Genomic DNA, 141,577 nt, shown 5'->3' on the forward strand with positions numbered 1-141,577 from the left:
TTAGGGTTTAAATTCAATTTTTTCATTTTGTTTTTATTAAGCAATTGTAGAATGAGTTCTTTTGGTAGTTTCTTCTCAAAGGCTTTTTTGAGTATTTGATATTCGGGTTGGAAAAAGGATTTGCCAAAGACTTGCAAGTGGTTATAATCCAACCATCCAGGTCTTAATAACAGGTTTAACATCAATGTTGTTTTTCCACAACCGGACTTTCCAACGATGAGTCCTCGAATGTCTCTTGGAAAAAAGTTGTTATGATTTCTTGTGCTTTCTTTATCATATGACAAATCAACAATGTCCATTTTTATGTTAAAAAAACTTATTAATATATGTTAAAATGTACTGCGTTAAATGCAAAAGAGAAACTGAAACCATTCACTTGAAAAAGGAGATGACAAAAAACAACAGAAACATGATCAAAGGAACATGTGATTCTTGCGGAACGATCAAATGCAAGTTTGTTGCTAAAGATGCTGTCGGGACAACAAAAGGAGGTGATTTGGTCGAATCGATCAATAAGCTGTCGAGTAAAATCAAGCTTCCATGGGCAAAATTTCCAGGAGAAATGCATATTCCTGGGATGAACTTTGCAGGACCTGGCACAAACCTGGACAAAAGGCTCACATCCACCGACATGTATCAAGATTGGAGCAAGCCGGTAGACAGAGTGGACAATGCAGCGTATCATCATGATTTGGCATATAAATATTTTAACGACCGACAAAACAGGAATGTAGCTGATCAAATGATGCTTGAGGAGATGAATTCGATTCCCAATCCTTCTCAAAAAGAGATTAACGAAAGAAAGCTTATTGCTCCCATCATCAAAGCCAAAGCTAAATTTGGATTGGGTGTAAGTGATTTGAAATGGACAGACCAGCTTGCAGAGGAGCTTCATAAACCGGTAATTCATCATTTTAAAAGAAGAAGGGTGATTGTGAACGACATTGATGAGATATGGGCTGCAGATTTGGTTGATATGCAGTCTTTTTCAAAATTCAACAACGGCGTGAAATATTTGCTCATGGTGATCGACGTGTTTTCAAAGTATGGATGGATCGTTCCGTTAAAAAGCAAAACGGGTCTTGAAGTGGCTGAAGCGTTGAAAAAGATTTTCGGTGAAAGAAAATGCATCAAATTGTGGGTAGATAAAGGAAAAGAATTTTACAACAAGCATGTGAGAGCGTTAGGTGTTCAATTGTACTCTACTGAAAACGAGGAAAAAAGCTGTGTCGTTGAGCGATGGAACAGGACGATGAAAGAGAGGATGTTTAAATATTTTTCAACCAACAATACCAATAAATACGTTGACGTTTTGGATGAGATGGTAAAAAATTACAACAACACAATACACTCTTCCATTAAAATGACGCCAGTGGAAGCCAGCGATGAAAAGAAAAAAGGTAGGGTATGGTGGAATCTGTATGGAAAGGATCAAACATTACCAGAAAAACCGAAATTTTCTATGGGTGATCAAGTGAGGATCGTAAAAAAGAAGTCTCATTTTGAAAAAGGGTATACACCGAGATGGACTGAGGAGGTTTTTACCGTATCAAATGTTCAGTATACGAATCCACCCACATATAAAATCGCTGATGCTAACGGTAAAGAAATTCAAGGTACTTTTTAAGAGCAGGAAATGCAAAAGACGCATCAAAACATATTCAGGATTGAAAAAATCGTTCGTAAAACAAAGACCAGATCGTTAGTCAAATGGTTAGGGTATCCAGACTCGTTTAATTCGTGGGTGAACAACGATGAATTAATCAGTTTGCAAGATCCAAAAAGGATTTAAAATTATTTTCTTCATCTTGAAAATGCATGCTCCTCACAAGTTTTTTAGAAATGTTGCCTCAGCTGAAGTTCACAGTTTGGAATTGCAACTAAAATTTTTAGAAGAGAGGATTAGGGAGTTGGAAGAGAGAAAACCAAGTAATATTATTATGTATACTAAAACGTTGGATCATCCACCCTATTATAACGACAAAGGACAGTATGAGATTTTTGCTCAGAAAGATATTAAATTTGCTGCTCTCTCACATACAACGATAGCTTTATCCATTGGGTTGAAGTTTGAGAAAGGTATTGCAGTGGTGACATTAATGAACAAAATCACTGAGCAGTTGAATTATAGAAAGAACGAAGTCATTATTTCAGAGTCTGTAGAAAACGTTATTATGGACGTGAATAGCAACAGCAAAGAGGACGTGATTGTTAAAAAAGGCGAAAAGTTCTGCACGATTACGCACATTGATTTAAAATAATCTTTCTTAATGAAAAAAATGGAGATTCATAATGAAAAAATTTATCCAGTTCTTCCATCAGCTCCTGTAGATGAAGGACAACGTCTTCAGAAGATTGGCGAGATTCAGAAAGAAATAGAAACTGAAAAAGTGAAAAGAATGGCTTTGAGCAAAAAGTACCATCGCGTTTTCAGGATCATTTCGAATGTGGACAATACGATGCAAGGTTTATGCATAGCATTGGGTGTGACTGGAATTGGTCTTCTGTCTACGATTATTGCAAGTCCTGTTGCGATTGCGTGTGAAGGGGTGGCTATTGGAATGGGTTTTTTATCGATTGTCGGAGGTCAAGTGAACAAAAGAATGGCTTTGAAAGCGGAAAAGCATGAAAAGATAAAAGTGCTGGCAGAGTCAAAATTGAACACGATCAGCGAGCACATTTACAAGGCGTTGGTAGATGGAAGAATAAACGATTCAGAGTTTCAGTTGATTCTTGATGAGCTTCAAAAGTTTAAGACCTTGATGGAGGAAATACGAACCAAAACTAAAAACGGAATAGATGAAGTGATGAAAGAAAACTTGATCCAAAAAGGTCGAGATGACGCGATTAAAGCGTTCAATAACATGTTTAAAAAATCGTAGATTTTCCACAGATTCAAAGAATCTAAAAAAAATTAATTTTTTCCATGGATCCAAAGGGTCTTAAGAAACATTAATGAAGAAACCAACTTATGATTTTTTTCTCACGTATTTTAAAAAGATGTTTTTCTTTAAAATACAAGACCCTAACAAAAGAGATGAGATTGTGAAGGAAGTGAATGACAGAAGAAAGGGGATTTATCAGAACAGCATCAACGACAACATTTTAGATGCTGATTTTCAAGCTAATGCGAGCAAGCTGTTTAGACCTCTTATTCAAAGCAACGAGAAGATTTTCCATGGATCCAAAGGATCTAAAAAATTTGTGTCAAAAATGCCTTTTGAAGTGAATAAGGTTGGAGATAAAATGTTTATTGGTAAAATGGAGGTTGAAATGGATGGAGATGACATTATTGTTGGTGATGAAAGGTATGAAAGGACAAAAGGTCTTTGGGAGCTGATGGCTAAATTTGAAATACCAAGCGAGTATACGGATGAAGATTTGGAGAATTATGAAAAAATTTTAATGGACAGCGATGCTATAAGATCTGATACGAAGCCGAATAAACCGAAAGCTTCAAGAAGACCAAAGTATCAGAAACTTATTGCTCCTATTGGGAAAAAATGGTGCGTATTGAAAAAGGGAAAAAAGGTCGTGGAGTGATTATTCTTCCGAGCGATCCGAATGCGTTGGTGGAAAAGCTTGAATTGAGTATTGCTTCCTGGCATGCTGGAAATACAGCATCGAGAAATGTAGCTGTGAGCATTTGCGATGAGTTGTTGAGACAAAAGGAAATTAATAAAAGTGAATACAAGTCGTTAATGAAGACGATTGATAAAATTTAATACACGGATCCAAAGCATCAAGGGATTTAACATGAAAGGATCTTAACGAAAAATGCTCATTGTGAACAAAAGATATGTGAAAAAGAACGTTTTTGGAGGAGGTGGCATTGTAGACTTGATTAAAAATTTCATCAAAAGAGCAGCTTCTTCAAGTATGTCAAAAGCAACAATGACTATGCTTAAAAATGCTGCATCAAGCAAAATTGGGCAAGAAGCGATTACAGCTGCAAAATCTGCTGGAACAGAGTTAGCCCTTTCTGCCATTTCTGCTGCTAGAGATGTGACTATTGATAAAGGTAAAAAGACCATTGAGAAATTAAAGACTGGTTCATCCATTAGTAAAATGTCAAAACAGAATGCGATTCGAATCCAAGACTTAGTGAAGATGGGAAGAGGCATGAAAATCGCATGAAGGATGAGTGTGAAATGATCTAAAAATTGTAGATTTCCACGGATCATGAAATGATCTAAAAAAAATTTTCTTTCTATAAAATGATAACTACTGATCGATTAAGAGTGAGTGATAAACCAGAGAATGACACTGGCATTGAAAAAGTGGATTTTTTTGAGTACCTTCCAACCAATCTTGATTTAAATTCTTCAGGCACGATCACTTTTGAGATTGACTGCCAATCTATTAAAACATTACCATCAGAGGCTTACATTCTTATTGAAGGAGTGTTGAAAAAGAGTGATGGAACCTTTTATGAAGCCACAGACAAGATCGCCTTGGTGAATAATGCTTTGATGTATTTGTTTAACGACGTGACTTATGACTTGTCTGGAGAGCAAGTGGAAAGAGTTATTTATCCAGGTCATGCCACCACCATTCTTGGATTGTTGAAATATCCTTTCGGTTTTCAGATGACAGATGGTATGAAGCAAATGTGGTTTATGGACACATCAAATCTTGTTGAAAATGAAGGATTTAAAGTTAGACGAGACCATTTGTTTGCAGACACTACATCCGTTGGCGCTTTTTCGATTAGAATACCTTTAAAACACATTTTTGGTTTTTGTGAAACCTATGATAAAGTTGTTTATGGGTTTAGACACACCATCACCTTTACAAAGAAAGAATGTGATGATGCGATTTACAGAGCGGAAAGCGCTAGTATAGGAATGATTGATCTTAAAAAATTCAGGCTTTATATGCCACGCGTTGAATTGAGTGTTTCTAAAAATGCTGAATTCATGAGTTTAATAGCTCAAAAGATACCTATCGAAGTAGCTTATAAATCAAACAAATGTGAAAGACAGCTTATTCCTGCTGGTCAAACAGAATTTACCTGGTCGCTTGGAAGAATCACCGACAAAAGCGTTCCGATGTTTGTTTTGTTTGGACTTCAGACGAACAGACCATCCAGTCAAACTGTTAATCCGTCACTATTTGACCATTGCGATATTAGCAATTTTTACGTGACCGTCAATGGAATAAAGTATCCAAATTTTAATTACGACTTGAATTTTGGAGAAAAGAAAGTGACCATGGCTTATGCAGATACGTTTTCTTTTGATGAAAAATATTACGGCACAAACGAACTTGTTTGTCAATCTGGGTTGACCTTGTTTCATTATTTAAAATTGTATCCCTTGTTCTTTGTTGATATCAGCAAGCAAAAAGAAAGAGTGGCTTCAGAAACAGCTGAATTGGTGATCAACCTTAAATTTCGAACTTCAACTGTTGCAAATACCGTTATCTTTGCAGTGGTGATTTCTGATAAAATGCTTAATTTTGTTTCAAATGGAACTCACATGACTGCTGTTTATTGAGCAAGATCCATGGAAATGATTTTTTAACTTTTACCGTGTTAAAAATTCGAAGACTTTCCAGTGATCCAAATGATCTAAAAAATTGAATTGACTTAAGGAAAATCACGGCGGAAATAAAATGAGCCGCCAATCTTCAGAAAAATTTATCGCGAAAGATAAAAACACCGAAAAATTTTTTCTTCCGTTAATAAAAATGGAAAATAAATCAAAAGTCTCAATGGCATCATTAAGAAGAGATGCTAAAGAAAGGTACATCAAAGGCTATACCAAAATGACAGGGGAACAGCTCGTTGAAGCAATAAGAACAACAAAACCTGTCATTGTTCAAAAGTCTGTTAATGATCGAAAAGATCGAAATAAAATAACTGTGAAAGAATTAAGAGAGATGGCTAAAGGTCGTGATGATATCAAAGGCATCTCAAGAATGAGAAAGGCTGATCTCATTGCAGCTTTAAATATTACCATCATTGGAAGTGGTTCACGTAGACGCACGACTGAGGCAAGACCTTTGCCTGCTCCGCGTCCTGCGATTGCTCCAAGTCGTCAAAAGCCTCCTGTTGCTCCAAAGCCGACAATAATTCCACCGAGACCTGTTGTGCAGAAACCGACTATTGCTCCTAAACCAGCTCATTTGCAAAATCGAGTGAAATCCATCCTTGACACACCTGTTGTTGATTCAACAAACGTCATTGCTCCAAAACCTGTTCCTGCTCCTAGACCTGGTTGGCTTTCAAGAATTGCGACAACTGTCTCCAACGGTTTTAACCAAGTGCTCACTGCCATTGATCCCTACGTTCCAACTATGGTTAAAAATACAGTGAGCAATGTAAAAAATGGTGTTGAAAAAAGAATAAAGTCTCTCAAAGGCATCGTATTTGATGCTCCTGTTCCTGCTTCAGTGTCTACAAGTCCGGTTCCTGCTTCAGTGTCTACAGGTGCTCCTTACACCATAAAGTTTAATATGTCCAAGCATTCAGCAGAGCGCTCCACCAGAGTATTTTCTTACGAGCCGTATTCTCGACAACAAGACATTGTTTCTTTCTTCAACTTGGTAAGGGAGTCTGCTATTCAGACCATGCAAGGAGAAAGAAACACAAAGGTAAGAATTTCTTTAGTCTGTGAAATGACTCGCGTAAGCATCTTGACTGGTGAGGAAACTATTCAGACAGCTAACTTTTCATCTTACACGAAAAGATTATTGGAGGGCGATGATGTGCGAGCGCTCATGACTGAAATGGAAGAAAAAATCTTGGAAAGCAGTGCTAATTACAACAAGATGGGATCTAATTGCGTCTTGTCCAAGATTATAAGAATGGATATTAACTTTGCTGATTATGAAGCTTTCAGAGGCTCTTCCTACATGAAGCTATCTCCCGAGTTGGAAAGTAAAAAAGCCATCATCAACATGAAAAACAACGACAACCAATGTTTCAAGTGGTGTGTCACCAGAGCTCTTAACATGAAAAATAAAAACAACGAAAGAATTGATAATGAGTTGATTGAAAAATCGAAAGAGCTTAATTGGAATGGAATGGAATTTCCTGTAAAGACAACTCAAATCAAAAAGTTTGAAGTGAATAATCCTGACATTAGCGTGAACGTCTTTCACTATGAAATGAATAAACCTCAACCTATACTAATATCTAAATTTCATGATCGAAAGCATAATATTGATTTGCTGCTCATTTCAAACGAAAAAAACAGTCATTATTGCCTCATTAATAATTTCAGCCGGTTTGCTTGTTCTTCAGCATCAAAGAATCAACACAAACAATATTTTTGCAGAAATTGCATGCATGGTTACGACCTTGAAGAAAATCTCAAAATTCATCGAGAATACTGCTATGAAAACGCTCCAATGAGAATCGATCTTCCTGAAAAAGGGACAACTGTTCAGTTTAAAAACTATAACAAGACCATGAGAGTTCCGTTTGTGGTAACTGCTGACTTTAAAAGTTTCATCAAGCCCATCGATGACAACACTGAATATAATAATAAAGAGTCATACACCAAACAATATCAAAAGCATGTTCCATGCTCGTTCAGCTACCATATCAAATGCTTTGACGAAACCATTTATAAAGAAAAACCAGTCAAGTACACAGCAGAAAGCGAAGAGGATGATGTGGCTTAAAAGTTTATCACCAGGCTTGAAGATGACTCTAAAAAGATTTTCGATAAGATTGATTCACTGCAAAAAGAATGGAAGAATAAGCCAATAAAGACTGATGTGGATAAGAAGAAGTTTGAAGATGCAACCCAATGTCACATTTGCAAAAAGGATCTTAACGGTGATAAAGTGTGGGATCACTGTCATTTGACTGGAAAGTACCGTGGTGCTGCTCATGATGCTTGCAATAAAAAATATCGAATTCCAAAATTTATTCCCGTATTTATACATTGCTTGTCTGCCTATGACAGTCATTTGTTTATTAAAAAATTAGGTGGGAAACTCAATTGCATACCAAACAATGATGAGAAATATATTAGCTTCTCGAAAAAAATCAAACTGAGAGACACTGTCGATAAGAAAGGCAAACCAAAAGAAGTATTAATAGAAATGAGGTTTCTTGACAGCTATAGGTTCATGTCTGACCCTTTAGACAAACTCTCTAAAAATCTAACTGATGAACAATGCATAAACGCTAGGGAATATTATCCTGAAAAGGAAAAGTTCGACTTGATAAGAAAAAAAGGTATTTTCCCTTACGAATGGATGGACTCGATTGAAAAGTTTTCCGAAACGCAATTGCCACCAAAAGAAGCCTTTTATTCCAGACTAGACGATAAAGACATCACTGATGAAGAATACGCGCATGCGAAAAACGTTTGGAAAGTATTTGGATGCAAAACCTTTAGAGATTACCTAGAAATTTATAACGTGTCTGATGTCTTAATTCTAGAAGACGCTATTGAAAATTTCAGAAACGTTTGCATAAAAAATTACGATCTTGATCCTGCTCAGTTTTACACCTGCCCTGGACTCGGTATGGATGCCTGTTATAAAAGTACAAAAGCTGAAATTGAACTTTTAAGCGATCCTGATATGCTCAACATGGTTCAAAAAGGAATACGCGGCGGAATCAGCATGATCTCAAACCAACTTGGAAATGCTAACAACAAATACATGGACAAATATGATCCTTCAAAACCCTCAAAATTCCTCCAGTATTTAGACGCTAACAATCTTTACGGATGGGCTATGAGTCAACCTCTTCCCGTTGGAGGATTCAAATGGATGACTGAAGATGAACTCAACAATTGGCGCAACATGCCATGCATTCTTGAAGTTGACTTGAGCTATCCTGAAGAGCTTCACGATTTACACAATGACTACCCTTTGGCTCCTGAAAGGTTAAAAATTGGAAAAGTCAACAAGCTGGTTCCCAATTTAAACAACAAAGAAAAATATGTCGTTCATCACACAAATCTTAAACTCTATGAACGAATGGGATTAGTCATCACCAAAATTCATCGAGGCTTCACCTTTGAAGAAGAACCTTGGATGAAACCATATATTGATGGCAACACTGAAAAAAGAAAAGAAGCTACCAACGAATCTGATAAGGAATTTTTCAAACTCATGAACAACTCCGTCTTTGGAAAAACTATGGAAAACATCGAAAAACATGTTGATATTAAACTTGTCACCACAAGAAAAGAAGTCTTAAAATTAACTAAACAAGCTCGATATGAACGACACGTCATTTTTGATGAAAACCTCACTGCGATTCATATGAAGAAAACACAAGTCACTTACGATAAACCTGTTTACTTAGGAATGTGCATCCTCGACCTGAGCAAGACTCTCATGTATGAGTTCTATTACGACTACATCAAGCCTAAATACGGTGATCGCGCAAAATTACTCATGACTGACACTGACTCACTCTTTTTTGAAATTGAAACGGATGATTTTTACAAAGACATTGCCGATGATGTACTTGAAAAATTTGACACGAGCGAATTTCCTAAAGACCATCCTGCCATTGAAAACGTTGGCTTCAAAGTAGGCGAAAATAAAAAGGTTATTGGCATGTTCAAAGATGAGGCTGCTGGTAAACAAATTAAAGAGTTTGTTGGGCTTCGACCCAAGCTCTACTCTTACAAGATCACTAAAGATGAACACAAAAAATGCAAAGGGATGAAAAAGAACGTGGTCAAAAATAAGCTTACTCACCAACATTTTAAAGACTGCTTGAAGGGTAAACAAGAAAAGCTTGCAACCATGAACGTTTTCAGATCCCATCTTCACGATATCTACACCGAAGAAATCAACAAGGTCGCACTCAGCGCTAACGACGACAAAAGGATCCTATTGAATGATGGCACTCACAGAACCTTGGCTATCGGACACTACAAAACACGACCTATCGCTGAGGTTTGAAAAAGGAAAGAAATTTTTTGATAACATTTGAAGAAAAGTTAACTCGTCGCATCAACGTTACCATCATTAACTATGGAAAAGTTCTCATGAGCCAGAACCGGCATTTCCTTATATATTCCCTCAGTGCAGCTTTTATATTTGAAGTTTGGTCACATACAACAACCCGCGTCTTGACCATTTTGAGTGACTCAAAACTTTTAACCAAGTTGTCCAACTGAGTAGCAATGTTCTGACCAGTGTGCTTAGCTGGGAACGGAACAACTCCAACAGTTACCTTTCGTATAACAAACTCCTTGGGAATTTAATGAAGAGTCACCGCCATGAATTGATTCTTGTTGCGTGAGGTCCAGATGTCAGTGCTGATTGCAACTCGGTCGCAATGAGGAAGCTCCTTGTCAAACATGCTCTTCATGGTCATTTACAGATTCTTGTAAAGGAGAGGTAACTTGAAACGAGCCATGCAGGCACCACTTTTAAGCTTAAACCTTGAGTCAAAGTGGGAAAGCAATCTTTGGAACGGGATAGTCATACATGGAGAAAGGCTGATTGTCAGTTGCAAGGTAAATCATGAGCTCCATGTCACCACGAGGCTGAATGGTGCTCTGTGTTGGGTGGCACAGATTCTTTTTGGCTTTTAGAATCCTTTTTCTTTTCTAGTGACCTAAAAAAAGTCGTATGCATTTGTTAATATTGAATTAACTTCGGATACCATTGCTTACATCAATAAAAAATCATATAAACTTGACATTAGGTCGTATAACTTCGTTACATCGCACCGTAGCATCCATTATTTCACTAAGTTACCATTGGCAGCTGTTTCCAGTTCATCTTCTACCTCTTCAACTTTGTCCTCCTTGGCAGCTTCTGCCTCATCTCGTATCTTTTGATTCTTACACATTTCGATGTACTCATCCTTATTGTTAGACTGCAGATGACCACTCAAGGTCGATGTTAACCCAGAATTCATTTTTAGGTACTTCTTGCGGATATTGCACACACCATAGGCCTTATATCCCCTATATTTCTTTAGGAAGTACTGCCGAACAAGCGAGCGATGGCTCTTTAGCATATTTGTTTGATGTTTTACAATAATTAAATCGTGTTAAATAACATACACAAAAATATAAGCTTTTAAATTTCGTTAAGTATAATGTAAACAAATTTATACGATTTTCATAACCGTAAAAATTTGATTTATAACTTTTTGCCTCTCTCAACATCATTTTCAATTAAGTTTCTCAAACTTTTTTAAATGATTTTTAGAGGGGCAAAAAGTTGTAAATCAAATTTTTGCCGCTCTCAGCATCATTTTAAAAAGTTTGAAAAACACAACTTTTAAAGGTTTTCAAAGTCTATTAAAAGATAAAGCAAAAACTTTTTGCGTCTTTCATAACCGTTTAACTAATTTTTTTTCGAAGTTTAACGGATTTTAACTTCGTTTTATTTAAGAAACGTCGCCAGACTGACGGCTTTCAAAGTCGAACAAAAACTATACATATTTGCCCAGACAGCAAGCTTACATTGGCCCAACGCAAGTTTTAACATTCGCAATTTTATCCCGCTGGGCCAACATTTAGCCAATGTTTGTTTTCGGCGTAATATTTCAATACATTTAAAACTGTTTTTAAAGGAAACCTTTTTTCAATGGGCCAACATTTGGCCAATGTAGTTTTAGAGGAGATATTTTTTATTAAAATTTGTTTTAAAACTAATTCCGCAACTTGATTGAGCCAATATTCGGCCAATATTGGTGTATTTTTGTTTTTAATAATTCGTCGCAATTTTAAAAAACGGTAACGTTTAACTAAGTTAAGAAAGGTTCGGAGGTTTTCTTTGCAAAAAAAACTTCAAAATTGTTTCAATTTTTACACATTTATTAACATTAAACAATTATATACTAATTAACTTATTACACATTTGAATGTTTGTTGGCTTGAACCAAAGTGATACTCATTATTTTTGTTTCTTGCATGGTTAAAGTTAGTTTTTTTTATATAAATTATTACTGTGTCATAATTTACTGCAGATATTTGAAATATCACCTGTTAATAAGTCTTAAAACAAAAAACTTTAATGTTCATTATTTATTTAACTATTGAATTATTTTTATGATCTATTAAATACTTTTAAATATAAGTTTATTTATTTGTTGATGGTTATTAATCATTTTTATTTGTTAAGATTTTTGTACTGTTTGTTGAAATTATTTTGAAGATTCTGTATTGTGTGATTACAAAGTTTAAGTGTTGATTATACTATGTAACCACGCAACCTTGAAAATAAATTCAACACACTTACAAACACACACATAAAACTTTACTTTATAAATACTTTAAATGTTATTAATAACCAATACGTACATAGACATTCCACTTTTTTTAGCACAGATGTTAGTGCTAAAATTCTGTGTCATGTTTTTTGAACTTTGCTTTTTGCTGTAACAGTAACAGTTTGTTTACCATATCAAAAAGTTACTTATATAGTACCTTTTTTTTTTTCTTCCATTACATTATTTATCACTTTATTTTTGAACAGATGATCACAATTGAACATGTGATCTTTCTGAACCTTGCTATATTTGACCTTGTTAACAACTCTAATTTTAAGTAGCTATTTGAAAAAGATTATTTACAATTATATTAAAAGTTAATAATAATATTGGTGTATCAATTGATTTTTGTTAATTTATTATAGTTATAACTTTATTACTTAGCCACAATTTTTTATTAAATGTTTTCTGATTAACATTATGGTGTGTATTTTTTGTTAATTAGATTTTCCATTAAGGCATTTTACTATTTGTATTATTTTCATTTTAGATTTTAAAATGCCTTAAATAAATGTATTAAAATTAACTGATAAATTGTAAATTATAAAATAATTAGTTAATTTTATTTATAGTGGTATTTAATGTCTAATTTAAAATACACAACATTTAAGCAATGCTTTTATTTTTAGTTATATAATAAAAAATTATATATGGTGCTAGGGTTCTTAAAAATAGAAAAAAAATGAAAAAATATAAAAAATATTCTTCGTATTCAACAATTCATCGAAAAATCAAAAAGATAACACAAAGTGATTTACATGATTGTAACAATGTTTATAAATATGAAGAAGCAAATGTGAAAAGCTCTGAAAATATTAATTGTGCCATATCTAGCAATTCATCAAATGTTTTTATAAATAATATGTGTGATCAGAGTTTGGTAGAAAATAATACATTTCCGATTAATAGTAATTTCCTAGTTGATAGTTTTGATAATGAAAACTTAGATTTCTCCACAAAAAATCACAAAGACAAATACGATCATTTTATTAACATTAATAACTATGACTCAGACACTAGTTCTTCAATTGCTGATAATGACGAGATATCTATCAAAGACTCGCTTTCCTACTGGGCAGTGCAATACCAAGTTTCTCAAGTTGCAGTTTCTGCTTTGCTAAGTATTTTGAAACCTTTTTTTCCTTCAATACCAGTTGACTCTCGCACTTTACTCAAAACTCCACTTAAATATAATATTAAGACATTAGTATGTGGTGGGGAATACTGTCATATAGGCATTGAGAATGGTTTGCGGCAAATTTGTAAAAATAGTTTTTTGAATAATAATTTGTTTTGTTTTGAACTGCAATTTAATATAGATGGGTTGCCATTATTCAAAAGTTCATCTAGTACTTTTTGGTCAATACTTGGGATGATTACAAATGTCTCTGTAAAAGAACCCTTTGTAATTGGCCTTTATTATGGGAAAGAAAAGCCTGGTAATGTATCAGAGTTTTTGAAAGATTTTGTTGAAGAAATGATAAAATTGCAAAAAGATGGAATTGAAATTAATTGCAATACATATGCTGTTAAAGTTCATTCTTTTGTTTGTGATGCTCCTGCTCGAGCATATGTTAAAGGTATAAAGTATCACTCTGGTTATTATGCCTGTGAAAAGTGTGTTCAAAGTGGAGAATATACAAACAAAGTAATATTTCCAGAAACCAATGCTGTGTTACGGACTGATCTTTCATTTGATGACATGATTCATAAAGATCATCATACTGAATCCTGTCTGCTAAAACCTTTAAAAGTTGGATGTGTCACTCAATTTGGTTTAGACTACATGCACCTTGTTTGTTTAGGTGTAATGCGACGGTTATTACTTTACTGGAAAGGACCTATAGGTCCCTATAATGTCAGACTTCCACCAAGAACTGTTTTGAAGCTTTCAAAAAAATTGATTTCTTTGTCTTCGTTTGTGCCAAAGGAATTTTCAAGACGCCCACGTTCTGTTGATGAATTGCTGCGTTGGAAAGCAACTGAATTTAGATTGTTTCTTCTGTATATTGGGCCTGTGGTTTTACAAGATATTTTACCTCAAAATTTACTAAACCATTTTCTGCTTTTAACAGTAGCTATAACAATACTAATAAATCCTCAACAAGCATATGAACACGCTAGTTATGCTAAGGATTTACTAGTATCATTTGTAATAGAAGGAGAAAACCTATATGGACGAGAGTTTTTAGTGTATAATGTTCATTCAATAATTCATTTAGCAGATGATGTGAAAAGACTTGGACCTCTAGATAACTTTAGCAGTTTTCCTTATGAGAATATGCTAGGAAAAATCAAAAAGTTACTTAGAAAACCACAGTTTCCATTGCAACAAATTGCTCGTAGACTAAGAGAAAAATCATATTGTGTAACTAATAATTTACCATGTGAAGAGGTTAAACTAAAAACTGAGCACAACAGTGGACCATCATTGACAACTTATATTGGTGCAAAAGAATACAAAATGGTTTGCTTGAAGAAATGGACCATAACCATAAGCAAAGGAAACAACTGCATTTTTTTTAAATGATGGAAATATAGTGTTAGTGAAGAATATATTAAAAAAAAGTAATGATATTATTTTAGTATGCTCTAGTTTCACCAATATAGCTGATGCATTTATTTATCCATTGTCATCATCAAAATTAGGGATTTGTAAAGTAAGAAATGAAACAGCTGACTTAATTGCAGTAAAAATTGAAAATATTGATAGCAAGTGTTTGCAATTGCCTACACAAGAAAGTGGAACAGAATTTTATATATTTCCAATGCTACACTGAAAAACAGCTTCAAAAAAAATTTTTATCCTTCTTTATTTTGGTTTTTATAACTATTTTTAAACATTATTATAAATAGTTGTTATTACATTATTATAAACATCATTATAAATAGTAAAAATTCGTTGTGATTTTACCTTATTGAAGTTTATGGAGCTTAAATTTAAATAATTTTGATTATTTCGTTATAAATTTTTATATTTATAGTAATCTTATAATATAATAATTAAGATAGTTTGCATGTTTGCTAAAATAATAACATATGTAATAATGCACATTTCACAGTTTTTAAATATAACTTCTTAGTTCTTCTTAGTTAACTTAGTTATCTTGTTTTGTGTAAAGATTTTTTTAATATTATTCCTAATTAATATATTTAACTTCATTATATTTTCAGTGTATTATATTTTTAAATTGTTATTTTTAGTATGTTACATTTTTGATGTATTAAATTTTAAATGTATTATATTGCAGATGATTACATGGTACTGTAATAGTATAATAATATTCAATTTATTTGCATTTAAAGAAAAATGCAAATTGATTTATAATTGTCGAATTAATAGAATATAATTATATTTTTTTGTGATGAATCTTTTCTTTCTAAAGATTTGATTTTCAACAAACATGTTTGCTATAGTACATTTTTTGGATGAAAATACAGTGGCAGTTGTGCCAACTAATTGGCTCTATAAAAATGACAGCTGCTTCTGGCCTAAACTACGTGAAAGAAAACTTGAAAAAGCAGTGGAGGAACGTGAGAAACCAGAAAAGACTTGGGATATAGTTCCTAATATAAAATTACTTCATAGATATGGTAAGCTTTATTAAAATTAAAATATTAGAATGATAGGACAATAAAAAAATTGACAATATTTACAGTACAATAACAACAAAATTTCTCATTATTGCAAAAATGCTGTATAAAATATATTCCTGGCTAACGCCCTGATATAAATATATGAAATACATACATTTTAGTTTATTTCAGTGGTCAATAGTTTTATATATTTACAACTATCTGTAAAAATATTTCAAGTTTTGAACAATAAAAAAACAAAGTTTGCTATTTTCTGTTACAAATTATCAACGAAGATGTATTGCATCAGGCACCTCTGTACTGACAGTCTTTAGTACTTGTGCACTTGTGAATATATTAAAAGAAATGCTTTAATGTTTTTCTTTTAGCAATATATATATATATATATATATATATATATATATATATATATAATATACTTGTTTTGACTACCACTAGTCAAATAAAGTCACTAATTTTAAATAAATAAATTTGTTTATGAAACTATTGAGTTGACAAAAAAACTATATAAATTTCATTACCTATGAACATCTTATTATAACATTATTTTTTGGATGAAATTTAAATTTATCTTTAGTTACAATTTAATTATTAATGAATTAACTTTTAGATTCTTACAACAATGCGAGATTAAACTTAGTTTGAGCAGAGGGTGAAACTTCTGCTCTGGAGTCAGAAAAAGAAAACAGTGAAATTGACCACCCTAAAAAAAGATTAAAAAGACAAAAAAAAGTGCATACCTTGGTGAAGATTATTCTTCAGATGATTTTAGGATTGATTTTCCTACAATACCTACTGATAATAAAAAAATTAATAATAAATCTTGGGATTTACCTATACCTCCAAACTAATTGCAGAAGTTTAATGTTAGCTCCGAGTCAAAATCACAGCATTTTTTAAATAGTAAGTTTAAATTAATTTTTTCATTTTATTTGAATTTGTAGGCAAACTTATTTTGGTTGCAAGAAAGATCATCACTTTTTTTTAAAACAAATTTAGAAAATTTATGTATTTTCAAAACTGTTCAAAATTGTAATTGTTCACAATTCCTAATAGTTCATTGCTAAATTTCTATATTATTTATTAAATATGTTTTTATTTAAATTGATATAATATAGTATTTTTATAGATGCTACTTTTATCTATTTTATTAACTATTAAATTAACATTATTAAAATAAAAATAAATTACAAACATTGGGGGGAAGGTTACATAGTAACATCATTTTACTATGTCATTTTTGTTTAGCAGTGCAGCCTGTATCTCGTTCAGCAAATGAAAATGAGAATTGTTTTCCATCAGTTGCAGAAATTGAATGCACACCATCAATTCAATAATTGATAAGAAAATTGTGAATCCATCAGCAAGTATATATATATTTATTTAATTAAATGTTGTCCTTCAGTCTTGAATTTTTTGCCTTTTTGCGAAAGGTTTTAATTATTTTCATAAATTCTAAATGAAGACCTCTGTAGAAAAAACAGGGGTGTCACATTTTTTTAACTTTTGAGTTGTTACCGTTTTTCAAACTAGTATATTTTAATTCATAAATTTGTAATTTATCAAGTGATAATAAAAACAAGGAGAAAAAGAATTCCAATCTTTTTCAAAGTGGCTTTTCAACACTAATTTAATAATGCTCTAAGTAGCATTTAAAACTTCAAAAATAGATTTTCTCAAAATAAGAAAAACCTGACATTGACCGGTTTTTCCATTGATGTCTTCAAATGTTATCTATGGTCTTTTGTATAGTTTTTTAAGAATATTTATTAATTTAATTATTTCCAGATGTCATTGCATCACCTAAAGATATCCAGGCGTTGTTTGCTCGATTGGCAAGTATTGAAGTACATCTTGGTGAGTTGCAAAACACAACAAATTTGATTTTAAGTATGATTCAGAAGGTCAACACAGATATGCCAATTAGTGATTTGCCTGGTGGAGTGTCATTGCCACTAGACACAGTAGAAAATTTAATAACTTTAGAAGAAAAGTTAAAAGACAAGAAAATGTTTAAACATATGGTAATTATATTACCTTGATGCATTTTGTATAATACCTTTTATTCATTTTTATACAAACATGAGTTTCTAAAAAAAGAGGGTTATACTTTTACACATAAATGTATAAAATTTATAGATTATTTAAAAATTATGTTTATACATATATGTACTTTAAACATAACTTTTTAAAAGTGTTTTAAATTTTTAATGATTGTTAGTTAACGGATTATTATTGATTAAATCCAACCAAAAGTAGTGTTATTAACTGTTACAATTTTCGTTTTTACTCTTTCCTTTTCGTGATTCAGGCATTAAAACCCTACTTTTAGGATTTGTTTTCAGATGGTAAAATTTTAAGATGCTTTTTAACCGCCTTGGTGGGTAAGAGATAGATTGATAAATACACTTTAAATTGTTGAACTCAAGATAATTTGATTCTCTATCTTTTTTGCCATAAAATCCAAAGCCAGCGCCCCATTTTTTTCAAAAATGGAATAGCGTGATCTTCCAATATTTTTAACTTAGGAGGCACAAAAGCCTAAGGCCCATTAGTCCAATAAAAATGCATCAGTTCAGCAATATTTTTTCTAAAGAAAAAATTATAGCAGCATGAATCATGTTATACTTTTAATCCCAGAACTATCTACCTAGTCATTGTTGTAGTTTCAGTATACTCTTCAACCTCAATAACTATAAACACAATAAATTTCCGAAGCGCTTTAAAAAGCTCATTATAAACAGAAAGAAAAAGAAAGAAATTAAATAAAAATTATTAAGTTCATTTAATATTTCTATTGTCATTATATTTTTTGAGTAGAATATGCTATAGCATGCAGAAAATTTATGAAAGTATAGTTTATGTTTTGTAATGATTTCAAATACTTTCTTGTGCAGACTTTTCCCAGAGTATCCTTCATTATAAACAAGCTTTTGAATAGAAATACATAACTTTAGCATAGAGTTTTTTTTACATAACTTTTTACATAAATTACATAACTTTAGCATAGAGTTTTTTTATTATTGTTGTTAATAATGTTTTAGATTTGGAATAAAATCATTTATAAAAGAAATGGAACCTGAAGCATTTTATGCACATGATTTCCAATAAGCTTTTTCCATGGTATGCTTGTCACTGAACTTTCAGTTTTTGCAATATAGCTTCAATCTGTTGTGTGCATGGTCCTCACCTTTCTTCAGTGTAGATTTAAGCTCCAGAGCATTAAATTGTTTTGTCTAAAGAAGTATTATAATCGCTTTTAAATTAAGATTAGTTAAGTGGTAGTTTCCATGAGGAAACATTGGTTGCAAAAACGTATGTTTATATGTTTTATTGTAAAAAAATGTCAGTCATAAGAAAGTGTTTTTGTAATGATAACTCACATGTGTCTTGAATGTTTCAAAGAGATTTTATTTTGTTTTCTTGTTTTCTGAGTTTTTCAACTTTGAACAAGGATATCTTTTTAACTACATGGAGATTAACAGTTTTAGTTTTTATAGCCCAGTACCACTTTATAGCAGAACAATAATTCTATAAAAAACAAAATTTAACATTATGTTATCAATTCCACAATTTGAAAAATGCTTACCATTTCCTTTTTCCTTTTCTTTTGAAAATCAAGTTGAGGGAAGTAAATTGACTTAATATTTCCCACATTATCAGGATTATTTAATTGTCCATTTCTATATCAACATTCACCAACTGCATTCGTTCATTAAGATTAAAAATAGAACCTTGAAGGTCTGACAGTCGTTTTTGCTTTTATATAAATTCATGATATTTTTCAGAACAGATGCTGCTATTATTCTTTAACACTCCTTTTGACACCATTAAAATATCCAATTTCATGGGCTTCTTCTACAAACATATTGAAATATTTAAGATAAATCGAAATAACAATGCGCAGAGTTGGTAAAGAAACCTAGATATGTGTATGAGTTATAATTTTAAAAAAATAAATTAACTTTTAGTGACATTGTATATTAACTCACCTGAATCTCCTACCATAAAGTGCACAAAGAAACTCATATCCCTAGATATATAAAAACTTCATATATGTATTTTTTGAAATCAGTAAGGCTACTACATATATACATATATACATAATTATTGCTAAACTAATTTTTTTTCTGAAGATTTTACTTTTTGCTTAGGTTATTTTAGACATTTCTAGTGGATCAAGATGTGTGAGAGTATGTGTTGATAGATCTTTTACATAACCCTAAGGTGCTAGATTTATCTCAAACTTTCCGTTCTCTTCTTTTTAAAACGTGAAAGGAGTATTTTCAACCAGATTTTCATTTCCAGAACAGGTTTCAGCAACTATTTAGACAATACGAATTTATAAACAACGCAAGATGCTTGAGTTGTGGCACTTGTACATAGTTTAGAACCAGCCAAAAGCAGTGCAATATTGTCATCACTTGTAAGCCATCAACGTAAAGTAAAAAAATTGAATGCTTAGTAAAACTTGCTTTGTTATGCTGTATATAGACTGAATTTAAGTATTAAAAAAAAATCTGGAAATTCTACGATCAGATTTTATTTTATTTTGACTTTAAAATTCTCAGTTTTTCCTCTATCGACAGCTACTTTTTCAGTTCTTAACATTCGCTCGCAATTAAATTTCAAGGTTTTTTTTAAGACATTTATATACTTTGCTTATTATAGAAACTATCCCAATTTACATTTTTTTAAAGAAAAGTTCTATTTGTAAAATTATTTGCAAAAACGTTATGATTGCCACTATTGAAAAACCATAAACTTTTTTCATGTTTACATCCCTTTCGATTTCTATTTCTCGAGCACGCGCATAATAACATAACGCTGTTTCGCTTTATGTAAACGACTGCGTTATCATTGGGATATGATAGCGGAAACAAAATGTCATCGGATTAACGAGAGCTGCGGTTTACACCAAGAATTAAACTAATTTTAATACGGAATAATATTTTTTTACCAATTTTGTTTAGAAATTTATCCGATGACATTTTTTTTCCCGCTATCCTCTCGGAATAATAACAATATGGAACTGAAACGATACGCAGATCCTTAACTTCCGTATCATTTAATTGTCCCTGCCCCCCCCCCCCCCCCTTTCCTCTCTATATTAATGACTTAATATAAAAGGGAATTTCGAGCTAATTAAAAATCGTAAAAAAGATAAAATCATTGCATAGTTGAAAGAGTTGTAGCACGTTCAGCCTTATATTTATACCACTTAGCTACCATGTCTAATTGCAAAGAAATTAAACTGGAATAATATATATTGCTCTACAAAGCTATCATGACGCCTTGTGATAATAGTAATTATGTACTTATTCCTCTTCTTCATTGTGACCTTAACGGCTATTTATAAAACTGTAATTTTGTTTGTTACTATTACGTATTTGGCTCAATATGTGAACAAAATAAATTTTATTCTGTTATTTTTACTAAATAAATTTTATTCTGTTACTCTGAAGTTTTCTTATTAAATAATAAAATAAATGAAAATCTATTTTAAAATCTATGATAACAAAATTTTTACATTTTGTTATTAGATAAAATGTCTTCGTTAAAAGGTTTTGAACAACTGAATTTGGTTTCAACGCTTTTCGTCTAATGACTTGCAACTCGAAGATCGTTCAGGGTCTGTTCGTCGAATGAAGTTGATTCTGAAGCGTTGAGCAAACTGGTGAGAGAGGATCGAAGACTCAGTAGTGGTGTATAGCCTCCACACTATTATCTTCTTACACATTAGTGCTGTACAGCCTTGATTGTTTGGGAAAGGGTCTAAAGTTAGGGATTAGGGTTCCCCCACCGGAGATCTGCACATTCTTGCTATCCAAAAAGCAACACTTTGACTGGTTAGATCACTTATTCACTGCGATGAGAAGTGAGTGCTTTACATAAACCACTTACGAAGGTGGATTGATGCTGAAAGAGATCCCAAAAGCAGATCCTTACCTAAAGAAGGTCATGTGTTAGTGTGGTGGGATGTACATGAATGTACAAAGCCATTATTTCTAAATTTTTCGAAGCGCAGCCAGCCAGCTGCAATATGGATAGAATCCATTTTTTTCTCACTTTCTTTCCAATCCAGTAAATACTAAATGTTTTAAAAGCTTACACGAACATTTGAAATCAAGGTAAAAGGAAGCGGGGGAGGGGAGAGGTTTGTGAAGTTACAAAAGGAACATGTTTCTTTTCTCTTTAATATTTTACAAAAAAATCTTATAACCAACAACATTCTTCAAAAACGTTTTAGCGATTTTAGTAAAATTTTAATAAGTTTTATTACGTTTTAATTTAAAGCAGTTTTCAGATATGATACACGATAATTTATAAGATTTAAAGTCAAATGAAATAAAGGTTACATTAGTACATGAAAAATATGCAAATTTACCTTCTAATTTTTGAGCGGAGGAACTAGCCACTTGAGTTGTCAAATTCATTTAAGATATGTTGCCTTTTTAACGGTTTTTTTTAGATGCAAAGGCTTTTAAACATAACCATCATATTTTATACAATCAAATCATAAGAAGTTTAAGAAACGTAATTATTAAAATTAAATACTTCTGATATAAATATTTTTCATTAACGAAAATCAAAACTTGCCATGTAAATGATCACAAGGGTCATTCTCAATTTCATTTCTTTCTCCATTAGCATCTACTATTTAAAGTTAAATATAAACATAGATGCAGTTTTTTTATTAAAGATAAAATTTCAAGCTTTTAAAATGAATATAAATTCATACCTATTTAAAAAAAACTGGATTTCTTGCGTTTAAGATCCATTTTTCCGCTACGTGCTGCAATGTAAACAAATGTTATAGCAACCAATTTAGAAAAATTTTCATTAAATTTTATTTAAAAAAATGGAAAGCGAAAGTACTATAGAAAAACATAAGTTCTGCTTCTTACCCTAATCAATCTCTACGAACCTCCATGAGAAATAAATACTTTTTATCGAACGGCGTTTTACAAAAGGTATTAAAACAACTTGCATGAAAAGCTTTGTCATAAAAACCTTGGATAAGTTTAAATTTCACGGCATTTTATTGTCTGTTTAAGTAAATTTGTGAAAAGAATTTAGCTCTAATTCCAATCAACTATTTGAAGACTTATTTTTATTGAAGTATTTTGAAGAGTGACAACCACATTTAGTCATTTTCAATTTTGCTGATAAAATGCAGTTGATCATTCTGTTGATGTACTAGTAAACACTTTTTTTCTAGTTTTAAATATCTTTTAACTTTTCAATTTTTAACTTCAGAACCTCAACATGTGGTAAAGAAAGTAATATATACCTGTATCAATAGCCAATAAGTGTTTTCCTGTAGACAGTATTTGTTGGTTAGCGGCTAGTGCTTGATAGATATTTTTATTTTTATTCTTACTGTGGCCAAAATGTTTAAACTCTAAGCTTTTCTCTACATCAATGAGATTTATTGCAGCCATAACGGTGATTAATCGATGCCTATTTGTTGTACCAGTTAATCTGGACTTGTTTATTGCTGGCAATTTATCACAAAGATTGGTTAAACTATGCCAGTCCGAAAAACGTTTTTCTGAACTGTGACTACTTGGAAAATTATAAGTATTAGATTCAAGAATTCCTACTTCCCTTCTAATAACTGGATCACCCAAAATTTCCTCAGCTTCGACAGTATCTTTGGGGATAAGAACAGGCACAAGATGATTTGAACATTTGCAACTTTGGTAAGTAACTTTCAAGTTTGTTTCTGTTAGTTCTTTAGAACGTTGAACATCTAGCCATGCACCATTTGCAGCTTCATTCCAATCACGTAATAAGAGATGAGCAAGCTCACCGCCACGTCTGCCATTAAATAGCACAAGCCTTGTACATGCAACATCACGCATCTCAACGTAGGCATGAAGATCCCTTAAAACAATTTAAGCATATTATGTTATATCATTTTCGCATTTTTTCATGACAGATTATATGATCAGGAATCATTCTTATATCTGATTCGCTTACATGGTTTTTTTAAGTTTACATTTCTTCATTCATTTAAATCATAAGTGGCATCCCCAAATATTTCTTCTTTGCGAAGTTCTAAAAGAATTACAAACTCAGAAATTGATTTAGCTGAGTCATGATTGTCTTAAGCTAAAAACACTCCCTGTAAAATCTCGAGTATTGTAGACTGATTCTTCGGAGAGACTAGGTATTTAAACTAGTACAAAATACAAGAGTGGTCTAAGCTGCTGCACCAACAGAATATATAATAAAAAGAGAAGTCTGTGGAGAGCGCGCACCAAAAAATTAACCATTAACAATAATAACAACAATTAGGATACAAATGCTACATTTAACAACACCCACTTACAATAATTAAATAATAAATGTCGTTTTCCACATGCTCCTTTACAATAATTAAATTATTACCGTCACTTTTAATACTCTCGATACATTTTTTTGCACTGCCAAAAATTAAGTAACATAATGCGGCTTTTAACCCTTACTTTTGCTTTACGGAGTAGGTATCTATATTTACCTCAATTGCAAGTTTTAAAGAAAATAAATTATGGCGAAGAAACATGTCGGCAGCATTGCAATAAACTTGCCTAACTTGATTGTTTTTGAAAAAGCAATAAATATGGCCTCAAATAAAGTTGCCTCATGTCTTTTCTAACAGAATTTTGAACTTCAATTTTCTTACTAAGTTTTCTTCTTTCCTTTTCGTAAAGTAGCGACCCAATCATCAAAATTGTTTGATCACTTTTTACAATTATGCCGATTGGATCATCTCTAATCACTTGTAAGATTTCAGTTTTAAAACTTTCATTGAGTCCTTCTTGTGATTTATCAGTTACTGAAGTCGAAGAATCTTTTCCACATGCCTTCATATGACGGGAGTAGTATGATTTTGAAAAAAACCATGACACAAAGTGCACATTACGAGATTTTCACACTTTCGCTGACTCCGCTCCCTTTTAAAACGAGGAATTTGTAAATTAATTTGTTCCAAATTAAATTTATGAATTCCTTTTCTTTTAAAACAATGAAACAGTCGGTTACGTTTTATTTTTGGTTTTTGTAAAGCGATTTTCACTTCTTTGTTAGTTTTGTGTTTTTTTGTTATATGTCTTGAAAGTCTACGAAATGATTTACTTCATATAAAACATCCTCTTTTAAGTATTTTAATGGGGCCCTAAAAAATAACATGAAATTTGGTGTGCAATTGTGTTTATTGGTAAGACTAAAATCAGCTCTCTAAGATTGCAAAACGTGATTTCTTATTTTCTTACATGTTTTATTTACTTCTTCTTCGTTAACCATTTTGTTTTTATTATGTGATACATGCGAGAGATATAAGTTTTCGGGAAATTTTGTTAAAAGCAAGGAGATCTAGGAGTCGTTTCTTGAAAACAATACACACACACACACACACACACACACATACACACACACACACACACACACACACACACACACACACACACACACACACACACACACACACACACATATATATATATGTATATATATACTTATAGAATTCACTTTAAAAAAATTTCACTATACAATTTTTTTTTTAACCTTTATTCCAATATGTCATTAACGATACTATTTGAATGACTTTACCTAGGATTTGTTGAACTATTAATAAAGATCTTAAATAAAACGATTATCTGCCGGTTTAAAATGAAAGAATTTATATTAAACTTAAACTTTGCCTCTAAGGGAGAAATCTGTTCATTTTTTAGCTTCAGCTTCTTCTGAAAGACCATTAACAACACTACTAACTTTAGTTAACCTAGAACTCGTTGAACTAATGATTGCGTTCTAAAATAACAGAAAACATTGTTTTGAATAAACTTCGGAATTTCTTGAATTATGCAAAAAGTTATATTTCTTAATTAAATTTAAAACCATTTTTCCATCCACCCCCTCAGATGTTCATTAAATTTTAATCAGTGATATCTATCAATGAAATATGAAAAAAATCGAAATTTGAGCTCCCAACTCCAAATGGTTCAAAAGTTACGATGCTCTGATATTTAGCCTAAAATACCATGTTTTTTGTCCACTTCTGCATAATGGTTTTTACAGCATCACTTTTTTTGAATAATTCAAATTCTAGTGGAAGAAAACAGGTGAAAATTAGTACTTAATCGTTAATGAGGGTACTGAATCTAAATATGTTGAGAAAATAACAGATATAAAATTTTTTGATTGTCATTTTTTGATTTTAAATTAGCGAAGACAAATTTTCCATTTTTTTACAATGGGTTTTACTTACAAATTTTCCTGGAGATGCCCAACTCTTTTTATTACTTGAATTTTTACCAGATGAAAGAAGGGATGTTAAACCCAATTCAAGGATATGGAGTATTAAATGTATTAAAAAAGATTTTGTTTTTATTAAGATGCTGTCATTTGTCTACATATAGTTACATGAAATCAGCTGTGATATACTGAGCCTAAAAGTTGTTTTAAATTTGAATTAAATAATTAACGAGTTTTATTTGTATATTCATTTTGTTAATTATGGCAATAGAGAAAGAAATTGTGCCTTAGTCAACTAGATCAATACTCAATGGTGTTTAGTGTGAACTTGAAGTGTCTCCTATAAAAATTCATTTAGTTAAATTCTCTAATAAGCTTTCCCTTAAAAATAGAAAGTTAAAGGAAGATGAAGAAGCAGTTACTAGGAAAATTGCAACTGGTCAGAAACAAATCTTCACTTGGAAAGAGATAGTTAAACGAAGTTGAAGAAGCAGTTACAAGAAAAATTATAAGTGTTCTTAATGTCAATGAATCTAATTTTGCTGCACCAGATAAGATTGAAGTTCCATAAGAGATTCAAACCAAAGTCGACAAACTATATTTCCTTATTGACTGCATAAAAGAAAAACTTAAAATTTTATCACAGATGGCAACAGTTTCAAGTTTTGGTTTTAGTCCCATAATCATAGCCTGCAGAAAAACAGCAAAAGAGTTTTCAGTTTCCAAAAGTGAAATTCAGAAGGAAAATTTGCTACATGAGCAAAAAGGCATCATTGCATTTCTTAATGTGGTTAAACATCGAATTATCCTGATGAATTTGAAACTGGTAAAAACTTTTTACTGTAAAGACGAGTATTCAAGGAAATGCCTGTTTAATAAGACTACATTAGTATTGGAATAAAAAAACACGTCTAAAAAAATGATTTTGAGTACATATAGGAGCTCTATACAGCCATCCCAGTAAGCACACAGGGTTGAAACAACGTCAAAATAACGTTGATCAACGTCGATCAACGTTATTTCAACGTTGTATCAACGTTGTGTGCTTGCTGGTAATAAGTTAATGTTCCCAGACGATAAAATCGGATTTTTCCTAATTTTTCAGTCTTCGGCCTATATGATGCATGCTTGCATAATATTATAAATGTTGATTTACTATTTGATGAATATGGCTTAAAGCGTGAATATGTTATACAAAATTTATCAAGTCAAACTTAAAACTTTCACCAGAAAGCATTTGGGTTAAGATCTTCATAAACTTTAAAGAAAATTCAACACCTTTAATAAATTTAGAAAAATTTGGAGAGTTTGCATTTTGTTTGGGTGGCTCATCAGCAGAAGGTAAGAGATTGTTTTTAATAATTAATTAGATCTGGGATGATAATAAAAGTTGACTTGATATTGAGACGATTCATTTAAAACTATTAAATACAATTCTAACTTAAAATGCTTACTTTTTTATAATCTAATTAAGAATAATGTTTCTTTCTTTAATAATGTTATTTCAGAAGAAAAATATTCAAAATAAAAGTAAACTAATTTTTTAAAACTTAATTTTATTAAAAAAATATCTCTCATTTATTACTGAATTTCTTAGCCATTAAATTAAATTTTGAATTTAAATCAAACAAAAAAGAATTTGTTTCCAGTGCAATAAGGTTATGCAATCTCAATTTTTTTTACTTAAATGCACTTTTGTCATTCATTAACAAATAAATTATATCTGAAAATGTTTTTAAAAGTAACTGCCAAATTTAAAAATTTCGAAAAATAAATTTAAAACTATTTTTTGCTTCAATATACTTACAAAAAAATTTTTTTAGTAAATGTCCCGTATTTTTAGCAAAAATCCCGAATTTTTTGCAAATTTTCCCGTTTTTTTGAAAAAAATCGATGGCCACCCTAAGTAAAGGCGGTGCTTAGTGCAACTTAGTGGACACTCATAGATATTTAAATTGAACGATGGGTTCTCTCTCGGGTTCCTTTTACTTAAAATACATGAAAACCATAGAGATATTTTTGAAATAAATATTGATTTTGGCAACAAAATTACACTTAAGCATTTAGTGAACACTTTAGTAACTAACAAAATATCACATTTTCAACTTAATTTGATTAATTCAAAAATCACTTTTTGTAGCAGCAGTTTTTTTCTCCTATTCTTGTAAACTTTTTCACGAGAAAAGGAGAAAAAGCAAGTCTTAAAGTCATTATTTGTAAGTATCGAACTTTTTTTGCAACTGTTTGCCTATACTAGACCACATGCCAGTATACTTAAGTGTTTTGAAATGGTGCAGAAAAAATATTTGATGATCGCAAAAACTACAGATTATAGAATAGAGATATAAATTCTGTCGCCAAGTTTGCCTCTGTCTTAAACAACCGTCAACTACTGAATAATTGATTTGTCAGAACTTGCATGTTAAGATAATATAAGTTTTTTGCCATAAAATGTGCATCGAAAATAGATCCTGGAGCATGATTATCAAAGTTTACATCTGAAAAAAAGTAAACTTGTGTATGCTCCTCTAATTCTTCATAATCACCTCTCAAAATTGAACAGTTTTTTTCAAGGTGCTTTTCTAAAAAGCGCTTCATTAACATTTAATCAAACTTAACAAACTTTGACTTATCCAAAGTATCCTTTGTTGCATTTCAATTTGTTTGGAAGTAATTGGACTTTAGAGTTTTAGGAACATAAGGTTTACCAGTATAACCCTGTTACCAAAATTTTTTGCAGTGAAGCTTATAAACATGTCTTCTACAAGTAAGTTATAATACAATAGAATCCTTTGTATTTTTGAACCAAATATTTGTGCCGGCATAATTTCATGCTTTTCTTGATTTCCGCTTTAAGTTGCTGAAAAAAGCTTAAATATGTTTAAAAAAATTGAAAGTAAATGACTGCTTTTAATACTATAGTTAAGTTACTATCTTTTTCATTTATTCGAAACTATATGATGATGTGTAAAATTCTTAATAAGATTTTTACAACTTACATTTCCCATTTCCCAAAGAATAAATTTAATTTCTTAATCCTACCTGTATTGAAAACTAAGAATTAATTTTTGTTGCAAACTGTATTACAAAAAGCTTTTCTGAGACTTTTATCTACAAAAAATGTCTTAAATATTGGTCTTATCACTATAGGCGGCATCTTGAATTCTTTTGAATTCAAGAAACCTTTTCAGTTTACCTTAGCAACTCTACATTGTAAAGTGAGGTTTTTAATTCGCAATTTATAATAATATATATATATTTTTTTCTTATGTATATCACAATTTCCTTATTGTAAATTCTTTTAGTAAAAAGAACGAAAAATGCAAACAGCTTTTTTTCGTTTTTTTTAAGAGTGATCTGTTTTTAGACACCAGTTGATTACTTGATTTTTTTTATTCAAAATTTGTAATAGATATTAATCAGTTAAATAATTTTAACTTCATCAATTATATTAAAAATAGATTATATCTTGGATAGCTAATAATAGGCTTGGGCTTCACCTTTAACAATACCATGAATATTAGCATATCCAAAAAAGTTTTTTAAAAATACCCAACATAATGTTTTTTTGTTTTATGGATAATTTTTTGTATCCAATAGATATAGAAACATTCACTAAATTGATTCTTTTTGACGATTTCTGCCTTCTCTAATTAGTTCATATTTTTACAAAGTGAACTTCCGAACCACTTTATAAATGATTTATGGGTCATTTAAAAAGCATAGAAAAATAAATCTCCGTATTTTAGTTCGATATTTTTGGTGCCTGATTTCGTATGAAAAAATACATGTTTTTGAGTGCAATTTGTAAAACTTTAAGAATGGCGTTATATTTATATTTTTGGGCTAAAACTCTTTCTTTTTTCAAATAGGTCTACTATTTTAGGTTGATGGGTTTCAATAAAAAAAAAAAAATTAGCCATGGCCTAGCCTTTATAAACACAATGAAAAATGCTATGAAATACGTAGTATATGAAACAAAAAAATTAAGATTTTAGTTTTGTTTTATTTTCTGAAAAATGTATAAAACATACTTTTTTAACAAAATTTAACAACATAAATCTTAAGCTGAGGCATTAGACACAATCTACAAAATAAAATTCGCATTTTATTCTTTATGTAATTTGCATTACATACACAATAAAATCCAATAACAAAAATAAAATTAATCCTAGCTGACCTTATCCTCATTAATCATATAATAGATTATCCAATCATTTAACAGCTGGTCCAAAAATCTTGTTTAAAAGGACTACAAAAATGTGTTAAGACATACAGATCATTTCATATAGATACGCTTATTGGTAGAGAGCTATTGAATTGAGACTCAGTTATTCGCGGTGCTTCTTTAACTCTCTGTGACTAAGCAGTACTTGCGGCAAAAAGAACTGATTCTAATTAAAGCATAAAAGATAATTCTGGTAATCAAGTGCAACAGATTGAGTTTTGTTGCTTTTGTTTTGATTTGCTTCTATCGTAAAATGATTCACGATTCCTTTTGGCCAAAATTCGGTCTAGATTTTTGAGAGTTCTAATCAACAATTCAGATTTGTGTGGAACTCGTCTCATTTAGATCAATATCTTTTGGAACTAATGTAAAATTTATAAAGAATAAAAAAACATTTTTTTTTTTTAAAAAAAAAAAATTTTTGAAAATGGAAAGATTTGAAATTTGCACTATTTTGAAAAATAAGTTATTAATTGGAGCCGCATCACAGACTGCGTGAAATATTATTAGTGTGTTTGGCTGTCGTGTTACTACGCAACAGACGAAATAATCAAATCGGTTTGGCTAATTTTTTACAAGCAACATCGACCTCACAAATAAGCAACGCGATCACTTTGAATAAAAAAAAATAAAAAAGATACCGCTGCGTCTGAACCTTCTCCAAGTACCAATGAATTATCGTTTAAATTTAGTGTTACCAATTAAAAGATATTGAAATATTTAGCTCAAATAGTCAAATAAATCAAATTTCAGCTTTAGTTCTATAAAATATATCGTTGACGCGTAATACTTTCAGCTAAATTTTTTATTACAATCTTTAGCAAAACATTTTTTGACTGGCATACTAGTTTTAGTTGTCCATTAGCAATCGCAGCCCTTATGAACCCGTCTCTTATCTAAAACCTGTTCACTACTATTAAAGCCCTTGTGAACTCTTTTACAATTCTTTCAATAGATTGACCATGAGCAGAGAATTCAGTCCAATCATTGAGTTTCAAGAATCTGTATAGTCTTACTTCTTAGAGCAGAAAAATAAAAAAATTCACTTCTCAACATTTCTCAAAATCTCAACATTTTTCCAATTACTTAGATCAAATAGATTCCGAGCTTCAGGACATTTTTCTTGGTATATACTGGTATTTCCGATGTCCGTATGCTTCCTCTCATCTAGAACTTTCTGCATTACAAATTTTTCATTCCCATTAATTTGAATTACGAAGAATTGTCTGAAAAATGCTTTCATTGTGTGGGTTTCAGGTAGAAAAGTAGGCATTCACCTACTCAATATCTTATCTCACAGTCTCTTATCAGGGCTAGCTGTTTAAGTGGTGGGCTTTGAATACTGCGTATATTTAGTACTATTAGATGTTAGTTTTACATTTTTATAAAAATATGGGAAAAAGTTAGTATTTTTATTCTAAACAAAGAATATTACCTAAATTTCAAACCACATGACAGAATAAACTCCCATGGTGAACTCTATTAAAGGCTTCAAGTTTTTGAGATCAACTCTCTCGAAGAGATGACAATGGCAAACTTAACTTACAAAACCGCATGTAGACTTTAAAACTTCTGGTGTACAATGATTATTATTGGTGTGTTTTTCGTATCCGTGAGCAAAAGTATGAACGAAGTTTGCTATTCTTGCAGCAGAGTTAGTGATTAGTGCTACATTTGAGGCAGCAAGTGGTTCTCTTACCTTTCTTGCCAGTAATTCACAACAAAAGGTATATTACCATATAATTTGTAGTAAATTTTTTTATAAAATGTTTTTTCCACAAATCCTTTCTTTTTCTTGAGTTATCTATGTTTTTGTTTTAAAAGGGTTTGTTGTCAGATTTTTATCTATTTTTGGGTATGGTGATGTTTATGGGAGAAAATGGTAGACTGTCTCTACAGATTTGTCGTACAGATTACCTATAAGTTTAACAAGCACCCTAGCTTGTAGATGCTTCTGGGTGCAACAGATCAAAACAGCCACAAGAGTATAAATAAGGCTATTGACATTCCGAACTGTATGTCAAGCAGCAATTTTTAAGTCAATACTCTAAGAGGGTATTAAGTTGAAGGATAGAATATTGAAAATTTACAGATGGAACGTTGATCTCTGAATTTTGATAGCATGCGTACTGAGGAAAACGAATATCAGGATGTGTTATTTAAAAATGAAAAAACCAAAATAAAGTTGGGTACAATACATTTGAAGATGGCAACGCTAAAATAAGTGCTGCAGGATTTTACATTGTTCATAATAAATACAATTTATGGAATCCAATAAAGATGATCATTCTCCCTAAGGTGATGGACAACATATTGACACACAGTTTCTAAGAATTGAATATCCGACGAATCGTAGTTTTCGAGGAAGTAAATTTTTTAAAGTTAAAGTCACCCCAGCAAATGTTCGGAGAGACCTTTTTCATCAGACTGAAATGGGCTTTTTATTTGCAATTATTTGTTTTAGTACGTTGAATGTTTAATATGTTGAAACACTTTTAAAATTAAGAAATTTGTATAAACACGCTCTTTTGTTTTTTGTATTATGTCATTTTTATTTGTCTATATCTATCAATGGCTTAAGTTATATTCTGTTATAACTTTTTATGGTTCTGGCGACAAGATCATTAGATCTTCTATCAGATACCAAGTTTTTATTTAAGTTAGCCTATATATCACGGATTTTATTGCATCACGAAAGCATATATCTCGGATTTTGATGTATTACGAGAACATATGTCATGGATTTTGTTGTATTACGAGAGCATATATCACGGACTTTATTATATTACGACTAATTAAATGTAAAACTGAAAAAAAAAAAAAAAAAAAAACGACCGTGGTTGATTAGGTGATTTTTTGATCATTTTACAGCATTATTGCTCTTTACGAAGTCCTTATTGAACCGTTTATGTCATCGAAAATCTTGGATGGTATCACCTTTTCGGTGCTTAGAATTATAAATTTGAATAATAACTTTACCAAATTATATGATGTTTCGCGTTATCTTGGTATTAATGGGAGCATGATAATTTTTAAGGGTCGTATCTTTTTAAAACAACATAACCCTAAGAAATCAATTAAAAGAGGATACAAGCTTTGGTCAATTGCTGATATGGATAGATATCTTTTTAAGTTTGAAATATATACGGGAAAGAACAATAAATTTACTGATCATACAATGCCAAAGTATTTTGGATTAGGTGGTAATGCTGTAAGCAAATGACGAAATCTTTACAAGGAAAATATCATGAAGTTTACATTGACAACTACTTCACTTCTGTTCCTCTCGTGGAGTATTTATTCTCATATTGTATTATATTTTGTAGAACTTTGCGTATCGATAGAAAGTATCTGCCTAGTATCTGGTAGTATTGTGATGATCTCATGTCATCAGGCTTTAAAAGACTATAACACTTATACGGGGGAGGGGGGGGGGGCCGAAAAGGGTGATATGCTTTGTTCTCTATATGGCACATGCAGGAAATCTCTACAGTGGTGGCACCGCGTTCTTTTTGGTCTAATTGATAGGACTGTTTGCAATGGTTATGTTGTCTACAAGAAATTGAAAGATAATAATATCAGTTTTCTCAATTTTCGAAGGCCAAGGAAAAATTTTGGGTTTTCATCCCAGCCTCGAGAAATAAGTTTGAATATTGGGTGTTGCATTTTTGCCTTTGTTGCATTTTCCTATAACTTGATGTAGTCTAAATCTGGACTTTCATCATTTTTTAAAGCTTTAACTAATAAAAGATCATTCACGGGATAATTAATAGCAGGCATAGCATAATGATGATAAGTGCCCAGGCTGGGCACTTATCATCATTATTTCAAATGATGTTAATGACCATGCATAAACACCTGCTTTAAATGATACTTCCCTAAACAGTTTTTTGAAGATTTCAGGAGCAACACAACACAGTGTCATACTTTTGGGGTGATAATATGTATATGTAGATTAAATATTCTTTTTTATTGCTACCATTTCATCAAATCTAATGACCCGGGTTTTTTTTTTTTTTTTTAAAGTTATATAACTGAAAAGAGATGTCTAAGATTAAAATTTTTCATTATTCTAATTACGAAAAACCGATAAAGTAAGAATTACAACTTTTACTGCGGTATAACAAGTAATTTCTAACATATGTTTAAACTTGGATTTATATTCGAAAAAAGAAGGGCTAAGTGGCATAGGAAACTTAATTCATCTTTTCGCTGACTCTCTTTTTAGCCCGATCTTTAACATTCTTATCCATATGCTTGAAAGCTTCTCCTAATTTCAATTCATCCAAAATACCCATGAATTTTTCTACTGTAAGATCCGGATGCCTTTGATAAATTAATTGAAATAGCCTATTAGCCGGATTATACTCACTCGAATGCATTACAACCCTTCTAAATTTTTCAATTTGGATATTTGTGTATTTAAGTTTTTCTGCAGCGCTTATCCAACCATCTTGAGGAATTAATAATTCACTTATCTTCTTAATGTTGGAAAAAGTTAGCTCTGAAACACACGAAATTTTATTCAGATCAGAAGGGAACTCGACATCAATGGATTTTAGAACTTTTTTAAATTTTTCCATTGAAATCTTTCCATGATTTGCTTTTAAGTGCTCAAGCCAAGCTTTTGCAGGGTTACCACCTCCTGCAGTGGCTAGTTTAATGAAAGTTCTATCTTCCTCGGAAAAGTTAAGCTTATTGGAAATTTCAAACAGCGTAGATAAATCATTACCAATATTTAGAATAGCAAATAGCTCACTTCTTCCCACCATAAAAACTAAAATAGAAGTAATTAAGAACTAGTTATATATCAAAACAACTTTTATTTAGAATGATGATAATAATGATGATGACGACGATGAAGATGAAGATGAAGATGATGATAATGATGATGATGATGATGATGATGATGATGATGATGATGATGATGATGATGATGATGATGGTGATGATGATGATGATAATGATGATGATGGTGATGATGATGATGATGATGATGATGATGATGATGATGATGATGATGATGATGATGGTGATGGTGATGATGATGATGATTATGATGATGATGATGATGATGATGATGATGATGATGATGATGATGATGATGATGATGATGATGATGATGATGGTGATGGTGATGATGATGATGATTATGATGATGATGATGATGATGATGATGATGATGATGATGATGATGATGATGATGATGATGATGATGATGATGATGATGATGATGATGATGATGATGATGATGATATAATGATAATTATGATAATGATAGTTATGATAATGATAACTATGATAATGATAACTATGATAATGATAACTATGATAATGATAACTATGATAATGATAACTATGATAATGATAACTATGATAATGATATTTATGATAATGATAATTATGATAATGATAATTATGATAATGATAATTATGATAATGATAATTATGATAATGATAATCATGATGTTGATGATTTAATGATGTTGATTTAATGAGTTGTATATAAAAACTACTTTTGTTTACAAAAAATCGATTAATAAAGAAGTTCCTTAAAAATTGGGACAAAATGATTGCGTTGTAATACAAATTGATCTTTATATAGATAATACTTTTTTTTTTTTTATGCGTTTTTTAAAAGATGGATGTCTAAAAAGAAAAGTTTACCAATTTCGTTACATAGAAAAAACTCAAGGAAAACTGATGTTGCAAAACATTTGTTTCGCTTTTTATTTAACATGTAGTTTGACTAATAAAGTTGAAACAATCAACAGGTGTTAGAATTTGTTGCTTTTCTGGTTTTTAAATTGACTGCTCTAATAATTTAACTAAAGCGGATTCAATGAGAGTTACAGAAATTTACAAATGACTTAAGAACATTCACAAAGGAATAGCAAAAGAGCCAAATTATTGAAAAAAAAAAAAATGGAATAAAAATCTTGAAATATAATGGAAATTATTTTCACAATGATATGCTTGACATCATGAAAACTATATGCAATCAACAACTTTATTATGGATTAAATAAAGCATTTCGTATGTTACTAAGAGACTTTAAATAAATTCAGTATCAAACATTTAGTTACTTTTATAAACTTTGCATGGAAAAAACCTTATGGATAAGTTCACATAATTGTATAGATTTAAAAAGTAGGCTTTAACACATGATAATAAAAATAGCAACATAAATAAACTTAAACATTTAACCAAGTAATTATGCAATTATGTCAAGTAGATTGTAAAAGAATTCGATTTTAAATTATCAAAAATAAATCTAAGCAGATGTCTCAAAAGTAAATCACCACTTAGAAACCAGATGAACCTCTCGGTCTCAGATTATTATACGAATCTGGCTGTTTCACAAGCATTGGATTTCAAGAATTTCTGTTTCAGATTCACCAAATTCAATTTCAAAGATTTCTAACTCTTATTCCTCTGATTGTAAGTGTTTTCTTCGATACAGAGATTGATTTCATTTTCATTTGCAAAAACGCAGCAATTGAGTTGTGGGCAACTTAGGTTTAACAAAAATAAATCAACTAGAATAGAAATGTTTGAAGTAATGGCTTTAAAAAAAGCACCATTTTTTACTTTAGCGAAGTAAGGACGTTTTTTACCTTTAAACACTTGATATCTTATTGTTGTTTGTGTCCGATATAAGCAAAGAATTTAGCCGCATAATCGATTGATATATTGATGTACAAAGATTTAAAACAAAAATGAATTACTTTTAAATAATTCTAAGTAAGCTAGTTATTCTTCTAGGCTGTTAAATTTAATAAACAAAAGAGATGAAATTCTAAATAAATGTTTAGTTTGAGTGGATTGATCGAGCGAAATGTTAGCTATATTTAGAGCATAAATAAGAAAAAAAAGCTTCAGGGTACGACTGTGTTAGCTGAAAAAAAGCTAACAGCCCTTTTCGTTTTGTCTACTGTATATTCGTCCCATTTGTAAAATGAAGTTTTTGGGGCAACTTTCATAACTTCTCATAATGGTATTCTATTATTGAATCTACAGTAGATAAAAATATAAGTTGATAAAATTACAATCGCTTTTGGTAAATCAGCTTAAGTATAATCTAAGATTGTTAGTTAGATAACCTTTCTTTGCAAAGTAGCGTTGCCAGTATTTCTCTGTCTCTGTAGAAATGGAAGAAAAAATATTAGTTTGTTTTCTCTTTATAAATCAGAAACTAGCGTAGACAATGTGACTTTTATTGCTCTGACGTCAATTTCAAATATGTACTTGAAATGAAACAGTTACAACAAAGACAAAAACTGTGTCACAAATTAACAAGCATTTTATGCTTAAATCAATTTTTAGACCCTCCTGTGCATAATATATAATATTATTATGATATTTTTATTACGAAATATAGATTACACTTCTTTCACGTTCATTTTTTTTCTTACCGGTGTGATAACTTTTTCATTAAAGTAATCATTATTAAACTAAATTTTAAAACCACGTCCAAGATTCTGAGAAAAACACCTTCTTTATTTTAAGTAAATTTACGGTTTACTCATTCTTATATTCTTAATTTATTTATTAAAGCTGAAAGAAATTGTTCATTAACAACAGAGCATCATATTTACCTTTTAATGGAGATGCTAGTAATTCTCTTTGAAAGAGTTGCTCATCAGAACTGAGAACAGTTTCATCATTATTAAAAGTTTCTTCAATCGCATTTCTTTCCTCAGCAGCTTTTTGTTCCTCGCCTGTTTTTTTTGCATCTGCTATTTTATCTGTAATAAATTTGCTCTGTGACTTCGGTAGTTTTTCTAGAAATAATAAAGTAAAATATATTGACCTAACCCAATAAAAAAACGGCCGAGATTGAATCAATAGTATTAGAAGATAAAATGACTGATAATTTTGAGTACATAATAGTTAAAACTCTTAAATAAGTTTAGAATAAGTTACACTTTTACGAACAATCATTCACTACCGATCAAAAGTTTTCGCACACTTAATTAATAATACTTAAATCTAGAAAACCTTTCAATGATGTGTAAAGTAATTTTAAGATATAATAATTATTCAAAAAATTGTTTGATTTTTAAGAAGGTGATATAATGTTTGAAAGCATTGGAGATTCAGATGACCTGTGCTTTACAAAAAAAAAAGGGCGAAAACAATGGGGATATCAGAATATATTTTGATCGCTTTTATTTAATTTAAATTCAAATAACATTCACTGAACTCATAGCTGGAATAAAAACGAAATAACCCTGTAACACTTTAAGGTTGATGTATCTAAAAAGATACTCTAAACTTAATTAATCCTTTTTTTTAAAATTTCATTTTTTTATTTTCCAGATGACCGCCTGCTGTTAATAAATACTTAGAACAGTAAAGAACTCTCAAATCAAAAAAAAATATTATTCATTACACATAAGAATTTTTAAAAAATGTTTAAAACTGCTCTTCATTACAAACAATAAATTCTTGTGGGGAATCCAATTTCAAGCCATTTACAAGTGGATTCCTCAAAAGTTATTGAGTCAAAAAACATAATTTCATCATCTTTGGATGAATTTATCTACAGTTGCTATGAATATATTTTTCAGTCTCCCTGAAAATTAGCGTAAAACGGCAAGAACTATTTTCTTCTTCTGTACTGTCTGAAGAATCATAACTTTCGCCTTCTCCCATTCTAGTTGTTTTTCTTTTGCCAATTACTGTAAACATCAATTAAAGATTTTTTCTCATTTAATTCTTTCTTTGCGTATTTGCGATACCAATATTCTTCTATTTCTGACCGTAGATTTGAAGGGGAAATATCTTTTTTTTCTTTTTCTTTATGAATAATAATCTTATGTAAGTAGTGTTTTCAAAACCAAATATTGAAAGTTTGTCCTTATTGTCATAATGGACATACCTACTTGAAATAAAACAGTTAATGCCCAAAGACCAAAGTTCTACAAAGTCAGATTTTAGACCGAGTCAGAATGAAATAATAAACTTTAGTTTTGTGATAACTTTATAATGGAATATAAATTACACTTTTTTTAACAATTTTTTTTTTTGGCTTTTAATAGATTGATTACTTTTTCATGGAAATGATATTTAAAAATGCTCAGTGTCAAAACAAAATTAAAGTTTCTGAGGCAAACCACTTCTTTTATTAAAGTTAATTTACAGATTATTTGTTCTAAATTTTTAACTTTCCTCGCTGAGGCTAAAGAAAAGCATTGATAAACGGAGCATCATAGTTACCTTGAAAATGAGATTCTAACATAATTCTTCCAAAGTATTGCTCATCACTAATAATATTCTTATCATTGTTAATAATTACATCAATCAAAAATCTTCCTTCTGCAGCTTCTTGTTCATTGCTCTGTTTTTTTGTATCTTCTGCTTCATCTATATATAATTTGCTCACCGAATTTTGAAGAAACTGGATATCTAAAAATGTAAAGTAAATTATATGCACACAAACCCTGAGAAAAAACGGTAGAGGTTGAATCAATACCATTAGAAGACAAAATTACTGAACTGTTACTTAGAAATTACAGAACAAAATTACTTTCCACTATCGGTGGAAATAGCGCAGTTTCCTTAAAAGGCCCACAGTTGATCAAGCTGAAATAATTTTCCCCTCTGAGTGATATCCCTGTCTACTCTCTTTTAGTTTTTGTTGACGTCTAACTTCATGCGTCCGTGCAACGGGTGCTGGATCTATCAATTAACATGGTTCGCACTCCCGAATTACTTTTTGTACATCTTCCTTTGTTGCAGTCGGGAACTTCTTCCGAACAAAGTGCAAAGTTCTTCTGGCTCTACAGTATCCAGTCCCCTTGTGTATTTCCAAAATGGAATCTCTTTTCATCAATGCAATTCCGGCGCAATTCGTAAGGTCGTTAAGTTTCAACATCCACTGACCAGGAATTCTAGTTAATGAGTTGGCCAAGTTGTCCTTCGACAATGTCAGCTTTACGTCAATCTTCAAATTATAGTCCTAAACTAACTCCAAAAACAAGTTCATTCTTCGCCGCATAAGCAGTTCAGCTGACGCTTTTGACCTCAGTCTAGACTTACAGCATCAGAAATCCAATGAAAAACCGTCACGGAGTTTGTGAACAACTGAAGTATGTTGAGCTTCCATGCCGAAACCATGTTAACACCGCGTGGTGCGGCGTCCAGCTCTGGTATGTTTATGAGATCTTCAGATCTGTTTTTACACAGCCATGTTGCATCTTCAACGGTGACCCCTGCAACTTAGAAAAGCGCTCCTAATGCCAAAGAGCTAGCATCAACTCATACTTTACCCTCATCGCTTCTTACTTCGCATTCTCCACGAGCAGGTTCATTTTTCCCCACCCTCTTCAACACTTCTTCCAGCACGCACCTCAGCCCCATATCATGGACCTCATCATCCCACCTATTTGTCAAAGAAACCATCTACGTATCGCGAGGTTAGAATTATTTTGTTCTATCTCCAATTTTAAAAGTTGGGAGAAAATGAATATTGATTTTAGTTAGTAATAATAACTTTTAAAATACGCATTACTTTATAAATTTTTTTCTTTATAATTTGCTTAAACATAAATTATTTAAAGCATAAGTTATTATTTCTTTAAAAATAAAAGCTAAAACTTTAAATAATTTTACTTTTAGAAAAATTCAAAAATTTTCTCCCAACGTTTAAACTTGGAGATAGAACAAAATGATTCTAACCTCGCGGTATGTCGATGTCCCTTATTTAACTTTGTCATCTTGTTCAACGATGGCGCTCACAACTGATTTCATGAACATCGGTGCCATATTAATTCCAAAACCAAGTCGCGTCAACAATACCGTTTGCTCTTAAACATCACTGTTTGATACGTCCTTAGCGTCTCATCCGCTTTCAGCTGGAGGTATGCTTTGCGCAAGTCGATTTTTGCTGGGTTATTATCCACTTCCGTTATTTGCTCTCATACTCTTGCTTAACGTCTTCTGTCCATCCAATCGATTGAACACTGCTTCGTGGTCCCGTTTCTTAATTTCAAGTCGTGTTTTTTTCTTTGCTTTTTACAATTGCACATATTCCCCCCAAAACTTGCTTTACCTGACGGAAGAATGGTAAGTTCTCTTAGCAATCATATTAAACTCATACCAAGCATAATATTTGCTCCAAAGGGTCGAAAACTCGCCACTAGAACCTGATCCCGCGCGCACACATTGCCAACCTCAAGTGAAGCCGTTGCCGTTCCAACACAATTTTGAGCTTCGCCTCCAAATGTAGTAATCTTCATATTGCTTGATCGCTCCAGTCGATTGTTTGAAACCAGTTTTTGAAAAATAATTGTCGTAAAGCATCCAGTATCGACAATAGCTCTCGCGTTTCTTCCATCTACCTTAATTTGAGTGACCATAATCCACGGGTATTCAAAATCGTTTCTTTTGCAGTTTTAAATTTTGAAGACAGTGCTTCCGGCAGTCCAACTACAAACGCCACCCGCACCGCCTCGTCTGGCAACCTTACTAGACTCACCAAGCGTTTCAGATCCGCAAAAAAAACGTCCACTAATTCCTCATCGCTCACTTTCCGCTTCGTTAACGACTCATATGCTGCGTAAGCATTCAAAGAAAAGGCTTGCAACAAGACATCCTCAATTTTACTCGCATCTTTCTTGTCATCTGTTCCCTAGCCGTCGCAGAATGCGTAGGTATTACTTTGCAACAAGATAGGAAAGAGCACTGTCAACTCAACGTCTTGCATCTTCGTTATTACTTGGGTTAGCTGCAACGAAATTGCGTCATCGAAGTTACCATCGTATTTTTTGAAGTTATCCGAAAATTTCAGAGATGACTTGATTACGTCCCGTTAACTTGTAGCTTTCTCGCAGAGAATACAACGTTGCAATTTTAGATCTTCTTTACTCATTAAAAAACTGTCTTTACAAAAATTTCTCATTCGATTTATATTTTACAAATCACCTCATATATGTCCAGAAAAAAACAGCTCAAATTGTATTTAAAAAGTTTTAAGGAAACTGCGCAATATCCACTCACCTTAGTGTAATTGCAGTTTATAAACATTGTGGCTTGTGTACAAAACATTTCAACTACTCTTTTGAAGACTATAATGAGAAAATTTAGTTTAGTTTATCAAAGCCATTTGGTGATTTTTTTAAATCTTGGTCCGTCGAAAAAGTAAACTTTGTAAATTGTCCTTTGAGTTTGCCAACTTAGCATACTAAACAATCACAAGAATCAAATCCTCTGGTCTGCGGTTTAATAATTTTTTTGTTAAGCTCTTGTAAATTTGGAGGAGGTAAATTTCCTTCGCAAACTTTTTTTGGCAATATTTGCAGGTATTGCATATACCCAATAAAATTCTATCCTTCTTGAAAGCTTTTGATCATTCAGAGAATAGTGAGACTATTTTTTCCGCAATGAAATAATATTGGCTGTCACGTTATGAAAAGTAAAGGAACCATGAAAATCTTCTTGATGAGTTCTTTTTTTACAAGTCATGCCTGAAGCAAAAAAAGCTCACCATTCAAAATTTATTTCTCCGTCTATGTTTGATTAGGGGAAAACCTCAATGAATTGGACAGTTTTTGCAAAATGATTTTTAAAAGTAGATAAAATTGTTTAATATATATATTTAAATATGTTTGATAACCACCGACTCTTGCGCAATGATATAGTAAAACAAAAAAATTGGGTTTGCCTTTGGCTATTGGTAAAAAGAGAGTTTTATTGGAGCATGACATTTGTCCCATTCATTAAGTATGTCTCATTGAATGGGACAAACATAAAAGAATTTAAAATAAACGCATTTTATTCAATCATTTTTCAAATTAGTTTATTAATTGTAAATGTAGTTAAATATATAGATACATACATAAAGACCACACGAAAAATATTTTTAACTTTAAACATTTTAACTCTAATTAAATTTCAATCAAAGTAGAACTTTCTCATTTTAGAATATTATATTTAGTTATTTTTATTTAAGTAAAATATTGCAGTATAAAGTGTATAAATAGTAGAGTCGGTCAGTTGAATTCTTGTTTCTATCACTCTTTGTTACAGGAATTTGAATATCCTTACATCGATGCTTCTATAAGAATCTGAGTTTGTCCCATTCAATAATCGTCCCATTCATTAAGGCTCTCCCCTACTCTCATGTTTTGACTTTTTCTTGACAATAAGAAACATTCGTTTGGACATTTTTAAACAGTAGGATAAACTTGGTCACGAAAGATTTTTGGAGGTACTTCAATAAAAGAAAACAACTACTCTAAGCTTAAAAAAGTGAATTGTATAAAGACCCTGAAACTCTAATATAACTTTTATAACTTTTTTAAAATATATCCTATTATTTTTAGAACCTAAATAGAAATATTGATCATTATTGCTTTTTTTCTCAGAGGCTTTTTATTCGTTTTCAAGAATTGCAATAAGGTTTTTCTTAGCCGAAGATTAATCATATTTTAATGTGTTTTAAATTCAGAATAATTGTAATAATGCTTCTTATTATGGTATTTCCACCTAAAAAGTTTCATCAAGCTGGACAATTAAAGGCCTTTTTTTGGGCAAGTACAAACAAATAAGAAAACTAATGACCAAAGAAGTCCATTCTCACTATTCTCATTAATTTATTAATTAATTGGCCCTTTGATATAACATTCAATGCCTTAAAACTACAAAATGCTTAAACATAACATTGAATGCCTTAAAATTTCGGCCATACTTTGAAAGGACAATTTTAAAAGCTTTACTTTAAAAGCTATGTTTGCTCAAATAAAAAATCCCTTTTTACCTGAAAGCGAAATCCTAAGGCATTGTACAAATAAACTTTGTCTTTAAAAGTCATTGATATGGGTTGAGTAAAAATTTAATGCTTTTATAGTCATATTTTAGTTTACTGTGCTCAAATAACATATGTTTAGGAGCTTACTTTTACTAAGTTAAAGTCAAAACATATATTGAAAAGGTCTTTAGAAATTTTTGAGAAAATAGTGTAAACTTTTTTGATTAGGTTACCATTACCTTGATGTATGAAATTTCAAATTCTTATCAAAAACCCTTTAGTTACAAGATTTAAGCTATTGTCAGATTAAAATCTAATCATTTGCATCAAATGATACTGAGAAGAAGCAAGAATTACCAAGTTACCTGCATTTCGAGTTCCACCATCGCTCATCTAAAATGTAAAAGCATTAAAGTAAACACAATGCTAATAAGTTGTTTTAAATATGGCTATGCAAACGTTTACTAAATATCTTTAAATAATGTAACTTCGTTACTTGAAATAAATTAAACAAACAACTCACTGAACAAATAATGACGATAAAAATATAAGAAAAATAAGCTATGCCAATAATTGCACCTTTATTTTTTAATTAACCTCATTATTAGCTCAGTGGCCCTAAATAAATTTATAATTAATAAAAATGTCTGCAATAACTGTTTATGGATCTTTTAAAAATTTTAAGTAGACATTAGAAAAAAGTTTAAATAAAAAAAAAATCTACTTATCCTAGATTTCAATTTAAGTTCCTTTCGGTAATTAATTTTAAAAAAATGTGTTTAGTCTGGTGAAAAGTTAAAGGAATAATGCGACAGCTTTTTCAAAGTTCGAAAGCTGTTGTCAGTAAGTAATTGCTTCAGTTCTCTGTCAGACTTTTATAAACAATCTTAAACTTCGAATGTGCTATAGCGTCATACATTTCTGCATACTTTAAATGCAGTGGTAGTGCGACTTACAGTTAGCGCATTTGATGGAATGGATGTAAAACATTACTAAAAAAAAGAGTCTTTTTTCATATACAAAATAACTAAAGTAAACTTATTGTTAATAAATAAACAAATAAAGCAAAAACAAATAGAAAGCTAAATTATTTATAATGCCCGGACCTAAATTCAACAATAGCTTTCCTTAAATGCTCTCTCTACGAAGTATTTATGTGTAGTTTAACTTCATGCTGCGATCAACACTTAGGAAATTCTCAATGGCTTGATTCTTCAGTATATTTAGATGCACATCCTAGTCCATAATGAGGTTTAAGTTTACGAAGATATTGTTCTATCGGTCAAAAGTATTGATCTTCTTAAAGAGTCTAAAATAGATATGCACCCTCAAACTTTCTTCAAAAGTTTTCGGCTTTGAGATTAGTTTGCAGAAACTTTTCAAGTCCCAAATCAACCTTTGAGAACATTATCCATTACATTTAACAATAAGGCTAAAAGTAGCTATAATAGTAGGATAAATTTAATCTAGCTTGTTCTTTCTCCTGTTTGCATCCAGTACTCTTCTACTGTAGTCTTCATCGACTTTTGTTTCCATATATCCTTTCCTATGTAACTTCTGGTCTTCATAAAAACTAAGAAATATTTAAATCTATTAAGCCATTTATAAATAAATTAATAATTGTTCTAGTTTTTCTTGGAAGATGACCAAACCATGTAAAGAGTTAAACGTAAATATTTTAAAGGAAATAATATGCTATTACTTACTTTTAATTGGAAAAAAAATCTCACTACTAAAAAAAGTGTTATTTAATGAACTTACTTTATATCTTCCAGCTTGGTATCATCTGTTCTCAATCTATCAGCAAGATTATCTTTTTTAAATTTCTTAGTCGAGATGTCAAAAAGCTGATAGGATTCTGTGAGAAAATCTTTCTCTAACTTTGATTGCTTATCAAGACTGCTGTTCCAGTTTAGAGAAGACAATTTAATCAATTTCTTGTATTTTAAATTAAGTTTAATGATTTTAGTCTTTATATTGTACCCACAAATCACAAATTTCTTGCCAAACCCAGCAATATCCTAAATTTTTTTAATCCTAGATACCAAGCAAGAACTATCAGGATCTGTACAAACACCATTTTCACAAACAAGATCCTTGGATTTCGATTTCAATTTGCAACCAACATTAGTAGAAGTGGGTTTGTATTTAACTTGTGACTCGCGAAGGATAAATTGATTGTATCTAAGAATATCACCATTAGATGGAAGCGTTCTCTGAGGTAACTCCCTCAGTGGGTACTTCAATAGGTAAATATACCTCAACCTTTCTGTATTTTTCCGTTTTATCTTATTCTGTCCTATCATCTTCTTTTTTTCAGCTGTTCTACCCATTTTTATATGAATTTCGAAATAATCAGTTTTTTAACTAAATTTATACTAAATGTTACACTTGCATCAAAAATCTATGAAGTCGTTATTCCCTCTCGTATAATATTTTATCTAAGTTTACCGTTACGGCTTTTATAACCGTTTACACGAGAATTTCTTCGTGCACAAATTAGAATTCCTTCGTGCACAAATAATTCCATTTAGAAATTTTTTCCTTCAAAAAAAATTTCTAAATGGAGTTATTTGTGAACCAATCCATGGGGAATTATACGAACTAATAATATTGTCCAGAGGGAAAAATATCAATCTCTAACAATGTTCATAGGGAATAATCCTATTCTTTAATAATATTCTATGGGAATTATTTGTTTACTAATTATTACATCATATTAAAACATATTGAAATACTAAAGCGCTGTTTTTTAGTAAATACACATAAGTGTACAAAACCGTAAAACTCAGAATTTACATCTATCACTTCTAGTCATTAAAAAATTAAAAAAAAGATTTTGGTGGCTATTTAGAACCTATAGAATGGGGATCAGTTGAGAGCACATTGAAATTTTAAAAAAAGTGTGTTTTTGGGACACCCTAGTGTAGAAGCAGTTAATGACATGATTAACAAATATATATAGGGAAAAGCGGGTTCTAGCGCATTGATACCCTTATATATTGGGGGGGTTCGATGTTTTTTTCCAAGATGGTGGGTGTATAATGAAGTATTAAAAATAATCTTGTTAGGGTTTTTCCAAGATGGCGTCTGTTTTTAATCTTAAGTTTTGTCAGAACCAGCAAGTAAGTAATAAAATAATCTTATCAGGTTTACCAAGATGACTTAGCATAATTGTCGTGCCTCAAGGTTTTCCAAGATGGTGGCTATTTCCGAGAGATTGAGGTGTTATTTCGCAATGATCTTCCTAACCAGGTCTTGTTTTGTAGTGACCAAGAGCCAAGGTGTTGATTTTTTTGTTTGCCTGCCTGCCTATATTCATTCTATCCATTTTCCGGCTCTGAGTTATTTTTTTGTTGGTTGGTTATCTTTAAAAACTTTATTTTCAAAAATTTTATCACAAGGTGTTAATAATGTTTTGAAAGTCAAGCCCTTCATTCAATTTTTTCAAGACGTAAAGACACAAGTGACCACAATAAGAGGTATTACCAAACTGCACTCTTTCACTGTTGTAATAAACGGGACTTTTTAAATAATTCACAAGCTCAACAAGAGGAGGCTGAGCGTATGAATCAAAACTGTATTTTTTATCACCGTCTTTGTACCAGCACACCCAATGAAAACCGCCTGTGCTTGAATTACCCGTGTTGACGATACCGCATTCTTTTTTTCTTGGTTTTTCAGGCAACTCGTCTCTCACAAGAGCGCCTCGAAAGTTTTTTAATTTTAACCATTTCGCAGCTTTTATCAATTGAAAGTTGGTTAAAGCCTCGTTGGGTAAAACAATTCCTTCAACATTGATCATTTTTATAAATTTGTTTAAAAGTTTAAGTTTTATAAAATTTTTTTATAGAATGGAACCTAAAATGGGTATGCTATTGAAGGGTGAACTGGGTCCGAGGAGTAAACCAGAGCCAGCAATAAGAGTGCTTCCAACCATACCGAGCAAAGGGAGTAGAGCACCAATGAAACCTCCTGTTGCTTTATGTCCTTTTCAGTTTTAACAAAGAGTCCTTTTCCAGTTTTAACAAAGAGTCCTTTTCCAGTTTTAACAAAGAGTCCATCGCCTTGAGTATTTCCAGTCCAAGGTTTTAAGAATATATCGGAGCCGAATTTGGTTATTTTTATTCCTTTTCCATCTTTGCTCAAGTAAAATGTTTCAGGTTCATTGATTTTGTTGGTTATAGCTGAGCTTTCAGAATCTTTACTTGAACAAGTAACACCTCGTCCAGCGATTGAATTAACCATAGCTGAACCGGCAGATGAAGCAAGTCCACCCAATAAACCTTTTGCAAGCACTGGAGCTGCACGAGATGCAAGCGTTCCTAATAAAGGTAAAAGAGCACCGATAAATCCTCCTTCTACTTTAGAGTTGTACGCAAGTTGTCTTTTGCTGAATTTAAGCGTAACACCTTTTCCAGCTTCATATGCTTTTTGAATTTGGTTCAATTGGGTGTTAGTAACAGCAAGAACATGTTCACCATCCAAGTCTTGAGGAGTGATTTTAATGCTAGTAGTAGTTTTATCATGCATTGCTTTTTTCATTTTATCGGCTTGTCCTTGTGAGATGTTAATTTTAATGTTTTGATACATTTTTAAAGAGTTAAGAAATTTATTTATTTCACTTCTCGAATATGATATCGTATCGTAATGTCTTCTCCACGAAAATCAACCAAACCTCCATTTTGATCAATGATGCGAGTAACCATTGTTGAAATTTCGAACAGTTTAACAGGAAGATAAATTAAATGCATAGGTCTTTCAATGATTTTGTAGCCAGGATTAACATTTGGTTAAAAGGAGTAAATGCAATTTAATTGGGTTCCATCAATATAGGACGATCCGATAACGTTGTTAACAATTCTGATGGTGTTAATGCTTAAAGTTTTAGCAATATGATCAGACTCGTATTCTGAATTGGAATTTAATTTTCTTTTAGTGAACCCTAAAACTGAAGCGATGCTGTTCTCTACGTTAAAGTCAATCAAATAATTCATGCCAAGTTTAATGGTTGATTTTAAAGTATTAAGATTGATTCCAATTTAAAGGTTGTTTGGAGAGTAATTAATTTTATTTGCAATAATATAACTTCCGCGTTGAGCTGTTTTTATCGTGTTTAAAATAGACTTTTGCAAATACTCGTTAATGTCTTTAATTTCATAGCTTCCATCAGGAATGATAACGGTTTCCCAATTAGCTCCATTATTCATGCTGTATTTGAAAGAATTGGTTTCACTGTTTACATTTGGAATGCTGTTATAAGTCTCAAGTCCGAGAAAAGCCATTTCATAACTTTTCCCTTTTTCAAAGATGATTTTATCTAAAAATTCAGTTGTGATAACACTTGTTTTTCCATCTACATCGATTATAATACCAGGCATTTTTTTAAATAAGATTTATTTTTTAAATTTTTTTATAGAAATAAAAAATCGTCAAACCCGCTTCTGCACTTTCCATTGTCTTTTTTGGAGGAAAGATCAATGACGGCAAATCCGTGGGGTTGAGACCAGCAGTATTTGCAAAACTTTTTAAATTCTTCTTTTTTCATGTCGCTGGAAACGTGATCTTCATAAATGTGATCGACACTATTTAAATTTTGAGTAAAGAGACAAATAAAGTTAGCATTTTCTCGGATGGTTTGTCTGGGGATCTAGAAATAATTTAGAGCGAGGTAAAAGCAGTCGACGTTGGAGTGTCTTCCTAGGATGTAATATTTTTCGCACGTTTTTTGTCTGGTGAGTTGCAAGTCGTCAAAGATCATCAAATCGTTTTTGGTTGGGTCTAAGGAATTAGGTTCAGGCACGTCTTCTTCATTTTCGAAAAATTGACACTCTATGTCAGCTTCTCCTTCCGAATTTTCAGAGATTTTTTCAATCACATCTTCAGGGTTTAAATTTATTTTTTTGATTTCTTCTTGTACTATTTCTTCTTCAAACAATTCGAGAATGAGTTCTTTTGGTAGTTTCTTCTCAAAGGCTTTTTTGAGTATTTGGTATTCAGGTTGGTAAAGGGATTCACCAAAGACCTGCAAGTGGTTATAATCTAACCATCCAGGCTTGAGCAGTAAATTGAGAAGCAGCGTTGTTTTTCCACAACCAGACTTTCCAACGATGATTCCTCAAATGCTTCTCGGTAAAAGCTTGTTGTTGCATCTTTTAGTTTTATTAACGTTCCACGATAAATTAGTAACTTCCATTTTTTATATTAAACTTTTTTATATATATATGTTAAAATGAACTGCGTTAAATGCAAAAGGAAAATTGAAACCATTCACTTGAAAAATGAGATGACAAAAAAACAACAGGCATATGTTGAAAGGAACTTGCGACTCTTGCGGAACGACCAAATGCAAGTTTGTTTCTTCGACAACAAAAGGAGGTGATTTGGTGGATTCGTTGAATAAATTAACGAGTAATATTAAGCTTCCATGGCAAAAAAATCCAGGAGAAATGCACCTTTCAGAAATGAATTTTGCAGGACCTGGCACAAACTTGGACAAAAGGCTCGATTCAAACGACATGCCAAAAGAGGATAGCAAACCTGTGGACAGAGTGGACTTTCCAGCGTACCTTCATGATTTAGCTTATAAATATTTTAAAGATAAGCATAGAAGAAATTTAGCTGATCAAATGATGATTGAACAAATGAATTCGATTCCTAACCCAACTCAAAAAGAGATAAATGAAAGAAGGATTATTACACCCATCCTAAAAGCCAAAGTTAGATTCGGACTGGGTGTGAGTGATTTGAATTGGACGGATCAGCTTGCAGAGGAGCCTCATAAACCGGTCATTCATCATTTTAAAAGAAGAAGGGTGATTGTGAACGACATTGATGAGATATAGGCTGCAGATTTGGTTGACATGCAATCGTTTTCGAAATTCAACAACGGAGTAAAATATTTGCTCATGGTGATCGACGTGTTTTCAAAGTATGGATGGATTGTTCCGTTAAAAAGTAAAACAGGTCTTGAAGTGACTGAATCATTGAAAAAAATCTTTGAAAAAAGAAAATGTGCTAAATTGTGGGTGGATAAAGGAAAAGAATTTTACAACAGGGATGTGAGAGCGCTGGGTGTTAAATTGTATTCCACTGAAAACGAGGAAAAAAGTTGTGTCGTTGAGCGATGGAACAGAATGATGAAAGAGAGAATGTTTAAATATTTTTCAGTCAATAGCACCAATAAATACATTGACGTATTAGATAAGATGGTGAAAAATTACAACTGCACAAGGCACTCTTCCATCAAAATGACTCCAGTGGAAGCCAGCGATGAAAAGAATAAAGGTAGGGTATGGTGGAATCTATATGGAAAGGATCAAACATTAACAGCAAAACCAAAATTTTCTATGGGTGATCAAGTGAGGATCGTAAAAAAGAAGTCTCATTTTGAAAAGGGGTATACGTCGAGATGGACTGAAGAGGTTACCGTGTCAAATGTTTAGTATACGAATCCTCCTACGTATAAAATCGCTGATGCTAACGGTGAAGAAATTCAAGGCACTTATTACGAGCAAAAGATGCAAAAGACGCATCAGAGCATATTCAGAATAGAAAAAATCGTTCGCAAAACCAAGAGCTGATCATTGGTTAAATGGTTAGGTTATCCAGACTCGTTTAATTCGTGGGTAGATAATAATGAATTTGTTAGTCTGTAAAAATGATCTAAAAATTATTTGGAAATATTTTAAAAATGCATGCTCCTCACAAGTTTTTTAGAAATGTTGCCTCAGCAGAAGTTCACAATTTGGAATTGCAATTAAGATTTTTAGAAGAGAGGATAAGAGAGTTGGAGGAAAAAAAAACAAATAAAATTATTGTATCGACAAAATCGCTGGATCATCCACCCTATTACTACACGAACGGTCAGTATGAGATTTTTGCTCAGAAAGACATTAAATTTGTTGCTCTCTCCCATACAACGATAGCTTTATCCATTGGACTAAATTTAGATAAAGGTGTTGCAGTGGTGACGTTAATGAATAAAATCACTGAGCAATTGAATAATAGAAAAAATGAAACTATTATTTCAGAGTCTGTAGATAACATTATTATGGATGTGAATAGCAACAGCAAAGAGGACGTTATTGTTAAAAAAGGAGAAAAGCTTTGCAAGATTACTTAAATTGATTTTAAATATTTTTTCTTAATAAAAAATGGAAATATTGAATGAAAAACTTTATCCAGTTCTTCCAACGGCTCCTGCAGATGAAGGAGGACATGTTTATCGTCTTCAGAAGATCGGTGAGATTCAGAAAGAAATAGAAAGTGAAAAAGCAAAGAGAGTTCATCTCAGCAAAAAGTACCATCGCGTTTTCAGGATCATTTCGAATGTGGACAATACGATGCAAGGCTTATGCATAGCTTTGGGTGCAACTGGAATTGGGCTTTGTCAACCATTATTGCTAGTCCAGTAGCGATTGCATGTGAAGGTGCGGCTATTGGAATGGGTTTTTTATCGATTGTCGGAGGTCAAGTGAACAAAAAGATGGCATTGAAAGCGGAAAAGCACGAAAAGATAAAAGTGTTAGCCGAGTCAAAATTGAACACGATCAGCGAGCACATTTCCAAAGCGTTGATGGATGGAAGAATAAGCAATTCAGAGTTTCAGTTGATTTTAGAGGAGCTTTAAAAATTTAAAACCATGATGGAAGAAATACGATCCAAAACCAAAATAGGTAGTGATGAAGTGACTAAAGAAAACTTGATCCGAAAAGGTCGAGAAGACGCGATTCAAAAGTTTAACAATTTGTTTAAAAAGGGATAACATTAATATAAAAACTGATTTATGATTTTTTTCTACGTATTTTAAAAAGATGTTTTTCTTTAAAATACAAGATCCGAATAAAAGAGATGAAATTGTGAAAGAAATTAATGACAGAAGAAAGAGGATTTATCAGAACAGCATCAACGAAAACATTTTAGAGTCAAATTTTCAAGCTGATTTGAGCAAGCTGTTTAAGCCGCTTATCGAAAGCAACGAAAAGATGCTCAACGAAAAGATTATCAAAAGCAATAAAAATTTGTATCAAAAATGCCTTTTGAAGTGATTAAAGTTGGTGATAAAATGTTTATTGGTAAAATGGAGGTTGAAATGGATGGAGATGACATTATTGTAGGTGGAGAAAAGTATGAAGGAACAAAAGGTCTTTGGGATCTGATGACTAAATTTGAAATACCGAGCGAGTATACGGATGAAGATTTGAAAAATTATGAAAAAATTTTAATGGAAAGTGATGCTATAAGATCAGATACGCAACCGCATAAACCGAAAGCTTTAAGAAGACTAAAGTATCAGCAACTTATTGCTCCTATTTGGGAAAAAATGATGCGTATTGAAAAAGGGAAAAAAGGTCGTGGAGTGATCATTCTTCCAAGCGATCCTAATGCGTTGGTGGAAAAGCTTGAATTGAGCGTGGCTGCTTGGCATGCTGGATATACAGGGTCAAGAAATGAGGCTGTTGCTATTTGTGATGAGCTGTTGAGACAAGGGGAGATTAATAAAGAGGAATACAAATCGTTAATGAAGACGATTGATAAAATTATTTAATTTTCATGCATCAAGGGATTTAAAAAGAATCTGTTTTATTTAAAAAGAAAATACTTATTTGTAATAATCGAAGATATGTGAAAAAGAACGTTGTCGGAGGAGGTGGTATTTTAGACACGATTAAAAATTTCATCAAAAGAGCGGTTTCTTCAAGCATGTCAAAAGCAGCAGTGAATTTGCTTAAAAACGCTGCAAAAAGCGAAATTGGACGAGAAGCGATTACAGCTGCAAAATCTGTTGATACAGAGTTAGCCCTTTCTGCCATTTCTGCTGCTAAAGACGTAGCTATTGATAAAGGTAAAAAGACCATTGAGAAATTAAAGACTGATTCATCCATTCAAACTAGGAAAATGTCTAAACAGAATGCGATTCGAATCCAAGACCTGGTGAAGATGGGAAGAGGTATGAAGATAGCTTGAAGGTCCTACTGTCTTGTGATGACGCAAGAGACATTGAAATGAATTTTAAAAAAATTTCTTTTCTATAAAAATGATAACTACTGATCGATTAAGAGTGACTGATAAACCAGAGTATGACATTGGTATTGAAAAAGTGGATTTTTTTGAACATCTTCCAACCAATCTTGATTTAAATTCTTCAGGAACGATTACGTTTGAGATTGACTATCAATCGATTCACACAGTGCCCTCAGAGGCTTTCATTCTCATTGAAGGAGTGTTGAAAAAGAGCGATGGAACCGTTTACGAAGAAAAAGACAACATTGCACTGGTGAACAATGCTTTGATGCATTTGTTTAACGACGTGACTTATGGCTTGTCGGGAGAGCAAGTGGAAAGAGTCATATACCCAGGTCGAGCCAGCACCATTCTTGGAGTGTTATCCTTACGGGTTTCAGTTTACAGATGGATTAAAACAGATGTGGTATAAGGATAGCTCAAATCTTGTTGGAAATACAGGATTCAACGTTAGACGAGACCATTTGTTTGCAGACACTACATCTGTTGGAGCTTTTTCGTTTAAAATTCCGTTGAAGCATATATTTGGATACTGCGATACCTATGACAAAGTTGTTAATGGGTTCAGACACACCATCACCTTTACAAAGAAAGAAAGCGATGATGCGATATATAGAGCGGAGAGCGTTAGTGCAGAAATGATTGACCTTAAAAAATTCAGGCTTTACATGCCTTGCGCTGAATTGGATTTTTCGAGAAAGGCTGATTTCATGAAAATAATGGCTCAAAAGATTCCCATTCAAGTGGATTATAAATCAATCAAATGCGAAAGGCAGCTTATTCCATCTGACCAAACAGAATTTACCTGGTCGCTTGGAAGAATCACGGATAAAAGCGTTCCAAGATTTATCGTGTTTGGACTTCAAACCAACAGAAATTCCAGTCAAACAGTTAATCCGTCACTCTTTGACCATTGCGATATTAGCAATTATTACGCGACTGTGAATGGAATAAAGTATCCAAATTTTAATTACGACTTGAATTTTGGAGAAAAGAGAGTGACTATGGCTTATGCAGATGCGATTTCTTTTGATGAAAAATATTACGGCACAAACGAACTTGTTTGCCAATCTGGGTTGTCCTTGCTTGAGCATATAAAATTGTATCCCTTGTTCGTTATCGATATCTGCAATCAAAAGGAAAGAGTGGCTTCTAAAACACCTGAATTAGTGCTCAACCTTAAATTTCGAATTTCAACTCTTGCAAACACCGTTATTTTTGCAGTGGTTATTTCTGATAAATTGCTTAATTTTGTTTCAGATGGAACTGCTATGACTGCTGTTTATTGAATTTGAGTTTAAAAAGATGGATCCTGCAACGTTGTTTAATCTTTCGGGAAATTTAAAGAAAAGTTGAGATATACAACATCATACAAATTGAGATATACAATAAAATGAGATATACAACATCGTATTTGAAAAATTTACTGAATGAAAACGGTGTCACCAAAACGGCCGACGATTTATTAACGTTAATGAAGCTTGCGGTTGAAAATAATTTGATCAGTAAAGACAAGATTTTAGAAAGAGCGAAAGAAAAGAAAATACGTGAACCAAAAGAAAAGAAACCTACCGATCCTAAATGGGAATGGCTTCGTTTTGTCAAGAAAAAGCCTATCATTGTGAGAATGACTAACATTAAAACGGGTGAGGTGACTGAATATTTCTTTACAAAGCGATGGTAGGGACTGGTCTTGGATGGAGATATTTAGAGCGTCGAGATGGAAAGGTGGACAATGAAATCAAGATTGAATTTTTAAATTCTGAAAAGCTTGAAAAACGTAAAATGCTTCAAAATTGATTTTTTAACTTTTGCCATGTTAAAAAATTGAATTGGCTTAAAAAAAATCTTGGTGTAATTAAAAAGATGGAAAACATACAAAAGCATGATCTTTTTAATGCTCTTAATGGTATCTTTGTGTCAACTTCTGATACGACTAAATCGAAAAGTTTGGATAAATTTTTAAAAAACGTTAGAAATTCCAAAGGAACATCGAATGATTTTCAAGGAAATGGCTGAAGTAGAACCTTTTGAAGAAGTGATAATGCATATAAAAGAAGATATTAACCTTCGTAATAAAATCTTTATCGGAACCAATTGCAGATTAAATGCTAGCGGATATAATAATTGTCGCAAAATCACTGAACATATTAGAGAGATTAAGAATATATATTCACGTCTTTATAAATAATTTTTTAAAACATAAAAATTTGCTGAAAATAAAAAAATTGAATTTGAGCTAAATAAAAATTTTGGCATTTTAAAGATGAGTAGATTCGGAAGATATTTTACCACCTCCTCTGGTGAACAACTTTGGGAAAGTCGCGCAGGATTTGATTTACCCTATGAATTAGACTCCTTTGGAAAAAGGGTTTTGATTCGTAAGGATGAATTTGGAAATAGGTATGTCGTTCGTGTTAACGAATGGGGTCATCAGTATGTGGAAATGCTCGATGGCTTCGTTAGGAGAAAAATGAATTTGGAAGAGCTTGGTAATTAATTTTACTTTGACGAAACTGGAAAAAAGTATCTCATCATTCACAACACCGACGAAGATTATGAAGATTACGAAGACGATGAAACTGAATATTATGCTGACGGGAGTGCTGATTTTTTAATTAACGATTATTTCATGGATGAATTTGGTGATCGTTATTTTTTAAAAGATGATAAAAGGGTCGTCATTCATAAAAGCTCAAGGGGTGAAGAACTTATCACCGTTATATACAGATCAGGCGATCAGGATTATGTGATGGTGTGTGATCTACAATATCCAATCCTCGATCCAGAAGATGACATTGATTATTATAGCGATGACGATGGCACAGAAGCATATTCTGAATACGATGAAGAAATGGGAAGATTGATAGAAAGGTTTCTAGATGATCCTGGAGACGATGATTCGTCAGATGATTCGCCAGACGATAACATCGCAGAAAACAATATCATTGTAAAAGAATGGGAAGAACTTCAAAAATTCGCTTCATCTGGTTGGATGGGAAGATTTTGCGCTCCTGCTGCCTAATTTTTAAGATCATTTTTAATTCTTTTTTGAAGAATTGAAAAATATTGAATTTGAGGTAAATAAATTTTCTTGGCATAAAAAAGATGGATCAGCATGAAATTGAAGAAAGAGGGTCGCATGAAAAAGCGATAAAAAAGCATGAAAAAGAGATAAAAAAAAGCGTGAAAAAGCGATAAAAAAAAACAAGAAAAAGAGATAAGAAAGCATAAAAAAGAGATAAGAAATCATAAAGAATTGAGAGAGCCGTATGAAAAAGTGATAAGAAAGCATGAAAAAGTTAGAAGAAGGCATGAAGAAGTGAAAAAATATTTTGAAGAAACGAGAAGAATGTTTGAAAAAGATTTTGAGGATGATTCGTCAGACGATGAGGAGGACTCGCTGTAGAGAGCGCTCCTGCTGCTTAACAAGATTTAAAAAATTGAGTTGACTTTAAAAATTTTCTTTCCTTAATAAAAAGATGGAAAGGAAGTATGTGATTGAATTTGATACCATAGGTTGTGCACATGTGTTTTATGAAGACAAAGAAATTCATGCGGTTGGATGTGAATTTACTGCACGTGATGACTGGGGAAGGAATTACACGATTAAATATGATGCCTTTGGTCGTGCGCATGTATACGATTCAATAAGCGAAATTTTTGCCAATTATCTTGTGGTTTAATTTTAAAGATTCATTAAATCCATGGTTATCATCGTATTGATTTTTTAATTCTTTTCACGGGAGAATTGAAAAAACGGTTCTAAGAAGCGACAGTGTGCCAAGATTGAAAAAAATTGAATTGACTTAAAGAAAATCACGGCAGAAATAAAATGAGTCTCCAATCTTCAGAAAAATTTATCGCCAAAGAGCGAAAAGTTAAAAGCACCGAAAATTTCTTCCCCTAATAAAAATGGAAGATAAAGCATTGAAAGATAAAAAAGTCTCAATGGCATCATTACGAAGAGATGCTAAAGAAAGGGCTATCAAAGGCTATACCAGAATGACCAGGGAACAGCTCGTTGAAGCTATAAGAACAACAAAACCTGTCATTGGTTCTCATAATACAGCTCGTTCGAAACCCATTGTTCAAAAGTCTGCCAAAGAGCCCCTTATAAAAATGGAAGATAAAACTGTTAAAGATCGAAAAGATCGAAAGGATGACTATGCCAAAATGACTGTGAAAGAGCTGAAAATAATGGCTGAAGACCGCGCTATCAAAGGTATCTATAAAATGAAAAAAGCCGATCTTATTGATGCCATAAAAAATACAAAACCCATCATCGGATATGGACCTCGTAGACGTACGACTGAGGCAAGACCGCTTCCTCGTTCGATTGCTCAAAGTCCACAAAAACCTCCTATTGCTCCGAAACCTACAACAATTCCACCGAGACCTATCATGCAGAAACCTCCTATTGCTCCTAAACCAGCCCATTTGCAAAATCCTGTTCCAACACCTGTTTCAACACCAAGAGCTGGCTGGTTTTCAAGAATTGCAACGGCTGTTTCCAACGGTTTTAACCAACTAAATGCTCTCGTTGATCCATACGTTCCAACCACGGTGAAAAATGCAGTGAGCAGCGTTAAAAATGGAGTGGAAAAAACGACCAAGTCTCTCAAAGACGTTGCATTTGGTACACCTGTTACAACTTCGATACGGGATCCTGCTCAAAGTCCGGTTCCCGCTTCAAGACATACAGGTAGTGAAAGACCTTTTAAAATAAAGTTTAATATTATTGAACGTGCAGCAGAGGGCTCTTTTAGGCAATTTTCTTACGAGCCTTCTTCTCGATACCAAGACATTGTTCCTTTTTTAAACTTAGTAAGAGAGTCTGCTATTCAAACCATGGAAGGAGAAAGAAACACAAAGGTAAGAATTATTTTAGCATGCGAAATGATTCGCGTAAGCATCTTGACTGGTGAAGAGACTACTCAGATGGCTAGTTTCTCATCCAACTCTGAACTTATATTAGAAGGTACGGATTTAAGAACGTTAATGGGTGAAATGGAAGAAAAAATCTTGGAAAGTAGTGTTAATTACAACAAGATGGGATCTAACTGCGTCTTGTCTAAGATTTTAAAAATGGATATCAACTTTATTGATTATGAGCCTTTCAGAGGTTCTTCCTACATGGAGCTATCTCCTGAACTAAAAAGTAAAAAGGCGATCATCAACATGGAAAACGATGATAATGAATGTTTTAAATAGTGCGTCACCAGAGCGCTGAATCTGAAAAATTGAGACAGCAAAAGAATTGATGAAGAATTGGTTTTAAAATCGGAAGTGCTCAATTGGGACGGGATTGAAGCTCCTGTAAAGGTTACTCAAATCGTTAAGTTTGAAAAAAATAATCCAGATATTAGCGTGAACGTCTTTCACTATGATAAGAAAAAACCTCAACCTTTGCAAATATCTGAATTTATGGATCGAAAGCACTGTGTTGATTTGTTGTATATTTCAAACGAAGACAACAGCCATTATTGTCTCATTAAATATTTCAGTCGGTTTGCCGGTTCATCAGCAACAAAAGGAAAACGAAAACAATATTTTTGCAGAAATTGTATGCAGGGTTATGACCAAGAAGAAAAGCTCCAAATTCATCGAGAATACTGTTATGATAACGCTCCAATGAGAAAGGAACTTCCTAAAGAAGGAACAACCGTTCAGTTTAAAAACTACAACAATTCCATGAGAGTTCCGTTTGTGGTAACTGCTGACTTTGAAAGTTTCATCAAACCTATCGATGACAACACTGAATATAATAATAAAGAGTCGTACACCAAAAAATACCAAAAACATGTTCCAAGCTCCTTCTGCTATCATATTAAATGCTTTGATGAAACTATTTATAAAGAAAAACCTGCCATGTACACAGCAGAAAGCGATGAGGACGACGTGGCTCAAAAGTTTGTCACCATGCTTAAAGCAGACCTTAGAAAAATTTGGAGCGACAGCGATTTACGACAAAAACACTGGGAAAAAAAGAAAAAAGTGACTGATGAGGATGAAAAGAAATTTAAAGATGCAACCGAATGCCACATTTGCAAAAAAGATCTTAACGGTGATAAAGTGTGGGACCACTGTCATTTGACTGGAAAGTACCGAGGTGCTGCCCACGATGCTTGCAATAAAAAATATCGAATTCCAAAATTCATACCCATCTTTTTACACAATTTGTCTGGTTATTATAGCCATTTGTTCATCAAGAAATTAGGTGAAAACCTCAATTGTATACCCAACAATGATGAGAAATACATCAGCTTCTCAAAAAGCATTAAAGTGAGAGAATATATTAAAAATGGTAAACTGAAGGAAGTGTGGAAAGAAATAAGGTTCCTTGATAGCGCTAGGTTCACGCCTAATTCTTTAGAAAAACTAGCTAAAAATCTAAACGATGATCAGTGTAAAAACGTGGCTGAATATTATCCCGAAAAGAAACAGTTTGACCTAGTAAGAAAAAAAGGTGTTTTCCCTTACGAATGGGTGGACTCTATTGAAAAATTTTCCGAAACTCAATTACCTCCTATCAAAGCCTTTTACTCCAAACTCAATGACGAGTCAATCAGCGCTGAAGACTATGCACATGCGCAGAACGTTTGGAACGAATTTGGATGCAAAACCTTTAAAGATTACCAAGAAATATATAACGTGTCTGATGTCCTAATTCTAGAAGATGTCATTGAAAATTTCAGAGACGTTTGCATAGAATATTACGGTCTTGATCCTGCTTGGTATTACACCTGTCCTGGACTCGGTATGGATGCATGTTATAAAATGACTAAAGCTGAAATAGAACTTTTAAGCGATCCTGACATGCTCAACATGGTTCAAAGAGGAATACGCGGTGGAATTAGCATGATCTCGAACCGACACGGGACTGCTAACAACAAATACATGGACAACTATGATCCTTCGCAACCATCAAAATTTATCCAATATTTAGACGCCAACAATTTATACGGATGGGCCATGAGCAAACCTCTTCCCGTTGGAGGATTCAGATGGATGACTGAAGAAGAGCTTAAAAATTGGAAATCCATGCCGTGCATTCTCGAAATCGATTTAGATTACCCCGATCACCTTCACGATTTACACAACGACTACCCTTTAGCCCCTGAAAGATTAAAAATTGGGAAAGTGAATAAGCTGGTCCCCAATTTAAAAAATAAAGAGAAATATGTCATTCACCATGAAAACTTAGAACTCTATGAACGATTGGGTTTGATCATCACCAAAATTCATCGAGGTTTCACCTTTAGAGAAGAACCTTGGATGAAATCATACATCGATTTCAACACCGAAAAGAGAGCAAAAGCTCCTAACGAATCTGAAAAAGAATTTTTCAAACTCATGAACAACGCCGTCTTTGGAAAAACCATGGAAAAGAAGCCTTAAAATTATCTAAAAGCCCTCGTTATGAACGGAACACCATTTTTGATGAAAACTTAGCTGCAATTCACATGAAGAAAACAATGATCTTTTACGATAAACCTGTTTTTTTAGGAATATGCATCCTCGACATTAGCAAAATTTTAATGTTTGAACACCACTATGACTACATCAAGCCTAAATACGGTGATCGCGCAAAATTACTCATGACCGATACCGGCTCGCTCTTTTACGAAATCCAAACGGAAGATTTTTACAAAGACATTGCTAACGGTCTTAAAAACATGTTTGACACAAGCAACTTTCCAAAAGACCATCCTGCTATTGAAAACGCTGGCTTCGAAGTAGGCTTAAATAATAAGATCATCGGTATGTTCAAAGACGAGGCCGGTGGAAAAATAATTAAAGACTTTGTTGGACTTCGACCTAAGCTCTACTCTTACAACATCCCCAAAGTAAAAGAAGAGAAAAGATGCAAAGGGGTTAAAAAGAACGTGGTTAAAATTAAGCTCAATCATCAACATTTCTACGACTGCTTAATGAATGAAGAAGAAAAACTCACCTCTATGAATGTCTTCCGATCCCATCTTCACGATGTCATCTTTTGCGCTGAGAGCGACTTTGTTAATTTCATCTCACCGAAGAAATTAACAAAGTCGCTCTCAGCGCAAAAGATGACAAAAGGTTTATCTTAGATGATAAAATCAACACCTTGGCTCTTGGTCACTACAAAACAAGACCTGGTTAGGAAGATCATTGCGAGATAACACCTCAATCTCTCGGAATTAGCCACCATCTTGGAAAACCTTGAGGCACGAAAATTATGCTAAGTCATCTTGGTAAACCTGATAAGATTATTTTATTACTTACTTGCTGGTTCTGACAAAACTTAAGATTAAAAACAGACGCCATCTTGGAAAAACCCTAACAAGATTATTTTTAATACTTCATTATACACCCACCATCTTGGAAAAAAACATCGAACCATCCCCCCCCCCCCTCCCAATATATAAGGGTATCAATGCGCTAGAACCCGCTTTTCCCTATATATACAAATCCTTGAACTAAATGTATTTCTGGAAGAAGACACTTAGCTACAACCAACATATCTTCTGTTACAGTTTAAAAGTGGAAGATTCATTGTGCTCATCTATTTTGAGCCATTTCTAGTTTTAATCTTCCGAGTAACTGAAAACCATATATATATATATATATATATATATATATATATATATATATATATATATATATATATATATATATGTATATAGAGCACGATTTTTACTGAAGTGTTAGCCATAAATTAGATTACAAAAGATGCTTTTAAGAAATACATTGTTTAGTTTACCTGTCTTAGCACTTTCTCAGATTAAGATATTTCTCAGACTTGCAAACTTGCGCATTAACTGAATTAATATGAAATATCTAAGTTTAAGTTTTTTATGTCACACATATTTATGTCTCATATTCTCTTCCTCTTGTATTTTTAATCTTCGGAGTAAACATACTTTAACTCAGCAGTATGGAGAGTTGAATTGACTGTCTGCTGACAATTTTCTATCAAATTTAGTTTAAAATCTGCGACACAACAAAATGAATCCCGTTGCTTGCTGTACCACGTTCAGGTTATAAGGACTGTTTTTTAATTTTGAAGGTTATCCCGTATTTTTTATCTCTTCATTTCCACCTTTGGTCAATCCACGATCTTGCTCTAGGTGATAACTCTCTTGTAAAACTGTTGCATTAATTTTTAGAAAGCCTTGATTTGTATTAAATATTAGCTAATTATGGTGGTAGAGTTTTCCTCAACTATTTATAAATGATAAAAAAATCTTCAATAGAGTTTACCTTCTGAAAAGTTTAAGAATTACGAAATTTATTAAAAAGTAAATATAAAACTTGGAATGACAAAATGATAGCTTGGTGTCTATTTTTCTATTAGCTTATCTACCTGCCATCACGGCGTCCAAAATTTCTTGTTGATCTGGCTGACATACAATTTTTTACTTTTTCTTTATATATAACCTGTGCATCATATATATCGTCTGCAAGGTGATATAAATTATTCAATGGCTAAGATTTTTTTGATACTTGTTATCTGTGAAATATAGGAAAAGCTTTTTTTGCCTATAATTGATGTTACAAACGATTAAGCTTCTCCATGTTATTTGAAGATATTCCAATTTATATCTAAATGTTTTTCAAGCTTTCACTTGAAAACTTGACCATCTAGCTATTATGCCGGTTTTAAAACAGCGAATGATTTATCGCTTTTTAATACAGTTCTAAGCAAACACTTTTTTCTTGAACCTTTGTGATTCCTATGCCTTGTTTTTCATTAATGAATGAGTTAACTGACATTTTTCTCATTCCGACCAGGTTTTATATATTATCTTTTTAAAAAGTACGGTCGGTTAGGACAGTCTTTTTCCAAACTTTAATTCGCAGTTCGAACATAACTAATTAATGCTTACTAGAACAACCTTTGGTACCAATAAAATGGTGAGAATGCTATATGGTACTTATGATTGAGGGAAAAGTTTTTAAGTTTATAATCAATCATTTTACATGTAAGTTTGCAAAAAAAATATTTCTGATTTAGGACATAATGAAGACACATAACACTAATGAAGACACATAAAGTCTTTATTGTGTCTTCATTAGGGTTCATTTTTGGCAATTTTCTATTTTTAGATTGTTTATCATGGTTGTTTAACCTAACATCCCATTAAGTAAACAAACTGTGTAATTCTGTTGCAAAAAGTGCTAGAACATTTAATGACGTTATGGATTTTATAACTTTTATGACTTTTTATCAGTGAAAACCAAAGAATTGTGAATATGTGTTTGCGGTTGTTTATGATGTTTTCTGAAGAATATTTTAGGGAAGGTATACGGTATAAATGAACTGAGAAAATTTGTGAAGACAGGTTTTTGTTAGGAGAGAAGATTGTTGCGATTTATTGATTTGTATATTGAGAAAAAACTACAAGCTAACCGCGCCATGGAACCAAGTAAGAAATTTTTTGATATGTTTAAAACGTGTGATGGCAGTTTGGATACTGCTGTCTGGATGCAACGAACGAAAGTGATTGCTGAAATTCAGAACTAAAGCTTGAATTAATTTTTCCGATTCTTCTCAGAGAAGCTGCTAATGCAGTTTACGATGCTTTAACCGCGAAAGATAATAGATTTAGTAGACAAGAAAATTTGTAATGACAGGTTTTTATTATGATAGAAGATTGTTGCAATTTATTGATTTGTTTATTGCGAAATAACTGCAAACTCAGGGGAGATATACTTGTTTACGCTTTTATTTGTTGTGTTACCCATCTGTGATCGCAAACTCATCAAGTTTGCTATCACAGATAGATATTAGAACAAATTTAGCAGTTATTAATGCTCAGGAGATCTCTCTTAGGCTGGCTTAAAGCAAAAGAGGGCGGCCTTTTCCACTGATCCCAGTTAATTCTCATATTACCCACTTCTTTATAAATGAGGTTTTTTAATGGTTATTAGTCATTGTTGACACATGTATTTATGAAAAAACCAGGATCACAAAAGACTCTTTAATAAAATATTGAAAACATGCATGCTACAATTAATCAAAACGCTGCTAAGAAGATTGTAGATCCAAACATCACTTTAGTATTCTTTAGATGTTTTTATTGTTTCTTTATTCGTAATGTGTAAATTCTGAAGGCATTGCTTCTGCGGTTTGTTTTCTTAATTATCCAAGTGAAGTGCCAAAGCTTTAGATGAACTCTAGTACATGGAAAAAAGTGGTATGTACTTTAGGAGTTACAAAGAGGTAATTAGATCTGAAATTAAAGAGTTCTATTTTTTGAGGAAATTCTTACCGAAAGTTGTCAAAAAGGACTTCAGCATTCTGTAACAACTTACTGCACATCTTTCCTGTAAATTGACCGCCATTAAAAGTGGCATTAAGGTGGTTAGTTTTGCAGGCTACTCTCTTTTCTCTGGCCACCACTGCAGCAAGTTCTTAAACAGGTGATAAAAAAGAAGATAAAGCTAATTTAGTCGCATAAAATCCAGAACAAGTTTGATGCATTCAGCAATAAGCACAAAAGCTTCAACCTCATGCCTGATTTCCATGGCGTAGCTTATTTTTATTGGAGCTGTAATAAATATGTTTTGATTCTTCTACAGGCTTCCAAATGTTTATGATTAACCATGTTTTGAGAGTGTTGGCAGACGCATTGCATACTTTTGGTTCAAAGCAAATCAAATAATTATTATATTTACTGATCAATTGTTTTTAAATTAGCTCTTGCAATAATCTGATTTTAAAATCTAACTTTTGTCACTTAAGCTTCAAGACTTTTCAATGAAAAATAGACATGTGCTACATGAAATTACTGTAAATAGTTTGTATCCAGTTGCTTGATTGAATCTGATGGTGCCATGAGGTGTTCCTTGTTTAATGGTAACAACTGATGATGCGATCTGTTCTGCTCCAACTAAATCATTTGACTCCAATGCTTGAAAGTTTTGATGTTTTATCCTACCTGTACAGAATTAACTCAGACCTCGAACAATAATTGTAAAACGCCTAACATCTTTTTGAAGATTGCTGCCACTTCTAACACTCGTAATTCATAAATTTTTGAGTGTGTGACTCTCTGGATGGAGTGTTAGTTGAAATATGCTGACAATCTAACATTTGTCATTTTTAAAACACAATAAACACAGTTTTGCAGCAATTCTCATGATTTTTACTTTTGTAAGGCATTGTTTCTTATTGTAATGAGAAGAACAAACTGAGAGTTAATTGTTTGCGACAGGTTTGTAAAGTGGTTAGATAATCTGATACTAAAGTTATTAATTAGTTTTTAGGGCAGAAGAAAGATTAAAACTTTCAATGTTACTATTACACTTAAATTTCTAAAATAATAAAGACTTAAATAACTGTGTTGTAATTTAATTACGATAATTATATAAGTTTTATTTTAAAATGTATATTTCATATGAACCAAACGAAATTTTAGCTTTCAAATTCTTTTTTTATTAGCAGTTAGCTGTATAAAAAATGACCTTCCTTACAAACTGCTTTCATTATACTTATTTAAATCACTAAAAGGAAAAACTTAGTATCATTCCTTTCAAAAAATATTTGCTAAATTACAAAACTTGCTGAGTTTTTTAAAACTATAATTGCATACACTTAAAAAGCACTTTTCTATCTTCTATGAAAAAGTATGCCCCAAGGTTGCAAAATCTTTTTTTTTTTCTCTAGATGTATACTTTTTGGGAAAATGTATGTTTTCCCTTGTTTAGCATTCCTTTTTACAGAACTTAAGGGTATTTTCTGAAAATGGGAATGGATTTAAGCAATTTACTTTTCTAAGCTTTGAGTGCTGTCACCAGTGTTTAATTTAGGTCAGTATGCCAAATTCTTTGAAAACACACCTGCAATCCAGGAGTACTATCTGTATACTTTGTATGGAAAAGTATCACCGTGAACATACAGACTTTTTGAGAGAAAATTTGGATCAAGAAGTGTCAAGTGGCATTGGCTTTGAAGATCCAAAAGTTGCACATGAAATATGTAAAAAACTGCGGATCCTGCTTTGTAAAGCTGACAATTGTAAAGTGGTAAGCTTTCCTTCACTGTACAAATCCAATATGACTATCAGACTAATTCAAATCTCCAATATGACTATCAGACTAATTCAAATCTCCAATATGACTATCAGACTAATTCAAAGCAAAGTAGGACCTTTTCTTCCACTGACTCCAGGTAAATCTCATATTTCCCACTTCTTTATAAATGACATAATGTTTTTTAAGGGTTAGTGTCATTATGAACAAGACCAGGATCATGAATTGCTGTTTAATACAATATCAAAAACTTGCTTGCCACAATAAATCAAAGCGCTGCTAACAAGACTGTAGTGCCAAAGTCACTTCCAGCTTTCATTAGTTTGGAAGAAGGCTTGGCGATTACTAAATTGGAACTCTCCAATGACGAAAGTCAAGATATGAAGCAAGAAGTTGTGCGCTGTAAGTACTTGTATTGTTCCAAAGTGAAACCTTGGTGAATAGACAGATTTCCAGTGCACATATCAATAAGCAAGACATTAATGGTGATTGAGGCTCCCTCATACTCAGTCTAGGTATACAGGAAGCTTATCTGATGCTAATGTTCAAACTCCACCTCAAAAAGAGAATCCGACAAGACAAGCATATGGCAACATACGGGTGAAGTGCCAAATCCATGCTGCTGTTGCAGAGTAGGTGCCTGAAAACTACAATAAAAATGAAACTATTCTGGCTCTCATTTACTGTAAAATCCTGAAGCTCATTTTTTCCTATGAGTTGGTTCTGATAAAACCTTTGAATCGGCTTTAGTCTCATTCCAGTTCACAACAATCCACATGGTGCAATGTTGATAGTAAAAAACTGTCTCAAAAGGTTTATTTTTGAATCTTTGGGTCACTTTGAGAAAATGCCACAGCATTTAAACTAGAGGACGGGAATATCAGACAAGCTAAAGCGTTCATGAATGTGATGCACGAGCTCCTCTTCAATATACCAGACAGCGCGTTTGTACTTTATCTGATTCTTCCAGTGGAAATGCATTTTCTCTGGGGAGTTTTAAACCAACTTAAAAAATATTACCTGCAAATCTGTCCAAAAGCTGGCCGAATTCACTCAACATCAAGTGCCACCTTATTCTTTGGGGTTAATTTGCTGGAGTAGCCTGCTTGTAATTGAACTGCATGGAAACTGCGTAAAGCACTGCAGTAGCTCAAATCAGCTTTATTTTCGTAGCTAAATTGCTTAATTTGTTTAGATATAAATCATCATCTACTCATGTCCTTCTAGAAAGAAGGATAATTTTATTTAAATAATTTAATTAGTCGTTTAAAAGCTGTCTCCTAAGTTTTTTGTTCATATGCTATCCATCATAAAAATGTATAGCATATCATAAACAATTTTGCTTGAGTATAGCGTTTCATTCAAGCTTTCCTTATATTAGATATTGAAAGCTTCACTCTAAGGAGTAATAAATATCAAATCAGTTCTTCTTCAAATCTTGCTTTGACAACTTTTACAAATATATCATCTCAGATTTCATCTTTTCTTTAGCTACTCCACTGCATAATCCTTTTTCATTTTATTAAAGCTAAGTCTTGTTAAACACAGATGTGCAAAAAAAAAAATGACATTCTTGACCAAAGCTACGACTTTCTTTTTCAGAGAATTTGCTCAAAATTTTGAATTTAATACTTTATTAAAGGCTGGTTAATTTAGTTTTCACTTTTTTACTTATCAACCTGCTGTAAGTTTTATAAAGCTATATTAGTTTTTAGTTAACTACATATAGTTGATAAGTTAAATGACAAAAGTAAGCAAAAAGATGATAAAAGTTGACTTAACGCAGAATATACATTCTACGTTACTTCAGCTTTTATCATCTTCAGTATTTTTGGAGTTTTAAATTTTCAAAACTTAACGTTAATTATTTCTAACATTGCTAAGTTTAGAAGATTTAATGCTTGCACTTTATTGTTTCATAGTTTTCACTAGTGGATACTTCACTTTTAATATTTTGTAATTTCATAAACAAAGAAAAAAAAACAAACAAAAGAAAGAAAAAAGTACAAAGAAAAAAAACAAACAAACCAAATCTTCAGATTGTTGTGAGTGTTTCCAACAGCCAACATTTTCGTTATTGTTATTGGTGACAGTAGGCACCTAAAGATTAAATGTTTAAAATTAAACATTCGCTAGACTGCCAGGCTATTTTTTTAAAATAATGTTAAAGCTAAACAAGGTGACATCCTAGAAGCAGAGTTTTAGTGTGGATGATTGTTAAGTATATTCAAATTGCTGTCACACCCATATACATACCAATTCTCTTTATAATGAAACTCCAATAATTAGCTTTTTTTGTTTTAGCGTTGGTGTTTTTATAAATGCAATGAAGATGTGTTCAAAAATTGTTTGTTAACTTTGATTTGCATTACAGTGAATACTGAATGTATAAATTCCTGTTTCAGTTCAAAAATTGTTAAGAAAACATACAAATGCAAAGGTAAATTGCTTCTAACATAAAAAGCATATGGTAAAACTCAGCAATCCATTGAACTAAAAATTTAAAAACACATTTGTTTGCAGGTGCAAGATAATACAAGCCCACCAACAACAAAATAATAAAGTTTAGAAAAATGGTCAGACGTGCCGTATAAGAATTCATTTATTGTTTCCCGAAACTCTCCCTCTGAAGCAGTGAAAGAAAAAGGAGATCATATTAAAATCTTTTCTAAAAACAAAACATAATTTGGTTTTAATTTATCACTTTTGAGTAGTAAAAATTGTATTATAGAATTCAGCTAAGACTAGATGGTAAAACAAATGGTTTATGTAATCTAGCTAAAATTAGACACTCGTTTAAGGTGGCATAGTAAATGACGCATAACTATGTAAGCACATCAGATTACTGTCTTTTAGGATGAAAAAAAACCTAACAGTAAATAAATAGTGAACACTATTTATTTACAAAAACTCCTTCTTTAAAAACTTCCTGAAATGAAATTTAGACTTTTGTTGAGTTTCATTAGAAAATTGCTCTTGCTCATTGTTAGAGTAAATATTTGTGACAAAACGATTCACAAACTTTATACCCTAATATATATGATCAACGAATAAGAAGAATCTAAATATATCGAATGACCAAAAGGATTTTACTTTTTGCATTTAAGAAAAATGTTATAAAATGTTGCTATCCTTTTTCAAATCACTTTTAAAAAGCTGAAGATAAATCTATCATATTGCAAGCAATTCAGCAGAGAGGAAAGCTGTATGCAGTTCCAAAGTTCAGAATGATAATAACAAATCTGCGCAGTGTATGATTGCATCTATTACATCAAATCTGAAAGCAATGAACAGGTCTCTAAAAGCCATAGCACAAGATTACGTCTGAAGTATTGAATTTTTGCTGTAAAACTGAAACTATTTCTCAAAAGCCTTTCCTTAAAATTAAAATAGACGATAAAAATCAGGAATAAGTCTCTATATTTGCACTTCCAGTTATAGTTTTAGGAAAACTTATTTTTACTTTCAGAGGCGGACTAAGTTTCAGATTTGTTCTGATTTAATAACGAAAGAAACTCTAATTAAATTAAGCTTTAACATTTATTCCTTTGATTCTAGATCTTTTTAAGAGTTACTTTGTATTTACCACCCATTAAAGAAATGACTTAATTTTTAAGGACTTTTCTTTATATTTCAAAATTATATTGAGCTCTATCAATGGTCCTCAAATCTAAATAAAAAACCAATTTTGAAAATCTCAAAATTAATGCGAGTTATTCTTGTAAATTGGTTTCAGATATGATGCCTTATTCATTTTAGCTTAAAAAATGTTTGACTTTCGTGAATTTTCTATATAATTGTTTTTCTACTAATATTGAGCGCTGATTCTGATAAAACTTGGGACGAAGATTTAGTTTAACTTGATACCAATTATACAATTCGACGTCTCTTTTGAACAAAATGATTCTTTTGGTTTGGTTTCTGTACATTTTTGCTATATACCAAGGGATTTTTCTAGAAGTTTCTGATAGGCTCTTTAATGATATTGAGATTTCTTCATGAAGGGCGTAAATACGGCTCCATTCTACCTCGATTTGATTCTTTCCACGAGGCATTTTTGATAATCACTAAATCACTTTACTAAAATTGACATAAAGTGCTAAAAACTTTATCAAAACTGACATGTGCCTACTAGGACTTTTTTAAAATTAAAAGAGTTATTAAACAATTAAATGGTTCTTTATTATTATTTTATGAAGCTTTGGTTTTTTTTTGGTTCTTTTATGTTGCTTTGATTTTAATACGTTCTACAAAAAACTTAAAACAAAAATAGCTTCATAATAAGAGTTATAAAACGTTTTTGTTTCGTATTTTTTTTTTTTTTTGTTTTCTTTTGTTTCTGAAATAATGAACTTCACCCCAGAGTGTCATTAATATATCTTTTTTGCTGTAATATCGAGAAGAAGAAATTGATAAAATTATCCGGGTAAATCAAAAGTCAACCATTTCCCGGGTAAATTTTTTACTGTCGGGTGATGAAAACACTGATAATCATATAGATCAGCCTTTCTAAAAAAGGATTTGCTTCATAGCTCAAGACCACATTCCCCGATGGGAATTATGTGTTCCAATTGGAAGGAGCTCACAGCCATGGGACCAAAAGACACAACAGTTTTCAAAAGACTTGCTAGCTCAACGACTTTTGGTCTTCCTTCAACTCAGAGATGATTGTTCAATCTGGAGCGTTGTGAGAAGCAAGACATTCAAGTTAAATCACTGAAGTCTCAGGTCTCTCAAGTCGTCTATTGCAAGAGTTTGGAACATAATGTCAAAGGAAAGCATTATTGGTACTTACTTGGCCTTCTTCTCACGTCTAGAGCCAGTCTTTTAAAATGATTGAGATCTAAGTAAATGTAAAACATTCCTCTAAGAAGAAAACTAATTAAAAATATTCAAATTTTTCAATTTGGACAAAAGTTGGGATTTGGAGGTTGAGAAAAATGTTTGAAGGTTCTCAAAGTTGCTAAGAGATCAAGTTATAAGCAACGGTCTTATAGTGCCAGAATTCTTGGTTCGCTGTAAAAATCCGAGAAAAACATTGACCCTGGTAAGTTAATATGGTGTATTGCTTATGATTAGGACCAGTGTAGCGGAGGACTTAAGAAAAAAGCAAAATATAAGCGCAGCTGCTAACCAACGAACTCTGTTAAATTTCTGAACTAGTTGAAGTGTCCTTTGTTTTTTCTCTGATGAATGATTTTCTGCCAGGACTAAAAAAATAACAACCAGAAAAGCCGTTGGCTTACTATATACCCAAAGATGAATCCAAGTTCATTCAAACAATGTTTCCAGCTATTATCCCGGTCTTTAGAGCCATCTCAGAGAGTTTGAGAGTGAGTACAAACAAGAATTCAAAAGGCCTTAAAGGAATATATATAACCCTGGATACAGAAGGTTGCTACTAGACAACAATACATGTTACAGCAAGACTAAGAACAATATTATACATCAAGAAAATTACAAAAACAGTTGAGTGAGAATTTTTGTGAACATGCTGAATTTCCTGAGAAATACCGCGTGCACACTGTAAATTATGAGTAATGGAATTATTTTAAGCATTAGATTTATTTTATTACAAAACTAATGCACATTTCTATAAAGCTTTGCATTACCAGGGTGTTTTATTTATGTAAGTAAGTTACCCAGGTAACTTTTGGGATTCAGGTAATTTCCATTTGAATAAAGTCCAGGTAATTTCCATTGAATGAATTTTATAAAAAAATATTTCCTATTGGAATTTACCTGAATAAAGTTGCCTAAGTTAGTTAAAGTTATTGGTAAATTTGCTTGCCAAAAACCCAATTTAAAAAGAGACGCATTATCCGGTTATTTTCTTGGATAACTTACGAGGTTAATGTTCAAGATTTTGATAAATTCCATTCTCTTCAAAGCAATTTTGTTAAGAAAACTTTACCGTTGGAATACTCATGAGTAAAAACAATTAAAAAAATTGCATAAATTTTTCCACAAGTTGCAAAAGTAAACAAAGTTACTGCAAACTAGTTTTTCAAATATGACATTAAATTCCTATCTGCTGAAAATCTTTTGAAGTTAATTATATTATCACAAAGTAAAGATTTCTGTTAACCGATTTGTTTTTATATCACTGATTGGATTTTAAGGAACAGGCATAAAATGCTGAAAAAAATTCTTAAAAATTAATTGAAAAGTAAGGTAATAACATTTTTTTCTCAGGTGAAAATTTTCAGGCACATGTTTTTCTTCTCGGATTTGATAAAAGTTTATTTGAATTAAAGTTTACGTTATTACATGGGAATATATTTCCGGGTAGTTCCTAATATTAAATTGAGCGTAATATTCTGTTTTGTCATTTTTAGTAATTACTGCAAAACAGTATATTGAAAAACTGAAATTAGTGTTGGAATACCACCAATTTATGTTCAGAAATTATCGATGTAAGTCCTGATCAAAGAGTTTCATCTGATGATTCACAAAAAAACTCGATAATCAAAAAATACCAACAAAACTTTATTTTGAGAATTTTTTGGTGAGATATCTTTTTTCAGCTTTTCTTAATTGTGCGATCATAAATATATCTTGAATCATTAATGAAATTTTCCATCTTTAGAAATGAGCTTCAAAACTCCACAGTCTATGCTTTTGTAATATAAAATGCTTTTTTGTTTAGAAATGACCTTGTCCAAAAAAAACATACCGAAAATGATTGATTAATGTAAATAAATGATGACATGATGGACACAAAATAAGATTATATTTATTACAGCGTTTGTAATATCTTGAATCATTAATGAAATTTGCATGTTTAGAAATGAGTTTAAAAATTCCACAGTCTATGCTTTTGTAATATAAAATGCTTTTTTGTTTAGAAATGAACATATCTAAAAAAACATACAGAAAATGGTTGATTAATGTAAATATATGATGACTAATATAGATTATGACAGATTATCTTGATTTATTACAGCGTTTATAATAAAAGCGTATGAACTTTAAGCCATTCAAAATGGTTAAACAATTTCCTTGCAATAAATCATTATAAAACTTAACAAAGTCTTAAAGAATTCTTCATATCAAAGAATTTGTAATTTTTCCTAATTTTTTTTTTTTACTTTGCAAAATAAAACTCATACCTTTCCTGGTTGTTCAACGATTCTTGCTATCTTCTCGCAAATCTGTAATGTTAAATGTGTTTTTCATTAATAGTCATTTACTAAGAACACGAAGAAAGTTTGAAATTAGTAAAATAGAATATTACTTCTTCTGAAGTTGGTCTATTATTAGGGTTTTCATCCCAGCCGAGAGAAATAAGTTTGAAAATAGGATGCTCTTTTGATACATTTATGTATAAGTTAACAATATCATCCATACTCGGCCTTTTTTCTTCTCTCAAAGCTTCAATTAGTAAAGAATCGTTCATGGAACTAATAACACCTTCCCAGGGTTGCCACTTATCGCTCATGATTTCATATGTCGTTATAGACCATGCATAGACATCTGTTTCAAATGATGGTTTTCTAGCCGTCATTTTGATGATTTCAGGAGCAGCATAACATAGTGTCATACCTGTTATGGGATTATTTGAGGTTGTAGAGGAAATACTTTCTTTTATTGCAACCATTTCATCAAAATCGGTAATCTTCAGTTGAATATTTGTTAAACTTCCGGTGACCAAAATGTTATTTGGTTTAAAGTCTCTGTGAACAATTCCTTGACGATGCAAATAAATTAAACCTTTTGAACACTGGTGCACATAATTAACTCTTTGTTCAAAATCAAAAGTTTTTTTTTCATTAAAATGATCCAGCAACTCCTTTAAGTTATGAACATTATTTCCATCAGCATCTAATGAGCAGTATTCAAATATCAAAGCAGAAGGTTCGGTGCAAAATTTGAGAAGTTTGACAATATTCTCATGATTAAGAGCAAAAAATTTTTCTGCCACCCTCTCAATTTTTTGGGAATTTTGACGAACTTTAAAGACCTTTGCGGCAGCATACGCATCTTTGATTTTTATCTTATATATTTTCGATAACGCTCCTTCATGAAATTTGTTTCCTTTTAAGAATGGTCGAAGATTATTCATATCATTTTCCCTTACATTCTTCTGGGAAGCCATATTTTATTTGCTGTTACTAAATATAAATCGTATTTGCATTTATGAAAAGATTAAAAACAGCTTGTCAGTTAGTAATATGTAAAACTGACCCACGAACTTACATCACGAAACTATTTCTTAGGTATACTTCATATTTTTACATTATATTGCAGATTCAAAGCAACTGAATGCACATATATATGGACCATTTAATACATACATACATACATACATACATACATACATACATACATACATACATACATACATACATACATACATACATACATACATACATACATACATACATACATACATACATACATACATACATACATACATACATACATACATACATACATACATACATACATACATACATACATACATACATACATACATACATACATACATACATACATACATACATACATACATACATACATACATACATACATACATACATACATACATACATACATACATACATACATACATACATACATACATACATACATACATACATACATACATACATACATACATACATACATACATACATGCATGCATGCATGCATGCATGCATGCATGCATGCATACATACATACATACATACATACATACATACATACATACATACATACATACATACATACATACATACATACATACATACATACATACATACATACATACATACATACATACATACATACATACATACATACATACATACATACATACATACATACATACATACATACATACATACATACATACATACATACATACATACATACATACATACATACATACATACATACATACATACATACATACATACATACATACATACATACATACATACATACATACATACATACATACATGCATACATACATACATATATACATACATACATACATATATACATACATAGTCGCAAGCTTAGCGCAACTTAGTTTATGACTTATTCAAGTAAGCTAAATCATTCAGGTTGCTACTAGAAGTGAATGGAATGGCATTAGGAACCGTCAGTAGCTTGGTTAAAAAACAGAAAAGCTTTGTATTCGTAAAAAATCAACTAAGAATAGGAGCAAAGCACAAAAAGAATTGATTGACGAACTGTGAATATGGTGCAGAAAAGCCAATTTTTTATCAGCACCAATAGCATTAAGCCATCTTGAAAAATAACTTGAAACTCAATTGAGCCCTTTTACTTCTCGCAAAAAACCATTCCTTTCAAATCCCCAGCAAGAGCGAAGGCTAATATTTGCAAGGCAATGTGTAACATGCCGTTATAATTATGGAAAAAAGTTTTGTGGACTGACGAACCAAAATATAATCTTGCGAAGTGGTGCTCAATTGGTGTGGAGCTAAAATAGTATGAAGAAAGGAAAGTGAAGCATTCAAACTCAGTTGCATTTGAGGAACAGCGAAATCTGGTGGAAGCAATTATATGGTGTGGGGATCGATTATTTGGAATAGAGCTCGAAAACTTGAGTTTATTGATGGAATTACGGACTCTGAGGTTAATGTTAACATTCTTAATAAAAATCCTCTGGTTTCTAGAGAGAGGATTGCGAATAGGAAACATTTCATCTTCCAACAAGACAACGATCCCAACGGTATGTCAAACATATCAAAAGATTTTTTTATCCAGAAGAAGATTGAGTTTCTTGAATGGTTATTCAAAAATGCTTTAAAAGTTCTTCAAAGTCCATATCTCAATTAAATTAAACATTAATGGGCTATTTTGGATCAAAAAGTTGGTTCACGATGTATTAAAAAGAAGTTAGTTGATTCAATTCAAAATCGCCTCACAGGAGTCATTAAAGCCAATGGCGGCACAACTTGATAGTGGAACATCATAAATATTAATTCATTTGAGAAAATCTTGATCTCAAAAACTTTGTTCAGATACTTGTTAATATCATTTGTTTTTTATTTCTTTTTTACTTATTGAAACAGCAACGAAAAGAGTTAAATTAAAATGAGTTTTGAATATTCTAAATGCAATTTTGTTACTGATAGTTCTATTGAGGTAACATTTTAATTTTTCTTTTTCGATAAAATGGAAAAGTTTAATAGAATAAAGGTATAAAATCTCTTTAAAATTAAATACTTATTATTAGTTAACTAATTTCATTTAGATTGGTTGAACTGACTGGATTAATGGTCTTGTTGTATATAGAGAAAATGTTGTTGCAGAGTGGCCATCAAGTCATTTTAATGCACTGTTGTAGAACCAGGCGTTAAAATCTGGTTCTCCTACTTAGAAAAATTATGAGGCAAAGGTCTTATAATTGGAGGTAAGCACAATTTAGGATATTTATAAATTTAAATGCAGATGTAAAAATTTCATTATTTTAATGAAACAAGTATAATTAAATTTTATATTTTAAATGATAAAGATGAATTGGAGGAGTTGAACAATCAAGCAAACGCCTTTGTAAAAGTTGTTCCACCATTACCAAATCAGATAATTATATGTGTGTGGTTATGATGAACATTTTTAAAAACTGTTTTTTATAAATGTTCAATACTATTTTAAAATATTTTTTTCTGGTTTATCAGCTTATTTTAGAAATATGATAGTAAAAGTTGTGCAAAAACTAAACCATGCTGTGTTGAAGAAAACATTGAGCTTATTAAAAACATTGTATATTTATTGTATATTACATATACTTCTAATTTAAACTATGGGTTCGAGGTAAATTTTTTTAAATTTAATAATTAGCTTTGTTAAATTCAGTATTCCTTTATGTTCATATTAGAATGCAGATAAAGTTGCTTTAGAAACTAAACTTGATGAACTGAAAGAAGACAATAAAGTTTTAAGGGCACAACTGCAAGAAAGAGCTTTAGGTGTCTTTAAAGTTATGCATATCTCATTTTTGTATCTATATGTGTATATATATATATATATATATATATATATATATATATATATATATATACATCCAGGGTTCCACACTTTTGTGGTTTGCAGGGGTCTCCATAATATCACTTTAACTTTAAGGAAATTAATATAGCTGTATTGTATCAAGGGATATTTTAAAAGAAAGGGATGCTATGAAAATAGAAAGTAAAGCTTGGAAATGCTTTTAAAAATTATTTTGCATCATTAAAAATTGCTCAACTTCTCACTACAATTGAGACATTAATGAAAGAGTATTATGAATGTGAAAAAAGTGAATGATGTTTTGTTTTCTATTTGCCTATATTGTTTCTTAAATGAATTGCATTTAATGATATTAATTTTAGTTGTTCTAACTTCTTTTTTTTTACTGACATTTTTAGGGATTATTTGTGTGTTAAGCTCACTATAACAATCAAGCCAGGACTTATCCAAGGCAGTTTTGCAGTTAAACAAGCCCCATGATCTATCTTCCTTAACACATCATATACCAAAACTGACAAAAAGTTAAATCAATATTCAGATGTATCAAATGATTCTGTTGAATTAGAAAATACACCTGACTTCAAAATAACTCAAAGTTTTCTTTCATCTTTTACAAAGTGGAAGGCACCCAGCAACTTATATGGGTCTAGTAGAATAACCTCTCAAACTCTCAACTCTTCTGATACGTTTGATCAACTTAATGATTCATTTAGCATTACAAATAGTAATGCCTTTAACAACAGTCTTGTGTCTAAATTAAATCTAACTGAAATTACTGTTTGTATACCCATTCAAAACAGCTCTTTCCATTGAACTGGCAGCCGAAGATGCTCTTAATTTAACAACTACGACGGCTACCACCGTAGTACCAAATTTTGCAGCTACGAAAAATCAAGCAATTATCAAACCTTGTTTGTGGTGCGGTGGTAAGTTACACCCAAAAGCAAAATGCCCAGCACGTAACTTTACCTGTACAAACTATCAAAGAAAAGGTCATCCGTCTGTCTGTCAAAAACCAAAAAAAAATTACGCTAAAACAGCCGCAATTAACAAAAAATACACAGAATACGAGGATGAGAGTACACTACAATCTTCGGCCATAGCTGCAATTAACTCATCAAGTAGATTAAGTGACGTCACCATAAACAAAAATAAGACTCAAGCATTAATTGGATATCGGCTCAGACAAATCATTCATTACCTCCGAACTTCTTATGCAATGGAACCTTGCCAACGATACCCGGTGCATTTCACAGGTGTCACTGGCACAACAGTATGTCAAAGATGTTTTACTCTCTAGCAACTAAAAGTTTAAACTACAAACGCAAATCACTTTAGAACCCGACGGTTTGTTTTAGTGTCAATATGAAACTCATGTAAAATAGTTTTATAAACACGATTTCTCGCAACACGAGGCGTTTTGTGTAAACATAGAAGTAGAATACAAAAATTATGTCTTACAACTTTTATCTGTGCAGTAGAATTAAACTCAAAAGTGAATAAACTGCTTAAAGTGTTTATTATGGTATTGATTTGAAGTATACTAGTGTTTAAACTAACATCGATAAAAAAGAAACTAAAATTTAACAATCTTGTAAATAAAGTACTTTTTTGGCAGAATTTGGGGTAACTTAGCACAATGCACAAAGTTCACCTTATTTGTCGTTGATCATCCTAAAGCAATACTTTCTAACTTCATTCAAATATTTTATATAATAGAGTTATTTCATACTTTTTTATAGCTTTAAATAATTTCTTGGGTAACCCAAGGTCAAATTAAGTTATTAGTAATGTTTTTTCCAGATTTCAAGTCATTACAAAAAGAAGCTTAAAACCAGAAAATACAAAAACTATACAGAGGACGATCTAGCTAAGTGTCTTGAAGATGTAAAATCTAAAAAGCTGACACAAGAGTGAGCTACTACAAAATATGGTGTTAGACGAAGAACGATTTGTTACAAATTGAAAGGAGAGCATAACTTAAAACCTGGTAAACCGTATTATTTTTCCAAATTAGAGGAGACTGCCTTTGTCAAATGTACCATTCAATTAAATCAATTTGGATTTCCTTTTGGTAAAGAAGACTTACATCATATTATGTACAATTATATCCATAACTCTGGTAGAAAAGTAAAAGAATATAAAGTCTTTCCTGGGCCTGATTTAATCAAGTCATTTTTACAAAGACATCCAGAACTAACAAATAAATTTGTGCCAAACATAAAAAAATCACATTAAGAAATTCTAAAAGAATATATTCAACATCTTACCAAAACCATACAAGATGTTCCTCCAGGCAACATACACAACTATGATGAAATAAATCTAGCTGATAACCCTGGCTTAAAATAGTACTTGGTAAAAAGAGGCAGTAAATACCCCACAAATATAAGAAACACTTATAAGACATGTATTTCTATAATGATATCAAGTAATGCAACAGGTAAAATTTTACCACCTTTTGTTGTTTACAAGGCTACTAATCTTTGATCAACTTGGTGTGAAGGAGGTCCTAAAGGAGCCAGATACTTCAGTACTAAAACTGGTTGGTTTGGTGGAGTAGCTTTCGAAGAGTGGTTTTTTTCTATAATTTTACCTTCTTTGAAAAAGAAGTTAGGAGTTAAAGTTCTCTTAGGCGATAACCTATCCTCTCACATCTATCCAAAAGTTATTGAAGCCTGTGAAGAAAATGAAATAAAGTTTGTTTGTCTACCACCAAATAGTACACATATAACTCAACCCCTAGATGTAGCTTTCTTTAAACCTTTGAAAACTATCACAGAGTATAAAGATTCACCTGTTTGCTGCACAAAGACATCTTTTGACAAACAACATTTCCCAGAAATTTTGAATAAGTTAATCTCTGCTGTAGAACCAAATCAGGCTAGTAATTTACAATCAGGTTTTAGAAAGTGCGCTGTCTATCCAGTGAATGTCAATGAACTTCTTACAAAATTTAGAGAAAGAGAATCTTATGATAAAGAATTTCTAGAAGACAGCTCTAAAGTTTTCTTACAAGACAAATTTAAATCTTTGGAATCTGTAGGAACTAATAAACAAAAAAAGAAACTTTCTGTTCCTGCAGGCAAAAGTGTTAGCATTGAAGATCTAGAAAAATTTAACAAGGGTTGTGATTTTGCCTCAAAGAAAATTGCAAAGAGGAAAAAATAAGCAAAACTAGGAAACTTTTCAAAGTACCAGAATTAGGCTTTCAAAAGGGCTTTTGAACTGTGTTTTGCTAATTTTGATTTTTTATTCAAAAAAAGTAAATCTTTAATTATTTTAGTTTATCTAAAAGTGATCTTTAATTATTTAAGTTTACCAAGATACAAATGAGCTTTTTTGTGTTTTTAATGGGGTTGTGTTCAGTTTTCTATTATCATAGCATGTTATATTTTTTATTAAGCATAATAATGCTAGAATTAATCTTTTTTTTTTTTTGTAAAACTACCTTTGAATATTTTTCCTTCAGAAAGTATGAAAAAAGAGGTCACTTTGCTCCAATCCCATACATATTATAAAGCTATTCAAATTTTTTTTAAGTTGTGCAAAGTTACCCTAGCCCCTGGTTAACTTTGCACATTTTTTAAACAATCTTGAAAATCTATTTCTTATTTTTTAAAAATAAACTGAACAATAAAAATAGAATTTAGATATCGTAAATAAATGATTTGCTAGTTTACATTAATATGATAAGAAGTTTAAAGCAGATTTTTATAGATGAAAATTCCAAAAAAGTCAAAATTTTGTGCAAAGTTAGACACTTTTACAGTAAAAGGAATTTTCCGAGTTCATTACTAATGGTTCGCGAAAAACTAAAAGCACAGTTTTTTGTAGTTGACAACTTGGTGGCGCCTGGAATTATCGGAATGGACGTACTGTCACAACATTCTTCCGTAACTATCAGTTTTAAAGGAAATAAAGCACTACTCGAATTCTGTTTTGCTACAAACAGCATGAAATGTAACACATATGCATTAATACCTGGAGAAAATATCAATAAAATTAAGCCTATCTTAACGAAACCACGACGGAGCAAAAATATCCCATTTTTAACTGAAGAAATTAACCGCATGCTCAAACAAAATATTATTCAAGTAAGCCGCAGCCCTTGGCATGCTCAAGGCTTTGTGGTATAATCAGGGCACAAAAATCGCTTATTTATCGATTATTCAAAAACAATCAACTTACACACGCCATTAGATTCATACCCAATACCACGAATTGACGACATGTTATTTAAAATAGCACCCAATAAAGATCTTAATACTATTGACCTCAAATCCGCATACCATCAGGTAAAATTACGACGAGAAGACTATAAACTAACTGCATTTGAAGCTAATGGTTGACTTTACGAGTTCAAAAGACGACCTTTTGGTTGTAATGGACGAATTTATCCAGACCAAAGAGCTGGAAAACACTTATGCTTACCTTGACGATTTGATAATTGGGGTAAAAGATGATCATGAGTATGACATAAACCTAAAGAGGTTCCTAAACGCAGCTAAAGATGTCAATATAGAGATAAACATGGAAAAGAGTAGTTTCAAAAAAACTCAAATAGAATTTTTAGGCCATGTTATTGAGAACGGTACCATAAAACCCGACCCTAAGAGATACGAAGCCTTAATGAATATGCCAGATCCACGAACCTTACGAGAACTAAATAGGATGAATGGATTTTTTGCATATTAGGCCAATTGGATACAAAACTGCACCGAACTAACTCTGCCACTTATTGAAGCAAGGAAAGGTTTTTCATCCCGGGGCCCTTACCACATATGCCAAAGTAGCAATCAAAAGGCTTAAAAATAAACTAGTTGAAGCATGTCTGGCTTCCCCTGACTTTAAACTCTCGCTAACTATAGAAACAGACGCTTCCGACAAAGCTCTTGGAGGAACATTACTACAGCTAGGCAGCCCTGTGGCTTTCTTTTCAAAAACACTAACAAATGCCGAAAAGAAGCATGCGGTTGTTTAGAAAGAAGCTGCAGCTATAATAGAATGCTGCAGAAGATGGAAACATCTAATCAACTCGGTTCCACACATTAACATCGTCACAGACCAAAGATCAATTTCGCTTATTTTCAACGAAAATCAAAAAAGATAAACTTACTTACTGGCGCTTAGAATTGGTAGATGTCAACTATACAATCTCATATAGACCGGGCCATAAAAATACTGCTGCTCTTTCGATGTTGTTCATTACAAAGTACCTTAAGAGCATTACAATAGGTCACCCGGGAGTTAAAGAGAATGCTACACTATTACAAAACCCGAAACTTACCTTACTCAACCACAGAAATTAAGCAACTAACTAAGAACTGTACCACGTGCAACAAAATTAAACCACGTTTCTACAAGTCTCCAACAGGTCGTCTTATTCAATCAACTAGACCGTGGGAACGTTTATCCATGGACTTTGTTGGTGCGCTTCAATCCACTACAGCAAATAAATACATGCTCGTGGTAGTTGACAAATAATCACGATACCGTGAGTTGCGTTTCTGTGTTACGATATAGCTGCAGATACTGTTATACGTCATCTCCTCAGCCTATTCTCATTATTTGGTTCATCATCTTAAATACACACAGCTTGGACACAATTTGACACAATGGATCTATCTTCGGTAAGAGGACTACTTAGTACAGCCACCAATGAAACACAACATCAAATGATGATGAACTTCCAACGTTCATCCATAATAGGTACCATACTACCGGATTTTCTAGCTGAGCAGGATTCTGTAATCCTTTACAGATGGCAAATCAGACGGAAAGGAGATCCACTCGTTGACAAAGTCCAGCTAATAGAAACAATATCTCCCTATTTTGCATGCGTCAGATTTTAAAGTGGTAAGATTGACACAATATTGACCAAAGATCTACTCATCGGCAGAATCTAGTAGTTATGCAGAGCCGGTCCAACAACAATCCGGTGAATTATGTAAAGACCAAATATTTATCAATCAGGAAAATCAAGGGCGGCATGCATAAATCAAAACCACTGAAATAGTTTTAACTCCACATAATGATCTTGAGAACTCTTCAATGGATGGCACCACAAATATCAATGGACCAGAAATAGGCGCACCTGGCCAGTTTGTTTCTCAAAGCCCTGCAACCGTAGAAACACAGAATAGAACATTTTCAAGATTTTGACCTAATATTAAAAAACCAAAATTCCTAAACGATTACATCACTCATTAATTCAAAATTCTTATAATTTAAAAAAAAAAAAAAAACGAAGAAGACTGTTATATATTAAAAGCTCTGATCTATTGACGTCATTTCCCTTCCTTGATAGTTTAACGCTTCATCGAACTGCATTTATTAAATATGTTTATTCCTTGAGTTTTTAACTTACTTTATTGTCGTTATTGTAGTGACATTATATATTTGATTAAAGCCTAATATTTAACATTTCATTTTGTTGCGGGCTCACAACAATGACAATGCTATTCGTGCCCCATAAACTAATGAAAACCCATTCTTTAAACTAAATCACCACCTTAGAAGTTAATTGAGACATTTTTTTAGATTTTTTGATGAAAATTATAAATCATCTTGACAATTTTTACTCCAGTAAATTTCTGCTTATTCTATACAAAAAATGCAAAGTAAAATAAGTTTACTCAAAAAGTAAATTAATTTCTCAAATTTATTCAATTCTTTTCTTTTCTTGTGACATCTTGACACTCTTTAGTATATTTGACTTGAAATTTAGAGCACTGATCAGTTTACTATCTTTTTAGAAACTGACTATATTTCATTATAATGGGTTACTTATGATCTTAAATTCTCTTCTAACAAATAATAGTAATCTACTAAAATGAAACTGAATGGATGAAAATTCTTGATAATTTTCTAGAGATGTTTGCTATTCAAATCCACAAGACAACTGAAAAGCCTTTCTTTGTATTCTGGGTGGGTTTTAACTCTTTTGTATCGTAACCAATGCTGGTGAAAATTTTGATCTTCAGTCTCAACAGCCTGTTCACTGAATTGACCTAAGGGCAATTGTTTCTTGTTCACAAAGTCCTTGATGTGGTAACTACTACAATATGCGGATTCTGGCTCATTGATACTTTTCCATACTTAAGGAATTCAAGATGGTGTTGTGTTTTTAAAAAAATGGAACTTGTTATTAGATTTCCATCTCATTGATATATATTTCCGTGTCATTGTTAATATCATGCCAGAACCTGCAAAGAAGTATAAAACTGTATCTTTTTTCGTAATTTATTCCATAATGTTAAAGAGTTGATCATAGTCCATAAATGTAAAGCACGGTTTTAGTTTGTAGTGTCCATAAGCCAGCGTGTGAATACCGTCTTGCAAGATGTGTCTTTTATCATCGTTAGCGCTGAGAGCCACTTTGTTGATTTCTTCGGTGTAAATGTTATGCTGATGTGATCGGATAACGTTCATGGATGTAAGCTTTTCTATCTTATTCATTAAGCAGTCTTTATAATCTTGATGAGTGATGTGTTTTTGAACGACTTTCTTTTTAACCCCTTTGCATTTTTTGTGTTCATCTTTAGCGATCTTGTAAGAGTAGAGCTTAGGACGAAGCCCAACAAACTCTTTAATTATTTTTCCACCGGCCTCGTCTTTGAACATGCCGATAATCTTATTATTTAACCCTACTTTAAACCCAACGTTTTCAATAGCAGGATGGTCTTTAGAAAAGTTGCTCGTGTCAAATTTGGTTTCAAGATCATCGACAATGTCTTGATAAAAATCGTCTGTTTCGATTTCATAGATGAGCGAGTCAGTGTCAGTCATGAGTAATTTTGCTCGATCTCCGTATTTAGGTTTGATATAGTCGTAATGATGCTCAAACATGAGAATTTTGCTTATGTCTAGAACACACAGTCCTAAGTAAACAGGCTTGTTGTAAAAGAGTTTTGTTCTTTTCATATGAACTGCAGTAAGGTTTTCATCAAAAATGGTATTTCTATCATAATTAGGCTTTCTTGATAATTTTAAGACTTCTTTTCTTGTGGTGATGAGTTTAATATCAACATGCTTTCGAATATTCTCCATGGTTTTTCCATATTCTCCATGGTTTTTCCAAAGACAGAGTTGTTCATGAGCTTGAAGAATTCTTTTTCAAACTCGTTTGTAGCTTTTGCTCTTAATGCAGTGTTGAGGTCAATGTACTTTTTCATGAAAGGTTCTTCTTCAAAGGTAATACCTCGATGAATTTTGGTAACGATCAATCCAAGTCGTTCATAGAGTTTTAGGTTTTCATGATAAATGATATATTTTTCCTTGTTGTTTAAATTGGGAACAAGCTTTTCCTCTTTATTAATCTCTCCTTGTCTCAACAGCTCATCGCAAATAGCAACAGCCACATTTCTTGACTCTTTATTCCCAGCATGCCATGCAGCAATACTCAATTCAAGCTTTTCCACCAACGCATTAGGATCGCTCGGAAGAATAATGACACCGCGACCTTTTTTACCTTTTTCAATACGCATCATTTTTTCCCAAATAGGAGCAATAAGTTGTTGATACTTTGGTCTTCTTGATGATTTCGGTTTATGCGGTTGCGAATCAGATCTTATAGCATCACTGTCCATTAAAATTTTTTCATAATTTTGCAAATCTTCATTGGTATAGTTCTTTGGTATTGTTAATTCAGTCATCAGTTCCCAAAGACCTTTTGTTCCATTATACTTTTCTTCACCGACAATGATATCATTTCCATCTATTTCAACCTCCATTTTTCCAATGTACATTTTATCTCCAACTTTGTTCACTTCGAAAGGTCTTTTCTTTTTTTGATCGACTGACAGGCTTTTGATCATCTTTTCATTGCTCTCGATGATAGGTTTAAATAGCTTGCTCACATCAGCTTGAAAATTCGTATCTGAAATGTTGTCATTCACGCTGTTCTGATAAATCCTCTTTCGTCTGTCATTAATTTCTTTCACAATTTCATCCCTTTTATTCAGGTCTTGTATTTTAAAGAAAAACATCTTTTTAAAATACGTGGAAAAAATACATAAATTGGTTTTTACGACTACGTTGATCTGTGGAAAAAATACATAAATTGGTTTTACGACTACGTTGATCCTTTCTTAAACAAATTGTTAAACGTTTGAATCGCGTCTTCTCGTCCTTTTTGGATCAAGTTTTCTTTAGTCACTTCATCAATCCCCTTTCTGGTTTTGGTTCGTATTTCCTCCATCAAGGATTTAAATTTTTGAAGCTCATCAAGAATCAATTGAAACTCTGAATCGCTTATTTTTCCGTCTATCAACGCTTTGGAAATGTGCTCGCTAATCGTATTCAATTTCGACTCTGCCAACACTTTGATCTTTTCATGCTTTTCCGCTTTTAATGCTAGTTTTTTGTTAACTTGTCCTCCTACAATGGATAAAAACCCCATTCCAATAGCTATACCTTCACATGCAATCGCAACAGGGGCAGCAGCGATGGTTGATAAAAGACCTATTCCAGTCGCACCCAGTGCTATGCATAAGGTTTGCATCGTATTGTCCACATTAGAAATGATCCTGAACACGCGATGGTACTTTTTGCTTAGATGAACTCTTTTTGCTTTTTCACTCTCTATCTCTTTCTGAATCTCGCTTATTTTCTGAAGCCTATAAACATGTCCTCCTTCATCTACAGGAGCTGATGGAAGAACTGGATAAAGTTTTTCATTCAATATTTCCATTTTTTATTAATAAAAATTATTTTAAATCAATATAGTTAATCTTGCAAAGTTTTTCTCCTTTTTTAACAATCACGTCCTGTTTGCTGTTACTATTCACGTCTATAATAACATCATCTACAGACTCTGAAATAATAACTTCGTTTTTTCTATAATTCAATTGATCAGTAATTTTATTCATTAATGTTATCACTGCAATACCTTTCTCAAACTTCAACCCAATGGATAAAGCTATCATTGTATGTGAGAGAGCAGCAAATTTAATGTCTTTCTGGGCAAAAATCTCATATTGTTCGTTAACGTTGAAATAAGGTGGATGATCTAACGTTTTCGTAGACACAATAATGTTGTTCGGTCTTCTTTCCTCCAACTCTCTAACCCTCTCTTCCAAAATTTTTAATTGCAAATCCAAACTATGAACTTCTGCTGAGGCAACATTTCTAAAAAACTTGTGAGGAGCATGCATTTTACATATTAAAAATAAATTTTTAGATCATTTTTGCAAACTTAACAATTCATTATTATCTACCCATGAATTAAACGAGTCTGGATATCCTAACCATTTGACTAACGACTTACTCTTGGTTTTGCGAATGATTTTTTCAATTCTGAATATGTCTTGATGCGTCTTTTGCATCTCCTGCTCGTAAAAGGTGCCTTGAATTTCTTCACCGTTAGCGTCAGAGATTTTATACGTGGGCGGATTCGTATACTGAACTTTTGACACTGTAAAAACCTCCTCAGTCCATCTCGGCGTATACCCTTTTTCAAAATGAGACTTCTTTTTTACAATCCGCACTTGATCACCCATTAAGAATTTTGGTTTTGCTGGTAATTTTTGATCCTTTCCATACAGATTCCACCATACCCTACCTTTATTCTTTTCATCGCTAGCTTCAACTGGTGTCATTTTGATAGAAGAATGCTTTGTGTTGTTGTAATTTTTCACCATCTCATCTAATACGTCAATATATTTATTGGTATTGTTGGCTGAAAAATATTTAAACATTCTCTCTTTCATCGTTCTGTTCCATCGCTCGACAACAGAACTTTTTTCCTCGTTTTCAGTGGAGTATAATTGCACACCCAACGCTCTCACGTGCTTGTTGTAAAACTCTTTTCCTTTGTCTACCCACAATTTAATGCATTTTCTTTCTGTGAAAATCTTTTTCAACGATTCTGCCACTTCAAGACCTGTTTTGCTTTTTAACGGAACGATCCATCCATACTTTGAAAACACGTCGATCACCATGAGTAAATATTTTACGCCGTTGTTGAATTTTGAAAACGATTGCATGTCCACCAAATCAGCAGCCCATATCTCATCAATGTCGTTCACAATCACTTTTCTTTTTTTAAAATGATGAATCACCGGTTTATGAAGCTCCTCTGCAAGTTGATCCGTCCATTTCAAATCACTCACACCCAATCCGAATTTAGCTTTGGCTTTGATGATAGGTTCAATGATTTTTCGCTCGCTTATCTCTTTTTGAGTCGGATTTTGTATAGAATCCATTTCTTCAAGCATCATTCGATCTGCTAAATTTCTGTTTTGCTTGTCGTTAAAATACTTGTAAGCTAAATCGTGGTGATATGCAGCATTGTCTACTCTATCCACCGGTTTGCTCCACTCTTGATACATGTCTGTGGAAGTGAGTCTTTTGTCTAAATTGGTACCAGGTCCTGCAAAATTCATCCCTGGAACGTGCATTTCTCCTGGAAACTTTGCCCATGGAAGCTTTATTTTTTTTGAAAAATTGTTGATCGATTCCACCAAGTCTCCTCCGCTAAGCTCATGCGCAGAAACAAATTTGTTCTTTTTTATCCCGCAGATGGTGCAAGTCCCTTTCAACATAGGTCTGTTGTTTTTTGTGATCTCGTTTTTCAAGTGAATGGTTTCAGTCTCTCTTCTACACTTAACGCAGTACATTTTTTAACATATATAAAAACTTTTTTAATATAAAAAATATGGAAGTGATGAAACTGTCGTGTAAAATTGGGAAAACCAAAAGAAACAACAACAAACTTTTACCAAGAAGCATTCGAGGAATCATCGTTGGAAAGTCTGGATACGGAAAAACAACGTTGCTGCTCATTTTACTTTTAAGACCTGGATGGCTCGATTATAACCGCTTGCAAGTGTTTGGAAAATCCCTTTTCCAACCCGAATACAAAATAATCAAAAGATCCTTCGAAAATAAACTTCCTAAAAAGGATATTGTTGATTTGTTAACGGATGATGTACAAGACGAAATGGAAAAATTGAATTTAATCCATGAAGATGTTATTAACGATCTTTCAAAAAAATATTCCGACAATTATGATATGGAAAGTCAATTTTTTGAAACAGCAGACGATGTGCCTGAACCTGAAGATCTTGATTCATCTAAAAACAATTTAATGATCTTTGACGATTTGCAATTAACCAATCAAAACAAATGTGAAAAATACTATATCCGAGGAAGACATTCTAACGTCGACTGCTTTTATCTCGCTCAAAACTATTTCGAGATTCCAAGACATACCATTAGAGAAAATGCTAACTTTATTTGTCTCTTTAAACAAGACCAAAAAAGCGTTAATCACATTTATCAAGATCACGTTTCCTGCGATATGAAAATAGAAGAATTTAAAGCCTTTTGCAATCATTGCTGGAATGAACCTCACGGATTTGCCGTTATTGATCTCTCTTCTAAAAAGAACGAGGGAAAGTACCGAAGCGGGTTTGACAATTTTTTATTTTTCTAAAACAATTTAAAAAATAATTCTTATTTTAAAAAATGACAGGTATAATCATCGATGTAGATGGAAAATCAAGTGTTATCACCACTGATTTTTTGGATAAAATCGTTTTTGACGAAGGAAAAAGTTATGAAATGGCTTTTCTCGGTCTTGAGACTTACAACAGCATTCCAAATGTAAACAGTAAAAACAATTCTTTCAAATACAGCATGAACAATGGAGCTAATTGGGAGAACATTATCATTCCATCAGGAAGCTATGACATTAAAGACATCAATGAGTATTTGCAAAGGTTTATTTTAAGCACAATAAAATCAGCTCAACGTGGAAGTTATATTATTGCAAATAAAATTAATTACTCTCCAAACAACCTTCAAATTGGAATCAATCTTAATACTTTAAAATCAACCATTAAACTTGGTTTGAATTATTTGATTGACTTTAACGTGGAGAACAGCATCTCTTCAGTTTTAGGGTTTACTAAAAGAAAATTAAATTCCAATTCCGAATACGAGTCGGATCATATCGTTAGAATTTCAAGCATTAACACCATCAAAATCGTTAACAACGTTATCGGATCATCCTATATTAATGGAACTCAACTCAATTGCATTTACTCGTTTTATCCAAATGTTAGTCCTGGCTATAAAATTATTGAGAGACCAATGCATTTGATTTATCTTCCTGTTAAACTGTTTGAAATTTCAACAATGGTTACTCGCATCATTGATCAGAATGGAGATTTGGTTGATTTTCGTGGAGAGGATATTACAATACGATATCATATTCGAGAAGTGAAATAAATAATTTTTAATACATAAAAAATGAGCAATTATCAAAACATCAAAATTAATATCTCACAGAGTCAATCTGACAAAATAAAAAAAGCGATGCAAGAAAAGACTGATGTTAGTATAAAACTATCTCATCAAGACTTGAACGGTAAACATGTTCTCGCTATCACTAATTCGCAATTGAACAAAATTAGAAAAGCATATGAAGCTGGTAAAGGAGTCACTCTTAAATTGAGCAAAAGGCAATTATCATTCAACTCAACCATTGAAGGAGGATTCATCGGAGCTCTTTTACCGTTATTGGGTATGTTAGGTAGCACTCTTGCCACAAGAGTAGTTCCTGCTCTCGCCACTGGATTGTTAGCAGGTGTAGGCTCTTCTGCTGGCTCTGCTATGGTTGACAAAATTGCAGGAAGAGGAATCGTTTACTTGAAAAAGAATGGAAATGGAATGAAGATAAAAACTTTAGGTGGAGAAGGATTGTTTATCACCCCATGGACTAAAAATGTTCACGGTGATGGACTCTTCATTAAAACTGGGAAAGGTTATCAATCTGTTGGAGCTGGTTTATTACTCGGACCTAACTCACCCTTTAATAGCATACCCTTTTTAGGTGCTATTCTATGAAAATCGCTTGTTAAAAAATTCGGATAAACTTTTTAAGAAAATAAAAAAATGATCGACTTTCAATGGATTGACGTAGAAGGAATTGTTTTACCTAATGTAGCTTTAACTAACTTTCAATTAATAGATGCTGTGAAAAAGCTTAAAATGAAAAACTTTAGAGGTGTTTTTGTGAGGGATGAATTGCCGGAAAAGACAAGAAAAAAAGAATGTGGAATTGTCAACACAGGAGATTCAAGCACAGATGGGTTTCATTGGATCTGTTGGTATAAAGACGCTGACAAAAAATACAGCTTTGATTCTTATGCTCAGCCTCCTCTTGTCGAGCTCATTGATTATTTAAAAAGCCCGGTTTATTATAACAGTGAAAGGGTTCAATTTGGCGATACTTCTTATTGCGGTCACTTGTGTCTTTACGTTTTAAAAAAATTGAATGAAGGTCTTGACTTTCAAGAAGTTATCAATACCTTGTGGTGAAATTTTTAAAGAATAAATTTTTTTAAAAAATAACAAACCATGGAGAATATTCGAAAGCATGTTGATATTAAACTCATCACCACAAGAAAAGAAGTCTTAAAATTATCAAGAAAGCCTAATTATGATAGAAATACCATTTTTGATGAAAACCTTACTGCAGTTCATATGAAAAGAACAAAACTCTTTTACAACAAGCCTGTTTACTTGGGACTGTGTGTTCTAGACATAAGCAAAATTCTCATGTTTGAGCATCATTACGACTATATCAAACCTAAATACGGAGATCGAGCAAAATTACTCATGACTGACACTGACTCGCTCATCTATGAAATCGAAACAGACGATTTTTATCAAGACATTGTCGATGATCTTGAAACCAAATTTGACACGAGCAACTTTTCTAAAGACCATCCTGCTATTGAAAACGTTGGGTTTAAAGTAGGGTTAAATAATAAGATTATCGGCATGTTCAAAGACGAGGCCGGTGGAAAAATAATTAAAGAGTTTGTTGGGCTTCGTCCTAAGCTCTACTCTTACAAGATCGCTAAAGATGAACACAAAAAATGCAAAGGGGTTAAAAAGAAAGTCGTTCAAAAACACATCACTCATCAAGATTATAAAGACTGCTTAATGAATAAGATAGAAAAGCTTACATCCATGAACGTTATCCGATCACATCAGCATAACATTTACACCGAAGAAATCAACAAAGTGGCTCTCAGCGCTAACGATGATAAAAGACACATCTTGCAAGACGGTATTCACACGCTGGCTTATGGACACTACAAACTAAAACCGTGCTTTACATTTATGGACTATGATCAACTCTTTAACATTATGGAATAAATTACGAAAAAAGATACAGTTTTATACTTCTTTGCAGGTTCTGGCATGATATTAACAATGACACGGAAATATATATCAATGAGATGGAAATCTAATAACAAGTTCCATTTTTTAAAAAAACATAACACCATCTTGAATTCCTTAAGTATGGAAAAGTATCAATGAGCCAGAATCCGCATATTGTAGTAGTGTGGTAGATAACTGTGTGGATTTTTAGCGTGATGCTTCTAAGTTGTATCCCCAAATATGTGGCTTTAAATCCATCTTGACCAAAAAATCCTATTTAAGTAAATTTCCAAAGTATGAATTCACAACCAAACTAAACTTTCTGAAAGTTTTAACGACATCAAGATCTTTGGTGTTGGAAGTTTCTTCTGCAAGACATTGTAAAGCATCAATATTTTTTAACAATATTCTGCATTAATTGTCTTCAAACTGTCCGCCTTAAAGAATTGATTGAATGTGCCAAAAAGAAGCTGTAATTCCATTGGTGGAATGATGAATATCTTCAGGTCCATCCATAATTGACTAGTAAACAAAATTGCCAACACTCTACTATATTGTTCAAAAGACTTGAGATTCCTTTTGACTAAGCCAAGTGTTCTTAAACTGCCTCTGCAAGCAAGTTTTTTTGAGTCTATATCACACCAACAAAAACAGTGCATGCTTGAGTGTGTTTGAAGTCCACAAATAATGCTGGCATCTTTCAATACATCCAATAATCAACTTCAGAGCATCCGCATTGATGAGTGACCAGACCTTTTTAATGTTAGAATAAGCTTCTGGCGAATCTTAAGAGACTGCAAAAAGAATTCGTCTTTTCACACCTGTTGCTTTTGCTGCTCTGAAACTCAAAAGTCGCTTTTGAGGTGGTGAGTTCGATGCATCTTGTTCTGAGGAACTCTCAATAACACTGATCCAAAACGTGAGGAAATCTTTGCCTCCATCAATACTTGTAAAGTAGCCACCTGAAGTTTCTTTAGATTGAATGACTTCACAAATTAGGTCAGACAAACCTTTGAAATCAACAACAACAAAGTTTGTATCATAACCTTCGGAGGTTATGATACAAACTATGTTGTTGTTGATTTAAAAGGTTCGGAGGTGGTTTTTAGCTCTGTTCAAATAAAAAAGTCCTTCAGTTGTTGACCAGCCATGTGAAAATTGGCATAATAGTTTGGCTCAATTATCTTCTTGTCTGAAGACTTATGAGCAGTTTTCAAAAAAATTTTTATCCAATTGGTGGAGAGGCCAGTGTTATTTTGTACATTGATGAGGTCTTGGGTTGTCAATGTTGATGTGGCAGAAAGTGATCTTGCTGCACTTGACTTCCATTTGTATTTATTACCTCCAACAAACAAAAACTTACAAAACTATAATTTTAGAATTAACTTTTGCTGACATTGTACCTGGAGTGACATGAAGCGGATCACCTTCAGATGCCTTTGTGTATTCAAAACAGAGGGTTGGGGTATTCTGTAAAAATGAGGCACTGGTGTCTCATTTTTACAGAAACACTTGTAGATGTTGGCATACTTCCAATCAAGATTTGCAAAACTTCAGTTTCCATATTTTTTCAAACTCTCAAATATCGTTTTTTAAAGTATACGAGTTGTCATATTTCTTATCACTTACATAAATTATTCTCACAATGATGTCCAACAAATTTTCCATAGGATTTAAATCAGCACTTCGAACTGCCTCGCACAGCTTAGAACCATGTCATCGTCTACGAACTTACCTCGATTCATTTTTTTGTTGGAAAGCAAACTTCTTACGTCAGTACTAATTCTTTACTGCAATTAATGCTAACCATAACAACGCTGTGTAATATCCAATATTTATTCTGAACGCTGTGGAAACTAAATTCTACTTTCTACCTGAATCGAAATTAAGCTAGATTATTAAGGGAACTCCTCCAAACATTTAGGTCGAGAAATATTGTGGTTCTTTTCTCAAATTTTTCTCCAAAAGGTTCATGGAGGTCTTTTTTATTGATGCTAGAAAATGATTTCCATGTAAATTATAAATCATAATCTGGTAAACTGCATTTTATCAAATTATCTGATTCCAAACTTGAGCCATTATTTCTTGCCCGGATTTCATGCAATTTTTCCTTGAACTGGTTTCAGATTTTGTTTGTTATTCGTTTAAGCTCAAAAAAAGTTTTGACTTTCATGAATTGCCTCTCTAATTGTTTTTCTATTAACATTAAGCGCCGATTCTGACTTAACTTGGGCCAAAGATTTAGTTGAACTTGATATCTATCTTACAATTCGAAGTCTCTTTCGAACAAAAATTTTTTTCGCATTGGTTTCTGTGCCTTTTTGTTATATTCAGAAGGGTATTTCTAGATGTTTCTGATAAGCTCTTCAGTTCTAATTAGATTTCTTCATGAAAAGCTAAAAAATGGCTCTTTTCTATTTTGGTTACAGTCTTTCCACGAGGCTTTTAGATAAACACTAAATCACTTACTAAATTTGACATAAACTGACATGAATCTAACTGACAAAACTGATATGAATCTTTTGGTATTTTTGTAAAATTAAATGATTTATCAATTAATTAAATTGTTCTTATACGACAGTTTGATTTTAACATTTTTTTATTTGACGATGCGTTGAATTTAATTAGTCAGTTTACAGGTTAGAAATTTATCAGTTCTACTTACTAAAAAAATGTAGCTTATGCGAAGAGTTATTAAATATTGTCATTTCGTTCAGCTAAAAACCTTTTTCTTTTTTTTTTGTTTTTTCAGTTAAAATGACTAACTTAATGCCCCATAGCATTTTAAGCAGTATATCGTTTTTGATGTAATATGGAGAAGAAGTTATTGATAAATTTATCCATTAAAAGTTTACCATTTCCCGAGTAAATTGTTTTCTGCCGAGTCATGGAAACACTAATTTTGCCTTTTAAAAACGCATGTGGTATATGACTCAAGAAACATTCTAAGATGGTAGTTGTGTGTTCTAATAGGAAAGAGCTGTTAGCCATTCGACCAATCTGGAGCTCTGTGAAGAGCAAGGCATGAAAGTAATTAAAATACTCATGAAAATTCCGAAAGTATTCATGAAAATTCCGATACAAAAATTTTGCAAAAAACAAAATGTAATCATAAAAGACTCTCTGTAAGAAATGTTTCTGTATTTCTGTTTTAAAATTAAAATGGCGAATGTTAGACGACCAACTATTATTGAGTTTGATAGCCTTAATTTACCGGAAATTGTTCGCAGGTTTAAAAATGATGATAACGAGTGCATCCGGTGATGCAGGGAGTTTGGTTTACTTGCTATCAATATGATCTGTTCTCAATGTAACATCCAGTGCAACGAACAAAATTTTCATAATGTCGATGGAAAGATTTGGAGATGCATGCAAAAACAATTCAAAAAGAAAATAAGTATTCGTGTTGTAAGTTTTTTTGAAAGATCTCAACTGAGACTTTGGCAAATAATAGGTATTACCTATATTTGGACTCGTAGCGCCGGAAAAAGTTGTGGCCTTTCAGTAGAAGACATTCAATAGGGTTTAGGAATTTGTAGCAATATTTCCTTAACAATCGTGTGCAATTCTAATTTCCTTAACAATCGTGTGCAATTCTAAGGGCAATGTGGCAAAGAAGCAAAGCCAATTTTAAAGCTATGTTTGGGCCCACAAATCAAGAAATGATTCTCGATTATTTGTCAGAACTTATGTGGGCGCAACGTTTTAAAGAACACTCTTATTTTCACTTTTGGAACCAAGTTGTAGATGAATATCCCGTTTGATTATTACATTTGTATATAGTAACATTTCGCGAGGTTTAGAATTATTTTGTTTTTTCTCCAAGTTTAAACGTTGGGAAAAAGTTTTTGATTTTTCTAAAACTAAAAGTTATTTAAAATTTTAGCTATAAATTTTTTTTTAATGATTAATTTCATGTTTACCGCCTTAATCATTAACTTAGTCGTGTTTCAAAAAAGATGGCAAATACTAGCGTTTTTGGTATATTTTTTTGACACTTCAACATCAGATTAGAGAACTTTCCTTTGGTTTTCAGGTCTATGTTTTTATAAGATTCTTAATCAAGATAATATTTCTCTATCATAATCAAAAATAAAAATAGGGTATAGAGATGTAGATTAGCGCCCAAATGATGTAAAAGATGTTGTATTTTATAATATAGTATTTAATGAACAGACATACTTTCCAGCTATATTAGAATCAATAACAGTAGATCCAGACCTGAATGTGCATTTGCACTGCAAGGGACACCACTTTCACTACCAAGTTGGTTTGTTAAAGGACATAATTCAAAACTTTATAAAGTTAGTATGCTAGAAAATTTTCCTTCTTATATTAGAAAAATTGTATTAGAAAATTTCAAAACTATTTTAGATGATATTAAATATAGAGATCTTTGTAAGCCACAAGGCAGGCCACCATATTCTGCATAGTTGATTCAGTATGCATTTCTTCAAAGGTATACTTCTTTGCAGGCGTACAAACTGTTGCTTAAAAAATTTGTTTACCATTAATATTTTTTGTTAAATAAAGTTCAATAAGGAGGTGTTGACTCTTTAAAGACTTTAAAACTTCTACATGGAAAATGAAAAACTTCTTATGATTGTATTATGATGGTAGACAAAATGTATTTACAAAAAACAGCACAATATCAGGGAGGAGAGTATGTTGGTGCTGGCGAAGAAGGCAACTTGTACAAAGGAATAGTTACATTCATGATAATAGGACTAAAAGAATTAATTTCTTATATTGTTTAAGCAGTTCCAGAAGCTTCCACAGTTTCCGGAGAATGGCTTTCAAAAAAATTAGCCCAAACATTGAAAACCTACTGGCTGCTGGATTCACTGTGCACAAGATAGACAATCATTCAACTAGTGTTAATGTATTTTCATTATTAGTTACAATCTTCAATTCAGAATCAAAATATTTTATAAATAAGCCACAGAAATCTGGAAAGAAGACTTATTTGTTTTATGATAGTGTGCAATTAGTTAAAAAATTTAGAAATAACTTGCTAAATTAAAAAAAAATTGTTTTTCCAGATTTTAAATACCATAATGCAAATATCAATATTGAATATATTAATTGGGATGATTTATGCAAGATTTACCATAACTATAATGGACTAAAAGTTAAACTTAGAAAAGCTCCTAAACTTACATCTGAAGTATTACATCCTGGAATTAATAAACAAGATGTGCCACTACCATTAGCACTTATACTTGAAAATACAATTGCAGCTTCAAATATGCTATTATCCAAATTGAAAAGATGTTTCTAATTTTTTAACTATTTTTAACACTTGGTGGACAATTGCTAATTCTAAACAAAGATTTTCACCTAATATTATTGCCAATTCTATTGTATCAGGACACAAGAAAGTGACATTTTACCAAGCTGTTTCACCTGCATTCACCCTCACAAATCAAACTACATCAGTATTTGTAGTCACTCTATATACTCAAGCAAACTTGTAGTCACTCTATATACTTGTTGAGGAGTTCCTGAATGATGGATATGATTATGTGATGACAGCTCATTTACTAAGTAACCCAATTGAGAGTCATTTCTCACAATACAGGCAAATGAGTAGAGGCAAATTTCTTGTAAGTTTGAAAGAATTTTGTCATCTTATTCCTATATTAAAGTGCATATAAACTTAAAGGAAGAAAATTTACAACCCGATGTTCATCGTTCCTTAATTATACTTGATGAACTGTTTAATAATCAAAGTGAGTAAGTTATGGAAAGTTCTCTTAACTATAATAGCCCAGAACTTGCAATACCTATACCAGGCAATGTTGCAAAAAAATTAACAAAAAGGTCTAAATGTGAAAATTGCAAAGCATATTTGAAACCTGAAGCGATCTTGAAAATAACTCTCCTCTATTTCTCTTATCACATGGTGGACTATTTGCTCCATCCAAACAGCTTGCAGAATTTGTTTGTAGTCCATTTTAGATTTAATTGAGAATGAAATTTCATCTTTATCAATTCAAGTCATCAACATGTTACATGTACTGAAAGTCTAACTTGTTGTAAAAATTATGAAAGTTAGGGAATTATGTTGTTAACAAGAATTCTTGTCAACGTTTTTTTCAACAGCAAACAAAAACTATCAAAGGATTTTCTTTTCAATCGTAACTTAAAAGACAAAGAAAAAATAAAGTCAAAATTGCAAATATAATTTGTAATTTATGCAAGTAGTATAGCATTTGTTTATATACTTAATTAAAATTTACTTTGAATTTGATTTCTTTGATTTATTTCTTGACATTTGTTTCATAGCGTAAGAATATACATGAATATAAATATATATTAAATGTAATATATGCATAGATACAAATGTACTTTAATTTAAATAATTTTTGTTACAACCGATTGACTTACGTATTTTAGCAATGACTACATATCTCCAACAAATTTTACACAAATGTTTTTAAATCTTTGATACCTAATATATCTTGAATAAATATATAGCAGTAAACACCAATTGCTACTTTTATAATGAAGAAATATAAGCAAATAATTAAGTTTTAAGTAGGGATTGCAATCCCGCATTGCGGGATCCCGCAATCCCGCGGGATCCCGCATAAATTTAAGGCATGCGAGATCCCGCAAAAACTACTGCGGGATCCGCGGGATTGGCGGGATTTTGAAACTATTGCTTTTAAACAAAAAAGGTCAATTCTTTTAAACTAAAAAGACAAAAAAAATATCAAATTAAAAGTGTTTAATGTATTTGCGAAACAAATCCATTTAAAAATTTATCTTCAGCTATTAAAATATTTTTCTCAGCTATAAATATAAAAAAATCATTCAAAAATAAGTAATTATTTAGCAAAACATTGGTCGAGCTCGTTCAAATTTTTTTTTTGTTTAATTAATGATTATGTTGAAATTTTCGTTAATGAGTATGTTGAAATTTTTGTTAATGAGTATGCTGAAAACGTGAAATTGAAAACGTGCGTGCATAATTATAAAAAATATACTTTTAAAAACTACTTTTTAAAAAGTCTTTAAAAATTATTTACATTAAGATTTTAATACAAAAGTACTAAGCATGTCGCAAATTAAAACTATATGGAATATTTTAAAAAAAGTGATAAAGAAAATGCGAAGTGCATGCTATGTTCGGCTTTACATTTAATAGTTTTTGCACATCTTCAGATTTACGGTTCTTGTTTTCAAAGAGTGGTTTCCGGCTTCCTACTTCACCTAATACTATAAGATCGATGGTAGTTAAATTCTCAGATTCTGTAAAAGTCAATATAATGAAAAAGTTCACATCACTAAAAAAGCAAAATCAAAAGTTTTCAATAACGTTTGACGAATGGACATCACAAAATAGTCAGAGATACTTAAACTTAAATTTACATATGGAGGCGAAACACTTTAATCTTGGATTGATTCGAATCCATGAATCGTGTAATGCAGAATATTGCGTCAAGTTAGTTGCTATCAACAACTATGTTATGCTCATGGAATACAACTTGCAGTTATTGATATCTTATACAAGAAAAACAGCGGAGAAGTCGAAGAATCGTTTACTACATATGAAAATTGTAAAGAAGAAGATGAATATGGTAAAACTGAGGATGATGAAGTTATAAATAAAGAATATGGTTTGACAATGATTTTGACCGACCATCTGCTGATTGGTATTTGGTATTGTATTGAAAAAGCCTTAATTGATATTGGGTCAGAAATTCGTTTTACCCAAGAAGAGTGGTCCCAAATCAATGACTTAATTATTTGCCTAGCACCACTAAAACTTGGTCTCGAACTTTTATGCAGGAGAGAATCGAACCTTGTCACGGCGGAAACAACTTTTCAATTTATGCTAGATAAATTGCAAAAGCAATCATCACTTTTGAGCATAGATTTAGCCGCGGCACTTCGTGTGAGGTTTACACAACGTCGTAATAAGAATTTAAATGGACTACTAGTTTACTTACAAAATCCGACGAAGAAAATGAACTCAAAGAAAAAGAAGCTGTAGATTTTATTAACAGTTCCCAAATACTTACTCCTACAATTCCATCGCTGAAAAAAGAATTGGAAAATCAAACACAGAAAGACAAGAAAAGCTGGACAGAAAATGTAAAGGAGAGACCAAATTTAGATTCTTTAGACTTTGATAAATTATTGAAGCCGGAAATGTCTGCCTATAAAAGTAATGGAGTAAGAGGCAAGCTTCAAGATATAGCGCATTGTTACTTGATGCCCATACCACCAACAAGCGTAGAGGCCGAGCGAGCTTTTTCAGCAGCTGGTTACATATGCAGTCCTTTGAGGAATAGATTAAGTGATGATACCTTAAGTAGGGTCTGTTTCTTAAGAGCGCATTTCTTACAATCATTTTCTCATTTTGATATTTAAAAAAAAAAATAAAGCTAATAGACGTTCTACGTAAAGCTGAAAGATGTCCTATGTACTTTGGCTTGTCTTTTTGTTCATTAAATGTTAAGAATTATATTGATTTACAAATGAATTGTGTTTTTTGGCTTTATTTACCTTATTTTATCAATTTCATAAGTTGAGTATATTTTTTCTGAAATACTTGAAAGAAAAATACAATTGTCATTTTGCCTTTTATAATGTGCATAAGAAACCTACTAATCCCGCGCGGGATCCCGCGGGATCCGCACAAAAATTAAAAAATTCCGCGCGGATCCCGCGGGATTGAAAAGTGTGCGGGATTGCAATCCCTAGTTTTAAGTTGCTTTTTAAAAATTAAAAATTTAGTGCAGCCATTTTTTTAAACAAAAATCGGTATCTTAATTTCCCTCTTATAAGCTTAAGATATATGGTTGTGAATATAGTAGGCCATGCATGGACCATGGCAACTCAATAAGGTCTTTTGCACGTGACTTGGGAAAGTCTGAGCAAATGATAAAAAAAGCACACTATGAGAAAGGGACAGCTGCTGACGATATTGGCTAAAGATCAAAGAACTCTGTTAAACTGCTGAGCTAGTTGAAGAACCACTTGTAGCTGGCCATATGTTTCTTATCAAATGAATGAATTTCAGCAAGAAAAAAATAACCAGAAAAACAGTTGGCTTGCCATGTACCTCAAAGTTATGTAAACAAAGTTTCCAGCTATTATCCCGGTCTTTGAAGTCATTTCCTGAGAGGGCTTGAGGGTGAGTACAGACAAAATTTCAAGGTCCTAAAGAAACAATTTAGGATACAAAAGGTTGCTACTGAACAAATATATGTTGCAGCAAGACTCAGCAACATGCCAAACACTAAGAAAATCCCAAAAATGGTTGAGTGAGTATTTTTTGTGAACATTCAAGATCTGATGATTAGCCCCCAACTTTTACGCACTGAAATCCTATAGATTATTTTGTGTGGAGCACAATTGAAAGGGAATTTATAAGTCTCCATGCAAAACTAATAAGTATTTGGTTAGTTGGTCAGGATGAAGAACGAATTCAATGCTTTGTCAAAGGAAGGAGTTTTGAAATGCACTTGATTTTATTTAAATTAGGTTAGTATTTTCTAAGAAACTTGCAATTTTTCAAAATTCATTATTTGATAAATAAACACCGCATGCACCCTGAAATTTTTTTAGGAAAATAATTATTTGAAGTTTTAGAATTCTTTTATGATAAAACTAATACCCAGTTCAAAAAAGCTTTGAATTACCAGGGTATTTTACTTGAGTAAGTTACTCGGGTAAGTGTTGGGATTTAGGTACTTTCCATCCGTGTAAAATGCAGTTTTGTAAATAAACGTTTGTCGGAGAAATTCCAAAAAGATTTGCGTTATCCTGATAATTTTTTTGGTTACCCAAGCAGTTTTTGAGATCCATGTAAACTCCATTATTACAAAATCTAATTTAACGAAGATAAACTTCTTATCTGAATAAAATACTTGGTTAAGTTTTTCTGCCAACTGCAAAATTTAGTGCAAACTAGTTTTTTTAAATTTACAATTCATGTCTGTTTTAAATCTTTTGAGATTTATTCACAAATCAAAGGGTTCTATAAATAACCAAAGCATCATTTTTGACTTCATCCAAATCCAATTTTTTTTTTTTTTTTTTTTTTCATTGATGCCTAGATTTTACTAGATGCCTAGATTTTACTATTTTATTACATTGATGCCTAGATTTTACATTGATGCCTAGATTTTATTTCATTGATGCCTAGGTTCACGCTAACTGCCGCATGTACAGCCGGCAACAACATATATTAATACGCCGCTTCACGTTTCACTACGGTATGTCCCATACGCTGATGCGTTCGTTTGTTTACCAATGCACGTGCATGATTAAAGTGCACTAGTCAAATTTTAGATTTGTTGAATTTTTTTTATTCATAAATGTTAAAGGTGTTAAGAAGGTAGGTACTTCTTACAACTGCAATTCATTCTTATTCTCTGTTAGAATTATCTAGATCAAGGAAGAATTGCTGTTAACGACAATTTTTATACAAGTATTCCTTTTGCCCAAAAAATTTTAAAAAGAAAAACTCATTCTGTGGGAACCCTTAGAAAAAACAGAAAGAATTTACCAAAGGATATTGTTACAAAGAAATCAAAATTAGGAGATATAGTAGGAAAATAAAATGAAGATGGAATCGTCATATAAAAATGGGAGGATAAATGAGAAGTGTTGATGTTGTCTACATATCACAGATTGTATAAAGTAAGTACGGGTAAACTGAACAGAAAACGTGAGGATATCAAAAAGCCAAAACGTATTATAGACAATAATGCAGGAAATGCAGGAATCGATCTTTCTTATTAAATGTCTGCATATTCTTCACCTGTGCGAAAATCTCTTAGCTGGTACAACAAAGTTGCAGTTGAATTATTGATGGGAACATTAGTGGTCAATGCATTAATCGTGTATAAAACTATTTACTCAAATTGTAAAATTTCTAATACCAAACATCGGGAGAAGTAAGTGGAATCACTATTAAATATTCCACATGCAACAACCAGAAATTGAAAAGTGAAAGAGTTGCATGAAATTAAAGAAACAGAAGATAAAAGAAAAAGAAATAATAAAATTTGAAAAAGAAGCTCTTATTGCTATAACAAATTGACGGAGGAGCTAGGATGTAAAGAAGCAGCAAAATTGGTCAAACGTGTTACCACTTATTGTAATACATGTCCTGATAAGCCTTTTATTTGTATTGTATGCTTTCCCAGCTATTTTTGAACTTTTTTAGGTATTTGAAATGTTTAGAGATAGTTCTTTGTTAATTTTTGAATAAATAACGTTTAAAATTTGATGAACATTTCATTTGTATTACATATATCTTCCTCACTGTGGCGCCGAATCAAAAATACACAAGTTGTTATATATGCCGAATAGTTTATATAAACTATTCGGCATATATAACAACTTGTCCGCCGGCTCATCATATGGCATCTACGCACTACGTATAATTGTACGCCGGCTATAAAAACTTTTCTAAATCCATTCTTTTAAAAATAGCAGGCGGCAATTAACGTGTTAAGGCAGAAATTTGAAATGCCGAAAGAGCTTTTTTAAATTTGAAGTTTGTTAAATGTTAAATACAAAGTTATATTATATTCAACTGGACTCCTTTTTTTTTTGAGCTTTTTCATGTAATTATTTTGCGACCCGGTTTGAAGATGAACAACAACCTTTCCTCATCACTTATTTCTATACCATGAATACTAAGATAAATATATCTCTTTAGCTTTCCATCTCAGAATACATTCTCACATCCGGGCAGCAAAAAGATTTATTAGAACTAAAAACACCAATTTAGAATATTACCTGGATAAGTTTTCCGGGTAGTTGCTAACATAGAACTGAGTACAAAACTTTGTTTTATCATTTTTAGAAGAATCTGCTTAACCTTTTTATATAAATCCTGACGATTGTGTTGGAAGACCGGTAAATTACGTTCCATTACTTATTGATGTTAGTCCCGATTAAAATCTTTCATCTGATTATGGCTCACAAAAGATATCAATAATCAAAAAATACCATATGAGCTTAACAATTATTTTGTTGATTTACCTTTTTTGTGTTTTTTCTTAGTTTTGCGATTACAAATGCAAGTTGCATTATGCATGATACAATTTAAAAAGTTAAAAAGAATTGCCTTAAGGAACAAGTTTATCATATCCATAACTTGCACTTATTTAGAAACTAATTTCGCCAAATCAAAGTATTAAAAACTTATCTAATTTCAATTTTAAATTTGCAAACTAAAGTTCATACCGATCCCGATAGTTCAACTATTCTTGCTGTCTCACCGTATTTCTGTAAAATATTAAATACATTTTTTTTCTTAAAAGTTATCACTGAAGAACTTAAAAACAAGTTTGAACTTATTAAAAAAGAAAATTACTTCTTTAGAGGTAGGTCTTTTATCTAGGTCATTATCCCAGCCTCAATCAATAAGTTTGAATATTGGATGCTCCTTTGTTTCATTTTTGTATAACTTAGCGGTGTGATCTATATCTGGCCTTTCGCCTTTTTTTGAAGCTTTATTTAATAAACGATCATTCAATGGAGAAATAATACCTTCCCAGGCTGGTTACTTATTATTCATGATGCATAAAGATCTGTTTCAAATGTGTAATTTTTAATCTTTCTACTCATGATTTCAGGAGCAACATAACTCATTGTCATACCTTTGGAATTATAATCTGTAAATATAGATAAAATGCTTTCTCTCATTGTAACCATTTCATCAAAGTCAGCAATTTTCAGTTAAATGTTTTTTAATGTTCTGGTGACTAAAATGTTACTTAGTTTAAAGTCTTTATGAATAATTTCTTGAATATGCAAATAATTTAAACCTTTTGAACATTGGTGTACAAAAATAACTCTTTGTTTTAAATCAAAGATTTTGTTTTCATTAAAATGATCCAGCAACTCCTTAAGGTTATGAACATCATATCCACCAGCATCTAATGAACAGTATTCAAGTATAAAAGCAGAAGGGTTGTTGCAAAATCTGAGAAGTTTAACAATATTCTCATGGTTAAGAGCAGAAAATTTGCTTGCCAACCGTTCTAATTTTTTGGGGTTTAGAATCAATTTCAAGACCATTGCAGCAGCATAAACATTTTCAATCTTTATCTTATATATTTATCCGCATATGATCATCCATCGAATTTTTTCTCGCATGAGGATAGTTGAAGATCATATAACATTGCTTTTTCAATTATATTTTATTGGAAAACTATATGCCCTTTATAAAGTTATCTTCTCTAAAGCAAATTAAAAAGGTATCTTTATCTCAATTACTCAACTCAATTAGCCATTCATAAGAACTTAAATAAAATGGCATAACTTAAAATAAATATTCCCATTCTAAAAAAAAATATTAAAATAACCAAGCAAAAAATGTTACTCGTAAATTGCTCGTCTTTTTTACAATATTGAATAATTGAGTTTTTCATGAAAAGACACGAAAACACAGTTGAAAGCTTTTCTTGACATGAAAGCATTTGTATATTCATTTAAGCTAACAAAAAAAAACATCTTCAGGTATATGAATTAAGAGAATATAAAAACATTTTTACAAACAAAAACTTTTTTTATTAACACAAATTTTAAAAAATTAAGTACAAAAGTATATAGAAGAATTCAGTGTTTAAGTTAAACTTTTTTTCTCCTTGCTTGTACTGTTCGTTTGCAAGTCGAAAGTGAAATGTTTTTTATAATAAAGCTGTGACTAGCTTAAATATTTACACTGCAAAGGTTGCCATTTTAGGAAACAGAAGATAACACTATCATATTGTATTAAATGATAATATTTACGCAAATTAAAATACAAAAGAGTGTTTGATTAAATTTTTTAAAAGGAGCGTTACTTAGAGTGAATTGTTTTTAATTCAAAAGAAAAAGCGAGCTGAATGATAAATAATGTAAATTATATAAATTTTAAGTTACTTAATTTACGTATATGATATAAAGATAAAAAATTATAAAAACCATATCCAATCCAAACAAAAATAGTCGAGTCACATTTATCAATATTTGCTGTTAAAAAAGCTCCAAATATCAGTTACACGCAATAGTAAGAGTTCTTGTTGCATAATATTGCAAGTTACAAGTAAAATCATTATTACAGTTGTCTCAATTTAATTTATACTTTTATATTGCCCCCTCTACATACATACATACATACATACATACATACATACATACATACATACATACATACATACATACATACATACATACATACATACATACATACATACATACATACATACATACATACATACATACATACATACATACATACATACATACATACATACATACATACATACATACATACATACATACATACATACATACATACATACATACATACATACATACATACATACATACATACATACATACATACATACATACATACATACATACATACATACATACATACATACATACATACATACATACATACATACATACATACATACATACATACATACATACATACATACATACATACATACATACATACATACATACATACATACATACATACATACATACATACATACATACATACATACATACATACATACATATATACATACATAAATACATACATACATACATACATACATACATACATACATACATACATACATACATACATACATACATACATACATACATACATACATACATACATACATACATACATACATACATACATACATACATACATACATACATACATACATACATACATACATACATACATACATACATACATACATACATACATACATACATACATACATACATACATACATACATACATACATACATACATACATACATACATACATACATACATACATACATACATCTATACATACATACATACATACATACATACATACATACATACATACATACATACATACATACATACATACATACATACATACATACATACATACATACATACATACATACATACATACATACATACATACATACATACATACATACATACATACATACATACATACATACATACATACATACATACATACATACATACATACATACATACATACATACATACATACATACATACATACATACATACATACATACATACATACATACATACATACATACATATATACATACATAAATACATACATACATACATACATACATACATACATACATACATACATACATACATACATACATACATACATACATACATACATACATACATACATACATACATACATACATACATACATACATACATACATACATACATACATACATACATACATACATACATACATACATACATACATACATACATACATACATACATACATACATACATACATACATACATACATACATACATACATACATACATCTATACATACATACATACATACATACATACATACATACATACATACATACATACATACATACATACATACATACATACATACATACATACATACATACATACATACATACATACATACATACATACATACATACATACATACATACATACATACATACATACATACATACATACATACATACATACATACATACATACATACATACATACATACATACATACATACATACATACATACATACATACATACATACATACATACATACATACATACATACATACATACATACATACATACATACATACAACCTAGCTGACCCAAAAACGCCACTTATATTGGTGATAGCATACAAATCAAAGTACCCTGTGATGCAAATTTTGAATTCATTTTATTTTGTCCGCATAAAGTAACTTCATATGAATGTTCAAATTGAGTAAAGTTTTGATTTCATAGTGCGCCAATAAAAACACCTGTAGAATGAGGAGCACTCTAAATAATTTGATAAAATTTGGTGCAATTGTTGCCTACAATCACACCAAAGTTTGGATAAAATTTCAGTCAGATTTGTCCACGGGTTACGGATATATGCCAGCTTTAGTTTTAGTTTTGTTAGTTTTTTGCTACTTTTACCTCAAAACGTCACCAATTACTGTGATATTCAGTCACTATTTTCAAAATTATGGTTACATGAGTGTTCTACTATGTAATACCAGCAATTTTATTATAAGGACCTGTCTGAGGAAAATCAATCTTTACAGATTTGTGTTTTTTTGAAACAAAATTTGTAAAATTTTATAAAAATAATTGCAGAGGCACAAAAAGAGAAAATCTCTATCAAAAGTTTTCTAAAAGTGTAATAATTTTTGAAGAGAGAAATGTTATGAAGGACAAAACAGTCCTTTGAAGAGCGGTAAAAATTGTTTGTGGGACTGTTTCATCAAATAAGATCTCTTCTAAATTGTCATTAAGTGTGACAAGTATCATTGTTTTAAATAGTTAAAAGTTGTAAATGTTTAAAATTGTAATCGTTAACAAGTGTCATTAATTCTTAACAAGCATCACTAATATAAATAATTATAAGTATCTTAATAATTGTAAGTATGTTAAGTAGATTGTTATTCAATGTAAATTTAGGTTAAATTTTGTAAAAGGCAGAGTTTGCTATAGTAAAGTTAGATTTGAGCCAACTGTACAAGACCAGGATCAATATCAGTGATTCTCGGGTACCACAAGGACTCTGCGAATCGTGCAGAACTACTTTGCGCAGAAAACAAGAGGGGAAAGAAGTTGCACTCCCCCTTTTATTTGATTTCGAGTAAATATAAGTAAGGCTTGAAGCAGGAGGCAGGATGTGTCATTACCTGATCTGCCATATTGGTCGTTCAAAGCTGCAAGAAAAACATCCTCTTGAATAGCAAACCACTATTAAGAAAGAACCAAGTGTGCGCTGCAGCATATGCCTCAGCCCTTTAGGAAAAGGTTTGGTACACTAACGCTCTCAAATAAAGCACAGGGAAAACCTTCAATCTTTAGCAGCAAAAGATGCCAAAGCAGCCGAACAAAGTGCATCTCGAGTTATTTCAAATTAGGAATTATCCTCGGAAGGAACTATTTGACTTGCTAAAGCATCCAGCGAGCTTCCACTTACAATAACCCCCGGTAATATTTGTACTTAATAAGTACAAACTTATAAGTACTGCTTATATAAAATTATATAAGTACTACTTATATAATTTTTACATGCATATATTGAAAGAAATTCTTGACTATTATAAAATGAGATTAGATAGATTTCAGGAAATGTATTTTTGGCAAGTTTCTTATCTCATTAAAAATAAATAATTTAAAAGCTTTACCAAACTTTCTAAACAAAGTTTATTATAAACATAAAATATGCATGTTTTGGTTTCAGGTCGAAGTAGTGCCCTGTCATTATCAAGCGCTCCAATATTGACCACTCCAGCTCTTGTAAATGTACAATTAAATACGGTCCTGTCAAACAGCAATGACTTAAAAATCACCGACGGAAAAGGAGATTCTGGTACAGTTCTGGTTGTTGCTCACTGCAATGATTAATTAAGTTTTGTGAATCATGTTATTAAATCTCTCAAAATTTTTGGTGGCTATTTTTTTAAGCTCGGAATTGATGATGGCAATGGTTTTCTCAAGTTTTTTCTAAGCATTGTTGATACTGCGTTCAGGGATGAAACCAGCTCGCCGCCACAAAAACAGCCTCTCACTCAAAGGACTGGTAAATACAATATAGTCAAGAGACAAATTCTTGTGGCGGTATCAGAAGATTTGCAAGAAACCCACTCCAATATTGAACAAATCTGATCCCTAATTAAAGCAAATGAGCTTAAACTAATTTTAGCTTGTGATATGAAAGTTGCAGATATGATTTATGGTCTTCAAACCCATTTAAGTATGCAGCCTTGCACATAATGTGACGTCAAATCAAAGTGTTTTGCCGAATCTAGAAATTTGAGAACACTGGGCTCAATCAAATCGAGCCTTGAGTCTTTTCAGTAATCTGGCGGGGATTTTGCTTATGCAAAGCTGTTCGGCAATGTCATTTGAAAGCCAATCATCAGCGGGCCTGACAATGTTCTGATTGTGGAAATCATCTCACCGATGGAATGGCATCTCCTCATAGGAGTTGTCAATCATCTTTTCAAGATTCTTAAAACTGCTTGGACAAAAGCTGTTAAGTAGCCAGCTGCTCTCCACATACAACTTAGCCCATATCATGTTGGCCAGTTTGACGGAAACCAATGCAGAAACCTTCTTGAAAATGTTAATGTGCTGCAGCAACTTGCTGATACAAACATGGTTCTCAATATTTTTCACATAATTGAAGAATTTAAATGTTTCAATTTAGTTGTCAAAACTTGCTTTGGATTCATCCTACAGCCGGACTTCGCTGAAAGAATTGAAAATTTTAAAAGGTGTTACTTAATAATAATTGGTGCAAGCGTAACACCTAAAATTCACACCGTCTTCTACCACATCAAGGGTTTTATTAGCCATAAAGGATCCCTCTTGGGGCCCTATAGTGAACAAACTGTTGAAACCTCTCATCAAGATTTTTATCAACATTGGTCAAGGTATAAGCTAAACAAGCATCATCCGTAGTACAAAGAGAGATTGTTGTGCTGCATAACTGATCTAAACAGTAAGCATCTTTAAAGAGCAGCTAGCATGAGCAGCTAGCATGATTTGAGTTATAGCCTACTGTTTATAATGAACACTTTAACCAGCTTTATCCTTAAATGCTGTTAATTTAAAAATTATGAACTTTGATATTACATTTAAATTAGTATTCTAGAGTATTTGTACTAAAAGAGTATATTGAGCTATTTATCGATGAACCTTTTGTGGAGAAAATCAAAAAACGTTTCTTAAATTGTTATCAGATGCTATTTAATGGTATATAATGTTAAAAAAAAGGGTTTTAATAGTTATTTGATCACTTAATTTTGAAAGTAAATCTCTTTAAAAAGGTTTCAAGAGTCAATAAAAATATGTTAACAGAAGCGTATTTTTTTTTTTTTTTTTTTTTTTACAAACTGGTAGTGTAGTTTCGCATAAAAAAGATCGTTTTTTAGTTGTGCGTAAACGCCGATGTATCTTTGTAAAATTTAACACAATTTATATACAAGTTAATTCCCTAGGTATTCACACATATCTTTTCACACATACAATTATTTACAAGTAATGCTATAAGGCATTCACACATCTTTTCTTACATACAATTACTTACAAGTAACGCTATAATGACATATCTTTTACGCACACAATTATTCACAAGTAACGCTATAATTACATATCTTTTACGCACACAATTATTCACAAGTAACGCTATAATTACACTCCCCCTTGGTCATAACGATCACCTCACCTCACGGACTATATCGCTCAGGTGCCATCCTTTTTCGGGTGCTTCTTCGCAACATTGGCGTCTGGTTTGTCTCGTCTTCAGGTAACACAACGCACAGTTCTTCATCATCTTCTAGATCCTCATTCGACTTGTTATCAACTCTGACGGGTCTTAGGTCGCGTATGTGCCGGGATACTTTGTCCACTTCTACCGTTTGCTCCGAAATGATTCCTGTAATTCTCCCAATTTTGTATTGAGAGTCACATCGGTTGTCCGGGGGCTTTACCCATACTTCATCGCCGAGTTTAAACTTGTTGGTGATCTTCTCATGAGGTTCATATGCGTTTTTATCGTCGTCAATTCCTCTAACTCTAATTTCGTAATGGTATAATTTATTTGCGGGTGCTGTAGATGACTTACAACAGTCTTTTGGACTGACGTTATACCAATAAACTGCCTCGGGTATGCTGCACGGAACTCTCTTCGCCGTTCTTTTCACTGTTCGATGGCACCGTTCTGCAATTCCATTCCCTGAAGGAACGTAAGCGCACCTGAAGCGAAGTTTAACGTTCCATTTGTTCATAAATTGCGAAAATAATGTGCTTCGAAATGCTGTATCATTATCCGTCAGAATTTCGTTTGGACCGCCTCGTTCAAGAAAGATTTCGTTTAATTCCTGAATGACACATGCACTAGTTTGGTCTTTAAGATGGCGCCATATTGTATATCGTGAAGGCCCACAGTCAATCAGGGTAAGAAAATGTTGCCCCTCATAATGAGTTATATCCATACCAAGCCTTTGCCACGTCCCTTTTACTTCGATCTTCCCTTTCGGCTACTTTATTGGACTTGGATCAATTGATTGACAGGCTACACATTTTTCAACCACTTGCCTGACTTCTTCCCTGCTTACTGATGGGTCAATTCTACGAACAAAATACAATGTTCTCTTCACACCATAATGTCCCGTGGACTTATGAACATGGTTTATTTCTTTGGGAGATAGAGAAGCACTAATCGTTCCACCTGCAGCAAGTTCAGTGGGCTTATCGATCATTTTCAACCAACTTCCAGGCACTCGAGTAAGTACATCGGCTAAGTTAGACTTCGAGGGCACTAGTTTAATATCCACTCTGAGTTTGTATTCCTCCACAATATTCGTAATGGTCTGAAGCCGTCTTCTAATCAGCATTTCGTTTGAAGCCTTTGTCTTCAATCTAGATTTTCCAGTCAGTGCATCGGTGACCCAATGTAATACTGCTTTCGAATCAATGCAAATATGCAAGACATTCATCTTCCAATTGAGACCCATGTTTAGTCCTTTGATTACTGCATCGAGTTCAGACATGTTTATATGTGTTGTATCATCTTTTCTTAACCAACAAGCGTCTTCGATTATATTGCCATCAACTTCGATACTCACACCTAGCGCTAGTGAACTAGCATCCACCCACACTGTTGCCTCGTTGCCATAAACATTCCAAACTCCTTTGGCAGGATCGTTGTTACGTGTTCTTTTTACCATATCGTTCACCATTTTTTCAACAAAATCGCATTGTATCTTCTCATCCCATGTTTTCGTTAGGGCGTTTGCCGTCCTTTTAACAAATGACGAAGCTACACGCAACCAACCACAAACTGGAAGATTCCCTGTCATTTTTCCACATAAAGAGAAGATTTTTCGCCTCGTTAGAGAACTTGGAATTTCACCAAAATCGTTGTCTCTCTTCCAAAATAACTTCTTATTTTCAATTCCAACTTGTAATCCTAGAACTCTCGCCCCTTCGGACACACGAACCGCCGGCTTACAATGTAGTCCATACATATCCAAATGATCAAGTACACTGCGAACTGATACGATATCTTCATTTACAAGAATATCATCAATGTATGATGATGTTCCCTTACAGATCTTTTCGTCTTGCGATAGAACTTTGTCCAAAACTGCTTTCATTATGACGGGCGCAATCTTCAGGCCAAATCCCAAACGTGTTAAACAAAACCTCTGTCCACGGAACACAACAGTTTGGTAAGCCCAGAGTTCCTCGCTGATTTTGAGTTGCATGTAGGCCGATGATAAATCAATAATTGAAATATTTTCTCCAAGCCGTCTCCAGTCTCGAAGTTTGTCAGCACATGCATCCGTGTTCGCCGTAAATGGTTCAATAAACGTGTTCAGCTCCCTGAAGTCTAACACTGGTCGCACTTTCCCTTTGTTTTGCTGCACCACTGCCATAAGTGGAACCAAACCTTTTAATGGACCGTGTTTTTTCACTTCGTACTTTTGCAGCCATTTTTTCTCTATCCACCCTTCAATTTCTTTTTCGTAATCGTGTTTTATGCCGATGGGGATGGTATATTCAGCAATTCTATTCACCAGATTTTCAGGTTTGGTATTCCATTTCCACGCAATTATCCATTCTCTATTTTTCTTTTCAAATGAAGCTGTGAAATCCTGAGCCGTTATATTCATATCATGAACATCTATTGACAAATCGCTTTTTAAACCAAGTAAACATGCTTCTTTTTTCATAAAACAAACATCCCGCGTTGCAGAAATTGATACTCCACCAAGTGCCACTATTCCATTCATACCAATTATGAAACAAAAACCCAGTGGTTTGAAATTGACCACAAGTGCTTCCACACACACTGTATTTCCATTTGGCGCGGTGATTCGAGTTTGGCTAACACCTTCGCACTGCTGTTGTTGTCCATTTACAGTTACCACGCTAACTTCTTTCTTCGTTATTTTTGTCGCACATTTTTTATAGATGATGCTGCAGGTACACCCTGAGTCAATTAGCACATCCTGAAATACACCGTTAATATCCAAGAGCATGGTAGGTAACGCCATTATTGATTGTTTAGGGAGAGAACTGGCGCAGAAGTCTTCTCCCTCACTCCGTTTTTTGGACACATTCTTGATATGTGTCCATACTCTTGACACGAGTAACACAGCACATCGCTTGACTCCCGTGTTCTACTTGACTTGTTTCGATAATTATGTCTTCTTAAATGACAATCTCTCGCAAAGTGATTGGGAAGTTTGCATTCATAGCACACTGATTGTGTTTTATCTTCTAGCAACCTCGGATCACTACTTTTCATTGCAGCTACAGCAAATTTTTCCACCATCCCGTTGTTCAGTTCCTCGATCATCAGAGTCCTTGCTCGCGCAAGTATTTGAACAGTTGTAAGATCATCCATAGGAGAACTCGATCTCAGCATTCGTCGAACTTCCTCGGGGAGCCCAGCAACAAAGGCACACGCGATCGCTTTGTCTGGTAGCCCACCAATTAGGGTAGACAATCTTCGTAGTTCTGCCAAATAAACATCAACTGCTTCTCCATATTTCAGCTTTCTCGTGACAAACTGCTCGTAGGCTGTGAATCCATCAACGGCAAAAGCTTCAAGCAAACCCTCCTTTATTCTCTTAAAATTTTCTTTATCAGTCTCTGTTAACTGTTGATACACTACGAATGCACCATCAGTGAGACGGAGAGGAACCACACGTGCCAGATCGGTTACACCAATTACTTTACATACCAATTCAACCTTTTCCAGCCACTCCGCAACTGACTGTTGATCGTTTCCACTAAACTCTGGAATTAACTTTAAATCAAGTTTAGTCGCCATTTCGCCGAAATAGCTTGTAGTTTCGCATAAAAAAGATCGTTGTTTAGTTGTGCGTAAACGCCGATGTATCTTTGTAAAATTCAACACAATTTATATACAAGTTAATTCCCTAGGTATTCACACATATCTTTTCACACATACAATTATTTACAAGTAGGCATTCCCTAGGCATTCACACATATCTTTTCACAAATACAATTATTTACAAGTAATGCTATAAGGCATTCACACATCTTTTCACACATACAATTATTTACAAGTAACGCTATAATGACATATCTTTTACGCACACAATTATTCACAAGTAACGCTATAATTACATATCTTTTACGCACACAATTATTCAAAAGTAACGCTATAATTATAGGTAGGCTTTAGACTAGGTTTTACACTTTTTTATAGTGTTTTATTTGCACTTTGGCAGTAGTTTGTACCTTAGGAAATGCCGAGATTATCACGCTATGCATAAGCTAAGCCACGCTTTAATTAGCAAGCCAACATTTTGGTCTATAAAATAAAAACGGTACATGTAGCAACTAAACAATTAAAACAAAGATTGTTGGTATTACATAGTAGAACACTCATATAACCAGAATTTTGAAAATAGTGACGGAATATCACAGTAATCGGTAACGTTTTGAGGTATAAGTAGCAAAAAACTAACAAAATTTAAACTAAAGCTGCCATAAATCCGTAACCCGTTAACCAAATCAACTGAAATTTTATCAAAACAATTCAGATTTTTGTAGAACTCGTCTCATTTAGATCAATATCTTTTGGAACTAATGTAAAATCTAAAAAGAACAAAAAACATTTTTTTTTAAAAAAAAAATTATTTTTGAAAATGGAAAGATTTGAAACTTGCACTATTTTGAAGAATAAGTTATCAATTGGAGCCGCATGGCAGACTGCGTGAAATATTTTTAGTGTATTTAGTTGTTGTGCTACTACGCTACAGACGAAATAATCAAATCGGTTTGGCCAATTTTTTACGATCAACATCGGTGAAGCCACGTGGTCGCTTTGAATAAAAAAAATTAACTAAAATATACCGTTGAGTCTGAACCTTCTCCATGTACCAATCAGTTATCGTTTGAGCTTAGCATTACCAATTAAAAGATATTAAACTATTTAGCTCAAATAGTCAAATAAATAAAATTTCAGTTTTAGTCAATTATATAAAATATATCGTTGACGCGCAATACTTTCACTTAAAATTTTTATTACAATCTTCATCAAAATGATCTTTAGCAAAACATTCTTTGACTAACATACTAGTTTTTGTTGTCCATTAGCAGTCACAGCCCTTATGAACCCGTCTCTTATCTAAAACCTGTTCACTACTATTAAAGCCCTTGTGAACTCTTTTACAATTCTTTCAATAGATTGACCATGAGCAGAGAATTCAGTCCAATCATTGAGTTATCAAGAATCTGTATAGTCTTACTTCTTAGAGCACAAATAAATAAATTCACTTATCTCAACATTTTTCCAATTACTTTGATCAAATAGATTCCGAGCTGCAGGACATTTTTCTTGGTATATATTGGTATTTCTGAAGTCCGTATATTCTCATCGAGAACTTTCTGCACTACAAATCTTCATTCCTATTTATCTGAACTACGAAGCATTGTCTGAAAAATGCTTTCAATGTGTTGGTTTCAGGTAGTAAAGTAGGCATACACCCACTCAATATCTTATCTCACAGTCTCTTATCAGGGCTTGCAGTTTAAGTGGTGGGCTCTGAATACTGCGTATATTTATTACTATTAGATGTAAGTTTTACATTTTTATAAAAATATACGAATAAGTTTGTATTTTTATTCTAAACAAAGAATATTACCTAAATTTCAAACCACATGACAGAATAAACTCCCATGGTGAACTCTATTAACGACTTCAAGTTTTTGAGATCCACTCACTCGAAGAGATAACAATGGCGAATTTAACTTCCAAGACGAATGTAGACCGACTTCTAACTTCTGGTGTAACACTGATAATTATTCGTGTGTTTTTGGTATCCATGAGAAAAAGTATGAACGAAATTTGCTATTCTTGAAACAGAGTTAGTGATTGGTGCTATATTTGAGGCAACAAGTGGTTCTCTTACCTTTATTGCCAGTAATTCTCAACAAAAGGTATATTACCATATAATTTGTAGAAAATTTTTTTCCACAAATGCTTTTTTTTTCTTGAGTTATTTACATTTCTGTTTTAAAAGGGTTTGTTATCAGATTTTTATCTATTTTTGGGTATGACAATGTTTATGAGGGGAAATGGCAGACTGTCTGTACAGATTTGTCGTACAGATTGCCTAGCAGATTTGTCGTACAGATTGTCTAGCAGATTTGTCTACAGATTTGTCGTACAGATTGCTTGTAGATGCTTCTTGGTGCAACAGATCAGAGCAGCCACTAGAGTATCAATAAGGCTATTGACATTCCGAACGGTATATCAAGCAGCAATTTTTAAGTCAATTTTCAAAGAGGGTATTATGATGAAGGAAGGATTATTGAAAATTTACAGATGGAACGTTGATCTCTGAATTTTGACGTACTGAGGAAAATGAATATCAGGTTATGGTATATAAAAATGAAAAAAACAAAACAAAGTTGGGTACAATACATTTGAAGATAAGTGCAGCAGGATTTTACATTGTTCATAGTAAATACAATTTATGGAATCCAATAAAGATGATCATTCTCCTTATGGTGATAGAAAAAGAATTTGATATTGACACACCGTTTCTAAGAACTAAATTTTTTAAAGTTAAAATCACCCCAACAAACGTTCGGAGAGACCTTTTTTATCAGACTTAAATGGGCTTTTTATTTGCAATTATTTGTTTTAGTACGCGTAGAACGTGGTTGATTTGGCGCACTTTACGAAGTCCTCATTGAACCATTTATGTCATTGAAAAACTTTGATGGTATCACCTTTTTGAAGATTATCAACTCACAAAGTGCTTAGATTTATAAGCACTTTGTGAGTCGATAATCTTCATCTTCTAATTACAAACAAAACAAGTGTTTGTTAAAGTCAATAATAAACTTTTGTACCAGGAAAAAAAAAGAAATCTTGTTTTTAAAAAAAACTCGCATGGTAGCTCACAAATTATGCCAGATTAACTTTAAAAAAAAAAGAAAAACATCATTCTTTTTGCTACACCTCTTTCAATTGCAATAACGTATTCAACATTATTTGGATCTAAGCATGAGTGAGGTTTTTTTACAAAATGACTCTACTTTTACTGATTTCAAAAATGATGCATCGAGTTATGCTATGCAACATTTGCTTACGGACAATTCTCTAATTAATTATAGCAGCAACTACTTTCGCAAAAATGAATTAATACAATTATGATAATTTTTGAAGGTGAGTAACAGAATCTATGGAACAAAAGTCCACCGTACGAGGGTTTTATCACGACACTAAGTGCTGAGGTTGTTTGAATTCTGGATCATTTTTTACTATTACTTTTTAATTTTCACCAGAATAAGCTGGTCCTTAATATGCTAGGTTTCAAATAAGTTATATAATGCCACTCCAAGTGTACAGTTGTTAATTTAGTGGGTATGCTAGCCCTGGTCCAGAACTAAACTAGGGTTGTCTCACCGGTACTGGACTTGTGTTACTAATGATAATTGCTATCTAGAATAATAACTATTAATTTGCTTTCACTACATACCTCTTCAAACCCTAGCAACAATTGAGTTTGGCTCCATTTCATTGAACCAAATAAGGCTTATACTTAACAAATAAAGTGTACTGCAACCAATTCAAAGAGAATCTTTGTGACGTAATAAGATTATGGAAAATATTTGAGATACTTGATTTTTTGAATTACTTTTTACATCTCATCTCTTGTATTTGTTCCTATCTAAATATGGCGCTAATAGAGGCTTTCAGTTATTTGCAGAAACAAGGAATTATCTGTCATTAAATAATCTCTAAGGCAGTAATGAACATTGATAAACATCAATAAAGAGAATCTAATCATGCTCATTGATTGCCCAAATTAAATTCGAAAGCGTCTTATTATTAAGAAACTTATTATAGATGTAATAAGAATAAATTTAATTTCTTAATTCTACTTGTATTATGAATTACTTGGCTTTCCGCTTAGAATCTTAAACTTTCCTTTTAGAAGAAAATTAATTGAAAGTATTGAAACTTTTTGAGAATGCATTATTTACGTAAGTTTAACGGGTTATATGCTTTGCAACAAAACTAAAGGGTTTCTCATTTAGGTATGAAACCACGTTAATTGGATGTTATGTGTTTCTTTATCATTCTATAAGAGATGTTATATGAACTATGTAACAATATCATGTGTCTTTTGGTTGAAAATGAAGTTTCTTATTTTCTTATGGCTAAAGTATACAAAGAAGTGGCCATTTTTCAAAACTCTCTTTCGTTGTGTATTTAGTGCAACACATTTTGATATTTAAGTTTTCCATAATATTCGTGATTCATTTACAGTGTTGAGGAAACATTTAGAAAGTTTTGAAAGTGTGGGAGAAAAGTATTAAGACAGTTTTAGAGTTTAAATAGAATACTTTAAGCCATTGTTGCTACTTTTAAAAGTAGTGATGTTTTAAGTCATCATTTCAATGATGCTAAAGCTTGCACCTAGCATAAACATCACACTATGTTGCAGCATAAAATATCAAGAGAGGAGTTAAAAATTTCTCTGTAAAACCATCTCTCTAGATATGCAAGGGTTACACAGCTTATTTCAATTAGCCACTCCTGGGGTAAAAATGTGCTCTAGGCACCTCAGAGATTACTTGAAAATGTAATTATTTGATGTCATTATGATGGGGTAAATCAAAATAAGAACTTCTTAAACAATTTATAACAACCTTGCTAGTTAAAACGCGTGATTTTTAAACCATTCAAGATGATTTAACAATTAGCTTACAGCATGTCATTACAAGGGTCAAAAAAGTCTTAACCCTTTCCGACGGGGCATATATATCCCGGTTCATTTAAGACTATATAGAGGTTCAGCTTTTGTTTATATCCGTATAAAAATTAATCAAAACATTTGTCTCATTCGCGGGTTTTTTGAGTTTAATTCTTTAATTCATAAAGCAACGACAATCAAAATATTTTGCTACATTATAATATCTAGTTCTGCAAAGAAACATGCGACACCTTTGAAACTTTTTTTATATATTATTTAATCTTAGTAGAATTAAAATAATGTACACTTTATATCGGCATTATCATTGTTGTATTCTTTATTTTGGTAATTAGTTGTGGGACAAATATGTCCCGTCAGGCTTTTTGAAGTTTTTTTTGTATGAAATGTTGCAATCTTTTAGTAAAAAAGTAAAAAATGAGCCAGAAAAAGATATTACTCTGCTGCTGAAGTTGCGAATGTTATCTTAGAAGATATTCCAATAGAAAATTACTGTAATCTGGAATCATCTGATACAGAGGATGAAGATTTTGCATTAGTAGACCAAAGTCAACCTGACAGAGAACTATTTTTTATTCAAATTCAAACAATGGAAATAATAATATAGCATTACCAGATAATTCTGGTAGTTCATTCGATCTTGTATCTAACAAAGAAAATATTGTTGAGGATCAAGATAGAAAGTGGAAGAAAAAAGAAAATTGGAGGATCTCACTTGACTTTCATGAACCTCAAGAAAGGTACTTTACAGATTCCTGTTCGGCATAAAATTTCAATAGTTAGAACTTGTTGAATATACTCTATATTTTAAATAAATTAATGATTAGTAATGATAAGTAAAAATAACTTTGAATCATTTCTTCATGTACAGGTCCTGTAAATGATCATTTTGATGAATGCAAAAACCCAGTAGATTATTTTTTGAAATACTTTGACAATGAAATAATGGAATCTTTTACTTATCAGGGTAACTTGTATATACATCAGTCACAGAAAAAAGTTCCAATGCAAATAAAAAACGATTTGTATGCTTTCATCGGAATCAATATGGTAATGGGATATCATAAGCTTCCTTCCTTGGAGAAACTAATGGAGTAATGAAACCGATTTGACTATGCCATTTGTTTCAGATATCATTCCACGAAATAGGTTTATTCAAATACTTTTAAATATACATTTAAACAAAATTGCAATACCAGCTGACAATACAGATAAATTAGATAAGTTACGCCCATTGATGGACAGTTTGAATAACAATTTTACCAATTATACAATGTTTCGCGTTATCTTGATGAGAGCATGATACTTTTTAAGGGTAGTAGCTTTTTAAAACAATATAACCCTAAGAAACCAATTAAAGGGCGATACAAGGTTTGGTCGATGGCTGATATGGATAGATATACTTTTAAGTTTGAAATATATACGGGAAAGAACAATAAATTTACTGATCATACAATGCCAAAGTATTTTGGATTAGGTGATAATGTTGTTAGCAAATGACAAAATCTTTACAAGGAAAACATCATGAAGTTTATATTGTCAACTACTTCACTTCTGTTCCTCTCGTGGAGTATTTATTCTCACATATTATTATGTGTTGTGGAACTTTGCGTATCGATAGAAAGTATCTGCCTAGTATCTGGTAGTATTGTGATGATCTCATGTCCTCAGGCTTTAAAAGACTATAACACTTATATGGGGGAAAGGGTTGGGGGGGGGGGGGTTGTGTCGAAAAGCCTATTATGCTTTGTTCTCTTTATGGCACATCCAGGAAATCTCTACAGTGGTGGCACCGCGTTCTTTTTGGTCTAATTGTTAGGACTGTTTGAAATGGTTATGTTGTCTACAAGAAATTGAAAAATAGTTTCTCAATTTTTGAAGATTAATGGCACAATCATTGGTAACAATAGGGAAACCACCTAAAATTAGGCGACCAATTTCATCAAGTCGATTGTGCGAGTTGTTACAAAAGAAGAAATTCAAATTTTTCTATTCCAGTATCAGTTCGGCAGGAAATTTTTGGCTTGCATTGGCTAGAGGATAGTTCAAGCCGAGGAAAGTGCGAAGTATGCTGCAAAAATAAAATTGAAGCACAACCTTTCATCAAGTGCAGCACATGCAAAGTTCATTTATGCATAAATATTAAAAGAAATTGTTTTAGAGAGTATCATAGGTAATATACAAAGTTATTTGTTTTATATAGAAATATTTTTTTTATAACAATTTAACCGGGCTAAGGAACTCTACATGCCCCTAAAATAGTTTTCACCAAAAAAGCACCCATTTAATATCATCCTTCCACTCAACACCACCACTCACCTAATCTTACTTAGCCATCCAGTTCTAGGCCTTTAAAGCTAATTTCAAGAGACCCTAAATTTCTTACCGCGAACTTGCTGAAGGCTTCACAAATACGCCTGGTATCGTTAGTGTTAGTAGATGGACTGTACAAAGATGCCTAAATAAGAAAGGCTTAGATTGCAATGTCGCTGCTTGAAAACTGCTATTGCGTGTCTCAGATAGCCTAAAAAGATTAAAGTGGTGTAGAGAAAGACTTCATTGGTCTGTAGAAGACTAAGCCAAAGCCATTTTCACCAACAAAATCCAATTTTGACGTGATAAATCGCAAGTCAAGATCAATCATCAAGAGGCTGGCTGGTGAAAAGTTCAAGGAGCGTTTTTGTGTACTAAGGATGCATGGCGGAGGATGATCAGTTGGAATATGGGGATGTTACTCCCATAAAGGCACACGGTCATACAACATTTACAACGGCAGAATTAATCAGTACAACTGCAAAGAGACCCTCAAAAGTAAACTTTTGCTTACATCCAGAGCTGTTAACAAAAGTTTATGGAAGACGGCAACAATGGATTTTTCAGCATGATGGCGCAACGGCTCATACTGCAATCTCGGTTAAAGAGTCCCTTGATCGGAAAAACATTACGGTCATGACTTGGCCAGCTCGTTCTCCAGATCTCAAACCCATCGAGAATATTTGGGCTTGGATAGGCAAGAGATTGGTCAAAGAGAGCATAGCCAGTGTTGCGCAATTATAGCAGGCCTTAGAAAAGCTTTGGAAAGAATTTCCAAGAGAATTATGCATTTGACTAGTTGAATCTATGCCTAGACGTGTTCGTGCATGTGTGAAAGCTCGTGGTGCGCATACAAAATACCAAATACACCCTGACTCTATATTTTTGTTCTGATTTTTTGTTTGTTTTTTTAACAGTTTTGTATATTTATCATAAAGTCTTAAATTTTAATAAAAATCTTAATTTTTTTTTTTTTTGAAAATTTTTTTTTCTTATTTTGTTTATAAAACCACTGTTAATAAAGTTGAAAACAATTTAGATTATTAACCTTTTTGTTTGCTTTAAAAAAAACATAAAAAAAAAATTTTAAAAAAACATAAAAAAAAACCATATTAAAATCAACTGACTATATTTATGCAACCTAATGCATATATATATAAATACATATATATATATATATATATATATATATATATATATATATATATATATATATATATATACACACACACACACACACATATAAACATATTTTACTTCCATTTTCCCCGTCAGAACATATCTGTACCAGTACAGTTTACATGGCAACTTAAACCAGGGCCAAGGAAAAATTTACAATTTTATGCTAACAGTGCTTAAGTTATAAAAAAACTTAAGAAGATTTTTTAAATCCAGGTAATTGTCATACCTTGGGTCTGACAGGGTTAAGTTATCCAACGAATTAAAAAATCAATATCTTATCCAAAATTTTTATTAATTTGCAAAATGCAAAGTATTTTTGAAACTCTTTTCGAAATTCTGTTTTTTCTTTCGATATTAATTGTACATTTCGAAATTTTTTTTTTTTTCGAAAATAATTTCACATTTCGAAATGCAAGTGCTCATGATATCCTCATATTTGGTTGAGAGCAAGATGCATGCAACTTTTAAAACTTGTCTCCGGGTTCTTTCTTTTTATTAACATAATCTAGAAGTTCTTTAAGTTTGTGACCTGACCTGATACTCCTAAATGATCTATTTTATTAAAATGCACTCAATGAGGTAACAATATACACAGTATTCTAATGCTATAAATGGAGATACAGGAAATAACTTTGTTATTTTTTTCCCAGGGAAAAAGAATTGTCTACGATTAAAATTTTTCATTATTCTAATTACGAAAAATCGATAAAGTAAGAACTTTTACTACGTTATAACAATTAATTTCTAACATACATTTAAACTTAGATTTATATTCGAAAAAAAAAAGGCTTATTGGCATAGGAAACTTAATTCATCTTTTCGCTGGCTCTCTTTTTAGCTCGATCTTTAACATTCTTATCCATATGCTTGAAAGCTTCTCCTAATTTCAATTCATCCAAAACACCCATGAATTTTTCTACTGTAAGATCAGGACGCCTTTGATAAATTAGTTGAAATAGCCTATTAGCCGGATTATACTTACTCGAATGCATTACAACCCTTCTAAATTTTTCAATTTGGATATTTGTGTATTTAAGTTTTTCTGCAGCGCTTATCCAACCATCTTGAGGAATTAATAATTCACTTATCTTCTTAATGTTGGAAAAAGTTAGCTCTGAAACACACGAAATTTTATTCAGATCAGAAGGGAACTCGACATCAATGGATTTTAGAACTTTTTTAAATTTTTCCATTGAAATCTTTCCATGATTTGCTTTTAAGTGCTCAAGCCAAGCTTTTGCAGGGTTACCACCTCCTGCAGTGGCTAGTTTAATGAAAGTTCTATCTTCCTCGGAAAAGTTAAGCTTATTGGAAATTTCAAACAGCGTAGATAAATCATTACCAATATTTAGAATAGCAAATAGCTCACTTCTTCCCACCATAAAATCTAAAAAAGAAATAATTAAGAACTAGTTATATACCAAAACAACTTTTCTTTAGAATGATTATAATGATGATGATGATGACGATGATGATGATGATGATGATGATGATGATGATGATGATGAGGATGATGATGATGAGGAGGAGGAGGAGGAGGATAATGATGATGATGATGATGATGATGATGATGATGATGATGATGATGATGATGATGATGATGATGATGATGATGATGATGAGGATGATGATAAGGAATAAATAAAAACGGTGATGATGATGATGATGATGATGATGATGATGATGATGATGATGATGATGATGATGATATGATGATGATGATGATGATGATGATGATGATGATGATGATGATGATGATGATGATGATGATGATGATGATGATGATGATGATGATGATGATGATGATGATGATGATGATGATGGTGATGATGATGATGATGATGATGATGATGATGATGATGATGATGATGATGATGATGATGATGATGATGATGATGATGATGATGATGATGATGATGATGATGATGATGATGATGATGATGATGATGATGATGATGATGATGATGATGATGATGATGATGGTGATAATGATAATTATGATAATCATATTTATGATGTTGATGATATAATGATGTTGATTTAATGAGTTGTAAATTAAAACTACTTTTGTTTACAAAGAATCGATAATTAAAGAAGTTCCTTAAAAATTGGGACAAAATGATGGCGTTGCAAAACTAATTGATCTTCATATAAATTTTCTTTTTTTTATGCGCTTTTTAAAAGCTGGATGTCTAAAGAGAAATGTTTACCAATTTCGTTGCATAGAAAAAATTCAAGGAAAACAGATGTTGCAAAACATTTGTTTTACTTTTTATTTAGCATGTTGCTTGACTAATAAAGTTGAAACAATCAGCAGGTGTTAGGATTTGTTGCTTTTCTGGTTTTTAAACTGACTGCTCTAATAATTTAACTAAAGCGGATTCAATGAGAGTTTAATAAATTCATAAGTGACTTAAGAACATTCACTTTTCACAATGATATGCTTGACATCATGAAAACTATATGCAATCAACAACTTTATTGCGGATCAAATAAAGTATTTCGTAAGTTACTAAGATAAATTCAGTATCAAACATTTAGTTACTTTTATAAACTTTGCATGGAAAAAACCTTATGGATAAGTTCACATAATTGTATAGATTTAAAAAGTAGGCTTTAACACATGATAATAAAAATAACAATATAAATAAACTTAAACATTTAACCAAGTAATTATGCAATTATGTTAACCAGATTATAAAAGAATTCAATTTTAAATTATCAAAAATAAATCTAAGCAGATGTCTCAAAAGTAAATCACCACTTAGAAACCAGATGAACCTCTCGGTCTCAGATTATTATACGAATCTGGCTGTTTCACAAGCATTGGATTTCAAGAATTTCTGTTTCAGATTCACCAAATTCAATTTCAAAGATTTCTAACTCTTATTCCTCTGATTGTAAGTGTTTTCTTCGATACAGAGATTGATTTCATTTTCATTTGCAAAAACGCAGCAATTGAGTTGTGGGCAACTTAGGTTTAACAAAAATAAATCAACTAGAATAGAAATGTTTGAAGTAATGGCTTTAAAAAAAGCACCATTTTTTACTTTAGCGAAGTAAGGACGTTTTTTACCTTTAAACACTTGATATCTTATTGTTGTTTGTGTCCGATATAAGCAAAGAATTTAGCCGCATAATCGATTGATATATTGATGTACAAAGATTTAAAACAAAAATGAATTACTTTTAAATAATTCTAAGTAAGCTAGTTATTCTTCTAGGCTGTTAAATTTAATAAACAAAAGAGATGAAATTCTAAATAAATGTTTAGTTTGAGTGGATTGATCGAGCGAAATGTTAGCTATATTTAGAGCATAAATAAGAAAAAAAGCTTCAGGGTACGACTGTGTTAACTGAAAAAAAGCTAACAGCCCTTTTCGTTTTGTCTACTGTATATTCGTCCCATTTGTAAAATGAAGCTTTTGGGGCAACTTTCATAACTTCTCATAATGGTATTCTATCATTTAATCTACAGTAGATAAAAATATAGGTTGATAAAATTACAATCGCTTTTGGTAAATCAGCTTAAATATAATTCATTACTCCGTAAATAATAATCTAAGATTGTTAGTTAGATAACCTTTCTTTGCAAAGTAGCGTTGCCAGTATTTCTCTGTCTCTGTAAAAATGGAAGAAAAATTATTAGTTTGTTTTCTCTTTATAAATCAGAAACTAGCGTAGACTATGTGACTTTTATTGCTTTGCCGTCAATTTCAAATATGTACTTGAAATAAAACAGTTACAACAAAGACAAAAACTGTGTCACGAATTAACAAGCAAATTATGCGTAAATCAATTATTAGACCCTCTTGTGCATAAAAAATAATTTTGTTATGAAATTTTCATTACGAAGTATAGATTACACTTCTTTCACGTACACTTTTTTTCTTACCGGTGTGATAACTTTTTGATTAAACTAATCATTATCAAACTAAGTTTTAAAACTACATCCAGTTTTTGAATTATTTTTTTTTTAAATAAATTATATTCAACAGCTCATGTTATTGATTCATCGTTTGTTTCTAAAATGTTTGGCAAAAAGAGACAAACTGTTTTGTATGCAGTTATGCGTAAAAAACAATGAAAACAAATAAGATTCTGAGAAAAATACCTTCTTTATTTTAAGGTGGTACACCAGGAAGAAAAATGACAAAGAAATAATTTTTTTGATTTTTTTTTTTTTTAATTTTATGAAAGATTGACCCTTTAAGTTGACTTTTAAAAAAACTTTCGACATACTTGTTTAAATATATAGCTTAACTTTGACCTACTTGAGCCCCACTATCATATAAAACTCCCTAGCAGCCTCATAGCAACAAGTTTTTAACTTGTTTTGGAAGTGATTTTGGACTTGTTTTTTCAATAGCAATTTTGAGATGAAAGCATAAAGTCATCAAGAAAGAATTGCTCTTGTTTTCCCGGTCTAAACTGCTTTGATAGAAGTCACAAAACTTATTAAACAGAGCACAAACCAATGATATATTATATATACTAGATATCTAACTTGCGGGATTTTATTGGACGAAAAGTGTAGCCGCTTTTTTTGTTTAAAAATTGAATCCGCCATTTGTAATAAGGGCAAATGCTATATCCGACGTGCGAAATAAAAGTTAAAAATGCATGTTTTTGCCCGAATTAGAAATGGCTTCCACGGCTTCACTTTTCGGATCGAAGTTAGACATCTAGTATATATAATATATAATTGGCACAAATATTCTTGTTGCTTATTTGATTTTTTTTTGTTAAGATGTCAAGTAAAAAAAATTTATCTAGAAAAGTTAAAAGAAAATGGAATGGATGTCATCCTAATAAAAATTATTCTACTATTCAGCCTTTAATATCTCCATCTTCATCAGTTGTTCCAATTTGTTTATTGGAACAACTGATGAAGATGGAGTTTATCATCAAAACGTTCAATACTATTGTCAGAAACTAGTTACTGACAATAGTATTGAAAGTTTTGATGATAAACAAATTGATAACTTTTTCGTTTTGACTAATTTTACCATATTAAAAAGTTTGATTTCAAAAACAGTTTGTCAGTGCTGTTATTCTCCTCTTTTAATTGAAGATAAATTAAGTCACAGAATGGGTTTTTCTCATTTACTCAATATGAACTGCTCAGCTTGTGGCTGGTCTACGTGTACTTACACTTCACTAAGAGTCTTATCAAAAAATAAACCAGAAAAAAGTAAAAAAAAAACTTTTGAAATAAATATGCGTGCAGTTATTGGTTTTCGAGAAATTGGTTGTGTTAAATGTACTAAAGTATTATGGTTTAATCGGTTCAGTAACATGTAAAAAATCAATTTTAGCAAATATTGCTCGTGTTAAACGAATGAATTTAAAATCGAATAATGAAGGAAAAAGTAGGAGAAAATCTTTAAGATCAAATAAAATGGTTTCCCGTGATGCTGAACAGGATAAGAAAAAAGAATTTTATGTAGCTGGTGGTTTTTAGTAGTTTTAACACTTCAAAATGATCTATTCTTTTTTATTTTTTGTTTTTTTTGCATAAATGTTTTTTTAGGGTTTTTTGAAATTCAAAACATGATAACTTAAGTACAGTTTATGTTTATGAGCTGAAATTTTCAGGAAATGTTTATTTAATGTTGGTGCTCCGGTTGACCCATGGGTTTTTCTTGGATTTGGTTAGATAAAAAGTTATTGCTATAAATCTATAGAGGAAGTCAAAAATTTTCAATTTTTTTAGTAAATTCGTGATAAAAAGGATAATTTTCAAAAAATTTAAAAATGCATGGGTTAAACGGTATATAATAAGTTGTTTTATAACTGTATCGATTTTTAATCCATAATCTTTTCACTAGATAAAGATATTTTGTTTTGAAATACAGCCTTTGTTGTTCTTTTTTCCGCCATTATGCATTTTTAATAAGTTTTAAAATTTATCTTTTTAAATAAAAATAATTATAACACTTTATTAAAACAAGTTTTCATCAAAAAGATACATTTTATATAATATTTCACAGTTTCATTTTTTCCATGGTGTACCACCTTAAGTAAATTTACGGTTTACTCATTCTTATATTCTTAACTTATTCATTAAAGCTGGAAAAAACCGTTCATTAACAACAGAGCATCATATTTACCATTTAATGGAGATGCTAGTAATTCTCTTTGAAAGAGTTGCTCATCAGAACTGAGAACAGTTTCATCATTATTAAAAGTTTCTTCAATCGCATTTCTTTCCTCAGCAGCTATTTGTTCCTCGTTTTTTTTTTTTGTATCTACTATTTCATCTGTAATAAATTTGCTCTGCGACTTCGGAAAATCCGAGATTTCTAGAAATAATAAAGTAAAGTATATGCACATAACCCAATAACAAAACGGCCGAGATTGAATCAATAGTATTAGAAGATAAAATGACTGATAATGTAAACATAACAAAGCCATCAGCAGCCATAGCCTACACAGATTTTTGAGTACATAATAGTCAAAACTCTTAAGTAAGATTAGATTAAGTTACCCTTTTGCTAACACTCATACACTGCCGATCAAAAGTTTTAGAAAGCCCAACAAAAATCTGTAAAGCAATTTTAAGGTATAATAGTTATTCAAAAAATTGTTTGATTTTTAAGCAGGTGATGGAGTGTTTAAAAGCTTTAGAAATTCAGATGACCTGTGTTTTACACAAAAAAAAATGGGCGAAAACAACGGAGATATCAGAACATGTTTTTACCGCTTTTATTTAACTTAAATTCAAATAACTTTCACTAAACTCATAGCTGAAATAAAAACGAAATAACCCTGTAACACTTTAATGTTGATGTGTCTAAAAAAATACTCTAAACTTAATTAATCCTTTTTTTAAAAATTTCATTTTTTTTTTTTGCCTTTTAACAATATCATTTTTGTATTTTCCAGATAACCTCCTGCTGTTAGTAAATACTTAGAACAGTGAATAACTCTCAAATCAAAAAAAAAAAAAAATGTTACTCATTACACACAAGAATTTTTAAAAAACGTCTAAAACTGTTATCATTTACAAACAATTAATTCTCGTGGGGAATCCATTTTTAAGCATTTCAAGTGGATTCCTGAAAAGATATTGAGTCAAAAAACGTAATTTCATCATCTTTGGGTGAATTTATCTACAGTTGCTATGAATATACTTTTCAGCCTCCCTGAAAATCAGCGCAAAACAGCAAGAACTGTTTTCTTCTTCTGTAAAGTCTGAAGAATCATAACTTTTGCCTTCTATCATTCTAGTTGTTTTTCTATTACCAATTACTGTAAACATCAATTGAAGATTTTTTCTCATTTAATTCTTTCTTTGCGTATTTGCGATACCAATATTCTTCTATTTCTGACCGTAGATTTGAAGGGGAAATATCTTTTTTTTCTTTTTCTTTATGAATAATAATCTTATGTAAGTAGTGTTTTCAAAACCAAATATTGAAAGTTTGTCCTTATTGTCATAATGGACATACCTACTTGAAATAAAACAGTTAATGCCCAAAGACCAAAGTTCTACAAAGTCAGATTTTAGACCGAGTCAGAATGAAATAATAAACTTTAGTTTTGTGATAACTTTATAATGGAATATAAATTACACTTTTTTTAACAATTTTTTTTTTTGGTTTTTAATAGATTGATTACTTTTTCATGGAAATGATATTTAAAAATGCTCAGTGTCAAAACAAAATTAAAGTTTCTGAGGCAAACCACTTCTTTTATTAAAGTTAATTTACAGATTATTTGTTCTAAATTTTTAACTTTCCTCGCTGAGGCTAAAGAAAAGCATTGATAAACGGAGCATCATAGTTACCTTGAAAATGAGATTCTAACATAATTCTTCCAAAGTATTGCTCATCACTAATAATATTCTTATCATTGTTAATAATTACATCAATCAAAAATCTTCCTTCTGCAGCTTCTTGTTCATTGCTCTGTGTTTTTGTATCTTCTGCTTCATCTATATGTAATTTGCTCACCGAATTTAGAAGAAACGGGATGTCTAAAAATTTAAAGTAAAAAATATGTACACAAGCCCTGCGAAAAAACGGTAGAGGTTGAATCAATATCATTAGAAGACAAAATTACTGAACTATTACTGAAAAATTACTGAACAAAATTACTTTTCACTATCCGTGGAAATTGCGCAGTTTCCTTAACTCTTTCACTGACGCGGTTTTTTTAAAAAAACTTTTCGCCGTGACCGCAATAATTTAAAAAAAAAATAAGGTTACATATTATTCAAAACAAATAGAAATTCAAGTTATAAATTTCTTTGAAACCATAACAAACTATATATTTAAAGAAAGCTAAAGAAAAGATCTTTTTAAATATATAAAAGTTAAATACACACCTATTCATACTGGAAAATGCAAGGAGTTCAAAAACGTTGTTTTTTATTGAAAGAGAAAAAAATTAAATCAAAAACAAAATTCTTTTATATATTTTAAGAATAAAATATTTTAAAAGACATTTCAAACAACTTACATAGGCAATGGAATCTATCATAAGTAATAAAAAATACTTTTACTATTCTTTTGAGAATAGAAAAAAGTTAAAACCAGTTTTTTTTTTTAGAACTGAATTTAAAAAATTAAAAAAGAAAAAAATCAATTAGTTTGTAAAATGTGCTTAAAAAAAAAAAAAATTTTCAAGTACTTCCAATGATAAAAAAAACTATCTGGAATGGTAAATCAAAAAACAATCTTTAGGATGCAAATGAGGTTCATTACTGCAGCCAGAACATATAAAATTTGTGCGCTTTCCATTGATAGGAGTACTACAGACTACACAATTTCTATCGCTTTTAACATATTTAATCAAATGTCTTGTATTGTTAAATCTTTCTAAGACTGGATTTGAAACTTGTCGAACTCTTTTTAAAAGTGTAGAATTATTAGGCATCATGGTAATACAAGAAATAACTAGTTCTTCTATAGGGTCCTCCTTAAATTTTTTTAGAGTAACTCTTTTTGAATTATGTGGACGAGTTAAAAATTATAATATGTAAGAGTTTGCTTGAGTTACATATATCAGCCAATTAAAAATTCTTTTCCACCACTTAACTGTTTTTCTATCTAGATTACTGCAATATGAAACAGATTGGTCCAAACGATCACAACCATTCATTGATAGATTTTACCGGTGAATAATTTCTGGTATTTCCCTGACTCCTTTGCTGCGAGAAGATACTGCAACAACATTTTTTGAAAACTTAGTAGAAATAGCTACTACTGGTTTTTTAGCTTTCTTATCTTGCCACTGAACAAGTATGATTCCAGACTCACTGCGATAATAATTTGTTTGTAGATGTTTCATTCGACAACCTTTTTGGAATTTAACATTATCTGGAAAATTATTACGATTTATTTGTAAGATTCCTGTGTAGTGAAACGATTTTGATGGTAGATAGGAGAACAAAGAGTGTGTTGTGTAATATCTATCAGCAAAAATATGGTGAGTCTTTCCAAGAGGTTTAAGTAAGTATTCAAAAATATTTTCTGAATGTCCCATTTCATATGTATCAGAGTTATTAGATGTATCACTTCCAAAGTAGGTAAGGATGTTAAATGAACATTTCATCAACAGAAACATCTTCGTATGGATAAAATACTTTTTGATAATTTGCAATAAGATTTTTCATAAATGGTTCAATTTTTTCTTTTGCATGGCTTTCTTGAGATGGAGCAACATGAAGCATTGTATGGTATACTGCTTCAAATCTATTTCTTGGAAACAGTTATACCAAGGACTGTGATATATATCAGTTAGAGACCAATAGTCTTTAATTGAGGTTCTTTTATCTTATCCCATCGCAACCATGACATCAATAAACTTAACAAGATCACATTTATTAATTGGGGTCCAAGAAGAAAATATAGATGAACTTAAACACGGACTATTTATCTGCATTTTGTATGAAGCAAAAGAATTAATAAATCCAACTAATTTATCTTGAACTTTGTCACTTAAAAGTTCTTTAAAACAATCTAAAATAGTTGAGTTTTCATCTAGATTTGCGTTGACTCCAGGTTTATTATTAGGGTAAAATCTAAACGAATGTGTTGGACTATTATTGTAATCTTCTCCAATAAGTACCCATGAATCAACATTTTCACAATTAGCAGATATATCAGGTTTAAACTTTCTTTTTCTTTTATATATAGGAGCAGGGGCGTCGCCTTGGAGGGGGTAGGGGGGGAGTCTCCCCCTTCCAGAATCTAAAAAAGAGAAAAGTTGGGAATTTCCTTGCCACGAGTTGGGACAGTTGGGAAATTGGTGATAAAATCAAAAAATATTTTCTAGTTAAATAAAATTAAAATGTTTGCAAAAATCCATCAAAGATCTAATTCTTTTTTGACTTGGACATATAAACTTTACGTTTATTAAACGACTTATGGCTGTTTCCCACAAGACGAACTAAATTGTGGAGTCATAAAGAAGAGCCCTTTTGATTTCCACGTTGTTTTTTTTTTCGCGCTACTTTTTTTTTTGTTATCAACAATAAAAATGGCAGCTGCAAGTTTATGCTGTATGTTTGACTAAAAGCAGTTATTCTTTTTTTTTTCATACTTTCTACTTTGAAACGTGAATATTTATTTCCATGAATTGATTTTAACATTTGTTTTATTTAATGTTTACAAAAGTTATCACACTTATTAAGAGTGATAACTTTTATAAACATTAAATCAGTTAAAAATTACGGTAAATTATAGTATCTGCGTTTGTTTTCCAGCACTAACTATGAAAAGCAAAAGATATAAATTACAATGTTGCGTATGCAAAGCAGTATTTAATAACGACTATAAAACCAGTCATGAAAGATCCGTTCATGGTGGTAGAAAGGTTCATATACAAACAGTGGGAGCCCCAGAGAATCCTTTTGTAGCCTCCTTAGCTTCAAAAAAACGAAAAATGGTACCTCAGAATGCTGGTGATGATGTCGAAGTTGATGATGAAATACAAAGTAGTGAACATACAAAGTTAGACTTGATAATACTTGAAACATCGACTTCAACATGCAGTATATCCATAGAAGAAGAATTAACATCTTCTGATAAGAAATTTGAAGAGGATGCAAGTTCAAAAATTCAAGATAATGATGCAAAAGGGGAAAAATCGGGTTATGTTGTAGTCCAGGAACAAGCAGAGAAACTTACTGAACTTAACTCTAAATCAGATCATTAAAACCAGTTTCCTGACCGAGATGAAAAGGATGACATGAATATTATTAACTTGGATAATTCTGAAGTAAGCAGTGAAACAACAAGTTGGACTTTGCTCATGTGGAATTTGGGTGTTTTAATAGATAATCTTAAAGATTGTAATGACATTTATAAAAAATATTGTAAAGAAGAATTAGTAAATGAAAAATTCGCTGCGATTGAAATTGTGATTGCAACAAGTTCTGTGGTGGAAATGTCAAAATATGTTTTGAAAATGGGAAATGCTTTCATAAGAAAACTCGATATCAAAGCTCAAAGTATTATAATTGACAAATCAGATTCATTAGCATTAATAAGCCATGACCCAGGATTACGTCCACATACAATTACGGATAATCAAAAATCGTATTTAATCCAGTTAGGGCCACACCAACCAAAACTTGCTAGTTTCCCAAGTGACGGTAAAAATAGATTTAATCCCCAGTGGTACAAAGAGTTTGAACATTTAGAATACAGTACCCAGAAGGATGCCACATTTTGTTTTGTCTGCCGGCTTTTCCCTAAGGTATTTGGAAAGAAGGGAAAAACTGAAGATGCTTGGATAAATGTTGGGGTAAGATCTTGGTCCAAGATGAAAAGCTATGGGAAAGACAAACTTGGAAAGCTTCAGGCACACTTTACCTCTCAAGCACATAAAGTTGCATTAAGTGAATATTGTCAGTTTCTTATGAAAAAAGGTCATATAGATCACCTTATTGATAAATCCAATAGACTTGCTCTTATAGAAGAGCAAAAAATAGAGGTACAGAATAGAAAAACTGTTGAAATTCTTATTAATACATGCAAGACTTTAGGAAGCCAAGGGCTAGCGTTTAAGGAATCGGACAGTGCTAATCAAGGTAACTTTGTTGCAGTAGTGAATCTTATCTCTCGCCACAATCCCACACTAAAAGCCTGGATTGAAGATAGAGCCCTTCGTCCATATAGAGTTACATACACAAGTCCATCGTCTCAAAATGAAATGATTAGTTTAATTGCAACTGAATTAAAGGGAAAGATCATAGAAGAAATTAATAGCTCCAATTTTTTTTCCGTGATGGCCGACACTACTCCCGATGTCACATAAGGACATAATGAGTATAGTTGTGAGAACAGCCAGTGAAAACGGTGAGATTCGGGAAAGGCTTTTGAAATCCGTTGAATGCACTGATAAGACTGGAAAAGGGATGGCTGAGCTAATTTTATCTTCTTTACATAAAGAAGGCATTGACACATCAAAGATGGCTTTTCAGTCGTATGATTACGCGAGTTCAATGTCTGGACAATTTAAAGGAGTACAAAAGTATATAACAGAAGAAGTTGGCCATAATGTACCCTACATACCTTGTCAAGACCACAGAACAAACACTGCTCTTGAACATGCATGCAATGTTAATACTTTAATACGAGAATTGTTTAATGTCCTCGAACAGTTGCATGTTTTCTTCACATCATGCACAAAAAGATTTAGTCGTTTAAAAGAAAAACTGGAAGACATTGACAGTGCACTACAGCTTGTAAACCTGTCTAGAACAAGATGGACCGCACGAGCAAAATCTGTTAAGGCTTTAAATCAGTGTTTATAGAAGGTTATTGATCTTCTTCAGAGCATCTCAAATAATAAGATTTTTGATACTAACACAAGAACTAAGGCAATCGGACTTCTGAAAAAAGTAACTTCTTTTGATTTCATTATTACTCTTTTTTTCATGAAGAATATCATTGAGAAGATAAAAATATTAACAGAAATCTTAGAAAGTCCAAACTTCAATGTTATTGACAGTATAAATGTAATTGAAAGTACTGCCAAGAACATACAAAATATTAGTAACGATACAGATGCTATGAATAATTTGATTGAAAGTGCAGTAATATTTTCTAGGAAATTACACATTGATGCAGAAAATGATTACGAACAACACCATAGATTGATAGCAATGGAGATGAAAGCTTTTTACCGGAAAGAATTCAAAGAGGTCATAGACTCTCTAGCCATGGGATTAACAGAAAACTCGGCAGCATTAAAGGAAATATTTGCCCCTATTACCAAAATTTTTAGCTTTCCTTTAAGTAAGGATAATTTGAGTATTGAAAACTTAACAAAAGCAAACAAACTTTTTCCTCCTGGATACAAGGATCATACTCCAGACGTTCATGTGCTGAAAAGCCAGATGGAAATTTTGATAGATATCTGTTTAGAAGAAGGTGATGAAGATTTTAAGTCATCAAGAACACCAGCTAAGACGCTGCAAGACATTTTGTACCATGTTGTGAAGTTAAAGGATATACTGAAACAAGCCCATAAACTATGCATTTTTGTAATCACAGCTGCTTATGGTGCAGCATCAAATGAGCGTTCTTTCAGTCAACTCAAGATTGTAAAATCACATCTGAGAACAACAATGAGTGACGAGAGATTGGATAGTCTCATGCTACTGAAGTGCGAAAAAGAACTTTGTAAAGGAGTTAACTCCGAACATCTTGTTAAACGATGGGTTCAATTGAAGAAACGTCATATTAAAATCAAACAGTAGACAAAAAATGATAGTGATGATAAAATATTGTGCGTATAAGTTTTGAAATAAAATGATATTTTCCATATTCCTTTCTACTAATTCATTTCCGTAAAATTTTAAACTGCTATATATGGTTTGTAAAGTTTATTGGATTTGTAAATTGTAACATTTTTTTGGACTGATACAGTTTCACTATGAATGGGTAAAACCTTTAGACGTTTTTTGAATTGAATATTTTGTATAAATGTAAAGGATGTTATGTTTTGTTAAAAGAAGTCAATAAATACTGATAATTGGCAATTCATGAGAGTGAGTGCAATGTAGTATAACAATCAGTAGATTTTGTAAATAGGATAGAAATTGATTTTTTGAATTCTTGAATTATAAAAAACAGTTGTGAAAACTATGTTAAGCAGTTGGGAAAAATAAGGTCTCTCCCCCCCCCCCCCCCCCCTGGTATTTTCTCACGCAACGCCCCTGTATAGGAGCTGTATCGCCTTTGATAATCAAAGGGGACGAGACAGTTTCTTCCATAATTGAATGTTCTAAATCTTCTGAGCTAGAACTACTTTCAGACTCACTTTCTGATTCATTATGATTTTCATTTAACCATTCAAGCATTATTTTAGAAGCTTCATTGACACTGTACGTTACTTTCGACGACATCATTTTAATAGCGGTTTAAAAAAAGCCTTAAACTTTGTAATATAATATCTTGTTATAATTTATACAATATGGCTGTTACTTTTTATTAATAATGCAGAGAATTAAGTACACTTTTTCAATAAATCAGTAAAATGAGTCATAAATTAGTGCTGATGTTCAAAACATGATAAATAATGAAGCACATTAGAAAGCCGCTACCAGCGGCTTGTGGTCAAAATAATTAAAAAACAAAAGCCGCTGTCAGCGACTTGTGGTAGGGAAATAGTTAAAAGGCCCACAGTCGGTCAAGATGAAATAATTTTCCTCTCTGTGTTATATCCATGTCTACTCTCTTTCAGTTTTTGTTAACAACTAACTTCATTCGTCAGTGCAACGAGTGCTGGATCTATCAATTACTTCTTGTACATCTTCCTGTGCTGCAGTCTGGAACTTCTTCCGAACAATGTGCAAAGTTTTTCTGACTCCATAGTATCCAGTCCCCTTGGGTATTTCCATAATGGATTCTCTATTCATCAATGCAATTCCGGCACAATTCGCAACGTCGTTAAGTTTCAACATTCTCATCCACTAACCAGGAATTCTAGTTAATGAGTCGGCCAAGTTGTCCTTCAACAATATCAGCTTTACGTCAACCTTCAAGTTCCTGAACCAACTCCCAAAACAAGTTCACTCTTCGCCGCATAAGCAGTTCAGCTGACGCATTTGATCTCAGTCTAGACTTACAGCATCAGAAATCCAGTGAAAAACCGTAACGGAGTCTGTGAACAGCTGAAGTTTGTTGAGTTTCCACGCCAAAACCATGTTAACACCGCGTAGTGCGGCGTCCAGCTCTGCCATGTTTATGAGGTCTTCAAATCTGTTTTTACACAGCCATATTGCATCTTCAACGGTGACCCCTGCAACTTAGAAAAAAGCTCCTAACCCCAAAGAGCTAGCATCAACTCATACTTTACCTTCATCACTACTTACTTGAAGTCGTTTCACTTCACATTCTCCACGAGCAGGTTCATTTTCCCCCACCCTCTTCAACACTTCTTACAGCACACACCTCAGCCCCATATCATGGACCTTATCATCCCACCTACTTGTCAGAGAAACTACTTTCCACTTAATAATGCTGCAAACAACATGCAAGCAACCGCACACCGGTAAGTGACTCACGAACTGCCCACAAATGCAGAAAACAGTGCTCCTTAACAATTTCCACGGAATTTCCTCCAGCCCATTTCCTCTCTACCACAATATTTTTCCTCCAACCTTCTTCACGGCCTATCCGAGCACTTGTGCCCCACTACTATCTATTCTTTCGCCATCTTTAACTTTTAAACCATATTTAGAAAAATGTTTTCTAACGAATTCCATGTAAACCACATTCTCATCAACAAAAATATCATCTACGTATGTCGATGACCCTTATGTCACTTTGTTATCTTGTTCAACGATAGCGCTCACAACTGATTTCATGATCATCGGTGCTGTATTAAGTCCGAAACCAAGCCGCGTCAAACAATACCGTTTGCTCTTAAACATCACCGGAGATATGTTTTGCGCAAGTCTATTTTTGCTTGGTTGTTACCCATTCGTCTCCACTACCTCAGCACAAACGTCTAAATCCCTTTTAATGCCTCCATGAACCTATAGGCTTCTCTCCAGTCTAGCGCCAACCGAACTTTGTTTTTATTGTCTTGAATTATTGCGCTTAGTAGTAACTGACCTTTTAGCTGTCCCATCCTAGGTTCATCATTCCAGTAACCATCCTTGTTTTATCCACTCCTCCAATTCGCTCTCATACTCTTGCTTAACGTCTTCTGTCCATCCAATCTATCGAACACTGCTTCGTGGTCCCGTTTCTTAATTTTAAGTCGTGTTTTTTTCTTTGCTTTTTACAATTGCACATATTCCCGCCAAAACTTCCTTTACCTGATGGAAGAATGGTAAGTTCTCTTAGCAATCATATTAAACTCATACCAAGCATAACATTTGCTCCAAAGGGTCGAAAACTCGCCACTAGAATCCCGCGCGCGCACATTGCCAACCTTAAGTGAAGCCGTTGCCGTTCCAACACATTTTTGAACTTCGCCTCCGAATGTTGTAACCTGTACATCATTAGATCGCTCCAGTCGATTGTTCGAAACCAGTTTTTGAAAACTAATTACCGATGAGCATCCAGTATCGACAAAAGCTCTCGCGTTTCTTCCATCTACCTTGATTTGAGTGATCACAAGTGCGCTTAATCCACGGGTATTCAAGAGCGAGCAGACACCGCTCGCTCTCCTCCTCGTTTTCCTGATGCTTTGTGTATTTTGCCGCCACGTGTCCATTCTCTCCGCATTTGAAACACCGGACATTCTTCTTAGGGGCTGCGCAATTCTTTTCGATGTGATTGAACCCTCGACAGTGATAGCATATTACAGACTCCGGTGACTTCGTTCTCACAACGTTCCGGTGGGTGTTGACAGTGGTTATATTCGACTCACTTGCATTTTTTTTATTCAAAGTTGCGCTTACTTTCGGCAACATCACGTCAATCGTTTTTTTGGCAGTCCTAAATCTTGAAGACAGTGCTTCAGGCAGTCCAACTACAAACGCCACCCGCACCGCCTCGTCTGGCAACCTTACTAGGCACATCAAGCGTTTCAAATCTGCAAAAAA

At 32.1% G+C, this 141,577-nt stretch overlaps 5 protein-coding genes and 3 pseudogenes across 11 annotated transcripts in view; 3 read left to right on the plus strand and 5 right to left on the minus strand.

Annotated features, from left to right (window-relative positions):
• Window positions 1-12,810: 12,810 nt before the first annotated feature.
• Window positions 12,811-15,071, plus strand: LOC149893288 (uncharacterized). The gene has a single exon (XM_090067139.1). The coding sequence runs from the start codon at window positions 12,897-12,899 to the stop codon at window positions 14,742-14,744; it is 1,848 nt and encodes a 615-aa protein (XP_089923265.1). The 5' UTR covers window positions 12,811-12,896; the 3' UTR covers window positions 14,745-15,071.
• Window positions 15,072-15,579: 508 nt separating this feature from the next.
• On the plus strand, window positions 15,580-19,202 carry LOC149893289 (uncharacterized). Of its 2 annotated transcripts, none has more exons than XM_090069599.1 (5): window positions 15,580-15,808; window positions 16,422-16,714; window positions 17,060-17,178; window positions 17,600-17,835; window positions 18,856-19,202. In XM_090069599.1, exons 3-5 carry the CDS (start codon window positions 17,127-17,129, stop codon window positions 18,892-18,894), a joined length of 327 nt encoding a protein of 108 aa, XP_089925725.1. In that variant the 5' UTR covers window positions 15,580-15,808; window positions 16,422-16,714; window positions 17,060-17,126; the 3' UTR covers window positions 18,895-19,202. The 2 variants fall into 2 exon arrangements, with proteins under 2 accessions (XP_089925725.1, XP_089925732.1); XM_090069606.1 differs by having other exon boundaries at window positions 17,063-17,178.
• A 3,198-nt stretch (window positions 19,203-22,400) lies between these two features.
• Window positions 22,401-25,105, minus strand: LOC149893290 (uncharacterized; annotated as a pseudogene).
• Window positions 25,106-34,330: 9,225 nt separating this feature from the next.
• On the minus strand, window positions 34,331-106,729 carry LOC149893291 (uncharacterized). Of its 6 annotated transcripts, XM_090099868.1 has the most exons (11): window positions 105,586-106,729; window positions 105,456-105,497; window positions 83,350-84,225; window positions 83,183-83,278; window positions 74,315-75,191; window positions 74,190-74,231; window positions 69,106-69,177; window positions 44,400-44,427; window positions 39,504-39,692; window positions 37,880-38,065; window positions 34,331-35,058 (listed from the first exon to the last, which is right to left on the minus strand). In XM_090099868.1, the coding sequence occupies exons 5-11, from the start codon at window positions 75,173-75,175 to the stop codon at window positions 34,478-34,480; spliced, it is 1,959 nt and encodes a 652-aa protein (XP_089955994.1). In that variant the 5' UTR covers window positions 75,176-75,191; window positions 83,183-83,278; window positions 83,350-84,225; window positions 105,456-105,497; window positions 105,586-106,729; the 3' UTR covers window positions 34,331-34,477. The 6 variants fall into 6 exon arrangements, 3 of the variants coding, with proteins under 3 accessions (XP_089955994.1, XP_089955989.1, XP_089956001.1); XR_016456255.1 differs by lacking the exons at window positions 83,183-83,278; window positions 83,350-84,225; window positions 105,456-105,497; window positions 105,586-106,729 and adding an exon at window positions 42,285-42,352 and having other exon boundaries at window positions 74,315-78,027; XM_090099863.1 differs by lacking the exons at window positions 83,183-83,278; window positions 83,350-84,225; window positions 105,456-105,497; window positions 105,586-106,729 and adding an exon at window positions 80,330-80,622.
• On the minus strand, window positions 45,147-46,625 carry LOC149893292 (uncharacterized; annotated as a pseudogene).
• Window positions 80,481-81,230, plus strand: LOC149893293 (uncharacterized; annotated as a pseudogene).
• Window positions 106,730-113,334: 6,605 nt separating the features above from the next.
• Window positions 113,335-115,356, minus strand: LOC149893294 (uncharacterized). Its single transcript, XM_090095429.1, has one exon. The coding sequence runs from the start codon at window positions 115,354-115,356 to the stop codon at window positions 113,335-113,337; it is 2,022 nt and encodes a 673-aa protein (XP_089951555.1).
• A 9,996-nt stretch (window positions 115,357-125,352) lies between these two features.
• The window catches only part of LOC149893295 (uncharacterized), a 42,562-nt gene continuing 26,337 nt past the window's right edge, over window positions 125,353-141,577 (minus strand). Inside the window, exons 4-6 of the mRNA XM_090099898.1 lie at window positions 132,353-132,541; window positions 130,674-130,865; window positions 125,353-125,947 (exon numbers count right to left, since the gene is read on the minus strand). Coding sequence (XP_089956024.1) covers window positions 125,367-125,947; window positions 130,674-130,865; window positions 132,353-132,541 — 962 coding nt within the window. The 3' untranslated portion in view covers window positions 125,353-125,366. The remainder of the gene's footprint in view (window positions 125,948-130,673; window positions 130,866-132,352; window positions 132,542-141,577) is intronic.

Source organism: Hydra viridissima, unplaced genomic scaffold, assembly GCF_058129835.1.
Source record: "Hydra viridissima isolate aposymbiotic clone 2 unplaced genomic scaffold, HvirCarnegie_v1 scaffold_1, whole genome shotgun sequence".
Taxonomy (NCBI): Eukaryota; Metazoa; Cnidaria; class Hydrozoa; order Anthoathecata; family Hydridae; genus Hydra; species Hydra viridissima.

Bases quoted from the DNA above. Each gene is read 5' to 3' on its own strand.
- LOC149893288 (XM_090067139.1), top strand. From the start codon at position 12,897: ATGAAAAAATATAAAAAATATTCTTCGTATTCAACAATTCATCGAAAA.
- LOC149893294 (XM_090095429.1), bottom strand. From the start codon at position 115,356: ATGGCGTTACCTACCATGCTCTTGGATATTAACGGTGTATTTCAGGAT.
- LOC149893289 (XM_090069599.1), top strand. From the start codon at position 17,127: ATGCACACCATCAATTCAATAATTGATAAGAAAATTGTGAATCCATCA. The intron at 17,179-17,599 runs GTATATATATAT...AATTATTTCCAG, and splicing joins AATTGTGAATCCATCAGCAA to ATGTCATTGCATCACCTAAA. The intron at 17,836-18,855 runs GTAATTATATTA...ATAATGTTTTAG, and splicing joins AGAAAATGTTTAAACATATG to ATTTGGAATAAAATCATTTA.
- LOC149893291 (XM_090099868.1), bottom strand. From the start codon at position 75,175: ATGGCTTCCCAGAAGAATGTAAGGGAAAATGATATGAATAATCTTCGA. The intron at 69,178-74,189 runs GTATGAGTTTTA...TTTAATCTTTAG, and splicing joins TCGTTGAACAACCAGGAAAG to GTGCCTACTGTCACCAATAA. The intron at 44,428-69,105 runs GTTTGTTTGTTT...TTTACATTTTAG, and splicing joins CACAACAATCTGAAGATTTG to ATGAGCGATGGTGGAACTCG.